At 41.6% G+C, this 144,179-nt stretch overlaps 3 protein-coding genes across 4 annotated transcripts; 1 reads left to right on the top strand and 2 right to left on the bottom strand.

Moving 5' to 3' along the window:
• Nucleotides 1-51,472: 51,472 nt before the first annotated feature.
• On the top strand, nt 51,473-64,400 carry MEAK7 (MTOR associated protein, eak-7 homolog). Of its 2 annotated transcripts, none has more exons than XM_005152142.3 (8): nt 51,473-51,573; nt 53,105-53,281; nt 55,886-56,116; nt 56,867-57,011; nt 59,587-60,027; nt 61,304-61,422; nt 61,517-61,696; nt 62,749-64,400. In XM_005152142.3, exons 2-8 carry the CDS (start codon nt 53,114-53,116, stop codon nt 62,875-62,877), a joined length of 1,413 nt encoding a protein of 470 aa, XP_005152199.2. In that variant the 5' UTR covers nt 51,473-51,573; nt 53,105-53,113; the 3' UTR covers nt 62,878-64,400. The 2 variants fall into 2 exon arrangements, with proteins under 2 accessions (XP_005152199.2, XP_033928505.1); XM_034072614.1 differs by lacking the exon at nt 51,473-51,573 and adding an exon at nt 51,680-52,026.
• A 1,643-nt stretch (nt 64,401-66,043) lies between these two features.
• ATP2C2 (ATPase secretory pathway Ca2+ transporting 2) lies at nt 66,044-92,956 on the bottom strand. Its single transcript, XM_031051724.2, has 27 exons — nt 92,581-92,956; nt 86,122-86,232; nt 85,063-85,179; nt 83,060-83,149; nt 82,943-82,978; nt 82,797-82,858; nt 81,752-81,860; nt 81,526-81,675; nt 81,362-81,430; nt 80,650-80,725; nt 80,342-80,408; nt 79,045-79,169; nt 77,058-77,155; nt 76,207-76,308; nt 75,307-75,396; nt 73,820-73,921; nt 73,086-73,242; nt 71,514-71,684; nt 70,793-70,890; nt 70,663-70,713; nt 70,084-70,250; nt 69,363-69,431; nt 69,164-69,280; nt 68,380-68,527; nt 67,697-67,792; nt 67,254-67,395; nt 66,044-66,569 (listed from the first exon to the last, which is right to left on the bottom strand). The coding sequence occupies exons 1-27, from the start codon at nt 92,683-92,685 to the stop codon at nt 66,457-66,459; spliced, it is 2,838 nt and encodes a 945-aa protein (XP_030907584.2). The 5' UTR covers nt 92,686-92,956; the 3' UTR covers nt 66,044-66,456.
• Nucleotides 92,957-98,863: 5,907 nt separating this feature from the next.
• Nucleotides 98,864-112,600, bottom strand: WFDC1 (WAP four-disulfide core domain 1). The gene is made up of 7 exons (XM_005152144.3): nt 112,079-112,600; nt 105,818-106,013; nt 105,166-105,249; nt 102,861-103,001; nt 102,047-102,088; nt 101,153-101,227; nt 98,864-100,254 (listed from the first exon to the last, which is right to left on the bottom strand). The coding sequence occupies exons 1-6, from the start codon at nt 112,562-112,564 to the stop codon at nt 101,169-101,171; spliced, it is 1,008 nt and encodes a 335-aa protein (XP_005152201.2). The 5' UTR covers nt 112,565-112,600; the 3' UTR covers nt 98,864-100,254; nt 101,153-101,168.
• Between the last annotated feature and the right edge of the window lie 31,579 nt (nt 112,601-144,179).

The raw sequence follows: 144,179 nt of genomic DNA, 5'->3' as shown, positions 1-144,179 counted from the left end.
CTGGTTTTAAGCAGCACAATCTCATGATCAGTTTATCTGAGGATTATTACACGAGTGCACGGAGGAGTCAGTCATAAATTGAACACATTTTTTGCCCTGGGTGATTTAACTGCAGTGAATGGGATGGCATAGTACGAGAATTACTGACCTGGGACACAGAGGAGATTGAACAATTGCATCCAATTAACAAAACCTACTGTGATGTGGCATCAACCTATAGAAATGTGAACCATGCTGCCTTGGGCTGTGGGTGAAGAGAGAGGATGATGTTTTGCTGGGGGCTGACCTGGTATCTTGTAGCTGAGCACAGCATGGCAGGACAAGAATCAGTGGCTGAAGGCTGAAGACAAATTGAAACAGCAAACTAGACACACATTTTTATAAGGGAAGGTGTTTAACCTCTGGAAGAAACAGTCAAGGCAATTGACTCACCATTTCTTCTGCTACACAAAGCAGGAATGCTCTCTTTCTGGAATGGCTGCTTGAATAAAACACCACTGGGCTCAACAAAGAGGGGAAATACAATTGCCTGCTGTGCACCGAGGGTTAGACTTGATCTCATGTCTCTTCTGAACTTCAAGCATCTTCGCTGTCTCAGGAACTATATAATACAAAGTGCGTCTTCACTAACTCAGATGCATTTGCAGTCACAAGGCATACATAAGCCAGTTGTACTCTAGGCTGAGCAGACAGGGCAAAGAGCTGAAGTAGTAATGTCTTAACGTGTTACAGCTGGATCCAAAGATAAAACTTGTCTCTTATAGCCATAAGGTTCTCAGCCTTAGATAAGGATACACAAGCCTTTGTTTCCAATAGTGCTTCTTTTTCCTTTCAGCACTATTTTGACTAGATTAAGTTGTCTGAAATAGGGCTTATGATAGTAGCCAAATGCTACTTTCAGCACAGCCAGAAAACCTGAAGCCTTCCAGTGGGAAAAGAGTTTATGAATTGAAGTGGAATTAAACTAAAGCAGCGCAAGCTCATCCTCTTAAATGTAAACCAGGCAAGAAACCAAGACAGTTTGGTGTTAGTGTATGCTGGATAAAAATCATGTGCTGGGAAACAGCTCGGATGGAAATGTAAGGGCACATTAAAAGAAGGTATGGAACTGGTCACTGGCCCCCAGCTGCCTGATCTGCCCTCCTGGTAAATGCTGCCACCCCATTCAACTGCCTCTGAACCTGCTTGCAGATCACTGAGTTTTCCTCTCAGTAGATTAATAGAAACTGGAAATCTCTGACAGGATAAACAGCAAGAATACATAAAGCTTTCACTTAACCCAGAGGCACAAAACAGAGCAGCAACCTCAAATAGCGCCTGTGGAGCTGGGTAGAGAGATTCTGGTTCTACTGTTGTTATGAACACCATAAAGTAGTACCTTTCACTCAAAGCAGGAGGGCACAATGCTCGAAAATTGAACTAAGAGCAAGGAAATGTATGCTCAAGTTTCTGTTTTTAACATTCAAGCATTTAAACTGCTCCCAGCAAGTCAATCTCACTGTCTGCAGAAAGAATGCATGTTATTTACCAATCCTTTATGCAGCATAAGAGGAAAGGGGAGGAGGTTGCTTTGCATTGTGAATACTTTGCAAAGCAATGATTGAATCTGGAACTAAGGTCAGAGAGGCCTGTTAGGGCACCTGCTAATTAATTATTGCCTTATTAATGTAGTTATCCCTAATATTAATTCACAGCATACAGCTTTTCATTCTGCAAGGATATTTTTGGGGTGAATTTTAGAACCTGGTTAATGGAGAAATCCATGTTCTGTATTCACCAGCTTGCAAACACCCCTCACAGGCCAAAATTCTCCTGGGGTTTAGCTTTATTGGAAATGTAAATCATAACAGCAAAACAGCTTTCACTGTAAACTTCTTTTCCAAGCTTAACTGTCCCTAAGGCTGCTCCCTGGTGACATTTCACTGCCAGTCTGCAATTTCTCATTCTTATTTGGTTTCAGCTTGTAAAACCAATCCGCAAGTGTGATCCAGCAATAATTACTGCCTTCCTTTATGCAGTGTGTAGTATTTGTATTGAGCACAGCTCTGCATTTACAAGCAGGTTGTCAGACTTACTACCCAGTAACAAGTTATCTTCCCAAATACACATAAATAATTCTGGATTTACATTTTACTACATTATTTATACCAACAGATGTCAAGGCAAGCACACACTTGAGGCCTTCCTGAAAACTGGTACTAATTTCAGTTTGGAAATACATTTTCCTAATGAAAAACACATCAGAGGCAAGGGTGTTTTCAAAGCAACTGGTTCTGGCATTACACTTTGAAGCTAAAGATATGCTTTTTTTTCTAAAGGGATTCCATAAGATTCACACATACTTGGGAAAACAAAAGGTCTTTCTGTCTGTGTATGAAAATTGACCCATTGCTGGACCAAGAAATCCCAGCTAACAAACAAATCTGCAATGGTGGTAGATCATTTGGGGACTTCTTTACAATGTAGGTTCTTGGACCACTCATAGCAGTGATTTTTGAAATTCTTTGCTTTTGAAAGGTTCTTTGTGAAGGAAATGTGGTTTAGATTGAATCAGGGATATGGGAGCTGGAATAGAAACAGAGTCCACTTTCTCGTTAAACAGAGTACTTTTCATGTTACAAGCACGACAGACCAATATAAATCACAGATAGGCCTGAAGTTCTCCATCTGAATCTGCAGCTAGATTTGACCTTCCACTATATTTCAAGAGAACAGAAAAGACACATCTACAGTTTGCATTCAAATCCAGTTCATAAATCAGTGCAAACAGTAAGAAGGGACCAGAGAGCTTCTCCTTTGGCAGCCTGGCGTACAAGATCAATTGGTGCATGAGATGGATTCAGGATAAACCTCTATGGAGCCCTGAAAATACCTGCGAATTCCCAGAGTTTGCCAAGGACCTCCAGTATTTTCCAGGATGAAACCTGTGAACTCTTACTGGTCTTTTTACACACTTACAGGTTCTTGTGGCTGGACACCCTGTAGGTTGCTGCAGCAATTGACTATTTCCACAATTCCTTTGTGCAAATTAAGTTACAGTGATGTCTCCTACCGTTATGTTGTCTGATACAAGCTCTATTTGTTACCGCATTACCCTCATTACCCTCTTCTACAGAACAACCTTTCACTTTACCAGGCTTTTGGATCCACATCACATTTCAACAGTTACAAACTTGGTGTGGTGAAAGCACCACCAAAGAAAACGCTCTACAAACAGTAATAAGGTCCCATGTTGCCCTCTCAGTCTTTCAAAGAGAAAAATGATCATTTCAGCAATGAAGTACAAAAGGAATGAGACAGACCTGTTGTTGCAGGTCATCTGATTCTTCTCTCTGTTATTGTTGGTTAAATTGAAAGGAAAAAAACTCAGAACTCTGATTTATTTATTTTTTTTAAATCATGTATTCATATTTTGATATTGAACTACATGAATTATTGCTGAGCTACATCTGTTAAAGAACACAGTCCAGATACAATCAGCATCTACTGGCTCCTGCTCATCTGAAATCAATCTTTATAGGACCGGATACAGAGATGTTGCTGTGATATGTAAGGGTAAAAAATGTGTACAAGCAGACAGAGTCAAAGTGTCTGTAAACTGAAGCCAAAGCTTTCCAGCCTCCGGCAAGGTTGTGTTCTTAAATAAGTGCACAAAAGAAGGATAATTGGATTCATAAGTAACATTATCTTTCCTTTACCTCCTCTCACGCCAGGTTTCACCATAATAAATCAATTGCACAGAGCATTAAGCATACATCTGTGATGCTGCAGATCTTCCACACTATGCTGGTTAGACAAGATCAGATGAATTTAGAGCACAAGGAAAGATGTCCTGGACTAGTTTTCAAGCAGTGAATACTACAGAAAAGATGTCTGGAGAGTGGGCACCATGCTGGGTATCTAATAAATTTAAATGGTGTTTTTCAGCACGATCACAGGGCCAAGATGTTCTACTTGATGAGCTCAGGAAGAAATGATCACTGAAAGGGATGTATTATAGTGCTCTGACTTTGACAGCTTCATCACTGCAGCGTGGTTGCATTTTTATGCCTTCCTTTTAGCTTGACAGCTTCACATTGACCGAAGGAGAAGCTTAACATTGACAATGGGTCATCCCCACTGCTGTGATTCCTCTTGTAGCTGTAATCTCCTTTTTGATGTAGTTCTTTGAAAAGTATCCTACATGATGAAGAGTTTTTCAGGATAACTTAAAAATGTAAAATTGATAAGATGCTTTTTATTTCTTCAGTCATTGATCTTTGCAAGGCCTATGCGAAAGGCTTTAATGGAGAGCAGTATTTTCTATATCTGCTTGCTACCCAGTGATGCAGAGTTCCTATGCTTCCATCCCAACAGGTCATCAAAGTGCATCAGATGGCAAATGGCAGCAGACTGGATCACATTCCTTTCTAGTTTTTATTTCCTTTAGCTCACCCGTGGATCAGCAGAGAGGTGGCTGAATTCAGAAGACACCATCAGAGCCTCTAAATTAGCATTTAACTTTTCTTTAAGTTCAGTGCTTGGGATAATCTATTTGGACATCAATATGGTTAGGGATCAGTTAATTTCCCCAAGCTGTCAAGCATTCCCTTCAGGAACAATAAGCAATCCACAATTTTATCAGAGGCTTAAATTATCTCCTGTGTCAAGCCCCACATTAATTTTGAGCAATTAGCAGGGATGTCTCCTTTGGGGCCATTTACTCAATTGTTCTGTTCTTCATAACACACAACCAGTGGGAAAACGATACAGACAAGTGAAGGCAGTATCATCTGTACATCCACAGATCATAAAAGCAAACCAAACTCATAAAACACACCTAATTCAACATCACCCCAGACAAGTGTTGTCCTGGTATGTACAGACACTTCTACCAGCTCATCTTGGATATCTTCTAAGTACCAAGGCAAGAAGTCAACCATTAGCATGACACAGACCTACAGCAGCTTGGATTTAAAAGGCAAAACTTCCACACTGCACTGAAGGAAGACTGTGGCTACATAATCAGAAATTCATCTCTAAGTGTTTCTATCTGACATCTTATATTGCAATTAGATTGTTAGGATGAGGGTGGTCTAGGGCTTGTCTGCTGATTGAGGGTTGAATTACAAATTCCTTGGTGGAGGGACTGCTTTTCTATGTCTGTACAATGCTTTAAACCAGATTGTCCTCGTTCATAAGCAGACTTCAAGGTGCTTTCATAACGGATGCATGTTTTCAATGATCACATGCAACCCAGCCTGACAAAAGGAAGAGATGTGTCCAGAAAAAATAACTGACCCCAGCAGCATCATCAAAGATGATGAAGCAGGAGATGAAAGGAAGATTTCAAAGAGACTTTTGGAAACACAGATGAGTAGAAGAGACTATTGGAGTTGACTGGAATATTTTTTAGTAAAAAAAAATATAACTCAATAGTCACCATTCTCTGTGTGTCCAACACTCTAGGAAATGTCACATTAACATTTAGGAATAGGCGTGCATTTTCTCCTGCATTGAAGCATTTTCCATCTTCTATTTTCAGAGCACTCTGGAGTGCTCAGATAACCCAACTCTGTAAATGAATCCCAGCAGGAGACTATTTAATAAAGAATCTTTTTTAAGACAAATCTTTCCTACAAAGATGGAAATAATGCAATACCCTATAGTCCTTTTCAAAAGAAACAGCATCAGAGAAGTTAGATGTGGGAAAATCCTTTTTGATCATCCTAGTCCCTTTCTCAATACAATAGGATACAGGATTCCAGCCCAAAACGCGAGTGACAGAGGTGCAGCTGTGCTATGTGATATATGGTTATGGCAATCACTGAGACTCATCTGGAGATGCCTGAACTTCATTACTCTGTTCCACATCATTGCCACTGACCCTGCAATGTCCTTGCACTTACTCAGATCTGTCCCAGGGTGGTTTCTACTTATTTAGGTTGCTAAAGAGCCACAACAAGAACTGGGGCCTGTGCTATAGCTATTATCCTTGCATTGCTGCACCTCTTGATAGTAACAGCAAGGGCAGCTAACCCAGGAACCTGCTTCATCTGCTCCAGATTAATGGAAAATTCTCTCTGCTGGTGTTTCCTCACATGTCCAAATATACTTACCTCTTAAGTGGACCTGGCTGTAATATAATTGGCCAGTCTGAGAAAAGAGTTCAGTTTACTGCTGGTTCCTAAAGCTCCCCAGGTTAAGAGCTGTGGTTTGCTCTGGCAGAATCAGATGGCTTAATTTTGCTTAGTCACAGATAACGGTAATTGTGTGTGACTTCACCGACTGACCAGGTTAGCATTTTCTGGCTCCCTATCTTGCTTTGAATTGAACCAGTTGAAGCAATGGAACTGTGCATGCGTCAGACAGCTTGCAGTGTCTTGTCCTGGTACAGGTTCGCATTTTACTCTGTACTATGAAGAATTGTCCTTGTTCATGTCAAGCACTTTGGTAATTGAGCTCTTTTATTTATTTGCTATCTTTGTCTTATGATTGCTGAGCACATTCTTTGCAGCCTTCAGAATTTCTCTTCTTTAAAGTCAAGGAGAAACATTTGAGCTCCTTCCTTCAGCAGGTGTTTCTGGCCAGATATTTCTGATACACAGGTATTAGCATCCCACCTGTGTTCCTGATGTGTCTGTGGGAAGTATGCTGGCTCTCCTGGGACTTGGTTCTGCTGTGACTTACGACTAGGAGAAACATCACCCCCGTCAGATGAGCAATCTGGGCCTCAGGGAGGAAATCTTCCGGCTTTGCATTTCACTTAACAAGCAGGAAAATCAACAAAGTGAGAAATGTGCAAGGTCTCATGCACTGTCTGACAGCCTAAATGGTCAGAAGACTGAACTGAAAGTCTTCTCGGTTTATTCATCAATCCCCCTCTTTTTTCTTGCATACATCCACAAGGTAAGGGACACCTGTTCGATTTCATTTTGACTGTATTTCAAATAATGGACATTTTAAAACACAGCCATGGCTTTAGAAAACACTCATTGTTTAATGAAATTATCACTATTGTTTCAAAGAGTACAGCAAGGTGAAAGCTCTGATTAGTGAGGGTGCTTGGTGTAAACACACCAGTGTTTACAAAATACTTCTTCAGAGGCCTGCTTTGTGTTTGCAGTGTAAAGCAAGCCACTTCGGACTTGTATTTCCTAGCCCTGCAGCTGATACATTTACTGAGTTCAATGAAAGCTACCTTATGTCCAGGATGTGCCAAACAACCTATTTTGGGTTTTTATACTGCTTGCAAGTGCAATTGCAGCAACTGCACTTTGCATTAACCCCACAGTGAGTCCTGCAAGCTGCTGTTTGCCTTTTGTGATATGCTCTGGTCCTCCATTTCAACCCAGTTGAAAAATAATCTGAGAGCTTGCTCCTTCCCCAGCTCTTTCTTCTGTTAAGCAGTCACCTTTCCTCATGTACTCAGGAAACCATCTTAGTTATGTCTTTATCTTCAGACCCTAGGCACTTCCCTGGCTGTTAAGTTTTCCAATTCCACCCAGTGCTAAAACATCAGGGATAAGAATTCCACAGGTCTACAGGAAATAAAAACCCTAACATTTTCCATCATCAACTTAAAAATTATTCAGATCATTGGCAGAAGGGCAAGAAAGCTGCTTTGGCTTACAGTTTTCTTCACGTTACCAATCAGCCCAAGGACATTTTCTGCATCTCTGATGTGAGCTCCACTGATGAACTGTTGCTGAGATAAAGATTGACTTCCTGATAGATGTTGATGATGATGCAGGGTAGAGATGGCAAAGGAGCCGTGGGCAGGCAGAATATGAAAGAGCAACAAAAAACATGGATTTGGCAAGTGAGACAGTGGTATTGGGCTGTCTGTCACTCTGCCTTTTCGGTGTGATAAATATTAGTTTCTTTTTCAGATGATGCTTCACAGAAACAGTCAAAAAGCAAATCAACACAACCGGCTTCCTCATCACCACAACATCCTGCATTCCCCCGTCCTGCTGCTGGCATAAACATGAATTTGAATTCCAGGATGCCTGGACAGGAGAATCCTCTGTGTGTATCCTTTTCCAACTCAGCTTCCTGGCATGATGCTATGCTGTGGTTGGAGAGAAGACAGTCACAAGTTACAAAGAAGGAAATTCTGATCACGCCTAATGCTCACAAAGAGAGTGGTGAAGCACTGGAACAGGGATCCAGAAGCTGGGGAATCTCAGTTCTTGTGGATTTTCAAACTCTATGAGGACAAGGTCCTTGCACCCTGATCTAAGTCAGAAATCAGCTCTGTTCTGAGACCAAGCTTGGACTCTGTGGCCTCCAGAGGTCCTTTCCCACCTCAGTTTGTCTATAAGGCTGTAATTCCAAATTTGCTTTGTGCAAGCTGAAAAAAAAAACCAAACCCACACAAAATGTTGTGATGCTTCTAGCAAAACAAAGCCTTTTTTGACACAACCAAACCACTTTGTGTTGATTTCAAGACACCATTTGCATATATATAAAGAACTGTAGGAATAGTATCTGAACAATGACATTTATTATTTCTTCAAAAGTAATAAATAACAAATGAAAAGAATTTAAGCAATTAAACTTATTTTTCCCCTTCAATGCTAAACTGAATTTATATATTCCAGGGGAAGCTTTTAGCTTGTTCTAAAGAATGTTCAAAAAAACCCCAACCCAGCATGTTCCAACAAATTTTTGTCCCATAGGGTAATTTTTATCCACTTGCATCCGGTAATTGTTCTGTTTTTTCTTTGAAAAGACCTCAGTTTGATCAGTTCAGCTTTCCTATACTGGTTTACATTTATTTCCAACAGGAAGACGTATCTTAACTGAATTAACTGAGTATTCTGCTAGTAACTGGAAATCTAATGCAACAGGCAATATCTTTTTCTAGCTATAGCAAGAACCGTAAAAGGGCATTTTGGACAAATTAGAGGTATTAATATAAATGTGTTTTGTATACCGGGTATTGTTGAACTGCCATGCAATTATCTCCACGGAGATTTCTAAAATATCAATAGTTTACAAAGGTAAAAGTTTACCTATTGATCAAACTCCTTTGGAGGCCCCCCAAGTTATTGATAATATGTGTATCTTCAAGGCCCTGTGTTTCAAAGAAAGTAGAATTAGCTTGGATGCAATTTTAATTCTACATTCCTGAGTTGTTGTAGGAACAGTTCAAAATTCACCTTTCTTTCATTTTTAGTTTTCATTCAGCATGAAAATGTCAATTATGTGATTTACTTTAGTCAAAAGAAAATTACAAGAAATGGGGTAGTTCAGAATTACTGCAGCTGTTATTATTTAGTGTAAATATAAACAAAAAAATACTCAGGACCAAGAATGTATAAAGAGTCTTATAAAAAACACAGGCTTTTAGATTGTGATTTGCAAACACTTGGGATTCCAAGAAGTACTTCTAAGGGATCCATAATACACTACCAGGAATAGAAATCTTACTGTGAGTAGGCTTAAATTTACTATTCAGTGACCACACATCTAATAGAGAACCTAAAGTTTAACAAATAGCTGAAAACCTCTTCATGGAATAGAGTTGCAGCCAAGTATTTGAGTAGTATGTGTCTTATTTCTGCAAACAATGATTTATTTCACAACAGACAGTCAAGGAAGGAGTGAGTTCCCATCATACCAGATGGGAAGAAGCTGGCTCTGATTCTATTTTTGCTGCTGCTACTAAGCTATTGTCTGACTTGGGGCATGTTGCTTCCCTTCTCTGTGCCTCCATCCCTCCCCAGCCTCTCTGAATCTTGACTTTCAGAATATAATTTCTCCAGGCATGGGCTGCATTTTATGATGCTTTTATATAAGACTGAATACAGCAGAGACTTACTCCCTAACTAGGATTTTAATGACCCAAATGTTTCTGTAATCTTTCCTATCATAATAATCCCATCCAGTTTTCTTGCTTAAAAAAGAATCAAGTCTTGATTGAGGTTATTTTACATGCTCAGGTATCATTCTTTTTTTTCTTGCCTCTGATTTTTGGTTTAGTGCCAGGAATCCATCCATTCCAGGAGTTCTGTGCTTTTCATGGACTCAAATTGAAGTAACATCTTTCCCTACACACTTTGATTATTTTTGGTTTTGGAGATACTTTTTTATTATTAAAAAAAGAGTCAGCAATAATAACTATCTGACTGGAGACTTTGCCTCCTAGCAGAACAAAATACCCTGCATGGTTCAGAGCATCAGTGTTATGACATGGGAAAGTTCCATCTCTGGAGCTCTCCTCCGTGGGTAAGGCCTTGGGGCTGCACGATGTGCTCTGTACACAGACTGTGCAAGAAAACAATGAGCATTATCAGGAATTAATTAATTACCATTTTTCCCTTTCAGCACATATTATATTCAACAAAACAGTTGTACTGAAGGACGAACAACAACATAGCTCAGAAGAGACTCTGTCTCTAAATACATCAATCAAAGCCTTCAGATTTGTAAACATCCATGCTCCACTCTCCATCGGGGCTGACCTGCAGGAGTACTACAGTAAACTGCTTCAAGTCTCTGTGGCTCACGATGGACTGAGCTCACTGTGAAATTACTTTTTCTGGGAAGCCTCTCCCTTGTTTACTGCAATTCCTTGTTTTCTGGAAGGGACTACAAGATTGTTCTGGCTATTGTGGATGTGACCTCAGATGTCTTAATTATTATGTCTGTCACCAGGAGGGTTTAGCAGCATGGTCAAGGGACCACAAATAAATGCCCCAGTTAGTCTGAAATGTTCACCTGGCACCTGAGCCACACAAGGAAGTTAACCCTTGAGAATCAAAGTGCCCAAATTGGAAATAGGTAATAAAATGTTGTCACACAATAGCACATCTCACAAGGAAAAGGTGTCCTGTTGAAATACTGAAAGCAATGAATGCTTCAGGCCACAAAAAAAAATACCCAAAAATGCTCAAGCAAATTTGCAGCTGGGGATCAATTCCTTGTCTCAGTAAGAAAACTGTTACTAGAAGGTACAAGAATTCCTTTTCTCAGTTTGTAACTGCTACTTGCTTCACATGAAATTATAATTTATTTACTTAAAATCAGACGCTCTTAACCAAAAACATTTATTAAAAGAATCACCTTGATTTGCTAAGCTTTTCCTCAGTTTTACAAAGTGTTTAAGCTATTTGAGGCCTGACTGCTTCAGTCCTTTATACCAATGGATGTCTGGCAGTGGACAATAGGGTTCCATTCTAGCCACAGCTGGAATGTTTCACAGCTGCTTTCTCATTTGGTGACATCTCATTGGACTCTTAAGTTTTCCCAGTACTTAAAGAAGAGCTCTCTTCAGTGGTTTGCCTGTGCAGTTCTGCTCACTTCCCTGGTGACAGGACCAGGAGAAATGGTTACCCTGATCCTCCTTGAGTCCTCTGAAAAAGCACTGCTGCTTTCTTCAAGCATCTTCCCACACTTCTGGATTGAGGCCTGGTTCTGTGATCATTAATACCAGACCTCTGCACTGCTGGTCTGCCAGAAATACACATTTTGGTGTGGATCAGGCATCAGCACATGTTTGCATTTCTGATGTAGTTGGAGTGCAGGACACAGTGTTTATACTTATGGTCCCCCGCCTAGAAGAGGACAGACAATTTATGATACAGTAAAAACGCTGGAGCAGTAGCTGCAGAAGATGCCTCATCTGGGAGTAAGACTTCTGATCCAACATAAACTTGTCATTGTTTTGTAATACATTTGAATAGGTGAATTTGCTTACTCTAGATCAGTGCTCTGTGTGATGTGATTCTGTGTCATGACTTTTCTGATCCGACACAAGGAGCTCTTAAGCTGGATTTATTGTATTATTGAATCATGACCTCAGGGATTTGTAAGAGAAATCAGCTGCAGCCAAATGCCAAAGATTTTAAGGCAATTTACAAGTGGAATCCTGGTCATACTGAAGTCAACAGCAGAAAATCTGTAATCTTTTGGGGACAAAACAATTTTATTGCTGAAACAGGAACTTTCTATAGGAACATATGAACCACTTTCAAGGTGACTTGAATTTCTGGTCTGAATCTCCAAGGAGGGGAATATCCATTCTCTAGGAATTATGGAGTGTCCATCCCATCCTCTATCTGGAAAGGGGCTGGAACAGACTCTCACCAGGATCCTTAGCATCCTAACACTTCACTACCCACCCTCTTCACTGATAAAGCCACTGCAGCATTTCTGCCCCACTACTGCAGTTTAGGTCTCCCATGTTCAAGCATTAGCTAGGAAACATTAAAATGATCCTTGTTTTGGAGAAGGTGTTTAAGCCTCCTGTATCTCTCATAAGTGTCCTTCTAGCCAGTGACTAAGTAATCTGAGCTAACGTCTCTCTAAACATCTAACCAAAACATTGGTGTGTTATCAGCACTGTTCTCAGACTAAAGTGGAAAACACAGCACTGCACCAGCTACTAAGAAGGAGAAAAACAAGCTGAACCCAGGACACACATATAACTGCAGGATGAGGAAAGTACCCCCATCCAATAAAAACTCATAAGTATTGACACCTTGATCAAATTCTCCATTGCCAAATTTTCAGGAGCACTAAACCAGCTGAGTTATGGTTTAATGTTTCTTTGGTTAAAACATGCATTTTCTTTCAACTGATAAATGACTTTAGCTAGAAAATTATTTGCATTAGTAGAGTGTACTGGTTAACTCAGGCAAGTTGATCACAGAATACAGCATGGAGAACCTTTGCCTACTTGAATAAGATTGCTATAAAAAGAAAAGAAGGAATATGAGCTATCTCTTTTTGAATTAAATTGCCTGTTGCAGGAAATGGCAGTTTATTCAGCATGAACAGAGGTTAGATGAAATGAGAAAGGAGAAGAGAAAACAAGACTGAGAAGACACTGGGAGAGAAAAAAAAAAGGGAAAACATACAAAACAAAATTAAAAGGCTAAAGGAGGGAATGAATATTTTTTGCTGCATTCTTCAAAAGGATCAAGGGAGAAATATGGTGACATTGAGACATGCAAGAAAGAAGAGGACAGAACTGAGCTGTATCCTGTGCTCTGCTGGTTTAAGGGAATTTATGCTGTACTTGCAGCAATTCAGTCAGAGTTGGGCTCTGATTTATACCAGGAAAAGAAAGCTCTTAACCAAAACAATTTCTATGCAGCTACCACAGACTCCCTTGTAATTGTGCTTGGGAGCAAGGCAAAGCCAAGGCCACAGCCAGAACAGACTAGGCTGAGCCTTGCTTTCAACTCAGAAAATCTTCAGGCAGACCATGTAATTTCAGAAACTAGCTTTAAACACTAGGCTGATATAATTCTGCTGTGTTGAATCCTTTCAAATTATATATGTGGATATTAATTATGTAAATAAATTTATCATGGATGCAATAAATTACACATGAACATGAATATAAAGAGGTGTGTCATGCCAAAGGCTAGGGAGAGGCCCCTCCAAAATTCAGAACAAGACCATCTGGTCTCATTTCAGTATGACAACAGCCTCTTTGATAAGATCTCTGGGGAAGTCTTTCTGCAGATTACAGCTACTTGTGCCACTATGGGACCATTCAGAACTGGAAGGTATTATTGCCAGGCTGTACCTCTCAGGTCTGAAAACTTGGTATCACTGAAAGGATTCACCCAGAGAAGAAAAGATAAAAGTTGGAAGATAATTTTTGCATAGCCATGTCTGCATGGAAAGAGTCCAATCATTTCCAGGGTCATTCTCTTTAATTTCACTGTACAATCCATTTCAAAAAGGCTATGAGATCTGAAAATAATCATGCACAAATTCAGATCAATCTAATGAATACCAGGTTGTTATCTATGCTTCTTGGCATTGCTCATACACTTTAGAAAATTAGAACATTACAGCTATAATTATGTTATCAGAAGCACTGGCTGTAGTGAGTTAGTTGGATGCCTGCACTTTGCTCCCTTTTTGCTCTTTTCTCATTCAACCTTTCAGTTATCCAAATGAATAGCACATGAACCAAACACCACTTCACATTTGATATTCTCCAAAGCTCAGTTTAGTTTGATTAATTTCTGAGAATACCTTCAGCTCTAGATCAGACAACCTCTCATAATGACAGCTTTTTAGAGTAACTTCAGCATCTCACATAAAATGGAATTTAAATCCTGCTTCTCACCATATATCACCTTTATTGTCTGTATGGCAGGTCTGGACATACCTCAATTCTCTGCCTATCAACTAACCTTGCTTTAAACCACTATTTGATCAAGTGGAAAAGGAAAGCATTTTTGTAAATATCTGGAGATTTATGGAGGTCTAGGAGTGCAGTGGGCCCATTATTTTTTTTTACAGTGAATCAGGACATGGTTTATGGTCTAATCACCACACAGACACACACTTATAAAGCTTTTCCTAGGTGCTTGTATTTTACACATTTGGACTGTCTTGTGTTTTCTAATGATGAGCTCTAAGAGAACCATTGAGCACTAATTTCCACATGTTTTCATGGCTGTGAAAGATTACTATATAATCCTATAATTCCAGTGATGGACAAAATCTTCAGATGCATTTGCCCATTTTAGCTTCACAAGTCAGGAATGTCTTCATAATTAATTCTCTGAAAACATAAAATGATTCAAAGGTGTCATTAAATACATAATTTAGTCTAATGAACCATCATTACAAGATAAAACCTAGCTTGGCTCAGAAATTATTACCAAGGCACCTGAGTCTAGACTTCCCTTGTGTCTCTATTGGCAAGGTGGTATGTGGGTACAGGCTTGAGGCAATTTGAAAAGCTTTCTCTGGTGGAGATTGCAGGCCTATGCTATGCACTAATGCATGTCTAAGGGAGCTTTTATTTGCCTGGGTTGCAATGCCACTGACGAGCATCGCTTTTCTTCTGAAAAGACCCTGACATTCCCACAAGGATAGAAGGAGCCTTTAGATGCATAAAACTTCATGAGCTGTGGGGGAATTTTCCTCTCCTCCCTAAAGATCCAGCTTACTTTAAAAGGAAATTTGAACAGTAGCAAAATGCCTAGCATGTATGGACTCTAACCCAAAGCAGTGATGTTCCTCACCCAAACAGTGCTCAGATGTTCATACCAAAAATCTATCTGAGAGCTGGCAACAGGACAGGTCTTTCAAAGCCAATCTGGTCTCTAGCTGGGATGTACTGGGCCACCAGACATAAAACAGCTGTGCCTTAACTGGTGCCACTGTTCACATCAGTATGTAGGATACTGGGGTGTATATAATGCCTGCCATGTTTACATACTTGCTCCTCTTGTCACTGCTTAACGTTGCCTATTTAGCAGCTTTACAGAATGCCTTTGGTCATTCTTATGTCTGAGCAGTGCCATGGAAAACCAGTGTTGGGTAGGCCTCATGCAGCATCAGAGCAGAGCTGAGAAAACAGAACACTTTAACCCTAATTTGTCATAGTATTAAATTCAAAAAAGATAGGGAAAAAGCTTCCTTATGAAAGGGGACCATGATGAGTCTTCTGTTTCCACAGTGTGCTAACAGTAAATTAGTATTCAGTGCTCTCTGAAGGAGGAATGTTTTTCTTGTGCTGTACCATTTCAAAAATGGTTCTTCAAAAAGTGTTCCTAAGCATGCAGAGAATAGCTGAAGATTTTGAAAGAAAGGAGCACTTTCAAACCAGAACTTGGCTCTTGCAAAGATTTTAGTTTTCTGTGACCCCGATCCTCCCATTCTATGATTAGCATCTAAGAAGAAATATCTTCATCCACCTAGCCTTCCCTGTAACAAAATAAGCCAGGATCTTTGTGAGAAGCACTGCGTTAATTTATAAACTGGGCACTTCTCTGGGATTTGGACACTTGAGCTCTAATTTATTCCTTCTTGTGGCATTTATTCCCACCACAGTGATGTTGGCAGGTCACAGAAGGGCTGCAACAGGCCTGGCTCTGTCCAGGGCAAGGTAGGCAGACAACAAGCAGAGCCATGAGCTCACTGCCCTGGCAGAAGGAATCAAACAGCCACTGCAGTGGGCTGGAGGGAGAGCACGTTTCTTCACATCAGCTATTGCCAGTCCCAACACCCTGCTGGCAGTGAAACCATGAGCCCTTTCCTCAGGGATCTCAGCTCTGCTCTTTGCATACTTCTGTCCTTTCCCTCTTCCTCCCTTTCACTGAACAAGGGCCTCCATACCTAGACCATATTTGAAGAGTGGTGAAGTTCACTTTTGCCTGCTAGAAAGCTTGGATAGATCCAAGTTCCAGCTCATTTCCATTGCTTTGATTTAGCTTGACATCAGGCCTTTAATTCCCCATAAGCTTTGAATTCTTTGACAAAATTAAATCATTAACTTATCTGCTACTGATCATTTTCTTATTTTCCTTTCCTAGGAGATTAAGTGAGATACTATCTGTAAGCACTTTGAAGATATAAAAGCACTTTTTACTGTAGTTGGAATGTCAACAGAATCATAAAGTTACAGTGTACAAATAGTCAAAGAAAATAAAACCCAGAATCCACATCCTGCCTCACCAGCGCTTCTGGATGCTGTGTCCTTCTCCCTCTGAATTCTGTGCTGCTGTTCATCACACCACACAAATAGCGCTAATTGTTCGGATGACGACAAAAAGAGGCAACATCTAATTTGCAATCTCAGTTCATTCCTAAAGACATCCTCTGACATCCAAAGCTTTCTTTTTCCTGAAAGAGAAAGGGAATTTTACATCACCAGTTTCTGGCTTTGCGTATGCAAGTAAACAGCTCTGGTTTCATAACTTGAATACATAGGCTTGCAAATTGCAGCATGATTCAGGATGCTGCTTCATATGCAGTTAATCTGTCCCTTCTGTGAGACTATTAATTGCTGGGAGCTAGACAGGACAGACTGCTGGCATTTGGTACTTCAGTTTAATCTGTTGGTGCCTGGGAGTCAGCACCCTTAGGGAATGGAAAGGAGGTACAAGGTGGAGCCTTTCCAAATTTAGGTCAGGAAGAGTCATAAGGATGCAGAGCATCCAACAGATGGCTCTACAGTAATTGAAGAATTATTGTGCAATTAGTGACAAAATAATATAGAGCAGAAAATAGATTCAGGGTAGATGTTAAAATTGGGGAAGGGGATATTGAAGGTGGTGAAAAGGTGTACCACGATGGCACTTGGTTTATGTCCTTTTATTTCCTGGACATAATCAATCTTGGGAGAAGGAACATACTCTGGAAAGGGGATCTTGCCTTCACTCAGCAGTGTTCACAGCCAGGTCTTTGAGGGCTACTGTATATGAAACCTCAGAGCTCTGAATGGTATTGATCTTCCTGTACATTTAAAAACTTGTTTTCTTCTGTAAGGTTTCTCTCTTGGCTTTTCCAGAGCTTGTATTCAGACTTGTCACCTTGCAAAGATTTCAGTTAAACCAACCAGAAAAAGAAAGAAGCCTCAACTGGAATTGTTTTTCATTGCTTATAGGACATGTGTCTTGCTGGCCTTTCAGTGAATCCATTAACCTTGGTCAGTGTGACATTTTAATCTCCTGAAATCACAAGAAGAAATTAACAACCAAAGGGCCTCAGCAGCAAAGCTTTTCAGCACTGTACAACGAGGTTGCAGCCATATTGTGTATCTCTGAGCTACTGAGTGAAAGATTCATCCCCAATGCACATTGCAACAGCATCCAGAATGCATCACTTCACTTCCAAGCTCAGTAAAATAACATAGGTTGAAGTCGTAGGAACTAACAAGGATCAAGATCCTTTTCTAAACCTTAGAGGAGTATAGATAATATAGCAAAGGAACAGCAGTGTCTGCAGAACTGTAATTCAGGTATTTTGTACCTTCTTCGCAAAATTTACAGAGCTCTCCTAAGGTATTAACTGTCTCCAGAGTGCTTTGTACTTCTCTGACATGAACCCATGCTTAGCTAATGTTTTTACAGTCCGAAGAACCTGTTTCATCTGATTATTTTTTGGCCATTTGAAATTAGGTTTTGAAACTCATTTACAAATGAGCCATCTGAACTGATAAGAATGAGAAAAATTAATTCAAGTGCCTTTCAAAGAAATACCCTGACATTTGCAGCTGCTGCTGTGGAAGAAATTACTGTACTGAGCTTAGAACAGGAAGCACCAAGATCTCTTTAGCTCCTTTTTTTGCATCTAAACAGGAAACTGTGTGAGCACAGTTTAGGGAACAAAGTGAAGAGCTCTGAGATATGAACTCTGCTCAACCCCAGGGACGGGGGGGGGACTGAGTCTGCATTCTTGTTTTTCAGCAGCTCAGAGGAGTATGCATGAAACAGGTTCTTCATTCGTCTTAAACACAAGAATATGACCACCAATTCAGCACCTTGTCTATGTGCCACAGAAGCAAAAAGAATTCAATAAGAATAGATAAGGTGTTGATTGTAATTGTAGATCAGTGATAAGGTATAAGGAAAACAGTTCTTTTAACATGCTGTCTCTATGGCAACTATGTAGCAGAGCGCTCATTACATATATTTGCTTACTGCTTTTTTCTATTGCACAGGAAACAAACATATATCTTCTGTATGAGCTCCAGCATATGTTGATTTTATTGACTAATCACACAAAAAAAACAGAAAATGTGCAAACAATGGAATTAAATTACCTAATTTCAGGTGTGGTTTTGAGCTAGATAGCCCAAACCTCCCTCATTTCAACTAACTAGTTTTTTATCAGTGGGAAAGCAAGGAGTGGCAAATGTTTCTTTCCAGTGAAGAAGTCTTGACCTTTGTGGGCAGGAAAAGAAACCTTTTTTGTCTCCCAGAGCTGTGTCCACTTCCTCTTTCCTATGCCCACTGTGTCTCAAGTGTGGATGCAAGAAGGAGGTGTAGATTTTGCTTCCTTGAACAATTATTTCTTCCTGGTGATATACAAAGGTAGAGCCTCTTTTGCTAGAATGATCTGAAGCTTATCGGTAGGGTTGAGTGCATGGATAGGACCGTGCTTTGAAGGAGTGGATGGGACAGCCTTCTTTTAAAGCCATCTCTTTCTCTGGAGACATACAACATGAAGCAGGCATTCACATTTGAGTTTTCACAGGATCTTTTTGAAATCCAAGGGACTCATCTGGACCTCCACAGCCTCTAGATCTGGCCCAAAGGGAGAATTTTTAATCTGCAGATGTATCAGCTTCTCAGCACATCAGTTCTTTTCCCCAACCTGACTGTGGTATTTCTCATCATTTCAGAGTGACAGAGATGGAATGACAGGGTGAGAATGAAATGAGAGATAGAAGCAGTGATACAGATAGACACATCTGTAAGGATGAAAGGATTATGAGAACCTTTTTGGTTGTGTCTAACTTCTGGTGACAAAGATAGACCTGGGATATCTCCAGAATGACCAGGAAGAACTCTTCAGTATAAAATCTTGCCATTTTCTTGTTCTGTAAAGGCCAGAAATTGCTGTGCCTAGAACACATTTAATCATAAACAAAGCCTCATCATATAAAAATTGTATTGTTACTGTGAAGTAAATCAAGGTAAGCACTGAGGGACTCCAGCTCCATTAACTACTCTCTCTACACTGTTATCTACTCTGGGGTATTGCCATGAAGTTTAATAGTGACCATGTGTGTGATGTGGTCTCAGCTCAAAGACAAAAAGCTGTAGACAGACAATATCATTGCAGTAATGGTTGTTATCATTAATGATGATGTAATTCTGAAAATGGTATTATGAAAGTTTTGCTCTACACTACACTCAGCAGTGGCACACTTCCCATTAAAGAGTCCCTCTTTCTCAATTCCTCCCAGAAACTGTTGCCTGTCTCAGGCTACTTGTATAAATTGTATAAACTCAGACCTGTGCTTACACTGAGAAAGGTACTTCACACATCGTATATTCTGGGAGACCAAAGGTCTTCTATCTGTAAAGCTTCTCAGGACTGAAGCACAGATGTAGCCCAAAAACAAAAGTGGAAAGGAACAAAAGCAAATAATCCTAAGAAGCAGAGAGAGTTTAAGGCAGATTAATTTGCAAGGGGGTTTCCTACTTTTCTTTCCATTGGAGTACAAGGAAATAAAAAAACCAAACAAATCCCAATTAACAACACCCAATTAACTTAGCTTAATTTGCTCACATTCTGAAACAAGTAACAAAACCATTTTGGAAATCAGTTGAAAGCCAGTGTACAATCTATTCTTAATTCTTGTAACATCTGTGGAAAACATCACAGTGGGCTCAGACTCTCACAGGCTGGCTGCAGCAACACAGCACAGTAACTAGAATCATAGAATCATAGAATAGTTAGGGTTGGAAAGGACCTTAAAGATCATCCAGTTCCAAACCCCCTGTCACGGGCAAGGACACCTGACATTAAACCATGTCATCCAAGGCTTCATCCAACCTGGCCTTGAACACTGCCAGGGATGGAGCATTCACAGCTTCCCTGGGCAACCCATTCGAGTACCTCACCACCCTCACAGTAAAGAATTTCTTCCTTATATCCAATCTAAACCTCTGCTGTTTAAGTTTCAACCTGTTACCCCTTGTCCTATCACTACAGTCCCTAATGAATAGTCCCTCCCCAGCATCCCTGTAGGCCCCTTTCAGATACTGGAAGCTGCTAAGAGGTCTCCACGCAGCCTTCTCTTCTCCAGGCTGAACAGCCCCAACTTTCTCAGCCTGTCTTCATACGGGAGGTGCTCCAGTCCCCTGATCATCCTCGTGGCCCTCCTCTGGACTTGTTCCAACAGTTCCATGTCCTTTTTATGTTGAGGACACCAGAACTGCACACAATGCTCCAAGTGAGGTCCCACTAGAGCAGAGTAGAGGGGTAGGATCACCTCCTTTGACCTGCTGGTCACACTCCTCTGGATGCAGCCCAGAATACGATTGCTTTCTGGGCTGTGAGCGCACACTGAAGCCAGCTCATGCTCATTTTCTCATCGACCAACACCCCCAAGTCCTTCTGTGCAGGGCTACCCAAGTCCTCTCCAGAATCCCAGAAGTGCTTTACTCAAGATACTGAGCTACAGATCGCAATAATTCTTGTGCTTATTACAAGTGGTTTTAAGTATATAATGTCCTTAATTCAAGGAATCAGTGGCCTCAGCTGGTTCCAACATTCTTAACTTACACTTTTGCTAGTGACAGAGAGAAGTAAATGTGATTTTAAAGGATTTTGGGCAAGGTTCATCCATGTTCAATGCATCAGGGAATGATCTGGCCCATTTTGTGCATCTCAATTTATTTGACTGTTTAAAGCAGCAACTGTGCCTGTATCTTAGCAAAACACAATATAACATGTATAAAACACATATAGTCAAACTAAAATAATTAGTGGAATCTACTACTCTAGTGAAAATGCAATGGTTTCATGGCTGTGATCTCACATAAAACAATGAGTTTGTAGCATGAATGGCTACAGCTCAGTTTAGGTGTTACACTGAGAGGAGTGAGAGTGAGAACGTCAGCATAGTTGAGGCACTGATGAGACCAGATTTTTGCTGGCTTCCTCTTGGCAGTGGCTTTGTACTATTTCCTGTTTCTAGTTGCAGGCTTTGTCCTTTCTGCTCATGGCTCCATCGTCTACTCTCTTGTTTTAGCCCTTGACAGTCTATCTTTCTACTTTCTGCCACAGAACTTTTTCATGCTCTACTGCTACATCCTTTAGCAGCAGCAGCAGGTTTTCTCTTTCTGTCTAGCCACTCTCCTACTTTGTGTCCCATCCTTCTTCAAATCTGGGGTTTTGACACCAATTTCCACTCTGATCCCCTCCTACACATATTTCTTTGTTTCCTGCACTTATCCCTGAAATGTTGGTCCTATCTTACTGTTTTCCTGTGCTTTCCTGACTGGTGAAGACAGCCTGACTCATGCTCACAGCTCAGACAGACTGACCTGCTTGATTTGAATCTGTCACAAGACAATACTTTTCTTTCCCATCTGTGCACCTACCTTTCAAAGAAATCAGAAAATAGCAAACCTGTCCTCCCCAGAACAATGATTATTGATAAAGGAAAGAGAGGCAGACTTTGGCATGTTCAAGGCTGACCAATTTGTGACAATTTTCCTTTTTTGTGCTGGCCTGCCCCTTGCAGACCTGTTTGCTGACTCACAAATCCTTCCATGTGGCAGACTTAAAAGACTCTATTATAAATACACTTATAATCTGAGCTGTCGCTACTGCTAGCTGCTAAGCTCCTGCTTGGGGCACTGGCAATAATGAGTTCTTCTATTCCTTTATTTTACACAAGGGACAGCTAAACTGAATGGATTTGTTATCAGACATCTGCCCTGCAGGATTCCGTAGCTACTTATTCTTACTTCCACTTTCTGGAGAAGGGATATGTTTCCTTGGTTATTTTGTCTGGGACAGGAAAAAAGTGGCTAATGCTCCCTCCTTTGTGTGAATTGTGTTTTCGGTAAGAACTGTTGGAGCTATTTATTCTGAAGGACGGTTGTACTTAACACAAGGCCTAGAAACACCTATGTGTGACTCTGTGGTCATTTCTCCATGCCTTTTAACAGGAGCAATAAGAACTGGACTGCACAAGATGCCTTATGTCCTGTGGAAAGACGGTATCTTCACTTCAGGAAGGAGGCTGTAACTGGAGCTTTGCCATAAACAGGGAAAAAGGAAGTCATGCTAAGCCTCTAGCTAACAGAAGTTCATTACCAACTGTTACATCCTCGAGGCTTTGCTGCCCACCCCTCTGTCTCTCTCTGCTCCTTCCAGCATCTCAGCCTAGAGACTGGCAGAGTAGAATAACTCCCCCATTCATATTTTTATTCTGTGATGCTAATCAAGTAGGTTAATTATACATATGCCAGGGTTGACATTGGCAGAAACCATGAAATTAGACCCACCTCCCACCCCCTCACACTTCTCTTCTGTTCAGACCTGGAGTGTTATTAATCCCCTAACACCAGTTTAACTCTGTTCCTATAGTCATGGCTAAGAGTCTAATTTGCACATGCATCAGAGTTTTGAACATTACTCCTCTAGAAATCCCCTTGGGAAAATGGGTCAAAATTCAGTGACAAAATATTCTGCCACTACAAAGGACTGTTTCTACAAAAACTCTGTTTTCTTTGAGAACATGGTGATTTTCATGTGTTACCATGTAAAAAAGTCCTCAAAACATGAACTACTTCAATGTGGTTAAATTATTCTGCTTTGGCTTTATGCCCAGGAAGTATTTTGGGGTTGTCTTGTGCATTTTCACTCAGAAGTAATAAGATTGATACTAAAATTACTGCTAGATTGCTATGCCCTGTAAACATCTACTGTTGTAGGCTTGAGATAGAGACAGGGTAATCACTTGTGAACTATTTCTGTGGGAGTCTTCATGCTGCACCAGCCATTTCATATGCAGTGCAATTTATTCATTGTCAGAAATAGCTCTGAGAGACTACAGCTGCCCACACCTGGTATCAAAACAAGGAGGAGGAGATCTTCCCTCAGTAGGTACCAAGGACACAACCAACCTCACTATTTAACAAATATATTCATAGAGCACAGTCATGTAAGACTGTATGATTAAATACTATATGTTCTGGTTTTTAAAGCTCAATTAGTCAATAACAGCATAACCCCTCACTTCACCTTTACTTTCTTTTAGTATTTAGCAATTTTTCAGACTGTTCCTATTCACTTTTGGCTATACTGATCTGCCACTTTAAGACTAAAATTAAAAAACGAGATCCCTCTTTCCATTATATGAAATAAGAGACAGTCAAAGCCAGATTTGTCTGTAATCTTACTGAGGCAAGGTCCTTAGAGAACTGAGATAGTCCTTTTGGCTGCATTTTTCCCATTTCCTGCTTCCGCTGCTATGATCAAGGAAATCCCCGCACCCATAAAACTGTTTCCCTTTTCAGCCAAAGGGTGAAAGCACAAAAGAGTTGTTCTGTAAGTTGTGAACACCACTTCCAGTTGTGTAAAATCTTGGATGAACTTGGAGTTGTTTCAGCAAATGGTCAGAATCAGACAGATGAGGGGAATTCACGTTCATACCTACAAATGTCCTCCAGTTTTTGTCAGTTGATAAATTTGGGGTAAATTCTAGGCAGGTAGCAGAAGGCTGAATTGGGTAACCGTGGAGCCCTGATAACATCCAGTGTGATTCAGAGAAAATAAAGGAGGTTGTTTTCTCAGAAGTGGAGAGCAATTCAGCTATGTAGGAATTCTTCTGTCCACCAGCATCAAGGACATGAAGGTTAGTGAGTTGAACAGAATTGCTTTTCACATTCAGTTTGGGAGAGGATGGTGGTTCTGAAATGCATCAGCATAGAGAGAATAAAACATGATAAGAGATCTCCCTGATGTATTCTCCTACATTGTGGGCAAGCAAAGGAATTCTCCAGATCTCCTGTTCATCATAAAGCTCATCTGATGAACAGAGTTTAGTATAAACATGTCATCTGCATAACCATGGTAAGGAGAGAGAAAATAAGGTGTGATTATGCCACTGTAAACAGATACCCAAAACAGGACCAAGCAAGAAGCTAGAGAGACAGAACCATCACACTCCAAGAAGTAGCCAAATAAATTCTCATCTGTGGGAGCTCATGGTTCTAAACTGAGTCTAGAGGTGTACATGTTAAGTAATGAGTTGTTGCTTCTGCAATCAATTTAATAACCTTTTGGAGTAGGGTGTAAGGAATAGATGAGGCAATAATCTCTTACACCACTCCTACAAGATTTAACAGATCTCATCTCCCAAGGCCCTAAAGTTCTGGCACCCAGAAAACACACCAAAGTTTTCTGGCTGTAATAAGGGTAAGTCTTCCCAAACAGAGCAATGCAAGACCAGGAGTTACAGATGTCACCCCACCAAGATATTCTGGAACTGAAAAGAGGCACTGGACTGGGTGATTTCATTGCAAAGACCCTGCTGATCTGAGTAACTGGAAAACAAACACCTGATATTCCCACTGACTCCAAGGGCAGCTGCATTTGCTCAGCCTTGTGAAGCAGGCAAACAAAGGGCTCCCAGGACATAAAGGGTCCATGGTAAAGCTGCTATAGGCCCATCTGCTCAGAAGGGATTTCTGCAATGGAGAAAATAAGAGGAAGAGAGAAAAGCTCTGGAAGGGTGAGCCATTCCGAGTTTTAGCATGAATCCTTGACAGCTTCTGATTGGGGTTGCCATAGCAATCCTGAGCCTTTCTGAATAAAGGTAGCTATGAAGCAACATACAAATGGGTAGTGGTTTTGCCCTCTTTGGTGCGTGCAAGCACTCGGAGCAGCCCTTCTGGGCACCTGCAATTGCCTGCAATATCACTAAACAGATTCCAGCAACACAAACTTTGGGTAAGGAATAGTACAATTAATTAGAACAAGCAAAAAGTGCCTTTTCAACACAAATTCTTATGTCAAAACTAAAGTGTGCTAAGCCACCTTTTTACTTTGGAGAGGGACAGGGGATAGAGGTTGCTGGGCACAAGCAGTCAGCAAAGCTGAGCCTTTAGAGCAGGTTTTCAGGGCCTCAGAGAATGGTCTGGTTTGCTTTCAGGGTACAGCAAACCTGGTATCTAGACCCTCACACAGTGAAATCAATAAAAGTTTGAAGTTACCTTCAGACAGCAGAGCTCAATCTTGAATGGGGGGGGGATAAAATAATAAATAAAAACAAATAAAATAAAATAAAATAAACTGCCCCCACAATACACCAATGCCATTTCTGCAAGGTGCTGAGAACAACCCATACACATTTGCTTACTAGAAGACACTTAGAATCCCAAAGAGGACCTTTAACTCACAGGATATATGGAGGGTGAGCACTCATCTTGCAGTCAGTTTTTCTGAGGTCATATATGAAAGAAAGCCTGTAGCTCTGCACTGTTATAAATAAGAAACATAACAACTTTTATTCTGCAACTTTCAAACTAACTTCTAGAGCAAGGAAAAGGAGGGCAAAGGAGGATGGTGTAAAACCACAACCATGACACATCTCTCTCCAGGGTATTTGTGTTTTGCTCATATTTCTTGGCTTCTGATTTCATTGTTATTCATATGAGAGCTGAAGCCAACACTTCTACCAGACTTTCTGATCACTAGAGAAAGCATTACCATCTACAGTTCCCAGCTGAGCACCAAAGAGAAGCAGTGTATTAAACCAAAGGTAGAAAAAGGTCAAAGCAGCCAGCTTCACAGAGCTGCAAGGGCCACTGGGGATTAAGAGGAAAGGTTTTTAAGGGGGTGGTATAGACCCATTCTTCTCTGGCAGCTTCTCTCCTAGTCTGAGACCTGGCCTTTGTTAACCCAGCCTTGTTATGTTCCAGGGTTACCCACTCTCTAAAAAATGCTGAGATGGGGATGCAGGAAGTAGCCATGTTATCCTAGTGCCTTTGAAGAACATTACAATGTAGCTGGTTTTGGCACAGAATTTACTTCGTGTTAATATTTTAGAGTGGCAGATATATTAAGATGTTTCTTCTCAAATAGAGTTTTTGCAACGGATTTTGACACATGTTTTAAGTGGGGTTCTCAACCCAGTGTTATTTGGAGACGTTTTCCAGAGAACACATTTCTGAAGACAATCTGAGGAACTCCTGGAAGCTTAGAGCTCTGCAGTTATAGTAAAATATTGGGTAACACAGCTGCAAGAACCAATTAAATATGATATAGAGCCATCTCTTTCATTGTGCCAGAAGTATCTGACTGACTTTTTGGCTATGCAAAGTGAAGAAAAAGAGCAGACTATATTGGAAATTGGAAAAAAAAAACCAAACAAAACAAACCACACAACTCCCTCACAACAGAAAACCACCTCAAGACCCATAACTGTAAATTTCCAGCCTAATCAGTTTCACAGCTCAGGACACTGTCTGGTCGACCACAGTTGCATAAGTTGGCATTACCACTACGACAAAAACACATACCAAACTTCCTCTCTGGCCTTTGGCTAGTTACTAAATCTTTGACCCATCACAAGTCATGACAGGCGTTTGTGGAAGGTGAAATCCTTTTTCAGGCTTTGCTATTCATTTTGTATGAGAGCAACAGGATCTATTTCTGGAATGTAGAAAATTGTGACTGCTGTGAAAACTCTGGGTGCAGCTGGGACTAGATTTTGTCTCTGTTCATCAAGTACTTGGGGAGTAACATTGTCTGTGAAAATACCAGAACTTTTCATGATGTTAGGAAGGGAAAAGAGTTCACCTCCATTAGCCAAAATCTCTGCAGTAAGCTTGCTTGTAAGTCAGCAGTGTGGTCATTCAGGTGAAGCTGCAAGAGAGTGAGTCTGAGTGCTAGAGCTTCTCCTTACACTTGAGATGATGTGAGTCTTTTATGTGGATTGCAGAATATGTTTTCCTTTGTCACTTTGCATGCATTTTTATTCTGTTATTATAGAGTTTACCTACTTTTGATACCAAAGCCAAATAGCTTGTGTTGCTAAACCTCCAGTTACAAGCAGCACAACTTTTTAACTGTGCTCTTGTTTAATGTTAACTCCAGTATAGTGGCTTTTTAATAACCCCCTGCATTCAGTAAGCTTTGTGTTGCTGCATGCTCTGGAAGTGCAGTTATTGTGCACATTATAGTGAGTAGTGCATTAAACATCTGCTGTATGAAATCAACACACTCTCCAGCTGAGTAAATTGCTGGGTGTTGTTGGGACTGTGCTTGATGCTGTGGTCATTTACTTGACTAAAACAAAAATATCCACCTCTCCGGCAAGCCTTAACAAGGGACTACTGTCTGTGCCAGCTGCCAGGATGGGAAAAGCACTGTAATTGGAGTGATTAAAAGCTCACAATGGCAACAAGACATGCTTCTCCATTTAAGGTGGAGTGAAATCATCTTGTACTAGTGACATAGCTGCTTTTGTAAAGCCTGAAAGAGTGTTTCAGTCATCTTTGCCCCTGTGTTTCTAATTCTGCAAAGCTCACTCCCATCCACAAGTTGGCACCTACATAAACATTTCCAGTAAGTACTGGGGAGCTGAAGCATAAAGGGGTTTGCTAACCTCCATGGATTATGGATCTGTGCTTTAAGAAGATATTGCACTTTGACATATTATTACAGTAATGGCAATTTTGGTACTTAATAGGTGAGATGAACACAGAAGGGGTTCTATTTATTATTACAAGTAGTGCAGGAGCAAGAAATTTTCATATGTATTTGCTAGGACTCAGAGATAAGGATTTGGAATCTCAGTAGAAGTTAGTGCCAACCAAAGCAATAGAATTACAGTTGGTTTGAACTGACCATATCAGTGGGCTTTTGAAGATGAATCTGCCCCCATGTCCTTCAGAGTTAACACAAACAATGTGGGTGTGCAGAATACCTAAATATTTTCCAGGCTTTTCAGAAAACAGTTTTCAGACAACCAAACAGTGCTATCGTCTATCTCTGAATACCTTCTCTCCCTGCCTGCACATTTTGTACTAGATAAAAATAGCTCTAAACCCTGGGATAAGTAAGCTTCTTACATTAAAAAAACCTGTTTCAAGTGGACAAAGGAGGCACAACTGAGGCACAACTGAGACATCATAGGAAGGCCTTTGGTTTCAGTGTCTGCAACTTGAAATGCCATGCTGGTATCACTTTGCACATCCAAGAGGGAACTAACTAGCAGAGACACTGACGGAAAGAGCAGACTAAGCACAAACAGAGAGATGTGTGGAAATTGGGTGTGGTTGCCTAGTTCTCTTTTCTACATCTCTCTCTCTCTCAAGATCAGACTAAGTTCCTTTTCAAGATTAACTGGAAGCCATGTGAAAAATCATTCACAGCGAAAAGACAAAAATATATTCTGTGTATCTCATCAATACACCAGGAAAAGATAGAAAACTTACAAGTCAGTCAAGATCTCTGCTGCAGAAGAATCGTCTGCAATCAGGCCATTTCCGTAGCTTATGATTTTGAAACTCTCACAAATACTCAAAAATTTCTAGACCCACGTTTGGTTATTTCTTTTGCAGTTATTTCTGAGTTCAAAGGAAAGACAGAGAACAGGATATGAGATTGCTTGGTACATCTTGAAACTGTAGTACATGAAGCACTGGCTATGTATATTACTCCAAAGGGACTGAGAAGGGAACTAAGAAAAGAAACCCCATTGTCTAGCTAAATTTAAACAAAAAAAAAACCCAAACAAACAAAAAAGACACCCCAAAAAAACAACAAAAAAAGAGCTAAGCAAGGTATTCAGAGACCTGATTCTATTGCTCAGTTCTACCAGTCTGCTCCTAGCTGGCTCCACCATTACAAGGAAGCTTGCTTGCTTCAGTTTCCCTCAAGAACCCCCCTCCAGTGACCCCCCAAAAGAGAAAGTCAGAAGGTTAATAACCTCTTGCAGTTATTCACACTAAAATCACTTTGGAGGATTATGACCAGAGTCCTGAAAACTGATCATTGCAGGATTAGAAACGAAAACATTTTTCTTCTTATTAATTATTACTATTCCCCTAAGAATCCCTTTGACCAAAAGCAGAGTTTTTGTGGAAATTTCCAAGATAGAAGCAGGACAGGTAGCTAGCTGATGGAAGGTACTCACAGCCATGCTACAACAAGCCACTACCACATCTGAATGAGTGTCTTTTGTGATGGGGTTGAGTTTAAAGTAGAGAAGACTGTTGGATCCCTCACTACATCTGCCCAGTTCTAGGGACTACAGCTGGTGTAGGCCATGCTCCACCACTGGCCAGGAGCAGATCAAAATCTAGAAAAGAGAAAAGTTGGATGTAGTAGACAGAATTACATCTACATTTCTCCAGTTTCTAATGTGTGGAACAAGTATTTTGCATTAGCAGATAAGATCTTAAAAATACAGATGTGCAGGAAACAAAAAACATATATAGAGACATGAAAATTCTCGCTGGTCAAAGAACATAGTGCAGAAACAACTCAATAACTGCAGGAAGGAATCACTGCCCATGAGACAGGGTTTTAGGAGACAGAGGTTTATGACCTTTCAAGATACTGCTTCCCTTGATGGAGCAAGTCTGTGTTTGCAGTATCAAAGAAATCCCAAATTGGATGCATAACCTAATGAGTCCAGGACTCAAGGAGTATTCCAGTGCAACAGCCAAAACTGAAAGCCTTAAACTTAAAGCAAAAGTCAATCCACAATAAATTCACACAATCTATTTCTAAGAAGAGATGCTCGCAGACCCCACTCCCAGCATCATGTGCACTTGGCATTGTTACAAATAAGGTCACAGCCCCAGAGAGCAGGAAGCTAGATGAAAATAAGGTGGGTGGACAGTTTACTTGTACTCTCTACACAAACCAGAAATTGCTTTTCCAGATAGAGCTGCACCTTCCTACAACCCTTCTTACATTGATCTCAAGGTTGTGCTTCCTTTTTGTGAGTGACAGGCTTCTTGGTCAGATATTAACACAGCTTTCAGAAGAACTGCAGTATATTCTTTCCTTGATCATTACAGAGAGCCCAGCCAACCTCATGAACATGTCCCTCAGACTGGATTTATGTGGCTAAAGACATCACGTCATATCACCAGCTCATGGTAATACCACCTTTTTCTTCCTCATAGCTGCCCAAGAGGCCATAGTGTGAACCTGTCAGGAGACTGAGCTGGCTTTAAAAATCAGGTGATTTTTAAGCTGGATCAATTCACTGATCCACTTTGCTGTGTAACAAATTCCTCTGACAGAAACTGAGGGCAAGGCAAAAGCAGGAACAAGTGAAAAATGGAAGAAGAAACCAGAAGGGCAAGAATACAGTGATCTAGCATTACCACTGAATAAAGCCATTCAAGTAATAAAATTACTAGAGAAACCATAGTACTGTGCCTCTAGCAGAATTAGATATTCAGAATGATGACAGGTAGTTGTGGAAAGCTGCTTGTGCCCTCAGAAGGTTGCAACTTATAAACCCCCCACTTGAGATAGCTACTGAATGCCTTGGACCAGAACAAGCATATGCAGTCATTTTTTCTCAACATGATAAGGTTTAGAACATCCTAACATAAATGCATAAAGTCCATTAACTAAGATTTTTACATCCCAGCCTGAAGTACAAAATGTGTGCTAGCTCTGAATAATCTCACATAGGGATTTAAGAGTTCTTTTTTAATTAATTAATTCATTTATTTTTTTAATTCCTCCTAAAGAGTTTAGTGAGGAAATATCTTGGAAATCTTGGAGAAGGACAAGCTTCCTGTGACTATTCAGTAATGAGCTACAGACAAGTCTGCTAGTTTCTTAGTACACAGAGAAGGATTTCTGCTTCTGTTATGCAATCTGAGAGTAGATAATAAGGAGTTATAGCTAATTGAACAACATACCTGAATAAGCAAAATTGGAGGAGTAAGGAATGCAAACCTGTATATCTTCCTTGAATTTTCTCTAGAACACTCTATGGGAGATTGTGCCAGCATGGAAGAATGCTTTGAAGAAAAGAAACAAATGTGTTAGTCACTTAAAAATCGCTCCCTTTAAATAAAGAATAGCATTACTCACCTACTCTAGTGGGGACAGGCACTAGGCTGAAAACCATAACTAATGCCTCAGAATGTTAATGTCTTGTAACGTACTTTATTCCTACTGTTCAGGCAGCCTGGAAATTGCTAGAGAAGAGGGAAATTGCCCATGCAGTGCTTTACAGGACCTAATTTTGAAAGGTTAGGTGGTCCTGTTGTGCTCTGCTGCAAGTAAGAGAAGCACAACATTGCTAAAAAGGGAGAACTGAAGGGGGGAGAGGAAACAAGCAAAAAACCAAAACCATTTCCAGCCTTAATTTACTTAAAAAATGAGCATTTTTTCAGCAGTATTATACCCTAGGATTACCTCAGCTTCATAAAATAGATGGGATATGCCTCTTCCCTACAATAATCAGCAATGATAATCAGCAAATCTTTATTTGAAGATTATTAAAGTATTCAGCACATCACCACATAGCCAGTGACAAGCTAAGATAGCAGCTTCTCAGGGTACTGCATGTTGCTTTAGGAATGTCAGCCTATCTAGAACTGAATGAGTAGTTGCGCAGAGCTAGTATGGACAGATGTGTCTACAGTTCCTAAAAATACATTATCCAAGTGGGAAAACCAAGGAGTTTAAGGACACCTGTGTTAAAGGGAAAAAGAGGGAATTTACAAGCAGGGTATGAATGAAAAGACAAAAAAAAAAAGCACTAAACAGATTGAACCATTTCATCCAAGGTAAGGGAAACAGATGATGCAGGCTGTGTTTCCACACACTACACTGATGCTTTCCTAAAAACAGAACTGCAAGTTCTATCCCGCAGACTAAACAGCATGCAAGAACTGGTTTGAACTTAAGCTGTACATCAAGCACAGTAGAAAGTTTATACTGGTGAATGCTTTTTGTACCAATCTCAAAACCCCAGTATGATACAGAAGTTGCTCATCTAATTTCTTTGGCAGTTTTGTTCCTTATATATTAGTATGTCTTTCATATAAGCCTTTAAACATTGCTTTCAGTGGGAATTTCACCTTCAAAAGCACATGGCACTGAGTCTTTAAGAATTAACAAGACGGTGTGTAGGCTACAGCGATGAAAAGGCAGCCAAACAAAATGATAAGAAGCAGAAAATTTAGCACAGGAAAATGTAGACTGAACAAGAAGTTCTTGAAAAAAGTATTTGACACACCATTGTTTCACACTTGAATCTGCAGCCTTTCTATTTATCATGGGTATCATGATGAGGAAAACATTTTGACGTTTCCTTCCCACTCACAACTTCAGGCGGTAGTTCTCAGGTTGGAAAGTTTTATCCCAAAAGTTGTCACATACCTGCTCTCATTTTAAACAAGTGTTTCATTACAGATAATCAGAGACAGCTACTTCCCATCCCTGATTTTCACCTTTTGTATTTAAAGGCATAATTAAGAACACGTCGTGTATTAGATAGTTCCAGAAGATATCCAATCAAGAAATTGAAATACCATGGTATTTGAGGAACTGCTACACTATCAGTTTATATATCCATTACTCCCAATGAGTGCAGCCTACCAGCAATCTGGGACTCATTTGTTCTAGAAGTTTACGAGTAATTTCTAATTAAAAAAATCCATCTGAGAATTTTGCAATTTGTCAGCAAAGAAGGAAAGTGGCAGAACTTCTCATATAAATTAGTTTTAATGAATTATTCACCAAAGCTTCCTGTATAATGAAGTAGAGAACAATTCTACACTGACAGACAGAAGCAGGATAACAATCCAACAGATATTTTTCATCTGTTGTTTCTGCAAAATGACAAAGACTAGAAACATTCATATTTGTATTCTTCATTATTGCTTTTAGGATCACTATGACTCAAAGCAGATTAAACATACAGCATATGATGAAATATTTACTGACATGGCATTGCATCACAGATTTTTACTTATCTCTAATAAAGCAAAAACCAGATTCTTATAAATTTAAAGACAAATTACTACAAAATAGCTCTAAAATCTTTAAAAGACTCTGTCACAGACTAGCTTGCTGACAGGGCAGTCCTTGTAGCAGTCTAACCCAAGGGCCCATCCAAAGCCAATCAATCACTCTCTACCCTCATCCTCATAATTCCCTTTTGAGCAATAGATGGAAATAGCCCCATCTGCTTTAAAAATCAAAGAGCAGCAGCTGGTGATCAGTTCTCTTTATGGAAGTCTGTGAGACTTAAGTATATTGTCCTGAGCAACTCAGTCAAAATTAGTTATAGCCTAGATGGAATTAATTAGAGGCTATCTTTATTTCATCTCCATTGTTGTGCAGACAATTGTTTAGCTACTCCTCACATGACTTGGTAATTACAGTAAGATGAAACCACTTACAATCAAATGTCCTGATGGAGTTTAATTTAGATTTACAAGAGTGTGTTTGTGGAGGTGGGGGAGAAAGAATGTTGTTTGTTAAATATATAGCAGATCTAAACACACACACACAAACAAAACCAAAAGTTCTCATTATCAATCAGTTTTGGCATCAAAACAGAGAATTCACTTCAGAGCAACACCTTTCAACAAATGTACATGAGAAACAAAAACCAGCTGGTTATATAGTTGGGAGAACACATGCTCTTATCTATATGGGTGGTACAAATGGCCAAGATTTGAATACAAGTCAAACCATTTGTATGGCTGAGGATTTGGTTCTGAAATGAATCCATTGACAAAGGAAAAAACAGCCCCATAATGATATCTATCCAATGTATAAATGTAGCCAGCTATCATGTCATACACACATGTGTAGATGTTTGCTTATAACATGTATATTTATCTTACGGATACATGCACATACATATGCCTAACTGTATGGCATGCTTTTTTCTTTTTTTTTTCTTTTCTGCCAGTAAGGATTGTTATTTATCAGGTGTTCTTATAACATGATAATCAGATGTTAAAACACTTTGAAGCGGGATGTAAGAAAGGTGCTGGTAATATGCCACCTACTTAGTGAAAAGATATCTTAAAGTTAGAGGGAAAACCAGCCTTGTATTCAGAAGTGGTGGTTTTTGTTAATTAAAAAGAAAAAAAAAGACTAGATAGGAGCAAGTTATCTCTATAAAAGAGAAACTTTGATGGAATTCTGTTGTAAGATTCAGAAGGTTTTAGATTTAGGTTTAGAAGACTTCCCCTCGTATTTGAAGGTGTAAGAAACCTCCTGAAATCTGCCACATGTGAGAAACCAGTGGTTATCTTGCCCTTTGCGAGTGAGTTTCTCTAGGCACTTTAATACCAGTTCAGATCAAATGGCCCTAACTGGCATTTTCACAGCCTACTATCAAGGCAGACATGTGCCTAAGGATGATGCAGATGCTTCCCAGACTGGCAGATTTCAGAGACACCTGAAAAGTAAAGAATCTCATCAGGATTGAAGAGACAGTGCCAGTTTGTTGTTTGGTTAGTAACCACTGTTCTTGCTACCGACATCTTTGATTGGATTACAAGAATCAGATTCTCTAGTTTGATGATATAACAAAAATTTGAGAACAGCAACTCCCTTGCATCTAAGAGAGAGGAAACCCCACTGATCTAATTGTAATCTATATAAACATAGAAAAGCTAAATTTTTCTAAAACAATAATGTCTTTTGCACACAGGCTTGTGGGAGGCTAAATGCAAGATGAGTCTCCCAATGGATACAAGTACTTCATGCTTCCAGGGGTAATAAATAAAGTATCCGTTGCTGTAACTGGTGCTTAACCCTCCTGGGAATTAAACTAAGCTAAGTCTGTAGCACAAAAGTGAAGGTGGAGCTGAATGCTTTATTCATGTGATGCCTGCTATAAGGAAGACCCAGAGGCTCTAGGTCATGAAAGCTCTATTCTTAGAGGGTGAAATCCTATGAAATTATCATGAGTTTCAGATGTATAATACATGAGGAGGTGGGGAGGTCCAGGCTCAGTCTGGCTTTTCTTACACATAGCCACTCATGATAGAATTTTTGCCTCATCAGTCATGTGGCAACCTCAGGAGAAGGAAGGTAACAGCAAAGAAAATCGGTTCTTCTTGATAGCAGCAAACTGTTCTAAGCAGTCAGCTTTCCTTCTTCTGTAAAGACCACCCACAGAAGCAACATGTTCAGAAAGTAAAGAATCAGCTGGTTTTTGGGACACCTTATGATTACAGGTGGAGGCATTTCAGTGGAAGCTCTCCAAGGCATTCTGTATCAATCCAAAACTCTTCTGAGAGCAGTTCAAGTTTAAATGACTTCTCTGTAGCAGGGCAGCCATCTCAGGTACTACACTGCTGATTTTTACATACATCCGCAGAGATAGACCTATCAGTATGACTTTGTGTATGGAAATGCTGCCAGTTATATGACAAACACAAAATGTTGAGAAAAATTTTAAACTGAAAAAAATGACACAACCTGTCACAGGTATGCAGGAACTAACAACTCACTGCAGAGTAAATGAAATAAAATGTGAAGATGCATAATTTCCTTAGACTCTAGCAATCCTGTGACAATCTGACTTGATTTCCCTTTTTTAACCTCTGGACAGCAGTTACTCTTTACTGAGCTACTTCTCAGAAACAGTGCAGAAAAATACTAAAATTAATGTAAGCAGGAATAGGTCATCAGTTACATTATGCTCAATAGAGCATGGAAAATCTTGATTTATACAAATAAAATTAACTAGATGTGTGTTTAAAAACTGCATCTTCCCATTATTTAATGAATAGGAATTGTAGTCTAAATACAAACAAGCCTCAATAGGTTCTCCATAAATTAGCAAAAAAATCTGTGATTCATTTATATGTGCAAAATCCTAAATATTTCACACACCATTGCTCAAAGGTATCTTTCTGTGATACAAGATTCACTTTAATCTGAACAACTAAGACAGACTATTTACAGTTCCTCCTGCTCTAGAAGAGGATTTAAAAACCTTGTCTTCCAACCAGGCACATTGTAATTTCCCACATTTAATTAGAAAATATCAGTTTATTTAAACTGGTACTTGAAGTAAGCAATTAAGTGCTTCACTTAATAGGACTATGTGCTGTAAATCAGGCCTTTCATTCCTAGCACAATAGGTTTCTAGTACCAGACAGAATCTTGCAGGCATTGCTTTAATAAAAATATGCTATTTAGGATTATTGTGATGTACTTCCACTGCCTCTGGGGGACTTACACTAATACGGCCTATTATCTGTCCTTATTACGTAGAACTAAGTATGCAGTTAACTGGCAATCTGTAGTGGATTATGAAACATTCCAGATGGATAGGGGTTTATCACAGTATTTTTCAACAGCAGCTACTTTAATTTCCTAAGTTTGGGGCACTGAATTTGCAGGAATTTATTTCTTTGTTGAGTAGGTCTGAGCAAGAATTTCCATTTCCTTTTACATTGGAGGCAACAGCTGAAGATATAGCACAAAGCATCTCTGAGATAACACAATATTGCTACAGCAGACATGTCGCTGTGATCAGACACACAATAGGGTGCGTGGGCTGAGCACTCCCTCAAGAAATGAAAATGCAGTCAATTGACTTGGTTAATGTTTTGCTCTGTGGGAAAAACTCCATCAGACAGTCTGGAGTTTGATTAATCCATGGCACTGCATGAGCTGCAGCAACCTAAGCAGAAGAAAGCTGCTCCATATTTTATTCTCCCATGTACCAACCCTTGTTAGCAATCTGGGGGCAGGGGGAGTTGTTAACCTTTCTAATCTTCCTTTCCAATGCTGCTGTGGTTAGGAAGCACAGAATAAAACTGGGCTGACATATCTGTCACAGATGGCTCTGCTGTCAGTGGGGCCTGTGGCACTGGGAGGGAAAGCTTTCCTGGAAATTGAGTGCAAACAACATCTAGAGGCCATACATCACATACTAGGGTAGGGGGTTTGAACACACCACTGACTTAGGAACTGTTCTAGATATTCAAATAAGATGTTATTGTTGTGCACAAGCTTGTTGATGCAGTCTTTTTCTTTAGGGAAATAGAAGAAAACATATGGAAAAATCATAGAATAGTTAGGGTTGGAAAGGACTTTAAGATCATCTAGTTCCAACCCCCCTGCCATGGGCAGGGACACCTCACACTAAACCATGGCACCCAAGGCTTTGCCCAACCTGGCCTTGAACACCTCCAGGGATGGAGCATTCACAACCTCCCTGGGCAACCCATTCCAATGCCTCCTTCTGTTCCTTTTTCAGCATTTTGAAACTACCAGAACATGAGCTCCTGTTACAGAGCAGTGACTGCAGCAAGCAGAGGGAGATGATAGGAGCAACTCATTCCATTGTATCACCCTTTGGGGTGAATTCATACTGTTAATTTCTACAATGGCAGTATTATTGTTCATTAGACTATGTAGGCTGGTGTATACCTTCAAATAGCACTCATATTATTTAGCAGCTCTTATTTCATGGTCTCAAGACTTCTGCTTCCCCCACCCCCCCCGGCATAAATACACAAAAAAACTACTAAAATGCATGGATAAGAGTTATATTTTTGTTACTCTAGGTATACAGTTCCTTAATAGTGAATTGTTTACTACTTTTTCTATGCATTCAGCAAGTATCAAAATTCTTGTAAAGATTTATAAATGTGTATTTGCACAGACCACAGTTCAGCCAAGTAACCTAATACTCATGTGAACCACATGCCCTGCTTTAGGAATTTTCACTTTATTGTAACTTAAGATATGCATCTGAATGTAAAATAAAAGATCTTTTTATTCTTCCAGTTCTACCTAAGATTTCTGCTGATTCCCCCTTCTCTTTGGCATTTATTTTCAGACTGATAATTGCCCCCTTTACATTTCCATCAGCAGACCCACACACATCTTGTGAATCTCCAAATTGCTTTTGCCATGTGTTAGCATTAATAATTAATGAAACCAGCTGATTGTTCCATTATCAGAGCAGAGTTGAACCAGAATGAAGATAGGATTCATTTCTGAACATCCAATTTCAGTATCAAAGTTCAAAATCAAAACACCATCAGCAACCTAAATCTATTTCTCTCAAGAGATCTATTTTTTCTGAGTGGTGGTGGGAACAGCCCCGCAGCATGAAAGCAGATATTACCATGCTCAGGGCTTCTAAAACATAAACTATAGTGTTTTCCCCCAGTATGTGACATTTCTTGGGGCTTTTCTGACATTTAAGTATCATCCAGGCATTTAATAACAATCAAGAAGGGAAAAAGAATGGGAAAGGGAAACATAAATTAGCATGAAAGATTAAGGGAAATGAATATGTATAGGACACAAAGAAGAATAATATGCTGGTATACAATGGGATGCCACAGAGCAGAGTGGGAGGACTTCGGTTCCTTAAGTGTTGATGCAAGGGATTTAAATAAAATTGAATAAAATCCTATTTAAATGCTAGAATAAAAAGAAGTGAACAACTGGCTAGGGAACAGAATGGGTTTCTACCTCTCAGAGGTCAGACAAATGACCGACTGACAACAGCCACAGATGGTCTGACAGCAAAAGCCTGCAAAAATAAAAAATTACAGGGTTAGATCAAGTCTGAGGGTTCTTTTTAACCTCATTCTTTGCTATTCTTCTAACATAAAAGCTATCCTCTAGCACAAAAAAAGTATCTATCACAGATGTAATAACAGGGTTGGTAGCAGGTCCTGAAGGAGCTGGTCAATGAAGTTGCTAAGCCACTGTCCATCATATTTGAAAAATCATGGCAGTCAGGTGAAGTTCCTGATGACTGTAAAAAGGGAAATATAACCCCCATTTTCAAGAAAGGGAAAATGGATGATCCAGGGAATTACAGACCAGTAAGTCTCACCTCTGTGCCTGGCAAAATCTGGGAGCAGATTCTCCTGGAAGGCATGATAGGGCACATGAAAAACAAGATGCTTTGTGACAGCCAGCATGGCTTCACTAAGGGGAAATCCTGTCTGACCTATTTGGTGGCCTTCTATGATGGGGCTATGGAACTGATGGACAGGGGTGGAGCAGTTGACATCATCTATCTGGACTTGTGCAAAGCATTCGACACTGTCCCACACAACATCCTTGTCTCTAAATTGGAGAAATATCAATTTGATAGGTGGAGCACTCGGTGGATAAAGAACTGGCTGGATGGGCGCACACAATGACTGGATGGGCGCACGCACTGGCTCAATGTCCAGCTGGAGAGCAGTAATGAGTGGTGTCCCTCAGGGATCACAGTTGGGACTGCTCTTCTTCAACATCTTTGTCGCTGACATGGACAGTGGGATTGAGCACATCCACAGCAAGTTTGCCGATGACACCAAGCTGTATGGTTCGGTTGATACACTGGAGGGAAGGAAGGCCATCCAGAGGGACCTGGACACGCTTGTGAGGTGGGCTGATGCCAACCTCATGAAGTTGAACCATGCCAATTGCAAGGTCCTACACCTGGGTCAGAGCAATCCCAGGCACAGCTACAGGTTGGGCAGAGAAGAGATTCAGAGCAGCGGTGCGGAGAAGGACTTGGGGATGTTGGTCAATGAGAAAATGAACATGAGCCGGCTTCAGTGTGTGCTCACAGCCCAGAAAGCAACTGTATCCTGGGCTGCATCAAAAGGAGCGTGATCCTACCCCTCTACTCTGCTCTTGTGAGACCTCAATTGGAGCATTGTGTGCAGTTCTGGTGTCCTCAACATAAAAAGGACATGGAACTGTTGGAACAAGTCCAGAGGAGGCCATGAGGATGATCAGGGGAGTGGAGCACCTCTTGTATGAAGACAGGCTGAGAAAGTTGAGGTTGTTCAGCCTGGAGAAGAGAAGGCTGCGTTGAGACCTCGTAACAGCCTTCCAGTATCTGAAGGGGGCCTACAGGGATGCTGGTGACAGACTATTCATCAAGGACTGTAGTGACAGGGCAAGGGGGAATGTGTGTTCAAACTGAAACAGGGGAAGTTCAGGTGAGATATAAGGAAGAAGTTATTTACTGTGAGGGTAGTAAGGTGCTGGCAGACGTTGCCCAAAGGAGTGGTAAATGCTCCATCCCTGACAGTGTTCAAGAACAGGTTGTATAGAGCCTTGGGGGACATGGTCTAGGGTGAGGTGTCCCTGCCCATGGCAGTGGGTTGGAACCAGATGATCTTAAGGTCCCTTTCCAACGGAAAACATTCTATGATTCAATGATTCTGTGTCTCAAAACAGTTTCTATGTGCATGATCCTAAGATAGTACTATTCAATTTTACAAGAATAATGATGCTTCAGCAACCAGATAGTAAACTCTCCTGCTGAGAAAAAGCAAACAAACAAATAAATGACAGCTCATAAATTTATTCAAAATAATGGAAATAACATTACTGAAGATAGCACTGCAGAGCTTATTGTCACTCTGCTGTTAATGTTAAGATTGTTTAAGGATGCCTAAGTCATGTTACATTTATTTCTTCTAAACTTGCCCTGAGCTACATGAAAAGCAGGAGTCAGTTGATTATTTGGAGAAACTTTCAGACACTGCCACAAACAAAACTTAGAAATTCAACACAATACTTCTGTGGGGTGCAATATAGCATGAGGTTGTACCACAAGATATGAAGACAATCCCAAACATAGAAAAACCATGTCTTTTCCATTGCCCTGGGTTACAAAACCACGAAAGTGTTCTAAGTCTGATAGCAATTTAGAGAAGGAAAAGTTATCTGAAGGCTAAAACTGCAATATGCTATTGCGTAGGTTTCTCTGTTTTCAACTGGGACTACTTGCCATGTCCTTGCTTTAGTTTTGCCTTGAATAAAGCAAAACCACTCACCACTATTATAATTAGCCTTTACAGAATGCAAGAGCTTTCTCAACAGTCATCCTCCTGCCACAGGATCAGTACTTTTTCCAGCAAATGACTCACTTTTTTAATTCCCTACATGTAACAGTAGGGCACAGAAAATAAGTGCATTTATATTGTCTCTAGTTGGCTATGCGGCTAGAAATTGTACTGCTATGACTTCATTCTCACCAAGGGACTTGCTGTTTCGGCAGGCTGATCATCATGGTTCAGTCATGACAAAAGGAAAAGGCAAACACTAAATCACTTTTGTGCTGTGTCTGATACTGATTCTTTCATAATGATGCTTGCTTTTCAGTGATAAAGGGTCAGCAATTTCATCTTTCCATGAGATGCATTAGGTATTGCATAGTCGGGGACTGCTTGTTCTTTGTTTAGGTTTCAGAGATTAGCTGCTAATGTAAATTACAGATATGATCTCTCTTTGCACAGACTAAAGCAGAATGGATAAAACATGCCAAATGAGATATTCCTGCATTCTGTCTTTATGGAGAATATCTAACGTACACTTGGATCTTTTGCTGCAAAAGGTGAGCTGGAAATTCCAGCATTCAGATCAAACACTGGGAACAATCCTGTACTAGTTTCAAGAACAGCTAGATGATTTATCATGCTGCTTACAGCTCAAATGAAAATGAGATAAAAATGCCTTAATAAAATGGCACCTTAAACATTATGGTTCAATAATGTCTTTTACTCACATAGATTATCCCTCTATGGTAAGCAAAAGACAAACATTTCATCTGCAGCCTTAATGTACTGCACATTTGAAGGTTGTTATTACCCACAAAAATGTAGGTACATTGTGATCCTCCTCTGCAGGAAAAGGGAAACAAGATACTTTCCAAGGATTTTCAGGAGTTTACAAAACCTCTTTATCATTTTAGAACAGCAGTTACTAAAGTACTTTGATCAAGGAGTACCAGTAACTGTCTATCTTAATTTTTCCTAGAAACTTTTAAAGTGCAAAAAACCACACAAAAAACCTAGAAAGGTCTTTGCAAAGCAGCTTACAATCTCAAATGCCCTATTTCACATTGAAGGGATATGTTTGATCTGTGAATGATCTGTGAAGGAGACAGTCCAAACAGTCCATTCCTGAAAATTGGAACTATTGAGGCAAAAAGTAGTGAGAGTTTGTTTTAAACAGTAAAATGCTCTCAGTACTAATCCATCTATAAAGTTATAGTATGAGCAGACTGGCTTGATCCTCTTTGGTTATTGTTGTACATGCTAACATAGTGTTATTCAGGGCTATGGGATCAGTTTGCTAGGTACATAACAGTGTAGTATATGACTGAATTTTCCTGGGATACATATGCACTTGAATTTCTGTGTACAAAAAACCTGACTCAAGCCCATTCCAGATTTGTGGTGCCATTCTTCTCATGCATTTCTCACTTGTGTTTCAGAAAACTGTCTGAAGTTTCTGGTTTTCCTTCAAGACAATCATTTTACTTGCCCATCACACTTTTTTGGAAGGGGACAGCAACTCTTTCCCACCCAAGATGAAGTAAGAAAAGAAATAGTCTCAAAAATCAGGCCTGTTGTCATGGAAACCAGAACAAGGACTTTCAAGGCCATACTTGATGCATTTGTAAATCAGAGATGAGGAAAATCCTACCCATTTATAAGAATATATTGGGTGGTAAATATCTCTATTACAGGAATTCAGATATTTACTAGCTCAACAAATGCTGCAGTATAATGCAGTAAGTAAGTAATTATTTTCTATAATAGAATACGATCTCACTGGAACCAATAAGTACATGTGTTTGAGAGAAAGGCAGTAGTAGCCATAGAAACAGCCTGATCTTCCTGAGCAGCATAAGGTATCATGTAAGACAGTTTTGGTGGTGGCCTTGCATTCTTGCCAGCTGTGTGACTGCTTCTGAGTGCAAGAGGCATTTTGGTGCTTCTCAAGCCACTGGAAACAGCACAACTCCACTGCTTTAGACAGGTGTGCTGGCTCTGACAGGAGGTGCCTTAGGGCAAGGGGTTCCTTTTGTTGGATGAGAATAAAGGATGATTACAGGGCTACTTGTGCCAAAAATACTGTTTTATCTATGTTGTTAGGAAGTGTATTGCAACAGCATTTGAGTAAAATCAGGGTCATTGTGCCCTGTACTCTTTCAGTACTTGTATGGACAATCTGCAACAGCATGCTTGCAGCAGACTCCAGCTAGCTAGAGGAGAGGTACAAGAGAACTATACTTCCTGAGGCCATTTAGCAAGAGCAAAACATTTGGAAAAAAAGTTTTTTTTTTTAAATTTTTCACTCAGATTTTTTCCCACCTCTTAGTTCAGGGTTTATTTTTCTTTCCCAGTGTTTCACAGCTTTGCTTTCTTCCCCCACCCCCTTTTGAGCCTCATCAACAGCTGCCAGCAGAGAGCCCAACGTAAAGGCCTGGCAGAGCTTGTTGTTTCGGACTCTGATCTATGACATACCTCCTGTTTAACAGTGGAAATCACAGCTTAAAACAGCAACTTCAGTCCTGTCTGGGGACACACACACTCTGAGTCACCTCTAGCAGCAGATGGCTTACACTTAGCCTTTCAAAGCTATCACAGCTCTTTGTTATGATCTTGATCTCACTGGTACCTTACTCAGTATAAATGCACATTATCCTCTTGCTTGTGTAACATGTAATAGGGTCCAAGCTGTAAAACACCAGTCTCACCTTCATGACAGCTTACTATACTGTGGAGAATAGCTGGATTTACAGTTTAAGGCCATTTGTTGCTAATGATGGTTTCACTGTAATGTAATAAAGTACAATTGGAAAACAGAAAATCAAGGGAAAGCTGTTATGTTCTGCTCTGGACAGCATCTGTGAGATCTGCCACACAGATTGCTTTGTAAAGGTGCTGGACTGCCCACACAAACACAGATAAACACAGTGGGATAAACACAGAAATAGCAAAAACTAACTGCCCTACCTTCCTCCCAGAGCTTATGGCTCCAGTAGGCAGGCTAGCTGGACCATGCAGGAAGCTGCTCCAGAACCAGGTATTTTAGCCGCAGGTTTTGGTTGTAACTCATTGGAGCAATCTGTCCATGCTGAAATGTACAGGGATGTGGCTCCATACTTGTGCTGCAGCCATAAAGGAAGCAACTTGTGGGAAAGGCATGAGGCAGGAACACTTTCATCTTTTGCACTTTAATCTGCTGTCTCACCTTTTACCAGATACTCTTGGAGTAGAGATACCAACACTGAGCAATCAGCAACGGTGTGCTACCATAATCTGCACTGGTTTGGCAAGTGTTGCTTTGGCCAATAACCATACCATCATGGGCACTTATTTACTCAGGGAAAGGTAGACCAAGGACTTTGGACTCTGATAGATGCACTCCATTTAACCCGTACAAAAATACAAAGCAGACAAAAGATGAGCTAGAGTGGAAAATAAACTACACTGCACAAAAAGGAATTTAATAAATAAAATCCAGCCCAGGTGGTAGGGAAGAAGCTGCAAGTAACAATGAAAGCAGTGCAATGTTAGCAGCACAAACACTTAAATTTGCAAGAAATTTGCTAGTGTACTTAATGGCTCTGAAAATCACACAAGTCCTGATCACATTTCCATCTCTTCTTTTCAAAACCTGAGTTCTTCATACAACAGAAAACAAACGCTGGTTTCTCTTTACATGGTGGGTGTAAATACTGTACACTGCCAAGAAACACAGCTGTCCTGCTGAAAAAGACTTCCTTCACTAGTAACTACAAATGTAAGATGTTTGTAAGGGGTTTTCTCCTACTGCTTGGCAAAAGAGAGCGAGTCCATATGCATTAAAGAGGTGAAAGAGGGTGAAAATGAGTTCAGGAACCTTACTGAGATTTTCCTATCTCCTACTTAAGATACAATTCTCTAAAATTCTTTGATTTTTTTTTTTTTTATCACTGCATTTCCACGTATTGTCTTTGCTGATGTTAACACTTCTAGAGGTTTGGATCAGCAGACCAAAGAGTCTGACCACAAGAACACAATTGTGATGGTAGCATGCTGTGGGTCTATCTATGTTCATACCCAGTTTAAAAAATCTGTGCCACAGCACTGTTACTGTGTAGTGTTGCCCATGTTACAACTGAAATAGATTAAATGCAGGCTGTGCTCTGAGGAAATGGAGACCTTCTTCTTCCATCTGGAGTAAAAAGATCCTCTACTTTTCATCCTGAAGTACTATATATGGAAACAGCTAAAGTTACGAATCACCAGACCCTCTGTAAAACTTCCTTATTAGAAAAAAATCTAAAACTCCTTCATGGAAAGCAGTGTTTTAAAAAACAAAATGAAACAAAAAACAACAAAAAAGAAACAAAAACAATGACTGTTGCTATTCAGTGAGAGAAAGAATTCTCCCCTTTCACTCCTTTATTCAGTTATAGACTTGATCTCCTCCTCTACAGTTTTTACTAAATAGAGATGACAAACAGTATAAAAGAGGTTATGCAGTAATTATTTAATTGTATCTAGGCCTGGCCTAACCAGAAAATAAACAGAAGTGGTTGTGTACAGTTTCTAAGCATCACAGGTTCCATATTTAATGAAGCATCCCTTGTTAAGTATTATTTCATATAATTATATTCTCTCACCTTTCAGCTGCCCTGCATTTCATATATTCAATAAACTGAAAGCAAATTGCCTTGTGAAAGACACCGGAATAAGCTGGGTTTTTTTTTTTGTTTGTTTGGTTGGTTTTTTTTAGGGCAATTCCTAGTTAACATTTTTGATTATTAAACTACTTTTGTATTTAGGCTCATTGACAGTTTGAAGTGTTTTTCATAAAGAAAATCTGGATAACAAGAGTAATGTCTTCCTTCACATTCTCCCAAAATGGAGTACAAAAGTATCTTTTCTCCTCATTTCAGAGAGCTTGTATTTTGTTTTTTGCTCAGTTCTGTAGAGTCCAGAAGACAGCATGGTCAACATCTCACACATTCATTACTGCTCCAATAAGCCCTACAACATTTTCATACGTTAATTATCCCACCTTTCAACTATTTAGTCCAGCCACGTAATAATTTCACCTTGCTCTTCCCATGAAACAGTTCTGAATCATATGTAATGAAAAGGATCTATCCAACCCCCCTCAAAACATGGGTGGCAGTATTCTGAGGAAGATAAGCCTAGGGCAGCCTAAGAGAGCATCATATCCATATTGTCCCCTTACAATGGGTCATGTATTTCTTCCAGTCACCAGGATCTAGTCCACAGCTCAGGGCAATCATTACGATCTACATACATGCAAGACACACTACAATTTCACAGAATCAGAGAATCATTACACTTGGAAGGAACCTCTGGAGATCATCTAGCCTAACCCCCTACAATTTAATTTAATAAAGTTAGGCATTGCAGTTTTGCTGCAAATATAGAGGCTGCCTCTTGGCAACAACATGCTTCCTCTCAGTTAACAGGCTATGACAGGAGGCTTTTATCCCACTGGAAGTACATTTTCAAAGATACTGCATATTATTATCTTTACCCATAATCAGATTCACCTCTTCACTGCACCCTTTTTTTCTCCTTTTATAGAAGGGAGTTGGCTACTAGCAGGCAGAGGTTTTTGTAGAGGAAAGTGCAAAAACTTGCAAAACCCAGAATTTCCTTTCTGACTACCTCTGGTTACAGGCAGACTCTTTCTTTTAGCCATATATGGCAAACCCATAAAAACCGGAAAACAAATCAGGTAAGTATCTGATGCAACCATGCAAGGTCATGGCTGCCATAGCAGCCAAGCAAATGCAGGGCTGAGTAATACATATAGAAAAGGGCATTGGTGTGTAGGTTTGGACTATACCTTTTAAAGTCAAAGGAATTTTGAGCTGAGGTCACACTACAGGACAATCAGTGGGCTGAGCTGACAACTGTTTTTACCAATTATAACATTTTTGTATGATTTGACTTATTGTGACTGTAGGTGGCTTGTAGTCTACATGAAAACAGGAAACAGAGCCTAATGGAATTAAAAAGAGGTACAATGACTTTTGTGTTCATTGGACCGTAAAACATGAACAAGGGTCTTTTATAATTTAAATCAACTGTTTTCAAGAGGTCAAGGCTGACCTCTTTTGCACAGAACAGTTCTGCAGTATAATGTAATTAAAATGCTGAGTAATAACTGGGAAGTTAAAAGTATGAAATGTGTTTCCTCCATGTGACTTAAAATGCTGCTTATTTGGACTACAGGGTGGAAGAGAGTTTGAAAGCCCTATGGCTTGTTTGGGAGTGTATTCCCAATCTCTCCTTCCTGAAAGGGTAATATATCCCAAAAGGGGAAAATATCCTGTCCTGGGTTCATTTATAACAGTCAGTTTTCTCCTTCTTAGTAGCTGATATAGTGCTGTGTTTCAACTTTAGCCTGAGAACAACACTGATAACACACCAATAATTTAGTTGTTGCTAACTAATGCTTACCCTGATTAAGGACTTCTCAGTCTCTCATGCTCTGCCAGTGAGGAGGAGCACAAGAAGCTGGAGGAAGAAGAGACAGGACACCTGACTCAGACTAGCCAAAGGTGTATTTGAAACAGAGCTCCTCTGTATCTCTCTCTGCATAGTCTGGCACAGTGGGGTCCTATTTTCAGATGGCCTTTAATAAGAACACAGTGAAAGTATGTTTCTTGTCAAAGGTGAATTGAATGGATCCTCTGCATCACTACCACCAGAGAGGGTAACAACCTTAGCATATGTACACAAGACCAATGAGCAGCAAAATTTCCCTCTGTTCTATCACAACGTTAAAAAATAAAGAAACTAAAAGATAATCTAAGTAAAATAGTCATGCTTGATATAAAAACACAACTGCTCAACTAAAAATTTGCACTCTAGGTTGTTACCTCATAATAATTTCCTTTAACTGAAAGGAAGTGTTATTAGAATTACCTGGAACTAAAGCCATTTAGATTTTCTATAGTCTTGGCAAACTGATGAAATCAAACCTACTCCATTTTATGCAAGTCAAAACCATACAGTATTTTAAGTAAAACAGTTCGTGTGTTTGTGGGTTTGTCTTTTACTCTGCAAACAAATAAACTTCTATCACTAGTTCACAAAATTAACCACAATTGTTTCCCAGAACCCTCTCGTGTCTTCTTCCTCTTTTTTATATACCAGTATATTCTCAAATGTCCTTAAAAGGCTTCATAGTGTATTCTCCTTTTCTTACTGGCAGAAACAAAGTGGCTTGAGACACCTAACTAGCTCACTGAAAGCATCTGAAAATACATGTGAAAAAGTGATTAGTAATTTAAAGAGAGTTATTATTACTCTCTTTAAATTATTACCCTAATGCTATTACAGCAAATTATTACTGTTATGGACCAGGTTGCTAGTTTGACTTTATACACTTTTAGTGCAAAAAGGCTATGAAAGGGTGCTAGCCTGTGACCTGGAAATTCCCCTTAGTAGGAGCATAATCGATGCGATTTAGTGTCTTGTGGCTTTAAGAGTACGTCTACCCTGCAGATTACAGCCTAGTGTCACAGGCAAGTGACAAAATGCCATGCGGTAGCAGCAGGAAGCTCCGTTTAGATTGACAGGCAGGGCAAATAAACCCACAGTTCCTAGAGTCACCTCTCTTACAAACGGGCAAGACTTGAACAGAAGAGGGCAAAGCAGCACACATCTTTGCAAAAGCATCTGCTTGGAGTTAAGGAAGGCCAGGTATCATTTGACTGGTTCTGAGCTCAATAGTGAGAAAAGAGAGGTCATGAAGTCAACATATGTTTGTGAAAATAACACTGGTCAGTGCTTCTGTCAGTCAGTCTTACTTGGCTGGCTGGCCACTGGTTGTCTTAGTGCAAGGTCAGTTACACTAGAATCTTTGGTCCTGTATTTTCAGGCTGAAAAGATGTCAGACAGAACTACAGTATGAAACACAACTCTTAAAATAAAATCATCCAATTGATCCAATTGCATGAGAAATGCATCCACAGAAACAATAGCCTTTAAAAATAAATTAAAGAAGAAAAAGTTAACTCGAATTCAAAAGCTTTGTTATTCTTATGCTGTATGTTTCATTTTTTCTCCTTAGGCATCAACTGGAAATTCTCTGTTGACAGAAACCAAACCATCAGAGCAGACTTTTTCCAGGACCTATGTGGCCCAGGGAGGGAGCTTCACCAGGAATGGATTTTTGTCCTCCTGGCCCATATTATGTTTGCAGAATTAATGGGAAAGGGATGAAACTCATTTCTTATATGGGCTTTTACTTCTACACACAGGCAATCTGAAAATGTGTCCATCTAGACGCTTTGAACTGTGTTGAAGACATCAATGCAGGCTACCCATCTAACATTCTAAACATGCAATGCCACCTTGTGGACAAATAAGTCTCAAGCATGCATGAGCTTTGCTGAATTCGTGCGCACATTACATGAACATCTCATTATGTTCCTCAGGTTTGACTAGTTATATCCCGATTCTACTGACTCAAGTTGGTTAACTTCCATGACTATAGTGATGAACATTATGAACCTGAATCGGCATCCATTTATCCAAATGTGACCATCTTGAAATTGTGGTTGATGTGTTCCTAAGTCAGAGCTGGCATCAAGGATATTCTACAGGGGTTTATGAAGTTTTGCGTACGATGAAGATAAAAAATCCACAAAACCCCCGAACTGATATTTTTGGAACTTAACTTTATCAATTTTTACTTGGTACAAAAGAACAAATAAAAGGGAGCCCTGCCATGGCTAGTACACATAATTTTCTTTCTGTATAAAGGAACATTGATGCTTTCTGTTGAAAACACACTGATCAGACTATAATTGAAAGTTAAATGCCAAGGCTGCTAACCTGTTCCATGGTTTCTGGTTGCACGAATGCAAAAACTGGCTTTGTAGAAATCTGCAGACAGCTTTCCACTGTTTGGAATGAGGCTTCACATTGAGCTCTGGCTGCAGGCAAACCAATCAGAGTCAGATGAACCAAGGCCAAACGAAGCATCACAGCTATGAAGGCAAAGGCCTTGATATATTACAAACCCTGTGGCTGAAAGTACAAGGGCACAGCTGCTGAAGTAATGTAACTGAGATGGAAGTTCATTGATCTGAAAACAGGTGAGTTCTGGGACCAGTTTTGCAACCATTGAGGCTATAATTTTTCTCCTAAGTGTTCAGTCTAAGCCAGTCCCTAAGCATTGTCCTCATAGCATTGCATTTTCCCCTTAGCCCTTGCAGTCTTTCCATGTCCAGCCTGCAGACTGGGGTGATTTTGCTAGCCACAAGGTAGAAGTTTAAACTATTTGTTGAGAAAGTTTTGTGTTTTATCTCCACTCTCTATTGCCACAGAAATTCACCAGAGCCTGACTGTACACCTTGAGACATGCGTGTGTATATTACACACAGGCACACAGGCTTATTTCCTTCCCAAAAGCTACGAGCTGTTTGCACACAAATCAGTGCTGACAATGCCTTCTGCCACAGACCCTTGTGGCCCTTTTCAAAGCCGCTTCAATAGCAGGCATCAGGGCACTTTACCTCTCTGACAAGGGCCACTGGGGGTGGTCATAGGATTATAGAACAGTTTGGGTAGGAAGGGACCTTCAAAGCTCACCTACTCCTACCCCGTGCAATGAGCAGGGACATTTTCAACTGTATCAGATTGCTCAGAACCACGTCCAGCCTGGCCTTGAATGTCTCCAGGGATGGGGCATCCACCTCCTCTCTGGGCAAACCTGGGCCAGTGTTTTACCACCCTCAGTGTAAAGATTTTTTCCTCACACCCAGCCTGAATTTTCCTCTTTTAGTTTAAAACCATTACCTTTCATCCTGTCACAACAGGCCGTGCTGAATACTCTCTCCCATCCTTCTCATGGGCCCTTTTAAAAACTTGAAGGGTTCAATAAGGTCTCCCCAGAGCCTTCTTTTCTCCAGGCTGAACAACCCCAACTCTCTCAGCCTTTCCTCTAGAAGCCAGTTGGCTTGCCACCCTTATAACACTGAATTTTCACCCTCTTTTTGGTGAAAAAACCCCATGGTTTAGGACTCTTCTTCAGGTAGAAGAGTTCATCAGGTAGAAGAGCCGCCTCAGGGATAAGAGCCCGCTCAGGGAGAAGAGTCCCCTCAGGGAGGTGACCTTTGAAGGTCCCTTCCAACCCAAACTATTTTGTGGTTCTATAACCATCCCTGTGGGTATAATGCCCTAGTAGGGGGTAAATAGGGGTAATAGGGGTAAAATGCCCTAGTGAAGTACTGTGGTACTTTTGACAAGGGCCGAGGCAGAAGGGGTGTGTGGGAGAAGGCACCAACAACCCTTTATGTTCCTGTTACTTCCTCACAGCTTTCCACACCGGGCTCCGGCACCGCTGCCTCTCCACCGGTCCCGATCCCAGCATCGGTCTCGGTCCCTCCCTTCCACCGCCTCCTGAGGAGCGGCACCGCACGGCACCACCCCCTGAAGCGGCCCAGTGCCCGCCCCACCGCGCTCCGCCCCCGCCGTCCGGCCTGCAGGCGCCGGCCGGCCCGGCCCGGCCTGTCCCCGGCTGCCGGGGCGTGTTAAAGGGTACAGACCCAGGCCCGGGGGTAGAGAGCGGTGGGCAGTACTGTCGGTAAGCAAAGAGGAGGTCCTGCCTTCTATCTCACCCCGTACCGGAGCGGGTGTCGTTCGCCTCCCCGCTCTGCGTTGTCGCTTGGGAGAGGGAGCCCGCCGGGCCTGGTGCCAGCCGTGTGGGAGGGATGAGCTGAGCGTACCGGGAAATAAACCAGCAGAAGGGCGAACCGAGCAGCCTTTTGCCCGGCCTTGTACCGGTTCCGGTGTGGGGAGCTCCGTGTGTGAGCACCGGGCCTCGGCCCCGCTGCGGGGACAGCGGAGGAGCTTCCCCACTTGTGCAACCTCGGGCTGGGGGAGAGGGGTCCGGGATCCCTTTTCTGCTGCTTGAGTTAAGGGCTGCACGGTTCGTCTTCCAGGTTACAGGCGTCTGTGTTGGCTCAGTTGTGTACCCCACGATCCGTGCCTTCCTCGCAGGCAAACAAGGGTTTTGCGCCTGTGCTGTCCAGCGAAGGTAAAGGGCCCCTGCCCAGCCTCCTCCATGCAGTGGTTTATCAAAGCATCAGTTAAGGACGGAAGGACTGGGTTAGGCTGGGCAGAGTGCTTCTGAGGCTGCTGTGTGATGGGCTTGTCTGCAGAAACAGGTGTCTGTGGAGCTGGGAATCCTGAACCAAACTGAGGTGCCAGAAAGGACATGGACTATATGGAAAGGAAACCATTAAAGGGTGTTTTATTCCGTTTCCCATCTTTTTTATTTTGCCACCCGAAGAGCGTGTCTATGCTAGATAGATGGGAAGGCCATTTACAGTGATGGTGGAATTTGGGATTTCAGGCCCTACTAATTTTCAGGCCTAAAAAAATTAGTCTCCATAATGCAAGTGAATCCTGGAACATTGAGGGAAATCACAGTTGTACCATTAAATGTCTAAAAGCTAACAAACCCCCCCAGATCAACACCTCAGCCAATCTTAATTCTGTAGATATAAGCTCTCAACAACTGACTGCTTATGAAGCTATTTTTCATGGGTTGTGATCCTAAATATTTGCATTATTGTGTTTCTTGGCAGCTTTTTCAATTAGTTCTGTGTGGCATACTTAGAAAAAACATTCCAATCTCATCTTTAGAGGCTTTACAGCTGATGGTGTTCTAGTGCCACATCTTATTAGCTTCAGTCTATTAATGCATCAGAAAGATGTAGCGTAACCTGTCATAAATAATCCATAATCAGGCTATTCCCTTCACATTACTGATGTATTCCAGTTGACAGACTCGTGGTCACTTTCTGCAAGCTAATTTAATCATTAGATTGTATTGTTTTTTCCATTTGATAAGACCTGAATAAGGTTTGAATTGGTAAACAGGGTGGGTTTAGCGAAGAGCTGGCAGATTGCAAATGTTTAAAGTACAGTTGCTGGTGTTCCTCAAGTTCATTAAGTCTCGGTGGATGCAGAGCATAAACAGTAGTTTATAGTTTTCTAGAAGGCTGCTAATTTCCTCTTGTAAAACTTGCACTGGTATGTTAGTCTGTTCGATAAGGCCATTGTGATCCCTTTCTGTTTACTGCTTTTTTATTCCTTTTCCTTTGCTACAGGTTGAAAAGATGGGAAATACAGAAAGCAACGTGTATCAGAATTATGTTTCCAGATTTCTTCCTGAGGAGCAGTCTGACATTGATGGAGTATTTGACACCATATCAGGATCGAGTGGTTCAGCTGAAGCAAAAAATAGCAAAGCTACAAAGAAAACTGTGACTCTGGCAGCACTACAGGCAAGACAATATTATTCCTGGTATATCTGCATTGAACATAATTCCAGAAAGAGCTAAAGACATGGCAATAGTTACTTTTTAAGGATTGCTTTTTCAATTTAATACTATGCTTTGAGGCAGGATGAATATTAAAATTTTTCTTACAGTTTAACATGAGTAGTGACTTTCAGGTTTGTATTGATTGTTTTAAATTGCACTGTTGGGCCAATTTGCAGCTTTCCTGATTCTGAAGTAAGTTAGGATGTATGAAAATTAATATTCTTCCCCCTGGAGTCTTCTTGAGAAGCTGTCACATAGTTGGTTTGTATTTGGTCATGTTTTCCTCAGTTGCATCACTGTCTCTAATCTTTTAACTTGCATTAAAAAGAGGATTCAGTTTTGCTTGATTAAGCTGTGCCTCTCTGGTTTAGGTGATTAACATACATTATACTTTCTGATTAACTTTGCATTCATTTTCTAATCAAGAAGGAAGAGGAAAATGGTTTGTTGCAATACTTGGTAACTTCAGTTAGGCAGAAATCAAGTGGCCAAATGAATGTAATAGTGTATGTGCGTTTTCATATATGTTACACAATTAATGGAATCAAATTAAAACTTGGTGAAAGAAGCAGGTTATTTTAAGATATTTAGCAGTATGTCTGCATGCAGCCCAGTTTTAGCCTTCTTCCAGCCTGGCTGTTTATGGACCACCACCAGTTTGGAAGTAGTGTTGTTGCTGCTGCACAGCTTTTCAGCCCGAGTACATCTAACAGTCTGGTTCTTGGTGTCTGTTACTTGGGACCTGGAACAAGTTCCTTTTCTAGTTTTGCCCCTAGATCAGTGTGATGTTCAGTGAACGTTTTTCTTTTCCTGCTTTTCTGTTTGCCAACTTAATATCTTTTGAAAGACTGTAGATACCTAATTCCTCAGTGCAAGCCTATTGCAGTGGAATGCCTTCCTCAAAGGGCTCATGCCTCAGCTAGGTTGACTGTGGCAGTTTGAGGTGTTTGTGCTCATGCCTCAGCTAGGTTGATCTAGCAATAGTCTGGTCATATTGACAAGGCCCCAAGCATTACCTTATGTAGGTATCACTGCTTAGGCTCAGTGCTTTACTAGAAGGAAACTCATGGATTCTGGACTGGAGCCAGCTGCCCTGCAGAGCTTGGAAAGCAGGTAGAGCAGGTATCTCCAGATACTTTCTTTAAGCCATTTCAGACAAAGATTCTAAACTGCCAGAGGTGTTTTTTAGATGCTTACTGAAGATTAACTTTTTACAGGCCTTTTTTGCACCCCTGGTCTACTCATTGGAATAGTGTAAGCATAACAAAACAATGCAACAAAGTGGTGGGTAGGAAAGGGTAGGGAGTAGGTGGGTACTATTCCAGTTGAAGTAAAAAGCTCTTCAGTATAGGGTTTTTATGTTCCCTGCTGCTTGTCCCACTTCAGGCTCATATAGCACTTTCAGAAAGCCTCTTAAAGACAGCTGTACCCGTTGTGACTGTCTTTCCCTCAATATGAAGCACTCTAATGTGCAAGATTGTGGCTGCTAATTCTGCCTTTGCTTAAATCAATGGGAGTTTTACCACTGACGTCAAGAAAAGCAGGGTAGAGGTTGACATATTGAATATTGTCCTGTATGCACATTACCAGTCATTAACAGCCCCAGTGGCTTCAATAGGAGTGGTTTTGAGTCAGCAATAGATTGGTGATAGCAGCTGGAGTGCTTTTATGCAGCTGGAGTTCCATTGATTTCAGCATAGTCCCCACTGGGCTTCGCCCGGTACATAAGACTCAAGTCAGGTTGGTATGTTATGCACAGCACTTCGTGCAGTGAAGACACTGTGCAATCATGTCCTAGTGTATGGATGTATTTTAAATGATTTATTTTTAAACCATATAATTATCCTTAGCACTGTGAAAGTTTCTTGAATCCAGTCAGATCTTTCCCACAGTGTTGTGATTCATGATGAAGTATACCAGCTAGATTCAATTCAAAGCACCAGTTGTGCAGTTTAGATGAATAAATTTTGATTTCGACTGTCTTAACATTAGGGATGCCTTATAATAATCAGGCAATCTCAGTTTTTTTCCATGCTTGAATTAGATGTTGCTATGCGGATGGAAACGTCTCAGAATTGTTTCTATGTGTGCCTGATGGCCAAACGCATTGCCTGCATTATCTTAAGGCCAAAACTGAGATATGGAAAAAACTTTACTTTCTCTCTTTTTTTTTTTTTAAGTGTTCTTGAGCTCCACTATGAAAAGTTTAAATTTTAGATGTTGAGCTGCAGAGTTGTAAGCCTTTAAAACATAGTTATCACATAGAAACCCTGTTAACACTTTACAGGGTTGGGGTTTTCTTGAAGTCCATGGCCTTTGTAGAAAACCACTGTCAACTTAAATCACTAAATAGTATTGAAAAGGAGATACTATGTAAAAATAGAGTTTTGGTGTTTTGTTTTTCTTCTTGGAAAACCAGTCCTTTGACAAAAGTTTGCTGCTGGTAGTAGGTACTTGGTATTGAAATCCTTCATGCACAGTGGTACATGTCAGCACAGATTAGCTGGAAAATATGAGCTATTTTGTATTTGTGAAATATGTTCTTTGCTGTTTTTATTATTGTAGGCATATACACGGGAGCCATTACCAGAGCAAATGACTGTTCGGTTATACAATGGAATGAAAAGTATTGACCTGACTGGGAAATCATCTAGGCTGAATGAACAGATTGCTAAGGAGCAGTTTGTAATTTTTATGTCAAACCTCTTAAAAGGGAATGCAGATGAGAAGATTGCCATAATAATGAAAATGATCTCCAATACAGAAGGGCCTGTGAAAGGCAAACAAATTCAAGAGGTAAACAGGCATTTTAAGTGTTGTGGGGGGATATTAGGAGGGCAGGAATGGGTAGGTAATTTGACAATAAAATTCAAAGCACAAGATTCAAAACAACTGTTCCTGACTTTTGTATTTTTTATTTTTTTTAGTCTCTGTATACTACTAACTTGCCGATCTGTGACAAACAGTGTAGGCAAACCATGTTATATGGGGTGACTGTTTCAGCTGTGGGCTTTCCTATGCTGAATTGTCTACTTTGAGAAACAGGATCTGGATTCTGTGGCATACACTGACTGTTTTGTGTGATATTTCACAAACCCTCTTTGAAGAGTGCTGAGACCAGCTATATTGAAGAGCCAGCAAAGGTTATGGTGTGGCTGGTGCTTCTGGAAACGGAGAATGTGTTTTCTAAAGCTTTAGTTGCAGGATAGATGTGTGAATCAAATACGTAGCATGCAAGGTGAAACGGTGGCATCTCGTAAAACTAACTCCTACCACAGCAAAAATTGGACTTTCACTCCCATTTTCATGCCATATTTTATGGAGATGATTTGTGAAATAGCATTTACAGAATGTCTTGAAAAAGGATACTTTCCAAGACTTCTGATACCGCAATAGCATTTCTGTAATTTTTGATTTACTATGAGATATTTTTGCCATTGGGGTTACAGCATCAATACTACATGACTTTACTTTTAGAAAGTCCTTTCAATCTCTTCGTGATTTTATTTAAGAAATGCCAAAATGGTGATGTTTTAACTTTTTAAGTTCACAGAGGATCTGATCATGTCTGTAGTCCGTGTACTGAGTTACAGGAAGGAGCTGAAAGGTTGGAATTTGGAGAATACTAGGGATTATGCAAGCGGAGTAAAGGTTCTGGCTTCGCAGCTGCTATCAGAATTGAAGCTTGCAGGTAAGTGACACTGAAGCAGTATATCCTAGAATGGCACAGAGCTCAGCTACTCATTGATCTTACGAGAGATTTTCTCTTCAGGTTACATCCTTGAATTGAAATGGTGAGACCAGTGTTTCAAACCTAGTGCTTTGTGAATGACTTGGGAATTATATTTCTTTTACCTTACCATCTTTCTCCCCTGAATTCATAGAATCATAGAACAATTAGGGTTGGAAAGGACCTTAAGGTCATCCAGTTCCAGCCCGCCTGCCATGGACAAGGACACCTTCACACTACACTGTGTCACCCAAGGCTCTGTCCAACCTGGCCTTGAAAACCGCTAGGGAAGCAGCATTCATGACTTCCTTGGGCAACACCTTCCAGTGCCTCACCATCTTCACAGTAAAAAAATTCCTCCTTATATCCAATTTAAACTTCCCCAGTTTAAGTTTTAACCCGTTACCCCTTGTCCTGTCACTACAGTCCCTAATGAATTGAACAAGCACCACTCAACTCTTAGAAGGCAGATGCAGGGACTGTGAGAATGAAGACCTTAGGACCACTGTAAAAGAGGATCTGGTTGGAGACCATCTTATGAACCTGAATATGAACAAGTCCATGGGACCTGATGAAATCCATTTGTGGGTCCTGAAGGAGCTGGTGAATGAAGTTGCTAAGCCACTGTCCATCATATTTGAAAAATCATGGCAGTCAGGTGAAGTTCCTGATGACTGGAAAAAGGGAAATATAACCCCCATTTTCAAGAAAGGGAAAATGGATGATCCAGGGAATTACAGACCAGTCAGTCTCACCTCTGTGCCTGGCAAAATCTGGGAGCAGATTCTCCTGGAAGGCATGATAGGGCACATGAAAAACAGCAGGGTGCTTGGTGACAGCCAGCATGGCTTCACTAAGGGGAAATCCTGCCTGACCAATTTGGTGGCCTTCTATGATGGGGCTATGGAACTGATGGACAGGGGTGGAGCAGTTGACGTCTTCTACCTGGACTTCTGCAAAGCATTCGAAAGTGTCCCACACAACATCCTTGTCTCTAAATTAGAGAGACATCAATTTGATAGGTGGAACACTCGGTGGATAAAGAACTGGCTGAATGGGCGCACACAATGACTGGATGGGCGCACGCAATGGCTCAATGCCTAGCTGGAGACCAGTAACGAGTGATGTCCCTCAGGGATCGGTGTTGGGACTGCTCTTGTTCAACATCTTTGTTGCTGACATGGACAGTGGGATTGAGTGCACCCTCAGCAAGTTTGCCGATGACACCAAGCTCTGTGGTTCGGTTGATATGCTGGAGGGAAGGAATGCCATCCAGAGGGACCTGGACACACTTGTGAGGTGGGCTGATGCCAACCTCATGAAGTTGAACCATGCCAATTGCAAGGTCCTACACCTGGGTCGGAGCAATCCCAGGCACAGCTACAGGTTGGGCAGAGAAGAGATTCAGAGCAGCCGTGCGGAGAAGGACTTGGCGGGTGTTGGTCGATGAGAAAATGAACATGAGCCGGCTTCAGTGTGCGCTCACAGCCAAGAAAGCAACCGTATCCTGGGCTGCATCAAAAGGAGCATGACCAGCAGGTCAAAGGTGGTGATCCTGCCCCTCTACTTTGCTCTTGTGAGACCTCAATTGGAGCATTGTGTGCAGTTCTGGTGTCCTCAACATAAAAAGGACATGGAACTGTTGGCAGAAGTCCAGAGGAGGCCACGAGGATGATCAGGGGAGTGGAGCACCTCTTGTATGAAGACAGGCTGGAGAAGAGAAGGCTGCGTGGAGACCTCATAGCATCCTTCCAATATCTGAAGGGGGCCTACAGGGATGCTGGTGAGTGACTATTCATTAGCGACTGTAATGATAGGACAAGGGGTAATGGGTTCAAACTTCATCAGAGAAGTCTAGATTGGGTATAAGGAGGAAGTTCTTTAATGTGAGGGTGTTGAGGCACTGGAATGGATTTCCCAAGGAAGTTGTGAATGGTCCATCCCTGCCGACGTTCAAGGCCAGGCTGGAGAAAGCCTTGGGTGATATGGTTTAGTGTGAGGTGTCCCTGCCCATGGCAGGGGGGTTGGAACTGGATGATCTTTAAGGTCCTTTCCAACCCTAACTATTCTGTGATTCTGTGAAATTCAGGAGACCTTTGGTTTGAAGTCCCAGTTTAAGTGGATATACAAAACTATTTGTCATGGAACACACCTTTTTTGCAAATATATTGCAGGTGGCAGGCATTTATATGGATGTGCATGTATTTATGACTCTGTCCTTTTACAAAGTATAGCTTTATCTTTGCACTGTTGTAATAACTGATTTTGCTCTTTTGCAAAGAACATCTCAAAAGTTGTAACTAGGATCCATGTTTCTTAGTCATGGCAGCCCAAACAGTGGATGTCACGGGCAACTTTTTCTCAGCTCTGTGGATGCATCTGCTTAACATAGGTGACACTTTACTGTCAGTGACTCCTTTCACATGTGGTTTCATGTCCTTTAAAATAATGCAATATTGTGTTTACACTTGAAAATCAACACATTATTTTCCAGACTGAGAGACTTACTATTGTTCCTGTGTGTCTTATTGTTTAGATGGGACAAAACCTGTGGGTCCTCAGCTGATGGAGACAAATTTTGATCAAAGTGTCATTGAGGATTGGGTGTACCGAGTTCCCCAGATCTCAGTTTTCCTCAGTGTTATTACCAGGCATGGCCTCCATGTTCTGCATTCTCTCACAGACCAAACCAAAGACATACTCAACCTGGTTCCAAGCTGCAAAGGCATCAAGGGAAGAGGACTTGTCAGTCTCTTCGACATCCCATCCATCATATACATCAACTCTCACTTGCCTGCAGAGCTACAGCACAAGTGGCAGCTTTTATTTTCTTCTAGGCTTCATGGGGAAAGCTTTTCACAGTTATGTGCACATATAGTGAATAAGGGTCCTTGCATAATGATCTTAAAGGACTCAGATGGTTATATCTTTGGTGGTTTTGCATCTCACTCCTGGGAGGTGAAGCCACAGTTTCAAGGTAAAACTCACTGTTCTTTTTCTGTTATCTCATGGCTCTGTTAAAGGTTGTCTAATCTGTACAGGTGCAGGAATACTGTCCACTTATTGGATACTATCATTTTACTTTTATGACATGAAGTGTTTCTTGCACTTCCAAGTGTATTTTCCTTTGTCAAAAATAACACTATTTTTTGAACAACATAAAATACATGTTAAAGTTATTCTTGCTCTGTACCCAGTCAGGCATATTATTGATTAATATTTGTTTATTATTTGATATTTATCATAAACCAAGTTTTCTTTTAAGTAAAATCTTATCAAGGTTGGAAATGGAAATGAGGGAAACACAGCATAGACAATGAGTTAGAGTTATATAAGATGCCCAGCAGATGGCAATCTTCCATCTCAGAAGAGCTGAGCCAGGGTAAGCCTCCTGTTTGCCATTTGTGCGCTTGTCTTTGTTCTCCCAGCAGCGAAAGGATCCTTTGGACAAGCTAAAGTTCTTTTCCTTTGAAACCTCTGGGGAGAAGAGAGGGGTTTTTTTTGTAACTCTTTGGAAAGACCTTTCGTGATGGCTTTCCAAAAAAAAAAATAAAGTTATGGACTCTAGGTAATTGTCCTGTTGGGAATCCTTGCTTTTTCTACATTAAAAACTAAATTCCTGTATTTAATTAGCATTTGATAACTGCTACATTAAAAACTAAATTCCTGTGCTTAATTAGTATTTGATAACTGCCACTTTAGTCAGTTAATACAATGTTATGTTATGTTGATTACATGTTTGCTTTGTGTCTTTTCCTGATAGACTAACATGTGTAGTGTACTAGACAATCATACCATGGGTCCCTCTGAATGTCAAACTGGGCATAATGAAAATTGTACTCTAAGTCATTGACCCTAAACTGATCTATATATTGGTATAGTCACAACTAAGGGAGTCTGCACTCATACCAGTTTATTCAGGTCTAGCAGCTGGCCAGTTTTAGATGAAACAGTGGAGGCCTGTGATGTGTGTACCCTTGCCCAGTAATGTAACATACTAGTCATGCATCTGACTCTGCCCTTGTTCACAGCCATATAATCACATTGATTTCTGTGACCCTGCACAGAGTTAACTGAAAATAAACAATAGGTTTAGAGCTTGATGGGAGATTGGTATTGGCTTTCTGAAATTGCAGCTGCTGTCTTTGATTTATTCAGCTGTACTTCTTCAATATTTTTTTCCTACCTACGCTATTGGTAGGCACATTATTGCTTGGCCAGTTGTTTGACTACAGATGCTTTTCTGTTTACAGGTGACAACAGGTGCTTTCTGTTCTCTGTTTTCCCCTCTCTTGCTGTTTACACATACACAACCTATAATGACCACTACATGTATTTGAACCATGGCCAACAAACAATGCCAAATGGACTTGTAAGTATTAAGCAATTTATACTGCAGGTTTCATAACTTGCCAAGTTTGGTTTACTTGTGTACCAAGTGCTTAGTATGCTGCTCTGGTTCACAGGGTATGGGTGGACAACACGGGTACTTTGGACTCTGGATAGACAGTGACTATGGGAAGGGACACAGTAAAGCAAAGCCTCGATGTACCACCTACAACAGTCCCCAGCTGTCAGCAAAAGAGGATTTTACACTGGATGCCTTGGAAGTTTGGGCAGTGGGAGACCTCCCTGAAAGTGCAGGGGTAGGTGAACCTGTGAAGTTGTGTCCTGATTGGAATGGAAGATATGAGTGCAAAACTTACTGCTGCAGTTTTCTGATTAACCACTCTCTCTCTGTTGTAATGAATAATGTTTTCTTTAACTGGCCCTTATGGTACCATATATTTTGTAGCAAGCAAATGGCAGAACACTGATGGAATTACTGAGGGTGCCATCAAGAAAGAACATCAGGAGCCATGAGGTGATAGAGTCAGCAGAGCAGTATTTCATTCTGAATTTCAGAAGACCTTTCTGGTACTGAGGAATGGTGTCCCATATGAACCTCCTTGGAGGGGTTCAGTAAACCCCACTGTTTGTAAACCAGAAAGCAAGCACTGGAAGCCCACAATTAGTAAAACCTAATCTGTAGTTCAGGAAGAGAGCCCAAAAGATTTATTTATCATTAACTTTGAATTTACTATCGGTTTACAGAAAATTCATGTGAATAGATTTTTGCTAGTCTTTCTGCACTTGGATTATTTCTAGGAATGAGTAGGCAACCACTTTCCAGTCTCTGCTGTCTGTGTGATTTATTCTGTTATTGAACTGTCTAGTCTGCGCAGTTTGGTGTTGCTTTTGGTTGTTGTCTTATTTTTATTTCATTTCAAACTAGATTAATGTGCCCTGCCTGTTTGGTGGACACTTAGCTCTAAGTAGAAACAGAACAAATTCCTTACAAAAAAAATGTTGAACTGTAGTTCAATCTCTTCTTAAAAAAAGTTAACATCCTCACTTTAAACTGAAGTCAGGTTAATCAGGATGTTCTGGCTGGCATCTAACCTGAATAACCTTGAAATAGTTCACTCTCATCTTAAGAAAAGTTTATGGCTGTTTTATATAACTGCAGCAATAAAAATTACGTGATGTAATACAGTGAATCTTAAGTACCTTACTTATGTAGTATCCATGCTTCATAGTGACAAGTTAGCAAACCAGATTACTTGCAGACTTTTGAACATGTTTGTTTCTTGTAGCCTGATATTGATTCGTTCATAATGACATTTTAAACTGACTTTATGTTTGTTTTGTTTTGAAGAATAAGGGTAAGAAGAGTATCCTGGATGTAGATCCTGAGACTCAGGCCTTATTAGAAATGACTGGGAAAAGTCGTTTCAGTGAAGGTCTACGAGAAACCGTTGAAGAGGATGATGAGGATGATAACTGAAAGAATCACAGTGACATGAAAATCCTTTATTTTCCTCCTGACTGTTAATGTTCCTTGGACAGGATATTTTTTTCCTCTTTTTTTTTTTTTTTTTTACCTTACATTTACGTAATTATCTGGAACAAAGCTTAAGTCTCATACAATATTTAGGTCCCATACAGTATCCAATACAATTACTAACTTCAAGATTTATGTGTATATATATGTATTTATAAAGACTGTTTGAGACACTGATTAGGTCTCTTATACCTCAGCTGCACTTATTTATTTGCATGCAAACTATAATGGTGTCTTACTTTGGTAGACACAGGTTAGGCCACATGTTTCCATATGAAGGATGCTATTAATCCACATTGCTTCAGTTAAAGCATTAAATTCCTGTTTTCCAAGTCGGATTTTCAACAGTGGGCTGCAAGATGTCTAAAATTGTATGTATACAGTATTTAGTTTTGTAATACTACACTACACAGTAGTGCAGTTAATAAATTTTGCTACTGCTTTTTAAACTTAATAGAACAGAACCATGGAAGTAATTCAGCCATATTCATCCTAGGAATGGGCCACACCTCCAGCAGAAATTGTGTAGAGAAGATACATTCTTTAGTAGCCTCACTTGGGACTGGAGTAAAAGATCAGGCTGTAAAAAGGATTAATTGAGAAGCATCCATAGGTAGTTGGGAAGAGTAGCTGCAGATACCTTATAAGAACTTTTTCTAAAATCACCATTATGTTTGTAATATGTTTAAAGAAAACTTTATTTCCACATAATTAATCATTACTTCATTATGGAAATAATTGCACATAATATAAAATGTACTTGATTGGGGTTTTTGCTGTTTTGTTGACTATTCACCAGTCAGCAACCAGTGTTGTCGTGTCTCTTGTACGCAGAGCTTTTTCTGCTTGAATCTGTTCACGTCTACCAGTAATTATTAGTTTGACCTTGCTAATTCTATGTGTAATTAAGTTGTGAAAATTAGGCTTAATTTCTACCAGGGACTGTCAGTTCTAGCCCAGCAGATTGTGTTTGGTTGTTAGTTTGTATGTCTGTCAGTCTTTCTCCTCCTAAGGACCTTACAAAATCTCATTTGTCCTAGGATAAGTTTTCAGTGCAGCTTAGAGGAAAAAAAATGTGTTTTAACTGTCTATAAAATACTGCAATTCCTTTTTTTCCACCTGATATTTTTCATGGGGAGCCAAACTGTAACGTTCTGAATAATCTGCAGTTGTGCCTTAATGTAGATCCTATTTTTAAAACTTCTACTAAACAGTATGAATTTAACCTTGAAAGGAGAGCATGAAGAAATCAATCCAGCCAGACATCCTAGAACTCAACTGTGCATTTTGTGTGCTACCTGAACTAATGACTGGGGCATATGTGCTGTTTGTCCTAGTACAGAGTATGCTGTGAAAGGCCTGAGTTAATGTTCTTTAATCTTGTATTTGCTTAAACCAGATGGTCTCCCAAGCTTGTAACACATAGAAAAAATGTAAGTATTAAAATAATTACAGATACTTCTGCATTTTTTTCTTGTCTGTATATTTTAATTAGAATTTCAAATGGTACAAAGTAGGGAGTGCTATGTAGACAGCAAGTAAGTACACAATGATCTCTGTAAGGGTGATGATGCTGACTTTGTTCTAACATTTTCAAACTCTCACCATAAGTCTCAGAGGTATTCTTCACTCAAGCACTGCCTAAACATGCTGAATACTTGAGGTGATGGCATACAGGAATGAGGTGTAATTGAATTTGTGTGGTAACACAGGAAATACAAACAACTGGACTTTCTTTTCCTTCCATTGCAAGGCAGAGACTGAAACCATTTGCAAGGATTTAAAAGGAATTGGTGAGCAGGCACCTTTGGAGACTGTATCTGAGGAGTCTGAATGCACAAAGCTCCTCTTCACCTGTACATTTTAGTGACCAGATTTTCTTGCATTTAAAGTGAGTATTAATGTAGTTAGTTCTTTCTAGGCAGTGAACCAAAATCCTCCTGTTTAAACATTTTGTGATGATCAGTCTAGCATTTTGACCTCTGAAACTGTGCTTTTTAGACAAGTTTGTATCTAAGTCTCTTCAACTTTGAAGTGAAGTTGTTAACATGGGGCAAGAAGAAAACTGCCACTAATGGCACTTTTAGCAAATATATCTGTGAAGCATTATTTACTAGGATGCTACTGATTGAACTAGCAGATGGGATTATTCAAAATTGTTCTTTAAAAATAAAAGTGGCTCAGATGAAACCAAATATTTTTTTTCTTCCTCCTCTCCATCCTGAATGTTTAATCATTACAATGTGTTTCATGTTCATGCATCTAAAACCACCCAAAAAGCATTGGCCAGCAGTAGGCTTAGCTATGATCTTAAACATCTCTCAATCACTTTTACACAGCTGCTGATCCAGCTGCAAAGAGTAACATCCCTGTTACGTACATGAGTCATCTTTATTCCAATGTGCTTCTGAAGTGAGTCCCTTCCCCATTAAATCCATCCACTGCTGTGCATCAGATCAGCCTTCCACTCTCCTCCTATTAGTCATATCACTGCAGTGCATGGCAAGAGCTGTCAGCCTAGGCTTGGCACTGTAGCTATCTACTTCTCTCTACTGTCTCTCTCTACTCTTTCTTTGACATCTCCCCACAGTTTCCATGAGAATCTTTCTCAATCAAGGCCAGGCATCTGGGAATCTGGAAACATCGGCTAGAGGAAAGGAAATGCTAGTGAGAGCAGGACTTTTCCATTCTTCTAGTATATAAAAGAATGGATCTAAATCAAGAGTCTCAGATACTTGTCAGGAACATTTTAAAATGTAGATTTTATTAATAAAAATCATTTTGATTTAAATAAATAAAATTGCAGTTTATGCACAATGGATTTTTCTGTACAGGTGTGAATCAGAATCATAGGGTTTGGGTTGGAAGGGGCCTTCAAAGTTCAGCTAGTCCAACCACCCCTGCAATGAGTAGGCACATCTTCAACTCGATCAGATTGCTCAGAACCACCTCCAGCCTGGCCTTGAATGTCTCCAGGGATGGTGCATCCACCACCTCTCTGGGAAAACCTGGGCCAGTGTTTTACCACCCTCATTGTAAAGAATTTTTTCCTCACATCCATCCTGAGTCTCCCCTCTTTTAGTTTAAAACTATTGCCCTTCATCCTATTGCAACAGGCCCTGCTAAAAAATCTATCCCCATCTTTCTTAAAGGCCCCTTTTAAGGACTGAAAGGCTGCAATAAGATATCCCCAGAGTCTTCTCCAGGTTGAACAACCCTGACTCTCTCAGCTTTTTCTCATAGGATAGGTGCTATTCTGTTATTTTGTGTAGGACTGTCAGCATTCTTGAGGCACAGATCAGTATTATAAAAGTATATCTGATCTTGGTTTAAAAGGTGAGCTGCTCTGGAGGTTCTGTAGACAGCTCAAACAGCTTAGGTAAAGCATTAGAAGGAACAGACTGTGGTGTACAGATTTGCTTGGAGTATCTTCAGAAAGGATGTGTGGTGTCAGAAAGCATTGCATTTCAAATATCCAGCATCACAGCTTGGTCCCAAGTGTATCTTTAGAGGAAGTTTGCATCAGTTATGACATCCTTTTGTGTGCTTTGGTTGGCAGCAGTGTTTCTCACAGAGTTTGACGAACTCGGACACGATGAAAACGGAGGAAGCCAGTACAGTGAGAAACAGCAGGTCTGCCGAGAGGGAACAGAGCAGAGATGAACACAGATGGATTTAGTGCTGGGGAGAGATCCCCAGGTAAGAGCTTTTCTGCAGCAGATATTTGTGCTGGTGTAACTCCATAGATGGATACCCTGCCTATGCTTTTGCTAGGTTTAGAATTATATGACAGTGGTAGACAAATACCCGTGGTTTGTGTAGTCCACTTGGTGGGTGAAGCCGCTGCATTAATCATTTGGGATCATTGAACCCTGCTTCTAACTACATACCTAAAGCAGATGGAATACAGTGTGTGTAAAGTTTGCTTAGACTGGTTCAAATGGTAAAACACATGTTGCTTTTCAGCTAGAAAACATTCCCACTGCTTTTTCAAAGTGGAGTGGCTGCATCATGATCCTAGATAGAATTATCTAGGGAAATAGCATCATAAAGAGCTCATGAAAAATCTTCACAGGCCTCTATTTACATGCATTTATGTGCAGTAAATCAAAATTCAAAACCTGGGCAGGGATAATATCACTAAATACTACTGCTATTTGTGTTTAACTATGTGCATGTATATAGGCATAGGAGCTGTTGATTGGGTTCCCCTAGCAGCAGTCTTTTGGGAGCTGTCATGTAACAGTTTGGCAATCAATCACATCTGCTTTTAAAAATACCTTTAATGGGTAAAATACATTACTTATTTTGCAACTTACCTAGCACTCCTAAATTCTCTGTCTGGAAGATCTTTTGTAGTGGAGGGATGTATATAACAGCCAGCTGTCCCAAAAATGATCCCAGCACAGAATACAAGAACATGCGGTTTCGAAAAAAGCCTATTTCAAATATCAACTTTGTCTAGAGAAGGGGGGAAAAAAAATGAGGAATGTAACGTTTCCCAACCTCCTGTTGGTAATTGAATGTCACCCTGTTTCTATGCATGTAAACTCCATTACCTTCTGAAGTTATATGCTTAGTGCTACATAGTTGAAAGTGTAGTTGCAGTTGAACTATAATCGGTACCTTTATTTATAGAGATGATAAAAATCATGCTGCTTCAAATGACATTAAAAACCCCCTTCCTATGCAAAATACTAGTGCTCTAATGTTTATCTTAGTGTTTTGAAACAAGGAATTATTGCTGACAGAGCAATCTTACCTGGGAGCGGCATGTCAGGGCATTGAAGAGGTCAAAAAATACAAAACAGGTAAAAGTCATTGTTGTGGTTCGAGGATTTATGCCACCTTTTGGATTCTGAAAGAACATGTATAAATTCAGGGGTTAGTTAAGCCCTATAAAAATACGCCAATTCAATAGATGAATTAAATATTTCCTTTAACAATCCCAGTCAAATAAAAGGGTAGTAAAAAAAAGAATTAATATATTTCTATCTATTATAGGTAGCACTAATTTCTGTCTGCTAATTGTTGAGGTTATGATCTTATCATCCGTGTTTTAAATTCTTAAACTGATGTGGTATTTCTGTAAAGAACATTCTAAATTGTATTATTTGAACTGCTATAGTGATAGCCAGTAATTACCAACAGCAATCCATAGTAATCATGTATTTGGCATTTTCTACTTACAGGGGAAGCTAGACGTGAAAAGTACCTTAAAGTACTGATATTGTATCAATAGTTTTCCCATTCTAGATAGGAACCTCCAAATTAGAGGTGATGAAGGAAGGCAGAAGCAGAGCCAGGAGCTTGCCCTGGGTTCTTAACCCTCTGCCCATTTTGATCCTTCCCCACTGGAAAGTCCTTCACATGTATTTCAGAAATTGCCCTTCGTTTTGTCCTCCACCCTGATGAAAACAAGATCCTTTTGCAGATTTTGCTCACCTCCTTCCAGAAGACAAAGAGGGTTCCACTGATGATAATTACAGCTGACATGAAGATTTTCAGGATCAGTGATTTGCTGAGTATAGTATCTGTGATACGTCGGGGTGGCTGTTTGATAGTATCCCTGTCAACTGGTTCCACTCCCAGGCTGCAACAAAGAGAAGCAGAGGTGTGTATTAAGGGAGATCATCCCAAAATAGTCCTGCTGATAAAACAAGATGGATCTGGAGGATGTGATACTTTGGAGCACAGCAGGAGTATTCTGGGAAGGTTAGATAATGTCCCAGATTTGTCTGCAACACCTGTGCAAAAAGTCTTTATATTAGACCAAGGTAGTGCATCACATCAGTATCCCATTCCAGAGGGACAACTAGCTGTGAGATTGAGGCTAAAAGTCTCTTCCATGTTGTGGAAGTAGTAATTGTAATTAACAGTTGGATGAGGTTCCCATGTCTTGTGATTTTGGGGCATATACCCCAGCATGTAGCCAGTATTCCCTTGCCAGTCAGACCTGCAGGACTGCTAAGCAGGTGATGTGCACTTGGGATAACGGACCATTCCTAGTCAAAAAGTGGAATAATTGATTCCACCACTGAACATATACAGGTAAAACCTCAAGTAAATGTGATGTAAATGCTTTTGGAGAGACCAGGAGGGAGCAAAAGTACTTGTCTTACCTAACTACTGAAAGGTTGGCACATTGATAAGAACTCAGTTTGTGTTTCTAAGCCAAATTCAGGTGTATTAAAACCAAGAACATTTTGCTTGTTTCACTCTTCCATACCTCTGGGCTGGTGGCCCATCCATGATGATGTTGATCCATAAGATCTGCATAGCATTGAGTGGATTTGGTAGGTTGAGCACAGTTGACAGAGTAATAAGGCTCAAAGCTGAAATACTCCTGCAAAACACAGGAGAACATTATTCTGCACGGTGTCACCAAGAAGGTGCTTTCACTGGAACTGAAGCAAACAGGAACTTACGTGCTCAGCTGGAACCGGACAAAATTCTTTATGTTGTAAAATATTCCCTTTCCCTCTTCTATTGCATTCCTGGAAGGGAGAGAAGACTTTACTAAATTATCAGTACTCATGTTATTTTACACTGAGCTTCCTGTGACACTCAAAATGCAAGTTGCCTTCCACAGCACTAATTTCAGTTGAAATTCAGACCTTGGCTCAGAAGGAGGGTATCAGTGCAGGTTCTTGCTTAAAATTAATTTGTTAGAACGAGTGGATCTGAAAACCTGGTTCATATGGCCTGGTCTTGGATCATTAAGCAGGCCTGTGACTTATTTACAGCCTCACTCTACCCTGTTTACTCTCTCTGTTATTGTGAACCAGCAGAGCATTGCAAATTGTGTCTTTACTCTGAATTTCCTGGACGAGGTAGAGAGCACAAGTCATGATCTCTCCAGACTTCCAGGCGCTTTCAAATCCCCAGTTAGTTACAGCAATGAGAAACCAGGGATTTCAGATGAAAGGTAGCTTTGTCACCACCGCTTGAAACAGAAGTCGTTGCATGTATGTGACTGAAAATGAGCCAGACACACACTAGGTGTCTCCACTTACTGCCTGCTGACTTGCATGTCCTGTGTCTCATGTTATTTCCAGGGCTAGTCACACAGCAGACTTGTTGCAATGGATAACCAGAAAGTATCTGAAGTAATAAAGTGTCTGACAATAAGAAAGTCACTGAACCTACATTACTGTTGAGAAGTCATCGTCCACAAGGATCATGTTGGCAGCCTCTTTGCTGACATCTGTACCAGCTTGTCCCATTGCAATCCCGATATCAGCAGATTTAAGGGCCACAGCATCATTAACACCATCTCCTGTCATTGACACAATAGCACCAGCCCTCTGCAAAGCCTATGAGAGTGGAGAGATGAGAGGCTCTGAAGACAGGAGGAGATAAGTCCTGTTAGCAAGCTTTGAATGTAATATTGAAATAGTAGAAGTGTTATGTGACTTTGAGGGTAAAGCAGACTCAGCAGCCTACTGAGGATGGAACTCGGACCACATATTAAGAGACTGGATTTTCAGGAGTATAAAGCTCCAGCAGGAGTTAGAAGAGGGGAATAAAGTCCTCAAAAATAATTTTCCTGATATTATGCTTGCTAAAATCTCACTCGTGTCTTTCAAATAACTCAGGCCAGATATGCAAGAAAAATGTTGATGCGTTCAGTGACAATTGATGCCAGAACTGAGCTGCCCTCCTCCCTCCCTCCCCTTACATCTTGTTTTAGTGAGACGTACAATGGATTTAAGAGGCTCTCAGTACCTTTATTATTTTCAGCTTGTGCTTTGGACTTGTTCTGAAGAAAATGGAAACCTGAAAAACAAAAAATACGATCTTGTGTTAAGCAGTTGCTGTTGGAAATAGGCCTGGTTTTTGTAATCAAAACCATTACATTTTTGACAGTGGATGATAACTCTGCCTCTGCCAGTTGGTCCAGCTCTTCCCCAGACATGGCTTTCAGCTTTCCGTTGCAGAGACCAATATTCTGCCCTGGAAAGAAAAGACCAAAATGAGATCTGCCCATCAGCTCTGGGAAAAGCCAGCTATTTTCAGACTCAACTAAGAATTTACTGGGAAAGTTATCTGATCCTAGAGCATCTGATAGGGCACATAGTTCTCTGGGCTCTGTCTGAGTCAGTCACCCTGTCCTTGTTCAGGAAGCAGCCAAATACCCACATCTAAAGCTGATACTTAATCAGTCAGTCTCTTCTCTGCTACTTGCTCTGTGTACTTCTAATGGCAAAAAACAAAAATGGGAAACACAGAGATACTCATGCTCCTAATATTACACAGAGATACTTGTGCTCCTAATATTAGTGGGGTGTAAAATCCCAGCAATGCCATCTGTCTCATTTAAGGGTCTTACACTGAGATTTCTCAATTTCTGGTGCTGAAATAGTGGAATTAAGTTACTGCAATTTGTCCTGTAGTTCATAGCTGCTCTACTACTGCATTTCATATGATTTGTTTCAATGGCAATGCAAGAACTTAGTGGCACTTAAAACTTCAGTTGTACACACAAAGAAGGAACCAGTTCATTATTTAGGAACATAACATTTGACTGATCTAACGGACATACTGTAGACCCACAGGAAAGAAGCTGAGTTTGCTACCTATAGCCACAGCAGTTTCCAGGGCATCTCCAGTTATCATCTTTACTGATACACCAGAATCCAGAAGGACTTGAACAGCTTCTCTCACTCCAGCCCTTGGGGGATCAATTATTCCAACCAGACCTAAAAATGTTAGTTTGCCAAGTTCTGGACCTGAAGCCAAAGCAAGTACTAGAAATAGAGGGGAAAAAAAAAAGAAGACAAGACTAAATTACTAGTAATAAATTTCCATATATTAAAATGAACATTTAGATGAGATATTAAATTGACAGGTTTCCAGCAGAGGAAGTAATTAAAACCAGGTCTCTAATCATTATATTCAGATCTTGCACAGACACACAGATTTGGTCCACTCAATTAGTGGAGTTCTTCTGAATTGGAGCATTTCTGTTCCATGTTTGTCTTAGGATTTATTTCTTTCTAATTTAAAGCTGTCCATCAAGTCTTCTTTAAATGCAGATGGATTAAATTGGGGCAGTGCAATTTAGACTAGACACTATTAAATTGCTATGTTAAACAATTGCATTCCTGTGAAAACTTAGACTTTTTGTTTTGTTTTAATTGAAAAATACAAAATGTAAATTCAGTTAAACCAGTGAAACTTCCATCGTGCAAACATCAAGGCTCTGAACACTTCATTTCTGTTCTTGGTGCCTAACCGTATCATTCAATCATTCTTAAATCACTCAAGGATGTTGTGCCAGGGGTTCATGTCAGTGTTGCTTTGATGATTGAATCATCAGCTCACAGCAGCTGCCTGAGCTAATCACTTTTCTTCAGAGTGGTAATTTGCCATTCACAGTGGTAGATGATTCAGATATTGCAAAGCAAGCTCTGTACATGATTTACTAACCACAAGACACAAGGCTAGAGAATATGTACATTAACTATACCATCTTCCAGACTGTCTGCCAAGACTTGTTCTCATCTATTACACACTGGGAATGTTCACAGGAGACGTTGTCTTTGTAACTGTGTAAAAGACTAAGACATTTCTGAAAGGATGTTTCTAGCCATGAAGGGAAGGAAACGACACACATATAAAAACTTCTGTGGGCTGCAATGACATGTAGTCAAGATCAAAAGGAGATCGTTAGATTTTGTCCTAATAGAGAATTGAACCAAACTTCAAATAAAACTCTCTGTGCCCAAATCCATGTTTTGAATCCTTTTCAAAGTTGCCTTTTTATTGCTTTTGAAACAGCTTCTCCAAAGCAAAACTTGGCAGAACAGTGCTTAGATCGGGTTCAGCACATAGATATTCAATGCACCATTCAGACCGTATCCCAGGCAATCACAGAGCTCTATGGAAGAAAAGCGTTCACCATTTCCAGTGCCTATTTTCAGCTCCTTTCAATCTCATTAATTTAAACTCAGAAAACAAAAAGATCAGTGGAAAGCAAGCAGCCAGCAGACTTAAGACATGGCCCCTGGGAAACTGATGAGCATGATGAAGAGATCATGCAGTTGATGCTAAGGACTGAGCCTCTGTCCATATTGACCAAAACAGAGCAGGAAAGCATAAGGGCAGATAGCCTATAAATGTAAGGGACATAGACAGTAATGACTGACCCCTTAGACCTGAAGAGCCCATTCGTTTTTCTTCCTGCTGGTAGAAGGCTTTCTGCTGGGGTGTAAGTGATAACGAGATGCCACCGCTGTTATATAGAGAGCAGTAGTGAATCACTTCTTCAAATGCTCCTTTCATAAAGTAAATATCATCCTGATCCTTTAAAGTAAGGAGATAATATACTTTATTGAAAAAAAGAAAGAAAAGAGCACACTTTAAAAATACTGATAATGTATAAGGCTTTACATCCTCAGTAAAAAAGGTCTTTGTTGCTCTTTTACCTGTTTGCAAAATGCACAGGTGCAGGTAATATCTATAGGATATGATATTTTTGCTCTAGCCATTTTTCATGTTCAGCTATCATACACAGAATGGTAATAAAAAGGTTAGTGAGTTTTTAAACCTGAATATTGTATCAGTCAAAATAAACTCCTTCACCCCATAAAGGAAAAACAACCAACATTTTCCTCCAAACATCATATCTTTCTTCCCCTGTCTGAAAAGCTTTTGTTTTCCTGCTCAAACCATTATATGAAAAGTATTATCTTCTACCCTTCAGACACAGCTTTTACAAGCTAAAATTACACCCAAGTTGGGAATTTTGAGGTTTGTTCAGTTTTCTCTTGACACAGTGTTAAGTTCTGAAAACGCTATTTGCTAAAGAGATACCATTTCATGCCCATTATACAGGCACAATTAGAAACATGAAACTAACCAACACCACTGTTTGCTTTACCTGATTTTTCAGTGTGCATTTCACAGCCATCCACTTCTGTTCAGAGCTAAACGGAATTTCCTTATTTCTTACATAAATATCTTTTATGTCAGCTAATTCCATCTAAAGTAAGGTAAAACAAAAAGAGCACTGTAATGCTGAACAATGCCAAAGTTTATATACATTTTCCATATTACAAGCATAACTATTGACCATGTGCTTCCAGCGGTCATACACCACAGAGCTCAAGAGGAAGTGTGGGAAGAGTAAAACTCATATTTTAAGTCCATCTTTTCCTTTTGATGGTGGGGTACATTAAACTGGAGTTTGAAGCTCAATCCCTGTTGACTTTTGCAAGTACTGGGGAGCTGCACTGCTGTCTTGGTGGGACTTTGGGTCAAAGGAGGCTCAAGTCCTTTCCCTAAACCAAAGGCAAAGCAAAGGGCAGAGCAGATTTCTTCCAGCCCAAGTTCATGCTCCCCCATCTCAGTTATTTCCAAGCCACCTAACTTGAAAGAAAAAAGGAAATGTGCAAATAACTGAATGGTCAATGATGAATGTAGTCTCAAATTATTTCCTGATGGATTAAACTCAAAAAGCAATTCACTACGAGAAGACCCTTCAGCTCTAAAGTACAACAGTTCAAATCAATACACGCCTGCTTTAGCAGCATGCATGGGTGCTCTAGGTGAAGAGGCAGAGATCAGAAACAGCTTTTCTCTCTCCCAGCTCCCACCAAACTAAAGAAAGATTAAAGAAGAAAAAGAGACAACATCCCTTGTATTCTGCTATTGCTTTGCTACTGAATGGTGGTGCAAAAGGAAGATTTTAATTTAGCATATAAAATAATAATGAAATAAAATTTTGTGGTTAAAAGAAAAATAATCATGGCTTCATTGTTTGTTCCAAGCCTTAAAAACAGGAGGTGAGAGCAGATGTTTGCAGGCGCATCATTTCATCAGGGACCTTCTGTGTTTTACAGCCCACCTGAGGTCTATGGATCACAGGCTGTGAAACATTGATTAGATGATACTTTGAGGCATTTTACAACCCTCTGCCTATAAGCATGAATGTAATATTCATAAATCCCCTTGTTTTACATAATCACAACTGCAAAAAAGTAAAAGCTAGCAGATGACCCAAATCGAGGATGACCCTCTGCCATTATTTCTAGTACAGACAGCTCTTAGTCATTTTTCACTCTCTTGTCTTCCTCCTGAGCTCTTAATTGCAGGTGAAGAAAATATAGAAAATACAGTCCAGTCTGAGTCCAGAAGAAATCCATCATGCAGCTTAATTGCAAAGATTGACAAAGCAAAACAATTATTGCTGTTAGCACAGAAGGCCAGGGAAGGTGTTTGTCTGTGACAAGAGGTTTACACAGGAGAGGTGTAAGTCCATGACCGTAGGGAGAGGAAACAAGGAAAGACTAAAACCAGTCTGGGAACTTTAAAGAAGTGTGATCCCTGCTGTCAGAAATTAACTATTCCAGCTCCTTTCAACCTTACCTTCATTGCAAGGGCAATGAGAGCTCCTTCTGTGGGCTGTCCCATCACGCTGTTTTTCCTGATAATGGCGTTGTTGACTACACAGCCAGCCTGGAGAAAGGGGCAGATTTACATGTTTTTTTTTTTTTCATAACCAATTTCATAGCTTTTTCATCTCTTTAAATGAAATAATGAAAGATTGGAGAATGAAAGGAGCCACATCCCAAAAGATACGATATTCCTCACGGCAGCATCTCTTGATTCTTGTGCTTTCTAAACACACTTAATCCATAGGATGCACCAATATTTGGTAAAATGTTATGTTTTGGATAGAATAATAGCAATCAAAACATGATGTATGTCCAATGAGCTCAGTAAGTCATGAAAATAAAAACTTAGTCTTTCCCACTATTGCTTTTGATGTGCAGAATGGATAATATAAACCTGATCTCCATTTAAGATTCCAGCTCAGATCATTTCACTACCCAAACATTTCACTTTAGCCTACCATTGAATGTTCAAGATTTTACTTAATGGTAACACAAAACCCAGAGACCACCACAGTGCATTTATAAATTGACTATGTAGCTAGCTAAAGTCTAAAATATGCCCACATAAAAAAACTGAACGTGGTAAAATGAATTTTTGTCTCCTATGCCAGAATTGTCTTTTTATCAAAAATATCATTGACATTTTAAGCCAATGGCTCCAGTTTCCCCCTACATGTGTTACGATTGCTGCTATTCATCCATAAGCTTCATATACCATAATTACTCAGAGCCTTTCCAAATGCATGCTCCAGCAACACCATCTTTCAGTTACAAATGTGGATTTTTTCCCTCTCACTCATTAACCAAAGTGATCTATTGCAAATGAAAGTTGAATGTAAATAGGGCAAAGTGTTTTATAGTTTATACTTACCTCCACTAGTTTCCCAACTGAGACATTGGAAAATTCTTTAAGAATCTCTTTTGATGGCAGAAGATAAACATTTCCTTCTCCATTGTAGCCCACGCCACTGACCTGAGGAAGGGAGAGACAGAATGAGCAGATTTCCCAGTGCCAGGCAGGACTATACTATATCTGTATACAATAATCTGTGTACAGATTGTATACAAAACGTGTGTGCAAAAAATATACTTGAGCAGATTTATGATTTTGAAGGATTCTTTCTGGGATTCTTCTTTCTAGCTCAAAGTAGTGCTTAGAGGAAAGGCTGCAGACAGTGAAAGCATAATATTGCAATAGTTGTATGAAAACAGAAAAAAATCAGTTTGTCTTATACAGAACTTGTTTGCTGTGATTTCAGAATTCTCTTGCAGCTCAGTTGAAAGATCCAGCTCTTTGGTAGCAGTGGGTTCGCCAGTTTTGTTCAAGCCCAACCCTGCTGATGACTTCTCTGTCTCCATGTTCTGTATGTCTGAATTTTCACCCACTTTGCATGCAGGTAAATGAAGCAAGCAGAAGTATCAAGCTGCTTGTATAATAAATATTCCTATAGAAGATGGACCTGCAAAGGTCAGTGGCAGGTTTCGATATTTACAATAACTGCAGAGAGCTGCAGATTATGCCAATGAACATGTTTGTTTATGGTATCTGAGCAGCTTTTGTACACTCAGCCCCACCTCTGCCTGTCTCCAGTACTGCAAAATGAGAATGGAACTGGTGACGTGTAAGAAACTGCTTGTTTTGGGGCTGATTAGCATCCCTCATTTGGGCCTAGTTGAACTGAAAACAAACAAGGAAAGTCTATATCACCATATCATCCATACCTCTGCCTGGAACCCATCCGAAGTCACAAGCCGAGTCACTGTCATCTCATTGGCAGTCAGAGTGCCTGTCTTATCTGAGCAGATGACATTGCAGCAACCTGATGCAGGAAAGTGTTTAATCAGAACTAATAAATAATGCAACTGAACAATGAGATTCAGCAGAGGGAGAACCTGTTTCCCTAAAGGTCCTTAAACTGCACCAGTGGGAAAAGGGAGAAAATACCAAGAAATGGATGTTTCTCAATAGGTGTTTTAAGGAAAGGATCTGAGTGCATGTCATATTGTGCATATAGCTGGGATGTGAGGTGTCATAGGAGACACGTGAAGAGGGGCACATTGTCTCGGGCATCGTATGGTGGGCAATCAGAGAAGGCACTCATCAAGGCACTCATCTCCAGAAAGTTATCAATGTTTTCAAGCTTCAGTATCAGCTACTTGCCTCCTCAGGTGGGCCATTTAACCCTTGCTTCCCTAAATCAGGAATAACACCCCTTCCCTGTCTCATCAAGGGATTGTGAGGGTAGATGTGTTAAATACTGTCTTAAAAATACAGTCCACAGCTAAGAGCAGGAGCTGCCCCACTTGTGCTCTGCTTTGTGACAATCCTGCTTCAGTAAAGCACATTTCTTCCAGGACCCATTTACACCACAATACAACAGTCACCACATTAAGGCTCTTTTCCACTCACAAAAAGTCAAAAAAATTACTTTAATTCAAAAAAAGAAGAATCAGATTCCAGTTCCCTTCTAAGCCTGAACACCTCTCCTGGCTCTGGAGATGACCCTGTGCGTGATGGCCACCAGCTAAAAACCAGGATGGGATAAAGCAGATTGGGATGCAATTAAACTAATTGCGGTTTCAAGGATTATCTCAGAGCAGAGCTGCCACCTCCAGTATTTCATTTTCAGTTATTGACAACAAAAGAGTCAGATCAAGAAGATTATTTTTCTCCTTTTCAGAGGTTTAACAGGGAGAGTGCAGTTTTTGCTGTGCTCAGCCTGTCCTGCAGAACACTGGGCATCTGGCAGTTACACCTACTTGGGCACAGCCCTACCAGAACGAAATTCTTCATGAGATAAGAAGCCGTTTCAGATGTCCTGGGTGAAGGCAGATACAATAAAGCAAGGGTGATAAGATTCCTTAACCGCAGAACAAACAAGGGCAGTTCAAACAATAGCACCATTTCCAAGGAGGACAGGTTTCAGCTGAAGGATCCGGCTGTGCAGCATGTATTTGCGACTGCATGGGACAGGCTTGGCACTTAGTGTACTTTTTAATGGGTGGTACTAAATACACAGTGTGTCTTCTCCTTCATATAACTGCCATACTGACCAAGGTCAGAGCATCAAAGCCTGGAAAACAGGGGCCTGTGAATAAGGGCCAATTTGAAGATAAAAGGCAGTTAGAAGGATAATTTCATTATAGTTCATTCTGCTCTATAACTGTGAAGATGGGTTGAACGTCTGCTCAAGGTTCTCTCTTTTCTGTGTGCTCAAGGTGCCTGTTTTCTGTGACTGGAGATCAGGGAGATAGCTACACAAGCTATCACATCCACATGGGCTGAAGGATAAATGGTTCTATTTATGCCACCAGGCTTGACTTGAGGGTCTGCAAGGTTTTTCATCCAGACAGGATGGATCTGCAGAATCATACCACAGAGTAGGAAGGAAGGAGAAACAAAGCCTTTCAATCCAAGCAGGGCTTGCATACCCACAGAGGGGCTCTGCTCCCCACAGGCTAATTAGTTAGGGTGCACCATTCCTAGCTCCTGTCTGTATTAATATCACTGAAATAAAGGTAAAGAGTGTGAAACAGAGAGCATAAAGTGTACTTAAGTCTGAGTGGGTTGCTCTGGACCAGTAAGCAGCACTCCATATTTATATTCTTATGATGAGACCAAACCACACTTGGCCATCCCATTGCTATCCAGCTCAGATTTTGAAGGCTGGCAGAAGACCAAGCTGAATGCCCCATCTTACAGCCTTACCTAAGGTTTCTACTATGGGCAGCTTCTTCACAATCACCCTTTTCTTGGCCATCCGGAGAACGCCGAGCACCAGTGTGACGGTGACCACGATAGGGAGGCCCTCTGGGATGGCAGCCACTGCCAGGCTGGAGATGGCAGAGACAACAGCTTCAACACAGGGGTCACACCAAGTACCAACCAAAATGTGCCTAAGAGACATTCCACGGGGTGAGTTCTGCTTGTATTTGTGTATCTGAATGGGAGCATGCAGTGCCAACAACTGGGACCCCCCCATGCTATGACATTTATAACCCTTTGACATTTTCTCAGATATTTTTGACAAAACAATAGCTTTTCTTCTTCACATTGCCATAGAGCTTTAATTTCTGTCTAATTAGGGATTTATGGGTTGGATTTAATTTAATTTATTTAACTTTTTTAGGATGGAAGTTGAATGTTCTTTGGCATCACAGCTCATACATTATCTATTGGCTCCTGGCCACATACAGTCACTCATCTTCTCTCTTACATGTGGATACAGCTAAGGCAGGACAGAATCACACTGCGTACACTCAATCAAAGCAACATCAAAACCTGCAACACCTGACATGCTAAAAGAATCCACATTATCTGTATCTGTCCCTTAGTTATCTCTTGGGTAACTCTCAACACTTCTATGTATGTGCAGAAAGTGATCGAGGAATGCTTTCAAAACCACAGGCTGCTCTCCAAAACTCAGGCGTAACCACTTTGCCACCACATCCCACAAGGATATGGGAAGGAGAGCACTAGAGCTAGTTTGGCTTCTCTGTTGTCTCCTCATCTGTGGTTTTGGTTTTATGTCCACAGAATACTTTAAAGGAATGGTTTTAGAGCCATGACAACACCAAACAACAGGTTTTATGAGTACTACTAAAATGACATGATTTATTATGTTTGATTAAGAGGTTGTGCTTTCTGTGCTGCATTAAAATGTTCATTCCTGTCTTGAGACGTAAATCCAGAAAGAAGAGCAATATTTGCTGTTGCTACACTCCCACTAAATTCTCAGCACAGATAGGAAAGAACATTCACAGCAGGATGAGGTAGAAATGCCAGTGAAGATTTTAAAAATTAAATAAACCTTAAACTTGTTCTTTTTTTTTCTCCCAAACTCTGTTGTAAAACTAACATTAATTTCACCAGTGAAAGACCAATATATATTTACGAAGGGTCTTTCTCAAGTTCTTTTTTGTGAAATGACTGTTGTTTTGAACAGGGAACTCCCTGAGACACGTTTCATTAGAAATCAAAGGGAAAGGTGCTCTGCAGTCCTCACCTAACTCCAATTGTGAACATGCCAAGGAGATGCTTCCCTTGTAACCAGCCAATGAGCATTATTAAACCTGATGGGGAAAAAACAGATGATTAAATACTTCAAGAAATTAATAAATGTCTAACCTGCTTCAGCTGTTGTTGGAGAACTGAGCATGCAATGAGTTCCCCAAATCTCTCCTGCAGGGGTGCCTCTGCTTCACCCCCAAAAGTCCAAGTAAACCACTTCAAGAGGTACTTTTGGAGGAATGGCTGGAGCAGAGAGATCCTTTACAGCTGACCATGCAAGTGTGAGCGCTGTGCCCAACTCACCGATTATGCCAAAGGAGAAGAGAGTGAGTTGCTTCCCCAGTCTGTCCATGCTCTTCTGGAGAGGCGTTTTGGGAGTCTGGAAACATTAGAGACTAGCTGCTTTTCTTTGCTTGTTATATGAGATGAGATGATGGTCAGCTTGGAACAACTGACCCACACAGTGGGTTCCTAAAGCTGCCTGATATACCCCTGGTGCTTACCCACCCCAAACCCTCGACAAAGTCTGAAGGGCATTGTCCCTAGCACAGGGAGAGGGTCTCTGCCTTAATACACTCAAGATGGGCAAAAAAGTGGGAGAAGAGACAAGTTATATGTTTACAGCTGGGGACCGAAGGAAGAGGCAAACCAAAGGCTAAATCTGGAAAAGACCTTAGTGATCGAGTCCAGAACTGGGTGATGCATGTTTGACATCTGTAAAAGTGAAAAAAATATGTACTTTGTGGAAAGTATGTGTCTGTGAAATAAAGAAGAAGATACCATGAGGTTTAGGTGACTACAAGGTTAGATCCCAGCTAAATATCACATGTCTGGATTTAGTAGCCTAAATCCTGCTTATGACTGTTTCTGGACACAGCACTTTGGTTTCCCTCAGTGACACAGGCATTTTGCAGCAGAAACAGAAGTTAAGAGAGTGAGTTAATTCTTGGGACCGCTCCTGCTCACATATCCTTCATTCAGGATGCCCACCCTTTCCACACACACACTCCTTTACCTCTTCAGCTTGCATCATTTTGAACACCTCTCCAAACTGTGAATTTTCACCAGTCCCAATAACTACACCCTAAAAAAGGAAAAAAAAAAAAGAGAGATGGAGATGAAAAATCTAGAGATTCTGTAATGAACATTGAGGAAAAGATCAGAGGTGACAGGACTCACTTTTCCCTTCCCATATCGCACCAGTGTCCCCATGAAAACAACATTGCTCAGCGTGGTTATGTCTCCAGCTTCCATTAATACACTGTCAGTCTTGTTACAAGGCTCAGCTTCTCCAGTAAAACTGGATTCATCCACCAGCAGATCTGTAACCTAAAAAGACACGTTTCTGGCACTGTTAAGACAAGAAATTGCCAAAGCAGGCTCTTGTAAGCATAGCTGTATTTACCTCTATCAGCCTGAGGTCTGCAGGAACCCTGTCACCAACAGACAGATAAATGATGTCTCCAGGCACAAGCTCTCGTGCTAGAAGGTGCTGCAGTTTCCCTTCCCTTAAGCTACATGAAACAAATGGAAAAAGAAGAATGGAAACCAGGCTGTGAGGTTTTTACTCCTTCTCAGGCTTGGGAATGCAATTGGCAAGAAAGCAAGAACCCTGCCCCAAAGAGCTTCCAATGTAAAAAGAACATAAAACCTTCATAAAGATGAGAGCTGATTATGTTCAGTTTGGGCTCATAAATAGCAGATGGGCAGGTTATGGAAGACTTGTATTTCAGCAGTAAGTGACTTCAACAGGTCTTATACCATAGGAATGACGTGGCTCATGTTGTAAATAATGAAATACAGATTCTTTAACCTATAAAGAAGCTCTTTAAAGCTAGAGCTACCTCTGACATTTCACTATTGTATTAAAAGTATAGACTTTCAAGTGGTTAGATTCTTATGGTGTCATATCACAAAGAAAGAAGGAACATACAATGGTGTTTATAAAATCCAAACCTGGGTGAACTCTGGATCAGAAGAGAACCCCATTGCTCTTTCGCAATGCAAAGTTTCTCTGAGCCTTACAGCTTATTTATGTTGTCCATGACATGTCTTATGCCAAGACATAAACAGGGAAAGTGCTTCCTGTAACCTACAGCACTGATACCAAACACCAAAGCAGCCTGGAAAGTGGTGTCTAATAGACCCTACAGCTGCTCCCTAGGCTGTGGGAGGCACACAGGAGGTTGCAGTGACCCTTGTGAGGGACATTGCTGGGACTCCCCTGTCTCCCAGCATTTATTCATCTCCTCTGGGTGCCTACTTTAACAACCAGAGTTTACATCCACTTCTGCTGTGACTCAGAGCTGCACCCGCACATGGTGCCACCACCAGAGAACAGGTTCTCCCTGTGTGAATGACAACCTGGAGTAGATTTGTTCTCCGGTCGGTTCTGTCCTCGTAACCTAAACCCTGTTACCCCCACTGAAGCAGGGGTTACCCCTACTCACCAGTTGCACTCAGGGGGCACCAGCTTGTTAAGTTCTTCCAGAGATTTTTCCGAGCGATATTCCTTTTATATAAGAAAGGAGAAAGCCAAGTTACACAAAAGAACTCACTCATGACAGCACTGGCCATGAAGAAGAAGCTAACGTACCTGGATGAAGGCCACGGTGACCACAATGAGCACTGCCTGTGAACAAAGAGGCATTACAGGATGGGCACAACAGCTCCGAAGAGCCAAGGGTTGGGGTGCAGGAGAGGTACCACGTACCATGGTGATGCTCGCAGCATCCTCGTATTCTTTCGTGATGACACTTACTAAAGCAGAAGCCAGCAACAAGAGAATGAGGGGATTTTTAAACTGAAAAAGAGAAAAAAATGCAATATATAAAATTAAATATGGAGCTGTTGAAGCTGAGCTGGCCTCAGATCTCACTGGAAAGTATTAAAGTGGTTTGGTTGCATGGATCCTCCTTGCTTCTGACAGCAGCCATTGCCTGGACAGAGAGGGTGCAGCACCTGTACTCAGGCTGATGATGCTTGATCATGCCCCTGTACAGATGGATGGTATTAGAGACCAGCAGGTCAAGGCTCACATCAGAAGACACAAGTTTTCTCTCTTTTCCTCTGCTTGCACAGGCAAGCCTAACCTCTGCAGCCATACAGTACAGGACTGACTCTAAGAGCTGCTTGGAGGCATGATAGGGACAAACAAAATCTTTATTGTCTTCTTAGAATTTGAAACCAGAAATCCTTTCTTTTATTTCTCTCCTTACCCTTCCTCGGATTAATCCTCTAAACTCCATGCTGGTCCCAGGGCTGTGGGAGTCAGATCCTCACTGTTTTCACTTTGAAACACAGATATTAAGGATCTTTCTCATACCTGCTCCTTAGCTTCATTTATCTAACGTGGGAATTGGCATAAGGGAATTAAGTCAGGCAAAACCAAGACTATCTGTTTTGGCTAACAGATGTGTGGTGATGCATGGTAGGAAAGCCAAGGTTTAAGCTTATTCTATGATGAAGACAAAGGTGAAAGTCCCTTAACCCTTAATTTTTTTTGGAAACACTGCACAAAAGGGGATGTTTTACAGAAATAGCAGCCGAAAGAAGCCCTGTCAAGTGTCTGCTGAGGAATGATGCTCAAAGGCAGAAGTGTGAATGGTGTGGGACTGCAAACAGCTCTTCCAGAGAGACCAACAGGCTGTGAAAGGATTAGAGATGCAGTAGAGAGTTTATGTTGTTTCCCCGTAGGAGAAACAGCTTGTTAAGGATGAGCAGATAAAAACCCACCATCTCACTTCTTATGCTCGAAGAGATTTAGTGATGATTGCAAAGTGCTTAAAGAATATTGATCACACAGAAAAGAAAGGGATATCCCATGAAATAAGAATGAAATCTTTCAAAGCAACCAAAATCTTCACGATCCAGCTAAGCAAGAAGAAAATCAGTCAAATTGATGGTTGAAAATAAGCAAACAAAATAAAAGACCTTTCTGTTTTGGTAAAAGTTCAAAAAGAGAAATAAAAGATACTTTAAATACTGGTAAGGAGCAGTTAACAAAAGCAAAACCCAGGGATAACTCAGCTGTGGAAAAACAAGACAGCAAATACCACCTTGTGCTTGGCCTTTTGGAGCAGCTGCTTTGAAACTGTGGTTCTCCACTGTGCATGGCACTGTGTGTGCATGTATCTGTTACTGATGCATTGCTCCTAGAGATGCTAACACCCACCTGAGATCTCTACTTGTCCCTATTTTTGCTGGGAGTTTTGGGCTTTCCTTCACTGGGGTAACAGAAATCAGAGCAGCTTTCAGCTACTACTGATTTTCTCAAGCCTTTCATAGACTCATAGAATGGTTTGGGTTGGAAAGGACCTTAAGATCACCCAGTTCCAACCCCATTGCCATGGTTAGGGACACCTCACACTAAGCCATGTTGCCCAAGCCTTCATGATTTTATCATGTACCTTAAAGGGAATAAGAACACTCCAGAAATCGGGTCATTGCTTTACAGCTTTTGATCTGTGGGCTGTGTGAAGATAAAAAGTTTCTTCTTATTTTAAGATGTTATCTTTGCATTAAATGGCCCTGCATCTGAGTCTCACAATGGCTTTCCCTGGGGGAATATACAGCTTCTGTACCATGGGCACAGCCTGTTCCAAGGCTAAATCTGTGGAAGCAGAAACCCTGAATACTTCAATGCAGAGACGCGCTCAGGCTAATCCAGACAGGGGTCTTTGCCAGGAAATGAGGATCTGTGCAGAAAATCCTTACCTGATCCAAATACTTCTTCCATATTGGCTCTGTATTCTCTACTGAAAACTCATTCCAGCCATGCTTTAACCTGCGCTGCAGCACAGAACACTCAGATAGTCCAGTTTGCAAATCAACCTGGAGGGAAAATAAAACAAAACAACCAAACATTGTGTATTATAGAATAGACATAGGAAGCTTCTTAAGGCAAAGTTATGTTTAGAAGCTGTAAGTAAGGTAGGTAAGGTGCTCATGGCTCAGTCACCCCCCCAAAAATGAACCTATCCGCTGCTTTTCAGTTCAGGTGTTTACTTTTGTTAAACTGTAAATCTTTACTATCAGCCACCATAAAAAAATAACATAAAGTAAACACAAGTTAATAATTCAAGAAAAAAAAATATTTCCATAAGTGAGAATCCATATAATAGACAAGAAAAACCTAAAATAGTAAAGAATTGATTTCTGGTTTCATTGTACATTTAAAGCAAAAATAACAATAAAAATACCCTGACAAAATTCAAAGGGTAACAAATGGAGAAAGAATAAAGTCTATTTTGCCTGGATTATAAAAAAATAGCAAGGTCAGGCACCAAAATATCACTAATCATTATAGCTTTCCCTCATAATTCAAACTGTTAAAGGCCTTTCAATGAAAAGCCTTTGAGAAGTCATCTAGGACAATAAATATGATGAGTTTTGCCTCTGAAATAAAACCTGCTATGAAATAAAGGGGAAAAGGGCTGCATTTGCACAACACTTTTGGAACCTGTTGGTAACTGGAGTGTCTGAGCTCTACAGCCTGTGCCCAGGGATCTTCTAGCTGGGCTTTGTTTTCCACGCGGAACAATTGAACTCTTTTCCCTTCAGCTCACAGAGCTATTCACTGCAATGAAATCCTTCCCTGGGACAAAGCACTGTACCCACAGCTGAGCTCCAAACACAGCCAATGTGAGGATTCATCCCAGGTAAAGGCAGAGGAACTGGGCACTCCAGCAGTGAAACCAAAGACCAATCCTGCTGCTCAGTCAGATGACACAGACTGAGCTGCTATGTTCACAAAGAGCCAATAACCCCCCTTACATTTAAAGCTTTAGCCAAGTCTTCTTTATGGCACTTGCATGCGTCTTTTGGGGGCAGAACTGCCACCTCCTTCTCCTGCTCAATTATTTTCAGCTCACACTCCTCATGGGTCTGAATAAACGAGATAAAGCAATCGTTAGGTGAGAGCACAGTCAATGAAAACGTTTTAGCATCTCTTTGCTTCTTCCCTTAATCCCATTCCCTTCCCTCACCTTGCCAGCTGTGTGATTTCACAGTTAGCAAGTTTTACACTTTTTTACACTTCCTAAACCGCAGCACTTTAAACCATTCACTAATTAATCCTTATTACAGCCTCAAAGCCAGGTGCACAATCATGTAGTGGAAGAAAGACTGTAAGGAGCTGATTACCAAAATGAAAAGCACACACAACTGCCATGGTCACAAAAGCATGCTGAGTTCTGCTGGCATCTGCTTAAAATGAGCCTTTTTCCACACCAGTGTCTCACAGCCCCATTCTCAGAGCAGGAAAAATCCCTTTTCACCTGCTGAAGACATGATAAATGAACAGAAAAAGTGAGCAGAAAGATCTCTCAGACAGAAAAAACAAGTCTCCTCTCCCATCTCCATCACTGTTTTCCTCTGCTGCAAACACCTGTGAACAAACAAACCCTTCCTGCCTCATCCTGTGCCTTGCTCCCCATATCCTGTCATAGAATCATAGAATGGTTAAGGTTGGAAAGGACCTTGAGATCATCTAGTTCCAACCCCCCTGCCATGGGCAGGGACACTTCACACTAAACCATGTCATCCAACGCTTCATCCAACCTGGCCTTGAACACTGCCAGGGATGGAGCATTCACAAATTCCCTGGGCAACCCATTCCAGTGCCTCATCACCCACACTGTCCTCTCTTAGCTTCTGAGATCCCTCATCTCCTTTTCCAAACTGCTCTTCCCAGACCAGCAGCATCCCCTGAAATCTCAGCCAGGCACTTGAATGGAGACGGGGTGACCACTATGGCGGAGTAAGAAGGAGAAATCTCACCCTTCCCAAGGGACGGGGAAATCTATTCCCATTCACCTTCATTCATAAAACACAGGACAGTGTGTTCATTAAGAAAAGGATCCCAAGAGCATTTAGTTCTCAGCCCCCAGCAGAGCTCAGCTCTGCTGCATGGGAGGAATTTGGCACCAGCTACCAGCACCCTGGGGAGTGTGCTGAGGAAAGCATTCAGATATGGCTCACCAGCACCTGAGCAAGGGTTTGGAGGACTTGCCTGAAGTGCTATTTGGAAAATCAGCCTGTATCTGAATATTCAGGAAGTTTCTAGAAGCATCCAGTGTTTTCCAATCTAAAACCAGGGATAAATGAAGAAAACCTCTTTGGCTGTTTGCTTATGCTGGTACCTGGAATTGGTTTTTGTTTGGTGCCTTCTGGAGAGCTTGTAGTATATGAGATATGAGTATCTCTAAGCCCTCCTTCTTAAATGGGCTTTTGCCACTTCCATATGTTGCAGCCCTCTTTTCATTGCTGTTTGCTAGTCCACAGCATAGCTGCTAAATGCTGCTAACATATGGGATACCAGCACCAGTCCACTCCCAGCAGAAAGACAGAAGAGTTTGCTGTGCTCCCTTGGTCTCATTGAGGAGCCATTTTGCCCCAAGAATAAGCTGCCCTTCCAAAATCCCAGCCCAATTTCCAACATTTCCAAGGATTTTCCTCCTTCTCTCACACTGGTGATCACATTTTGACCACAGAATATGCAGTATTTCTCTGCTGTTTTGAACCAGACATCCAGACATCACCCTTATTTCAATGTCTCCTTAACAGACATCCTTAAAAGGGACAAAAAAAAGCCCCTCCATGTTTAAAACTGATGTTTTACTCCTACTTTTAAGTTCTACTTGTGCAAATTCATTAGTTCCCCATAACTTTGTTGACACCCAGATGCTGCAGGAATGAGAGCCAATCATGATACCTAAGGAGATGGAAGGACTTACTGGGAAGGAAAACATATGGCGGTCACATACAGATACACACCTTGCACTCATTACTGTGTTGATTTGATTAGTATGGCTTTCACAAGGTCCTCTGTGCTGCTGGTGACACATGCAGGTGTCAAGGTTCAGCCTTGCTTAAAGGAATTTAAATGGTGATTAAAGGAGCTGGAGGATAGCAAGAGACCCAAGCATAACAGCAGCACACCTGCAGTGACCTGGAGCCAGTGGGGAAAGACAGTGCCCAGCTCTAGCACTGATATTTACCTTCCCAAAGGCGTGGAGGAAATGAATGACAAAGGCTTATGGATGTACTGTGCCATAAGCAGCAAGTGCTGGCTGTGGATTGAGAGGAATGCTGACAGCTCTGTGCTCCTTACAGCCAGGGGCTGCCGTGAAATGAACAGCTTTATTGGGACTCATTAATTTGCATTGATTAGCTTACGCCTGTGATTTCCCCCTGAGGAATGTGTTCAGATGAACAACTTTAGTGATGCACAAGCTGGAAATGCATCAGGGGACATCATCTCCCTCCTGCTCTAGAAAGTGCTGCTGGTGCAGACCCCCTTTGCCCCTAAATGCATCCCATCCCATGTCTGTTAGGCACCAGGCAGTGCCCTGAGCAGACCTTTTCTTAACCTAACCTCTCCTTAACGTAACCTTTCCTTGTTGTCGCTTTCTATTTACACTATAAAACAGATGTGGGCTGTCAACATTCTCAATTTACATTTTTAACCTTCATCCATTGGGCATAGCTCAAGCACAAGAGCTCACAACTCCATGCAGCAGGGCAGGAAGAAGTAAAATAAACTGAATTATTAATTTACCTATTGCTCTTCAAGAGCAGGTGATATTGGAGGATGTAGAGACCAGCTTCTTGTGGCTGGGAGCAGGCTCAGTGCTGTCAATACCTGCACTGCTGCCTTTGCATCCCTCATCCCGAAACAATCCATCAATTGTCCCACCAAGCAGCCCATGTGCGAAGGAAGAATGCATGGGGCTTTCTGCAGAACACATAGCCCTTTTTGTATACCCTGGCAAGCAGCCCAACACATCAGTGCTTGGGATTTCTCCCCACCTTTGACTTTACTGAGGTCTTGCAGATTCTTTCCCCCCTGTCTTAGATTACTTTGGAGCAGCTGATGTATTGTAATCTGGTATTAAGTGGGCTGGGTTATTCAGCCTGACAAGAAGCCTTTAAAAACATTAAATAGAATCAATTTTCCTGTATGTTCCTCATCCTTGCTAAAAACCCCTTAAATATAATAAATCAAATAATTCCCTCAGAAGCCTTTCTCCTTGCTCTACTTGGTGCTCAGGGCAGGCAACTGACTGTTTCCTACCCACGACCATGGTTTCAGCTCCTCTCATACAGTTTCCTCATCCCCATCACACGTCTATTGCAGCACTGAAGCTTTTTTACTTGAAATGCAGTCTCTGGTCCCCTGTTTGTAGATAAAAGTCTCAAAACAGACTTCTTAATTGTTAAGAAAAATAAGGGTTTTCTGGAAAAGCTCCTTGTGTTTTAAGTCACACCACGGGTACTGGAGTGGTGGGCAGTGCACAGACCTTGGGAGCAAGGCCCCAGGTACAAATCCCACTCCCTTCGCCACTTCTGCTTTATTCCTCTGGCTCAAACATGACCTTTTCCTTCCCCCTCTTAATTAAAGGAAAAATAACCTTCAAGCTCCCTTTAACCTTAAAGCAAAACCCCCTGAGCTGAATGATGGCATTGACATTGCTGCTGGAAAGCCCATAGCCAACAGCGATTCCAGCTGAGGAACCTCCTCACCCACCCAAACAAGTTCCACCCAGGCCAAAACCAAGCCCCAGTTTAAATCAACTTCATACATGGGTTCTCTTGGGAAGAGGGTGCTGCAGCCCTCAGCCCAAAAACTTGTGGAAGATGGAGGAAAGTGAAAGGGATAAGGGATAAAGGATAGGGATAAGGGAAAGTAGAAGGAAAGGGAAGGGAAAGGGAAAGGAAAGGGAAAGGAAAAAGGAAAGGAAAGGGAAAGGGAAAGGGAAAAGGAAAAAGGAAAAAGGAAAGCGAAAGGGCAAAGGAACGGAAAGGAAAAAGTCTGCACAGAGGCAATCAAGTGACCTTCCTTTTTTCACCTGAAAGGCAAGTTGCACTGTTTAGTCTAAGGATGTATTAAAATAATAGGTACCTGCAGGATAACAAAACTATTCTGATAAGGGTGGTCCACATATTCAGGAGGATATGGAGCTTATGAAAGTCTCCAGGAGATAAATGATCATTGGTATGAAACCTGAAATGGAAAAAAGCCTCAACCTAAACTGGAATAGTAATTTTTTAGGACGGAGCAGGGAAATACCCAAACTCCAACCTGTGGCTGCCGAATCCTGAATGTGTTGTGGAGGAAAGGATCCAAAAGCGTTTTGGTGAGGAGAAATGGAACAATTACAAAAGAAAAGTCCTGTCAGCTCTGAAGAAACTCTGAGTAAAACTGTAATGCACTAAAATCTACTACCCAGATGTGCCTGGGGTAGGTGCCAGGTCTTTCTAAAGTTAACAACAGAAAAAGCCCTTAAATCACAGCAGGTCTCTTCTGGGTTGGCAGAAGATCTCCATGATGAATTCTTCACATAGTGGCACCATGTGAGGAAACGGAGACCACCCCACAGTATGAAAATGGATGAACTGCCCTGGATGGTGTGAGAAAACCCAACCAGCTCATCAGGTTAAAAGCTATTGGGAGAGGAGGGTTGCAATCCTCAGGAAATCTGCCTTTGATGGTACCCACTGGGTCCACTGAATCCTCAGGAGTGACTTTGGTACATGGTTAAAGGGAAGAGGCGATGTGATCTCTGTGATGCATAGATTTCTCCCTCTTTCAGACACATGCACACAAATGTATGTGTGCACACATATGTGAACACACACACGCATTCTTGGTTACACAGAAGGAAAATCTTTGGCTGTTCTTCAGATTTCTGCAGGAAACACACGATTCTCACAAACTGTGAATTGGCACCACAGAACTTCCCTGTTATTTGGATGGGCCGCTGTGGAAAAGGAGTTGAAATTGAATACAGCAGAGTCTAGACACAAGCTGTTCTTCATTGTGAAAGTTAACTGCTCTGCCACCTCCAGATAACACCAGAACCTTGCAGCTATCAGCACTGGGGCTTTTCCTTCACAACCCACAATTGGTGTCCTTTTCCTGGCTTCAGTCCAATTAGATGACCTGGACTCACATCTTTAACACCAAAACATCCCACACTCAGCATGGAGGAGACAACAATTCAAGAAGGGTTTATATTTGGAATTAAAAATGTATCATTATTTATAGTGCTTCAACAGAAGCGGTATTGACAAAGAACAAGGCAGACTAATTGCTGCTGGCCTCCTGCCTGTCACAAATCTCAGCTCCCATCAAAACGAGATTACAGATACCTTCTGCAACCTCATCAAGGTCTTCCCTTCCTGCTATTCTGAGCTAGGTTTGACTAGCTCAGAGCAGCATTGCACAATGTGCTGTGTGGTGCACAAGGTAAGACTTCAATGTCTTATTTTCTTCTCGCTGTCGCACTGTCCAATCCCCATACTGGAAAGAAGAGACTCAGAAGAGAGCAGAGGATTAGCTGAAATGCCACCTGAGGAAAAACCTCAGTCTGACAGTCATGGAAAAGAGCATAAACATCTGGAAGAGTGTGGATGGTGCTTGTTGGGATGGGACTAAGAGCTAACCCCACATGCTGAAGGAATTGTGTTTACACAGGAGGGTGCTCAACCAATCTCTCATTAAGAGAAAACCCAGGATTTAAACAATGGAAGTCCATCTGCTGACTAAAAATCCCATAGCTGAAGTTTTTGGGGTGAAAAAGCAAAGAGAACAGCAACTGTGCCACCTAAAAACCACTGTCCACCCCTTGGTCCATCTGCACCAAGGAGAGGTAGTGAAAGCAGAGAGAGGGAAGTGAGCATTCACACACCAGCACTTCTCAAGGGAAGAAGGTGTTATTTTGAGGTGGGCTCTGCAGGGCTTCCCAGCCATTCACTACGGTAATGACTGCACAGACCACACAGAAGACACCCCAAGGGGTCAAATCCCCTGCGATACCCCTGGAGATGGGATCAGCCTTGCTCTCCATCTACCCTTCTGCTGAGACAACATTTGTGCTTTGTGCCAGCACTCCCAAAACCCTCCCACAGCTCCCACGAGCCGCACGGCAGTCGCTCTCCTACGTGTTCTGTTCATTTTGAAACTCCTCAGTGCACAGAACAACATTCCTGAACAACCCTGGCCTGAGCTGTCTGTCCTGGGAGTATCCCTTAGGAATGACAATGCCCATCTCACCCCATTGCCTGATAAACATCATCAATCACATCCCTCATCGTACAGGGGACGGTGCAGAGCACAGCAGCAGCACGCTCAAGTTACCGATGGGACAAAGCAGACTAAGTAGACAGAATTAACCCCAATCACACAAAGCTATTCAGCAGGTCCAGGCAAGAGGCACAGCACATCCTCACCTCCTCCTCCTCCTCCGGCTCGCCGCTTCCAAGGGGCTGGTATTTCTGTGCAAGGTGGAAAAACAGCTTCTTCTGGAGGAGTTTGGTGAAACCTCCTTCCACCATCTTCACAGCGCTGCCGGCAGCACTGGCTCTGGTTCCCCTGCGAGCACAGGGCTCTGGTCACAGGCAGGGAGAGGAGGCAGGTTTACCTGCTGCCAAGTCACGCCTTCGGCCGCAGGTGCCGGTGGGAGGCTGCGCACCCTTTGGGGCAGTGATGCAGGGTGCTTCTCCCATCCAACCCTGCCAGGAGCTGTGTTTGACACCGTGGCTGGTACAGGACTGAGATGTCTCTATGTGGCACCCGGATTAAGGGCTTGCAGCTCTGTGTCTTCCTCCTCACCCTCTGAAGAAGAGGTGCGGGAGGTGCCCCAGCACAGCAGACAGATAGGGAGGGTGTTTTGCCAAGCCCACTGCGTGCAGAGGCAGGACAGGTTGCACACACTGCAGAGCCTGTTTGTAAACTTCCAGGTTGGGCAAATCCTCCTTGAGAAATGCTCCAGTCAGCACAACACTGGTATTTAGAAGTGTTTACATCAGGGAGAGGATATAATGTGTGAATTGGTGATGATCCTTTATAAACCCCACTGTTCACTCACCAGGGGGGAGCTCTTCCATGGTGAATCTCAGTATGCAACTGAAGTTTGCAGTGACATCCTTTCTGAAGATGTATAGCTGCCTCTTCAGGAGCACTGTGCTCCTTTTGCACCGGGACACCTACATCCTCCTGCAGGCATCATGACTACCGGATTCACTGAAGCTTAAATTGTCTCTAAGGTGTGAATTATGAGATTAAGGTCCTCCTTTGACTGTAAAAACTGCATCAAGGGAATTAAATGTAATTCCCACTCAGAAAACAACAATTTTCTGCGGTGGAACAATTTTCTCATAGGACACCCAGGTACCAGCTTCACACCTCTGGAGATGTGGGGGTGACATCTGGACCACGATGGGACCACTCACCTATGGGACAGCCCATGGTACCCAGAACCTGGCCAGCTTCCATCAAACGTGGAGCATTTCACTGTTCCCTATTTGCATCTCCCAGGTCCCATTGGCTCTAGGAAAAGCTGAAGAGCCCCGTGGGATACCCACCATCACAATGGATCTTGCAGCTGCAGGTAACACACTGGAACAGCTTCTTTCCACACTGGGGAGAAAATGAAGCAATAGGGAAACACCCTGCAAATATCCGGGCTCTCATAAAGCACAGCTGGTGCCTCCTAACTCCCTCGGCTCCTGGTTGAGAAATGCTTTCCTAATGACCCCAGCTGGATGCGTCAGGCAGATGAGGGAAGTTCCTGCGTTGCTGCAACACCCCTCCTTCCCATGGGAAAATACCCAGGGATAATGCTGGGTACTGATTTTCAAGCATCTCCAGGCCCTGCTCAGGGAAGGTGGTCAAAGGCTGCCCAGGCTCCAGGGGTATGGAGAGATTTAGACCTTATTTAAATGTGTGGGAATTCAATGGTAACACATCTCTGAACTCACAAATGCTTCCCAGCTGGTCCCCTCCTTCTGTAACTATTGCAAGGATCTGGAGCACAGCCAGCTGGCTCTGCCCTGGTCCTGATAAGGCAAAGCAGGCACTGCCTGGCAAGGAAATACATTCTTCTGCTCCTCTGAGTGTGCTGGCAGTAGTGATAGCCTTGGGATCCCACTGAATTATAGTTCCCTGTGTTTCCAATAGAAAAGTGGTAAAAAAAATCATATTCACCCTCTCTAGGGAGGTAGGAAAAAGAATTCCCTTGTTCTTGTTGTTGCTTTTCTCATCCCCAAAACCATACCCATCAATCCAGGAAATTTCCTTGGGTTTATTCCTGTTTTTCGCATCCCAAACCCTCTCCCATCATCCTGCAAACAGCAAAGGTGAGTCCTCCTGGGTCTCTGTGCTGTGTGAGATGGTGCAGCCTCTCTCACATGGGACTGCATGGCTCTCCCATACAGTTGATTGAGCAACGGGCTCTTGCTGACTCTTTCCTTGTTTAACTTTCTCCTCTTGGCCAAAAGCTGCTGCTTGTGGAAACACGTGTATCTCAGTGTGTGTACACAACCAGGGAACAAGATCCATAATGTCTGCAGTGTGGGCTCATCCACATCCAGCTCCCACCTGGCTTCACAAAGCGATGAGGACTGGTGAAGTGATGGGTTCAGCAAAAATGCTGAGACAAACAGGACCTACATAGGAGAAATACCCATTGAGGAGCATATAACACACCATAAGAGTCAATGCATTGTTGTTTATTACCCAGCAGCTCCAGAGAAACCATAGTTTGGGCTCAGGACCTGTCATCTTTCTGTCCATTCAGTTCTATAACATGAAATTACATTTTAGCACCAGTGAAACTGAATAAAGGCAGAAAGGAAATGTAGTTGTTGTGACTATTTGCCATGCATTCTGAAGAACTGCTGAACAGACTGAAGTTTAATTTCCTTGGTGCTTTGGGGAAAAGCCCGTTAGCAATCCAATGTAAAATTAATGTATTTTGCTGTCTTGGGGCTCAAAAATGATGGGAATACTAGATGATCTTAAAGTCCTTTCCAACCCTAACTGTTCTATGATTCTATGATTATAAAGAAAATAACACTAATGCATGTTTTACTTCCTCATTCCGGTGTAAGACACAATTTTCACACTGTAAAAACATAGCACACAGCCCAATTACTGCATTTTCATAGCATTTCCTATTTAATTGGATAAAGATGTCACAACATCAGACTCTAGTTCTAAATAGGTTATTTGGGAAACCTTTTGTTTTTCTTTTAAATAGCAAATATCTATTATGAAGACACATACAGTAAAGCAGCTGTAATCTGAGACTATGTGAGCCCAAAAGAGCTGCTTTCAGTTCAAAACTCACAGCTCCTTTACCTGCTTCCCTCACCATAACCAGAGCTGGCCACACTTTCTTTCCTCTTGTGCCACCTTGAGGGAAAAATCCTCTGGTGCATGGGTAGAATTTAATGTTTTTGCTGCTACCCCAAAATCCCAATATTTTGCATTCAGGTGGGCTTTTTTTCCCAGGCCTCTGGGCAGAACATCCACTGCCCTGGTTATAAAAACAAAGAGCAAAGATCTGGGCCTTGGTTCCTTTCTATCTTGTCAATGCTACTGACACAGGGTCAATAAGAGCCTTAGGTTTGTCCCTCAATGTGTCACCAGGAAGAAAGGGGAGATTTAGCTCAATCTCTTGGTTTCTGGCTTTCTGAGAGACTCACCTGGTGGTGCAGCTCAGGCTGGGTGAAATGAGCCCCAGCATCCACATCTCTGCCTTGGAAACTGACCTTATGGAACCTTGGAAAAGGTCTTTTTTGCTTTGCACAGCTTCTGCCTTGGTTCTTGCTACTGTGTCCACATAGAAAAGTAACCAGAAAGTAAGGGGAAGAAATAGGATTTACCTTTGTAGACTCACCAGCAAAAGTGTCTTTTTTATTTATGTTTAAAGGATGACAAATGATGCTGTAAATCCTTTTGCCATAGGCAGACAATCATTGCTCACCTCACACCACCTCCAGAGAAAGATACAGCCTGTGTAGACAAAGTAAGGTGGGCCACAACCCCTGTATGAACAAATCTCTGTCATGCAATGGACAAAGAGAAACTGTCAGTCTCCAAAGGCTCTCCTGTGGATTGTCTCAACCTCATAGGTTTCTTCTGTGCTTACAAAACAATGGAAGATCTTCCTGAAGACAATCAAAATGCTTCTGGACCATAAAACCCAAGTGAGCTCTGAACTAAACAGGTCAAAATTAGAGTAATTTATTATTATTATTCTCATATTTACAACGTGGGCAAATTGCTGACCTGCCTTGGAGATCTCTTATGATGTTTGTCCTCCTGTTGATTCCAGCTGTTGGTTTTGGGGATGCATCAATGGCACTTCAGTGCCATCTGCAGATGATGCCTTAGGTTACACAGTGTTCTTTCCATGGAGACCATAAGCCAATTAAATCAACAGCAGTTATACTTGCATATATTAACATGGAAACAAGTTGAGATCCAAGCATAATTTTGTGTTCATCAAATAGATTCTTCTCTTGCAAGCCAAGGCACCTAATCTTACTTATTCTCACTTTACAGCACAAGGTATGAGTTATGTACACACATCCTTGATCTCCCCATCCAAACAGTCCATATGACTATTGCCATGAGAAGTTCAGGTGATTCCAAGGCTAACTTCACTGACAGACTGAGGAGCTGCTTTGACACATAGTGCTAGCCAGTTTCTTCTCACAACCCATAGAAAACCTTTCCTGATCCATGAGACCCACTGCTGTTCCCTCCTTGGTCCATCACAGGCAGTTTCACTCTCTGTTGTTAGTGCAGGGCAAAAGAGAAGCAATGCAGAAGGACTTGTGTCCACTCCTGAGGAGCAGATAGAGCAAGACCAGTGTGGGTGGAGCTGGCGGAATGATGAAATCTTGCTTGATCCTGGTAAAACAGTGTTCAGCAGCCCAGCCACTCAGTACCAGGCTCCTCTTTCAGCTCTGGTTTCCTGCAGTGGGCAGCTTGATGACTTCTACTTGCTTTACCTACCCATCCTTGGAGCAGGCCTTGGCCTCCCATAAAACTGCCTGAGATGGCTGCTGAAAGCCACCCAGCAGTGAAGAACAGCTCTGAATCAACAAGGAAAATGCCTGGTCAAATAAAACAGTCACCATCTGCTTAGGTCACCATCACTATCCTCTTTACACTGCTGCCCATCAACTTCAGCTTGGGCAGTAGAAATGAAGGCACCAAGAACTGAGTGTCTGACCCACAAAGGTGGCCTCTCTGGAAGGGGACACTGGTGGTAGATGTGTTTTGAGGGTCTGTTGCCTCCCTTCCAACTGACAAAGTGACTTTTTTCTCCCTGTGCCTATTCTTCCTGAGCCATCCCAACAACTAACATTTGAAAGATTTGTCCTTTTTTCCCCTAGTTCAAAGCCATGTCAAGAACAGACAAAAGAAACAAGGCAGAGTTCAAAAATATACTGGTCACTTTTTATTGAGCACCAAAGTGGCAGAACCTGCACATGTGTAAGCACCAGGACACAAACCAGGACGGGTCTGCTGCAAGGCAGAGCAGCTCCCCTGGTAGTGGTCAAGGATCCGGAAGGCCATGAGCGTTGCTAGCACACAGTGATACACATAAAGTTTATTATAGCACCTAACATGACTTAAAATGTACATGGAAACATTAAGAACAACCTATACCAGTGATTTCCTACTGTGCTCTGCAAGACTATTGTTAAGCCATTTGTCTTTGGAGAGAAAACAAGCTGAGGACAACTCATTTCAGCATCTCCAATGGATGCCAGTGTTGAAAAACACAGAACTTGGGCAAGTCTTTTCTGTGACTCTTGTTTCTGAGTCTGACGATTAAGAACTTTAAAAGAATTAACTTGAAACAAACCCCAACCGTTCTAGCACCATGAGGAAGGGTGATGTCTCTGATAACACCCAGTAAACTGAAATTAAACAACAAAGTATTAATTTGTCAATTTTAATTTTTAAAACTTCCTTTTGTAAGTAGGTAATACCCTTATGTCCTCACCATCCCATCCAGTGAGGTGGTCAGGTATGTGCTCTTGTAGCTACAACAAAGCAGCAACTGAAGTGAGTGTGTACATTCAAATAAAGCATATTTTTGGATGCTTTGCAAGATTAGGTTGAGATCTTGATCTTGCAAATACTTTAATGCTTAGACTAACTAATGCTGTAGTTTTTCACCTAATTCCTCATAGCTTTTTTAGACACTGAATTCTTAATTTTAAAGTAGAACTATTTGGTATTTGCTCTTTGGGTCTCAGCAGTAACCTCCGAAGGGCTTTTCCCATTTAATCATTTGATTTCTCTGCAAACAGTAATGCTGAAAAAACTCAACCTGTTTCACTGGGCAGCACGTACAAGTGAGGCTGCATTAGGAATTTTGTTATGAGCTGTGTTGCTTTAACTTGTCAAGTAATGTCAGTGGCAAAGCGGCAAGTTTTTTGGCCCAAACTGAGACTGGAACTATTAGATATGGATGGACTCCTGCGTCTCAACAGGAGATATCATTGTATGAAGCTGCATATGATAAAATCATAGAAATACATCTTTCTGCAAACACTATGTTGCATTTAATACCTAGAACTTGGAGCAAAAGCTCAAAGAAGTGAATGGAGCTCAGCAAACCAAAGTATTTAGGAAAATCTGGAGCCCTTCATCTGTTCCTTTGCTCTATAAAGCATCAGGGAGTGTTCGTGTATATGACTGATAGAAGAGCAGTTTGGCATCTTTCTCCAGCTGCAAATGTCATACAAGAAGCATCAAGTGTTTTATAGGTGGTTTAGCTTTGGCTTAAACCATTTGGTGAGTGTTCAGAAAATAATCCCCTAGTTTGTGGGTGGCAGCAGGCACTTGTATTTGTGAACTGGGTATTTATATCTACCACTACTATTCCTCATATTAAAATGCTAATTTTATGAATGCAGACAGGGACATACACTAAACAAGGGAGCAAATACGGCTTCTTTTGCCTAGCAATTCTGACAGATTTGTTGAAACTAAATGCAAGTGTCCCTTTGGGACTGCCATTGGAAAGGAAAACATCCATAGAAGATGCGTTTTCCACTTTATAATACTAAAAGAAGTTGTGAGGCCCAATAGAAATAACTTGACCTTAAGGATTTGTGGAAGTCAACATAAAGGTACAGGACTTCTAAAGAGCAGCTGCCCATCTGCCAGACAATCCTTTTAATTACACAAACTTATCCTCAATTTGCCTTTTTAATATATGCATCAAATAATCCAGACTTCTGCCTTTTTTGCTGAGGTTATGTGGGTACAAAAGAGCAGATGTGCACTTTGTGAGTATTAACTGTGCTGGCTGAAAACTTAAAAAGACTGGCACATATGTGTGTCTGCTTAGACATTGTAGAGAGAAATCTATTCCATCATTAGTTCTTGATCTGCAGCTCACCAGACTGAGAAGCTAAAGGAAAGTAACTAAATAAACATTTATAAAACCGGTTTTGCTCCTAACCCAGAGTTCCTCAAATTCTTAAGGCTTCAGGTTTAGGCTTGTGGATTGGGTGTCAAACATGATGAACCCTGGATGGAAAAGAAGAAACCTGCAGGTTTCTTCAGACTTTAAGCTTACGAAAAGGCTGTTTCTCAAGATAAGCAGGCACTGGATTGGATCCAGAGATCCCCTTTAGTGTTACAGTCTTGCCTATTATAATGCAACTGAGATATGATATTTAGGTACAATTCTGACGTCACTTCGTTTTATAATCCTGAGTTATGTCTGTGGTTGTGAAATCTGAATCGGTCACATAACACGGACATAAAGGGTGGGCTCTGTTCCAGCAGCCTGACAGTGGCACTGTGGTTTATAGGGATCCACTTGGAGGTATTTGCATTTCATTAGTAGAAGGGCAGCTCATAAACAGTGTGGTTTCTTTCAGAGGATCGCATATCCCCCCCTTCTGGTAGGTTTAAAATCTAGATTCATTGTGCTGCTTCAAGAGTGAAGCCTTTTATCATGGATGAGCAGTGATCAGGGTAATGCTGGAGAAATGGTCGTGGAGATTTGGGACCAGAGTTCTTCCAAAACCTAGAAAACTGTTGGGTAAAGCATTCCATGACGGCTGCTTAACAGAGCGGTCCAGCTGGATAAAAATCAAACAAAACAAAAAGAGGAATTAAAATATTTATCCTTCCTGAGATGTTTGCACAGAACTTGTCCTTATGTAGCTGTGCAATCCTAACAGTCAGCCTGACGTAGGCACGTACACTGAGCTGCTTTGTTTCCATAGCTGTCAGTTAAGCTTAAGTTAGTTTTAAAGTGTTGAGAAAACTACCGTGGGACAGAACCTTTTGTATGTTAAACATTTTCATTCTTGCCTAATTCAAAGCCTGATAAAATGGCTGGAGCTCTTTCAGTTGGCTTTGCTCTGGGCAGACACATGTACACTTATTCACATGAGTGGGTCACACTGCAACTGTTCACACACATAAAGTCATCCCACAAAATCACCCATCTGCCTAAGCATTTTAAGACTGACCCTTATTGCAACAAGTCCAAAATTAAGAGCTTTTAAATTTGTCTTTCAGGAGCAGTTAGACCTACATTATAAGAAGCTCCCTAAACAGAAAGGTTAAAATCCTAAGGTAGACAAAGTTTTGCAGCATCCTGAAAATCACTTCATCCTCTAAACACCCTCAAGATTCTTCAAGGGAATCAGGTGCATCTTGTGAAGTTAGAACAAAAAGCAGGAGGGAAAGCAGGATTTGGGAAAGACATTAGCTTCTCCATGGAATGTTTTGGAGAGCTCAGTCTCCAATGTTATAGGTTCTCAAGATACTCCTACAGCAAGGTCTGTTTGTTCAGCATAGGTATTTAATGGAGCTCAGTGCATGCATCTGTATGTAGTTTTAAGGTGCTGTCCTTATACTGGCATTTTGAAGAGGTGTAATTTCACCCTCAAACAACCCCTTCTTTAAATAATTGTATGCTAACTAGCGACTGTTTTCACCCAGCTTTCCCTTTATTCACAGGACACTTACCCTGGCACAGCTTTGATTAGCCTAAATGCTTCTGCTGGTTTTTCACATAGCTGACCACGTTGTTGGAACTGCTCCCTGTAAACCAAACATCAGCAAAGTTAGATTTCATGCTGTTCTGTGGCAAAGGTTTTCTCAAGATTACCTAAGCAGTACAGTTTTACTGGTCTCATCACTCAGCAGTTCTCTAGGAGAACAGTGATAGCCCACTGGACAGAGGAAAGGAAATCCTGTCATAGCCTATGAGCTAAGCTGGACAAATTTGGCTGTTTGTAAATCTTATCATATCAAAGATGTTGTCCAGTTGTATTCGAGTAGTACTTCCAATCTGGACTTTCTCCCTCTATATCCAAGAGTTAGCAGAAACCAGGAGCTTTGAAGCAATGAGGAAAGAGATATTCTGGAAGGTTCTCCTGCTTTATTTGAGTCACATACTGATCAATTTGTGCAAGAGCATAAATACCACTGTGGTTATAGGTAACGAGAAGGGGCTGATTCACTGGGCTCTGGTCATCTCTTATCACATACCACAGTATAAGCTCTTGGCAAAAGACCCTGCTTTGACAGAGTTCTCAGTTCACCTACAAGGGCTCCTGGGCCAGTCTATGCTTAAAAATAACAAAGGGGTATTGGGTTGGGTGTTTTTCACCCCTTAGGCAGGAACCCCTGGCAAAACCCTGCACCATTCAACACATGGAGATATTGATTACCAAGAGCAGACAGGCAAGGCACTGCGGATCTTAAAATGAGATCTTTTGACCAAGGTGTAGAGATTTCACGCTACAAAATCTCTTTGTCCTATGTACAAACCTTCATTTCATAAGCAGCAAATTACTTGTAAGCAATACAATAACTATAAAGCTTTATAACAGCAAGCACTTCATGCCAGCAGCTTACCAAAGTATTCTTTGTAATACTTATGCCTCAGGTTGCGTCCATCTGAAAAAGAAGGTATGTAATGAGAACATATACAGTGAGCCTTCATTCTTTGTGTTAAACTCCAGCTTTCTGTGTACAGCACAGAGAAATTATAGATATAGAAATAGCAACCTCACAAACAGGAAAAGAAAAAATCTTCATAGCTGAAGTGGTGTAAGCTGCTATAAGCCTCTTATAAAACAGGTTATTGAACTATGTGGATGCAATTCACTTTCCTTGAGAGTGGTTAACTGCTGGCCATGAGCATGTTATGCTCTTTTCAGTAGCTATGAATCAAGGAATCACAGATTTTCTGAAATGAAAGCAACTTTGGGTAAAATGTCAGACCATCTATTAGTGATTTACATAATTCAAGACCCAGCTAAGTTTGTCTGTTTACCATTTAAACAATCGTTTAAGCTCTTAGAAACACCTCATGTCTAAGAGCCACATAGTTATGCATTAGATTAATATATGGATGCTATTAAAAGTAAGTTATAAAAGAATAACATAGATGATCAAAAAGCCCTGCAAAAAATCTTAATCTTTGATGGATTCAGTTCAGACATCTGTTCTGATGTTTCAGTGACTGATGTCTCTACACCAAGATCATTTGTAGACCAGCACAGACATACATATCTTACTATTCAATGCACTTGCTGGCTCTGGAGGAGATCTGGTGGTACATCTGGTCCCATGAGCTTCCTTGGCTTTCTCGGCAGTGAGAGCCCATTGTCCCTTACTGGTGTTTGCATAACAGAAACAGAAAGGAAGGGACATTTCTAGAACTGACCTGGGTTTCCTCGGAGCTTGATGCACTGGCCCCTATTAGGGATTCCTTCAGCCACGTTACCAGGGTTGATGATATGGCATTCATAGCCAGTGGGGCAATGCAGAGGCTCATCTCCATCCTCAGTGGTACTGCAGGCCTCAGCTGTAAAAGAAGCCTGCAGGTCCTAAATCATGTCTTTAACACACACAGGTAAGCCAAAATCTAACAGCATAGCCACCTTCATCTGTATCTCCTCCCAGACAGGATCTCTGAGTATTTCCCATGCAAGACTACCAAGGAGATAACACCTCCAAAGAAGCCTGCCATGGCCTTACACCTTACATAAAACCTGAGGTGATATGGGGAGTGCAGGTCAATCTGAATACATACAAGGACACCCTCCCCATAGCCTGTTGTGCATGGTGTGTGCAAGTGCTGGGGAGTGATGAAGATGCTTCACGCCCACCATGTTCGCACTGATGGTCCCTCCATGCTGCTATTCCTTTCAATAGCTATAAGTCTGTTCCTCCAGTATTTCAGGCTGGGTGAGAAACATGACCAGGAAGCTGATGGTTTGCTGCTTTGTTCTTCACTCCACACCCATTAACTTGTTGATGAATTTGAACCTCAGGTGTGACTCACTATGGAGTAAGGCAGTGCCACCCTGTGCTGATTTTGGCTGCTATGGTATTAATTTCCTTCCTAGTAGCTGGCATGGGGCTGTGCTTTGGGTTTGTGCTGGAAACAGCGCTGATAACGCAGGGATGTTTTAGTTACTGCTGAGCAGTGCTTACACAGAGTCTTTTCTACTCCTCACACCACCAGCAGGCAGGCTGTAGGTGTTGGAGGAGACGCAGCTGGGATAGCTGACCCCAGCTGATGCAGGGCATATCCCATGCCCTATGGCATCATGCTTAGCATAGAAAGCTGGGGGATAAAGAAGGAAGGGGGGAACTTTCAGAGTGATGGTGTTTGTCTTCCCAAGTCACCATGAGGTATGATGGAGCCCTGCTCTCCTGGGAATTGCTGAACATCAGCCTGATGATTGGAAGAGGTGAATTAATTCCTTGCCTTGCTTTGCCTGTGTGTGCATCTCTTGCTTTACCCATTAAACTGCCTTTGTCTCAGCCCAGCCAACATCATCTCACTCTTACAATTCTCTCCCCTATCCCACTGTGGGGAATGAGTGCTCAGCTCTATGGGGCTGAGTTGTGGCTGGGATTAAACCAAGACACCCTTCCTGTTACATAGGATTTAACAGCCTTGACCCTGGATATCCAGCAAGTGCAGAGCAGAATAAGAAAACAAAGCAAGACTCACAGGCAGTGCTTGTGTCCATTAAATATACAGACTATGCAGGGACACTACACCCTTTCATTTGCCAGGATTTTAATTCCAAGGATTTCTGCTGTAATTCTCATGCCATGACTGATGGTTCTTATTGCAATAATTACTCCCCCAGGCTGAGATGAAGGTGTTCAAGATAAGAACAAATAATATAAGCATGACAAGATGGATGAGGAGGAACCTATTTGATCTTATTTCTAGCAGTGCAATTCCAGTAAGCTGGAGGCAGAATTTTGTCTTGAAGAACTAGGAGTTTCCATAACAGATGAGAGTCAAGGTTCAGCAAGTCTGATACCATCTGTATAAGACCAAAGAGGGTAATTTATTGGCACTACTTGTGTCTGACTAAAGCTGATCAAAAGCTGGGACAGCCTTTCCATGAAGAAATTAAAATCCTTAGGAATGCACACATGCATCTGGCAATGTCTTGTAGAAGAAAACCTCTTCCCACCTCCCTATTCCCTCTTTGTTTCAATTTGAGGTATGGAAAAAAAGAATTAAAAAGCCTTCCCCTATGGAAGTATCCCTATCTCATCATCAGTCCTCAAGCTTAGATGCTCCCAGCAACATGGCAGCTTGACACTACTCAGTTTGCCAGGGCTCTTGTTCAAAGCAGCCTTCAAACCCGAGAGCCCTAAGCCCCAGCCCAGGGCATCTGTGTGAGGCACTACTCTGGATTAAATGATATCCCAATCCAAGTCCACATGCATCCTATCAGGGGGCAGGCAGAAAATATGTGTACACCAACAAAGCCTTTTTCATAGAAAAAGATGTATTTCCACTTATTTCAAGAATGGATACAACTGATTTATTCTACCAGAAACCAACCCCCAGCACCACACAATGTTATTCCTATGGAAATTCCAAACAAATGCCAGCAGCCCAACATCCCTGCAAATCCTGTGTATAATGAATACATTATTTAGTGACTTTGTATAAATGCCAATATTTGAGAGAATGACAGTGGAACATACTGTACCTTGTAAGACTTCTTCTGGGCCATCCAAAAGCCACCCATTTCCACCCAGCCAGCGAGGTTTGGGCTGAACCAACCAGTCTAAAACTGTAAAAGGCAGAAACAAGAAACCACAGAGTTGAGGTGGAGTAGCCACAGACCACACAGCAATGGAGAAGTCACAGATTTCCTCTAACAGTCAATGACGATGTTGACAGCCTCCTGAAAGATGGATTTGAGTTTTCAGCAAGATACTTATATTTATATTTATTCTCTTGTTGTTCCAATGGCAGCAGAACCATTGAAGAGGAGAAGCATTCAGGGCCACAGGAACCTGGTATCATAAAGGCCACAGCAGCTATTGTTTCCCGTCCTCCATTCCTATGGCACAGACCAGATGAGATGGCTGCTTTGCTTCTAATTCAGACTGGGATTCCTTCTCTTCCTGAACATATAATCCCAGGAAAAGAACTGTCATCTGCAATTTGCACTGGTGGAAATTTTTGCATAATTGCTTTGATTGAGCAATCATCCCAGAAAAGAGAAGTGTGGAACTGAAGATTTATCCTCAACTCATACTCAAACTACGCCTCCCACCCAAGACCCAATGCACATGGTGACGACTGCCCCTATTCCGCATGCTTCTCTCTGTCTCTGATCACTGGGGCCACCCTACCTGGTGGTGGCTGTACAGACTCCAGGCAGGCGTAGATGCACCCGTTGTAGCAGCAGCGCTTGTGTCTCTCACACTCAGAGTCCGAGCGGCAGCTTGGCACCTCGCAGGCTCGCTCGGGCAAGGTCTGGGGTGGAGGGGGGCACCGGTCGTTCTTCTGGTAGTGGGAACTGTGAGAATGAAGAGGGTACTCATAATCCTTGCAAAGAGAAGAAAAGGAAACAAAGGTTTGGCATGAGGTGAGTACCAAATATCCCATCAGCTGAAACACAGAAAGGATTTTCAGAGTGGTTTTTGAGTATTCATGAGGAAGAATGAACTGTTCAGCTCCCTGAATACTGCACACTGGAGAGCTGTATGTTCAACTTAGCAGTCCGTTTTGGACACCCAAACACCAAATTAATGTGGGGAACTCATTTGATAATTAAGGTTATTTGTAATGGCAATAAGGAGGTAAAAAACGTTCCTTTAAAGTCTTTTATGTTTGCTTGGGAAACAGAGGGAAATATTCCCTGCATCCTCATGATGAACATGCCATAATACTTATATAGTAACACAGTGGAAGTGTTGACACTGTATTGGTTTGATATTACATCCTCAAATGGGATATAGAACTAACGTCCCAAGTAGCACCTGTCTCCTCAATAGGCTCCTTCTGCCTTCATCACCTTCTTCTGGACCAGAATTTATAGGGGAGTCATTCAAGCTTGCCCAGTGCAGGGTCCTGGGTTGTTAAAACAGACACCATTGTTGAAGCATGCGATGATCTGGGTGAAATATATGTGGGTGATGCCAGTTTAATCCCCAAGAAAATGAGGCTGTGTTTGACTACAGCAGAAAGGAGACCAGCTGCTCATTGCACACCAAAAGGACAAGGGAGATTTAAAGTGGATTAACAGGCAGAGGATTTTACCAGAAATGTTTATAAGAGGCAGCATTCAGATATTATTCACACATTTAGCAAGAAGCCAACACCCTCCAACAGAGAGGTTAATCACCCAAGCCCACTCCTTTCTCACCTATGGCTAACTACTCATCTATGGCCTTGGGCTCAGCTCCCCAGAACAGCATAAAGTACTCAGGGCAATCAGTTTGCAGGTTTATTACCAAACATTAATAAGCTCTAATCAAATAAAATCACAGATTCTGGATTTACACTTTTAACACAGTGTCTAGCCAAAGGCATGAGGTGAGTGGTGCCATGCGTTTGCTAGCAGGCTGTTGAGTTTTACAGTCCTATATATACTTGACTCCATCACTGTTGTGTTGAGAAATCAGTGACAAACAACTGCGGTTGTTATTCCAAGAAACTGCATGGTGCAACTGTCCCTGAGGGGGTCTCTATGAAATTTCACCATCAGACTATGGAGACATTTGAGGTGCTACTAATGCCCCTCTTTATTTACATGCTGCTACATCCTTGGTGTTGAAACTTCCCATCGGCTTCTATGTGCAACATGTGTGCCTTTGCAAAACAGTGTGTCCACACATGAACAGCCCTAAAAGTCCCCAAGAAGTCTTTTGCCCTGGATACTTACTGCTGGCCTCTGTTGCTACACATGACCAAGCAGCAATCAATCATCCTTTAATGGAGAAAACAGCATCATCTTCACTCCCTTGGGGTAATTTGTAATGTAGAGAATGAAGACAATCCCAAGGGACACCAAAAGAAGTAGCGGTGCTCATTGGTTGTGGTACTGATGTGAGACGTTTTACTTCCATATTGTACATAGCATAGAATTGTATTGATAAGGCGGTGGGTTTTAACAGAAAGTTGACCTCTGTTCTTTAAGCCATAGTGAGGGGGAAATGGAAAGCAGAAAGTTTGTCCACTGCCTCTCTCCATAGTGCTTGTCAGCCAGTGGAGAAGTATAGATAAAGTCAGGATGATTAGAAGTTTTAACTTCTGTTGCAAGGTGTATGTTAAAGAAAATACATACTCTGATTATAGCTCTAAATGGTTAAAGAATGTGTGCGTGTGTGTATCTGTGACAGAGAATTCCTAATATTTCTACAAATGACAGCTGTCTACCCTGTTCCCAGTATCAATAAACAATTTTATTCACTTTTTCCTCAGTTATTTCCATTAATCAAACAAAAAACTGCTCAAAAACCTTTCTGTGAGGTTATTTTTCCATGAATTGATAGGCTTTCTGAACCACAAAATAGGTTTGAAAGGAAACAATTTCCTAATTATGACAATATTTTCAATGCTGAAGTGTAAAACAAGGTGTAAGCAATCATATTATTCCATTCCTTAAAAGCTAACAACACTCCAGCTTTGAAATAACATGCTTTTGAATTGAAGGTGTTGCAAGTTCAACTTCTTCTTTGCTGTTGGATTTTAAATAAAGGAAATGCTTGGACCATGTATAATTTGGGGATATAACACAGTATTTAAGAGTAAATCTAAGCAGTTTCAAACATTTAACAGGTCTCGTTGCTGGAGGAAGTGTTCATCCTGGAAGGTCACAGTTTATTTTCTGTTATGTGAAATGTCAGCTGCAGGCTGAAATATGACCAAAATAATACTGGCAAATAGTGGATACACGGAAAAAAAAAACCCAAACCCCAAACAATTACTGCAGTTGCTTCACAGATGATTCAGAAGCCAAGAAGCCAAAACTGTAATGAACAGTTGGCTCAGTAATGAGATTTCCGTTGGGAACAATCTAACATTTTTAGCCAAATAACTTTGTACCTCATGACTTCCCTGCCTATTTTCTCTGTTCACCTTTCGCTCTGAACCTACTTCTTTCAAAAGCTCACTGTCAAAAAACCCATGATCATGCACATTTGATCTAATAAAATCATTGCCACTGGTTTGTCGATGCATAAACCATCCCAGTGGGAAACAGAATTCCTTCATTCCTGAAATAACCTGGGTATGGATGTCTCCAGGTATGAGTTACAAGGTCTTTTTAAAAGCTCCCCCAGGATTTATAGTTTGGTTCTGAGCATAGCTCAGCATTATTATCTTAATAGGTTGTGACTGTGTCCAGATTTCTTCCTTTAAGAATATGGTTCAATGCAGGAGGCAAATTAGTGTTTCCCAATGAGACCTATTAAATAATTCTAATGACTATATCTATCTCAGAGAAACCCAGAATCAAAGTAAGGCAGAAAGTTAAGAGTTCAGCTCTGAACCCTGGAAGTCGGGAAAGAATACAAGGAAAAACCTGAGTGCAATCATTCACTCTCAGCCTGTGTTTTCTATAGTAACCGTGGGCTGCAGTCTGCCTCAAAAAAAACACACAGTCAGGAGTAATATAGAGCCCTCCAATATTTCTGTTAAAGACCTGGAAAATCACAGATCATCAGTGATCAAAGTTGCAAATATCAGACTGAAGGAGGGTTAAATAGGACAAGGCCAAAGCAATAGAGATAGTATTCTGCTATTGACTCTGGATTAGTAGTTCTGGTTCTCATGTAGGCAGTACTGGAAGATAGTCCCAGAATTAGGGTGCACTCAAAGAAGATGCATAATGGCAATTAAAAGGCTGGAATGAAGGGAATGCAGGGCAAGAACTTTATGCAGGTTTCAAAGGGGAGGCTGGGGGCTGCTCTGCTCATATGTTACTCTGAGGCATAAGCAGGACAGAAATCTCATGGGAAGTGTGAAAATCTGGTGGCTGAAGAGGATATCTCAGTGTTGGTTAATGACAGCTAGCTGGAGGGTAAATAAATTGCTGGAAGAACATTACAGCAGCTGTGAGGATTTCTTCATTTCTGGAAATCTTTAAAAGAAGGCTGTTTTTTTTTTTTCTCAAGGGCTTGATGCAGTGACACTGAATTAGAATCAAGACTGCCCCAGGTTTTTCCAACAGATCTTAGGTGTCTTGATAATGAATTGAAGCCCTTGCTCAAGTAATTCCTTCCTTCTGCCTTTTGGGAACCATCTATAGGCTATGCAGTGGCTGCAGAACACCAGCTCCAAATCACTGCTCTAGACAAGTGTCCCTGTGGCTGTAGAATACATGGATTTGCTAATAGCTGGAAGCTCAGCTCATCCATCCCATTGTGACTGCCAGATTTTCCTTCTCACTGCATTCCCTCTCCTCTTTCTCCCTTCAGTGTTCCCACTTGACCCTTCCTTGCCAACCAGCACCCTTTCACAGACACCTGAATGAACAGCTCCTGGCCAGACCTCAAGCCAGCTCCTCATGAACACTTTCTCATCATTCTGTGTCCAGCAGTTTGGTGGATGCATTGCTCCTGATGCAGACTCAGATGTTTTGGACTCATACAACATAAGTCTCAATCAGCTCCTTACCCATCACCACCTGCTCTCTCTATGGACCTTACCCATGTCCTTCTGGGGATCCCATAGCGATATCTATGGCCTATCATCTGTATGGCTGCATATAGCCATAAGCACCTCCATCTGTTATCCCTCTATCCAAATGACTCACAAATCAGCTGTTCCACCCACAGCCTCTGATTTTCAAACTGGAGGGATCATACAGCATTTGGTAGAAACAAAAGCATCTTTCTGAGAAATAGGAGGGGCTGCTAGAGCAGATTTTGGCAGATAAAAGGATGGAGTACAGACGTCTTCCTCCTTGCAAGGCTTTGAGAAGAAGGAATAAGCAAAGCATGTTCTATTTTCCCAAGATAAGACATTTCTACAATATGAGCAATTCTAGCTGAGCTTGCCATATCAGTAGCACCTGGATTTATGGCTGCCAGAAAAAACAGGCCTTTGAAGAACTGCAGATTGAAAGAGGAGAATATATCCTCAGGGGAGCAGGCTCTGTGCAGAGGACGTTATCTGAAGATCAACATGTAAATTCCTGTTCTGCCCCTGTCCTATCTCTCTGGGTCATTTACTTCATACCTACTATTGAATCTGAGCTTCGCACTGAAGTGTGACAGAACAACATAGTAATAAATACACTTTCCAGTGAGTGATTTTGCAGGAAACACAGCTTTTCATGTCACCATTTTCCAGCTAAAATGCAAAACAGAGAATACTTTGTCCCAGGGGGAGATACAATGAAGAAAACGTCAAATATTGGGGTGCCTCCAATGTCAGCATAATGTCTTCTGCAAAATTTCAAGGGGATGAGCAGAGCAGTTCATTCAGCACAGGCAAAAGGCCTGTGTCACACTTCTGAGTCAGCAACCACCCCAACCCGATGTAGCTGTCCCCAAACATCACTCTACATGGCATGGGCAAAAAAAGCATCCTTTTTAGATTAAAGCTTTTCTAAGTGGCTGCAGAAAGCAGGTGGTAGAATTCCATGTGCTACCAAGGACTTCCAGCACATGCAATGGATGGAAGATGATACCAGACCTGAGCATGAGAAGACAGACTGGCTGGGGTTTCCACCTAGGTGACTCCAGGGGCAGAAGCTGGCTTCTAAAGGGACTTTAATGATGTAACTAAAAGTTTTGAATTAACATTTTTCTTTCTAAACAGCAGATGTGAAAGTCAAGTTACCAAATTAGTTTCCTTTTTTGTTGTTTTCCAGTTCTCTCCATGTCCATTTCTAAGTCTTTTGACTCAAACACACCAGAACGAGACACAGCACCATCATTTTCTCTGCTCACAGTAGCTCATTCCTGTTCTAAGAACCAATGCAGGTTTGGAAGCGGTGGCTGTGCTCAGCACCACCAGTCTGTCAAAACCAGGAAGGGATGCGGGGTGCAGAGGGGAGCTGTGCTCCCAGAGAACACTCCAGGTGACTGGACTGCTCTGATCAAATCCTTTCACCCATTGAGGTGACCAGAATGTTACTCTGACACTGTGCATCTGGAGGTCACTCTGCTGCAGTGATTTACAGAACCCTAGGCAGTGCCACCATCCCTTTAGGACCCACTAACAATAGAAGTTGGTGACATTTACCCCAAATTACCCCAGAAGGCAGAGGAGGGATGGGGCAGGGAGCCCTCTTCCCTGCTCTAAGCAATAAATCACAGTATCTTCTATCATTAAATCTATCCCCAGCCATGCAGGTTTTCCATTTCCCTTCTCCCCATTCACTCTTCCCTTGCTGTCCTATGATGTCCATAGGAACAGCAGTGACGGCTGCCGTACCAACGTCCTCTCGCTGTTCCAAGCATGCTTTACACATTTCCCACTGCAGCAGCTAGGTGGCAAAAGTTTAGCAGAGCCTGGGAAACTTATTGTAATCCTTTTATAAAGACACAGCCCGCAGATCCAAATACTTCTTATTCTAAAATAAAACATGGAAAGAAAACTCCCTTTTCCAGGTGAGCACACCCAACTCCCCCAAAATCATCCCACCACAGTGTACTCACATCGTATTTCTCTGTCATTTTCAGATGTAGAGCACGCTTCCAGAGATTCCTTGCACAGCCCGAGTCTGGCAGCAAAACTAAGACACATAAGGCTGCCGTGAGGATCTTTTTACAGAAACGCATCTCTGACAGCAGCCTGGAATCCATCTTCCAAAGGAGAGATAAAGTAAGCAGCCTGGCTTTTGGGATCCAGGCGATCAGAGCCTTCGTGAGGATAGCGAGGGATACAGGGAGGGAGGCAGAGTGAGGGCTGACCGCTGCTGAGAGCCGCTTTTCCCTGCGCAGCTTCTGGGAAGGGAAAGGGGAAGGGAAAACAAACCACCACCCGAGCCCACAAGCCAGGAGCTGCTGTTGAACTTCTTTAGTCCAAGTTAGCTCAGGTTCTCGGCTCTCCTGTTCGCACAAAGCACGCGCTCTCCTACAGTGATAGATGGGAAGATTATTTGTGAAGATTATTTTTAGACCTTTGTTCCCAACATCTGGCATCCTCAGAGAGCCCCATTCAGAGCCAGGGCGTGGGATCAGATGACAGCTGCCGTAGGGGGAAATAAAGGTCTTGGAGGGGTGGGTTCGGCAGCTTTGAGCAAACAGCTCACCCAAACTTACCGAGCCTCCCTTTGTGTGCTTCCCACTGTGCCCCGAGCTGTGCTTTGGGATCGTGCTTTGACAAAGTGATGATTTCATATAAAGATTGCTTGAAGGAAGTGATTTAAAGACAGGATAAAAGTGCAGGGGCTTTAATTAAACCAAATTGACATTAGCTTTCTGCAAATGATTTTGAAGAAGGGGAAGACGTGGCCACTGGGGAAAAGAAATCCATACGCATGGGTGGGGAATAGGGAAGGAAGGTGATTTAGAAATGACATGACCAAATGGAAGGAAGGGGACATGAGTCAGGCTGCTCCTGACAATGGGAGAGACGGAGAGACTGGATATGAGGTATTAGACACCTGCATGGACATTCAGGCCCCCAAGTGGCTGAAGGACAAGAACTGACTTATGAAATCAGGCTGAAAGCATCCCAGCATCCTGCCTAGGACAGAGGCAGAGGCAGGGGACAACGTATGAGGATAAGGCAACTGTTGCATACACATGAGTACAGAACATATATCTGTATATATATGTGCATATATGTATATATATGTACATATACATGTGTATATATGCATAATATATATATACATGTATGCATACACTTTCACAGCCTTCAGCAATGTTCAGGGCTTGGTGAACCAAATGTGGGAGTCACTTATTTTATAATCCTCCATGAAATTCTCTCTTCCAGCAGCTCCAGCCTCCACTTGGAATGAGGAAAGTAATGGAACCACAAAGTCAGCTGAGCTAAGAACACTAAGTCCTACTTGCTTTTGGTTTACCCTGACCTCAGCCCCACTCCATAGCCTGGGCAGAGCAGAGAGAAGGTTGGATGCACTGAATTTCTATTATATCTGCTATAAAATGAGTCTGCACAGAAGTGACAAACCCTATGAGCAAATGCAAAAAAAGTTCAAATTCTTCCTTATACCTGAAAGCCGTGGCACTTGGACCCACATCTAAGTATCAATAGCTGCATGTAGGTGGTAGCCGAAGGATTCCATCTCCATACTTGCCAGAATACAGTGGTGGGAATACAAAGAAAAGTGAGGTATGGGTTATAAAAGCTCTGTATTTAATGGATTATATTTTATTGTTTTTAGACAGAAAGTAGTTACAGTGGTTTTAGCAGTAACTGCTTTGGGACAGTTTTGTCCATATCTTTACTGCTATAGAAAGCTTCCTAGCAACAAAACCTGCTCAGCTCATGCCAGGGAATTTAGTTGGTAAGAAAAGCCAAATCAGGGATTACTGTTATGAGAGGAAAACAGAGAAAGAAGGATGGGGAAAGAGAATGAAGAGTTAAACTGGGGAAGGTCACCTCCCTCACAGCTGCAGAAATAGGAGGTCCTCCTGGGACCAGCAGAGCGAGCTGCCTTGCTTGCCTGGAGTTCATGATCTCCCAAAGGAGCTAAGAGGGCAAGTGTTGTAGAGGGGATCTCTGTGGAGATGCAATGACTGTATGTTGCTTTGAGTTTGTATAAACTTCATCACTGCTTGGGCCATAGGTTGCTCCTGCAATAGCATGACAGGCATGAGCAGCGTTTTGGGGGCTGACAGGATTTGGGGGTGCCCCATGGCACAGTCGTTTCAGGCATGGATGAGGCTGGAGAACCTTTCACAGTACAAAGGCTTCAACACCCTCCACCAGCCTTCTGAGAAGGCCCTCTCATCAGAAAGCATGCCTCTAGGTCCCTATCACTTGCATTGCACCATCCTGCTGGTTCTCCTCTGTCCCAGAGCTGTAGTCACCCATTTAAAACAGTATTTATCCCAGTTTTCCTTTAAACAGGTCATTTCCCTCTGTCTGTCTTCTCTTCTGCATTCAATAAGGACAACGGTGAACAGCTCCTGTTCTCAGGTTTTTGCTACACAAAGTGACTCCCTAATGACTCAAGTGTTACCTTGACATGAAGACAGTACCTACAGGTCACCATCATCCCCACCAAATGCCATCTGAAATCAGCAGTTGTCTAGTCTGAGAGACTTTAGTTCACTCAGCTACAAGAGGCTCCTTGCTCGGGCCACAGAGCAGTTCCTGTCTTACCAAGTTCGCTTCTGAATGGCCCATTCAGAAAACAAAGGGGAGAATAAAAGAGAAGCAGCTTTGACTTTCTGAGGAATTCCATGTTTAACAAAGCATTTCTCAGCAGGTTAATGGCTGCAACTATTAGTGTAAAGCATTCTTAGCAGCTTGTGAAGTAATTATAGGAATCAGGCACTAATCCTTAGGAAACAATAATGACAAATGTAATAATTAGGCAATAATTAGAAATTTAACGTTTACTGCTAAACAGGTTTCTGAGTTGTGTTACTCTAAGTGCTAGTGTTTGATAATGTATGATGTTTTAAAACTATTACTACAAAAAGGAAAAGGGAAACTAAGCTGTCCTATTCTTTTTAACTCCATCTTATCTACACACAAGAGTTGGGCCGCAGTTATTTACCCTTGGTGGAGTAACTCCCTCTGGTGATGGTTGCATCCATATAAAGTTGCTGTACGGCTGTGCTAAGCAAAGTGGAGTAAATAATGCTGGCATAAGACATCCTTGTATTATTAAAATACCTTGGCTGGATTTGGCCCCTGCCTGTCTGAAATCTTGGCCATTCAGCAGGCAGGCAGTTAGACTGACAGCTAGAGAAAAGAGATAAGATTAGTAATGTATATAACTATATCCACGTGAGCAATGAGCTCAGGGAAAGCATTAAGGTGAAAAGAGCACATCTGGCCACATGTAAATGTGTGTGAACCAGTGGGCAAATTTTCTACTACTGAAAGTTTACAAGTGGTCTTGGTGTGTCATTCATAATAAATTGGTTTCTTTTCTATATGCTTGTCCAGGGAATAGAAGAACATCACCAAGTCAAGATTTCTCTGCTTCAAGATTTGTGGTGAGGCTCCTTGCAACAAATTCCCACTGCCTTCAAGGATGTTAAATGAGATCGTTCATACATCATCACTAAACAAAGAGTCATCTCCTGTGCACGAATCTGCATGAACTCCCATTCCACAAATGGTTTCAATAAGGCAGATTCTGCAGTAGCATAAATTGCTGTCAGACAATGCTGGGAGGACGTGGCCAAGACTTGAGCATCTCCCCAGGACCTGTAAAACATTCAGCATCATTTGTTACAGCAAGGAAGATGTATCTGAATAAAACAACAGGCATTTTATCAGTCTGGGAGAATAAAATCACTCCAGGAACCAGGGTTTGTGCTGCCTGATTAGGATGAATTAAATAATGGTTTGTAAAAACGTTCTCAGGCAGGTTATGAGTGAAAGTCACAGGGTGTTTGTGCAGCCAAGGAAAAATGTCTTTCTCCAGCCAAGAAAACAAGTGAGGTAGGTCAGCCTAAGCCAAGACTTCCCTTTTCCCAGAGGAAAGATCTGACTTTTAAGGAAAGATTATGTCAAAGAGAAAGTTTCCTAAGAGCACAGAACTCCAGCAGCATGTGGTGACTCATTTTAGCTTGATATAATCACAGTACCTTCATGCCAGGGGTGGCTGCAATTCCTTATCCGTGGCACTTACAGGCTTGCTGTTTCCTCACCAGTTCTGGATAGCCTCTGTTGCCAAGAGCAAAGGGCACTGATTTTCAGGGAGTTAGGCAGGTTAGAGGTTGTTGTTATAACCTGATCTCATGGGGAGGTGAGGTTGCAGCTGCTCTGGCTCTCCCACTCCCTGCACAGCTGGGTGCTCATCCTAATGGATGTACCACTTGGAACAGGGTTTATGTGTCCTTGGAGAGACCTCCAGGTGTGTGCTGGTATCAGCAAAGGGTGATAGAGCCCTTTGTTGGGCTTCTTATGGGTCAGATATACCAGGAGAACAACTCCACTGATCACAAAGAAACAAGCTAATGTTCCTCCCTGCTACTTCGACTGCCTTGTGCTTGCGCTCATGGTTTACTAGTCAGACTTTCACTCAGTTTTAGGAAATCAGCAATACCACATAAATCCAGAGTTGTTTTATTGTGAATATAAGCACAGAAAAGCTGTAATCCTGATTCAGCTTCCCTGATTCAGCTAAACATGACATGTGAAATTCAAGGAAACCCATAGGAAGTGCTGGGCTCCCCAGCAGTGACAGATGGCATCACTTTCATCTGTGTGGTCACCCCTCCAACCTGTGCTTTCTGCAAGATATCCTAAAGCAGCAACATTAGCATTATTATGTTATTCTTCTTGCCTATGAGCCCAGCCAGTGACTGAGTTTGCTCACTGCATGGGATAGCAGGAAAAGGAGTCCCCTGCGCGTGCCCACCCAGGTGGGTGTATGTGATAATCCACAAATAGAAGAAACTGCAGCATCTCTTGAGGGGTGACACTGAATGCAGAAGACCCCCTTCCTCATGCAGAGGGTAATTTTATGGCCAGCTCTACAGGAAGACACCAAAACTGGGTTTTCAGTATGGATTCATTCCTTCTCTGGGCAGGAAAAGCTGGCTATTGTGTCTGTGCCAGATGTTTGCTACCAGTGAAGTCCACTGGGAATTTATGGGGTGAAATAAAAGATCAAAAGCCATTCAAAACACAGACAGGTGATTCTCTTTAAGCATCTGGCCTCAAGCCTTCACAAAGCCTAGCAGAGATCAATGTTAAGTGGCCCCTGACTGTTTGGAAAACCATATAAAGAAGAACATAAAGTGTCTTTACTTGCAACTAACTTCACTGCATATGAAATATAAATTAAGCAGATGAATGTTATTAGAGAAACACTCTCATGAGTGCTGTATCCCACTAACAAAATTAGCGGGAAGCCTTCAAATACATGATCAAAACATCATATTAATTATGGGGCAGAAAGGTAATTAGTCTGGAAGAGGCTCATGTCAGGGTGCAGCATGCAGCTGTGCCTCTGCTGTGATGCTGTGTGCCCCGGGGAGACCAAGCATTCCTCAGGGTGGGACCAGAGCTGTGGTTCTTGCCCACATACTCCCTGTGCCAGTTCTCACTGGGGCATTGTTGTCCCAGAGCCTTTTGTCTCCAAAAGATGCCTCTGTGAGTCCCCACAGCGAGGCAGAGGAGGAGGTCAGAGGGGCTGGGGGGGAAATAGGAACTCTTTCCCTCTAATGACAATGGGGATTGATGCATGTTCTGGATGGGAGGGACATACCATGAAGCTCTCACACTGCAAGTGCTGAGAGAAGCCAATTCATGGGCTGGAAACCTCCAAGGAATCTCCTGGAGAACAGATTTCACCCTAAAATGAAAGGCATGCGGTGTTAGTCTGTGGATTCACATGGGTTTTACAGCAAATCTGTAGCCTTTTGCCATGCTCTGCACAGCAGCCTGATTGAATTCTCTGAGGGAAGCAAGACTGCACCCAGGGACCCCCTTAAAAAAGCAGAGCTGTGCTCTGGGGGCTCTGAAGAAGCATGTGGCACATGGTATTTTGTTTGGACCAGGGTAAGGCACAAGTCAGAGCCAGGAACCATGCAGTCGTGCCAGCATAGGCACTAATAAAACCATCCAAAAGCCACATGCCACTAGCAAATCCAGGATTTCACATATGGCACTGACACAGAGGTTATTTGGTGGCTGATTCCCTGCACTGACCCTCAAAGACTTGGCCAGGGCCAAGCAGTTTGGTTTTGGGTCTGCGTTGATGTGAGTCTGAAATCTTCCTGCCCTGAGCAGAGATGGTTTCTTATAACAAAAGTGTCCTGTCTACATCCAGAAATAGCAGCTTAGAAGATAAAGTGCCTGTCAGTGGCACTGGCAAACACTGAACAAGGCAGATGAAGGGCCAGATCTATATCAGCATTGTGCTTGCCTATGATTTCCTTTAGGAAACCTTTAACCTCCACATCCCACGTACTATTAGAATTGAACACCCTCACTTTGCCATGGCTGCTCCGAGGCAGTGAGTACCCTGGCAAGGACACTAAGTGATTTCCCAGGTCCAACTACAAAGCAGATGTCTAAAGAGCTCTTAAAATCTAAGGCTCCTTACGTCAGCTCTGAGGATGTCCAGAATAGCTGGTGATGTGCACCTTCTACCACAGCACAGCCTCAGCACTCTGCACTGGGAGAGACCTGGCAGGGTGCTGGCAGGGCAGGGAGCATCACTGCAGCTCACCAGCCATACCAGAATATTGGGTCTTGGAGCCGGTAATGTTGCTTCAGAATTTCTTAGAAGAGATCCAAGGATTTTGGATCTTGAGGGTCACGCTTGCTATAGCATCCCATTGCTCTTAAGGCATTTGCTATGAGAAGGCAGATTGTTTTTCTTGTCTTTTCTTATCCAAGGAGAAAATCTCACTTGCCTTTGACCTCTTGATAAAGCCTTATCTAAAGCTGGCTCAAGATAACAGTATTTTGAGCTGTTGCAGACTGGGCTTATCTGGGAGTGTTCCCTTTTATGTTCTTCAGCAGAGTGTTTGGAAGCCGGCACATGTTTCCATCATCTACCTGGTCTGGAGGGAGCATGCAGGCTTTCTCTTATCCAACAGCTCTGCTAAGAGGGTTGGATCTCATTCATCACTGATTCCTGGTGCCCAGATGGAGCTGAGGCTCCAGCTTTCATCCTGTGTCTCTCCCTAGGCATTGTTTTGAATCCTCTCTTGGCTTGGGCATTAAATATAATTAGATGTAATTTCAAAATCAGGAATCAAGAGATGCAAAACTTGCATTGGAAAGCACAAACTTCCTGGAAGGAAGTTCTGAAAACTGCTTACTGACATCCACATGTGCCCTTGAAGAGCCAAGAATATGCCCTCTCCAAAAGGCCTTTGCGTGGGCAGGCAGCTTTGGCAAGCTTTGGTGTAGCAGGAAACAAAAGAGACCCCAGGTAGTGCCCTTTTTTGATGTATGTACCCCTAATTAAGGGAATGCTTCTTATACCTTATATCTTGGCCAATTTCATTCCTCAGCTCAGCAAGGAACTCCTTTTAGCAGTCAGACATAGGTTAATTTCATGAGGGTGCTGGAAGAAGTATAACAGAAGGGGTTTTTCCTCCCCTTGTGTCTCTGTGTGAGGTCCTGAACAGCAAGGTTTGGTATTCCAACTAAATTCCTTCTGAATCGTTCAGCAAGCTGGGAGAGACGCACAGAGAGTTTCCACCTTTTATCTCAGCACAAAACTTTCCAACTGAATAGAGTCTTTTTAATGGGAAAGTTATTGTCCTCCAGTGAGCCACTCATTTTTAGGATGACAGTAACTTGCATTTTGCCACAGATGTTGCTTATTACGATGTTTCCCATTCCTGACATAAAGGGGAAACACAAAGGTACTTGGGAATTGCTGTGCCTCAGCCGCAGTCAATTGATGCTTTGCATTCACTGCCACGTTCGGTTTGCCTCCACACTGCTCTTGTGCAGCTGCAGTAAACCCTTCGGGCAGAGAAAGCAAAGCAGAGAAGGATGTTTATATTCTGGGAGAAGAACAGCATGAGAAATGGTGACAGCTCTATTACAAAGTCAAGGTTTTGAATATTGCAGGGACACTTCAGCACAAGGCATCCCTACTTCTGCAGCAAAACAATCTGCACATTGTTAGCTAAGCACAGAGCTCTCTAAGCAGCCTATTAGCACCAGGCAGAGATTAAAAGCAGTGCTAAAGCCCAGACTGTATCACAGACCCGGTTTCTGTCATTACTTAGTGCTGAATGTGGCCACAAAAGATAGTCTCATCTCTAACTCTCATGAGAGCACACTCCCAGCTCTGCACGGCACAGCTTTTTGTCATTCACCCTGTGAATTTTATATGCTGCAAAATGTTTGTTTCATTTTTGGTTCAATGTTCTAGTTAAAGATCATATATTGTTTATACCTATTATATGAAGATAAATGATGGAGATTTCTATATAATTACATATATGTCTATATAACTATATGTTTACATATACATCAACTTTAATCTCCAGCTTCTTTCTTGTTTATTCATGCCCACTTAGCCTGCCCCTTCAGAAAGTAATGGGGCAACAACATAGAATCATAGAATAGTTTGGGTTGGAAAGGACCTTAAAATCATCCAGTACCAACCCGTCTGCCATGGGCATGGACACCTCACACTAAACCATATCACCCAAGGCTCTGTCCAGCTTGGCCCTGAACACTGCCAGGGATGGAGCATTCACAGCTTCCCTGGGCAACCCATTCATCAATTCTCTCTCCTTGGTACATTATAGCTCTTTCTAATATATGCTACTTAATACCTGCAGAGTGGGTACATTTTGCAATGTTCATATTTTTCAGTTTGATTTCACATTTACACCCATATTTTGTCCCACTTGGCAACTTTTTTACTTCGGGTTTCATTTATGTGACATTTCCAGTGCCCAGCAATTCTGGACATGCTCCAATGCAAATTGTTTCTACAGAGCAAGCAGTTGTGTATTTTGTCCAGCCTGCAACATGGCAACCTCAGTCCTCTGTGACTAGGTATCTCATTAGTAGGAGTGGGAGAACATTCTTAGAGTATGCTCAGATCTCTGAGCACACCAGTCCCATGGGACAATAAGGTTTTGATGGACTTTGTGCTGTTGTTGTCAGTGGAATCATAAATGTTTTGTCAGTCTACGCTGAACGGTCTTACACAGGCATACCAAGGCAAGGGACTTGCCCCTTGCATTAGGCTATGAGACATGTCTACACACAGAACGATATGACAAGTGATGCTCAAGCCCCACTGTCCATTCAGGTGTCAAAGAAGCCAAGGTCTCTGCTTCCTCTTTGTATGCTGAAGTCCCCAGTCTTTTGCCTCAAAATGGGGAGCAAGGGAAAATGCTGAATTGTAGACAAAAGAAAGTGAAAAACCAAACACCCTTCAAATTGTTATCACGTCACTCCAGGAGTGTACAGACTAGAACACATGGCTTGTTTGGACCATTCTTTTAGCATGTTCTCACACTATGGGATAAACATTTGCAGTTGACTTGGCAAGTTCCAAGTCAACCTGTCTTTCAAAGCCATTAACCTATTCTTGAGCTTAACCAGTCCTAGGGTTAGTCTTCCCAAAGTTCCCAAAAGCTGCTTTATTTCATCGTTCATGTTTTCTGCATTCTGAGGATGTTAAGGGAATTGGAGGAAGTGAATAGCTGAATGTTCAAATACATTTTCACAATATCTCTCCATCTTCTCTTTAACGTCTCGAGTTTGATGTTTTTTTCTTCCAACTTACAACCAGCAAGCTCTTTGGCAAGAAAAAGCTCAGATGAGGCTTGACTCCTTAATTACATTATTGGCAGACCGTGGCATTCCTTTGTTACTTTCTTGATCTAATTCTCCCAAAGAGCTGCAAAAAGGAGAATGGTGTATTAATTTAATCATAGCTTCTTGTGTGGTTAAATACCAAACCATTTATTGTTCAGATGCGTTTGGGTACTTTGAACTTCATCTCTTCCATCCAGAGTGAAGGCATCTTTCTCTGTACATTTTCTCCCTTCAGACTTTACACCAAAGGAGTGATGCAGGCACAAAGTCCATGTATTGGGAGTAAGTGGGGACTGTAACTGGGGTAGAGGATTCAAAGCACTTGTTATTTCATCAAGTCCTGCAGAGACAAAGCAAAAAGGCAAATTGAGCTGCTGGCTGCAGGACACCTCCCATGTCTCCCTGAAGCAGCTGTAGGCATGGGAAGGGTCCTTGTAAGGAGGATGCATAGCAGTGTCAAAAGTCAGTGTTGGAGCAATGAGTCTGCTTGAGGTTTTTTGGGCACTGAGGTTTGCAAGTCCTACATCTGTATTTTGCCAAAAAGTATGCATATGTACAGGAAAAATCCTTCTCATGACAAAGTAATGGGAATTCTGCTAATGCCGTGGAACCTCTTTCATCTGGAGCTTCATTTCAGCAGAACCCTGTTACTACAAGCTTTCTGTCTCAATTAACTCAACACTTTAACCAAAATAACCCAGGATATGATGTTTGCAGCAGGGCAGATTTACTTCTCTGGGCAGACTTGAACAGCTGTTTCAGACTGTAACTGAAAAGTTATGGCATTTACAGTTGAGCTTTTCCAGACTCCTAACTGCAATGCAATAGCCAAAGTGTTAGTTGTGCCTCTTCATGCATCTTCATGCGTCTTCTGGATGCATATCTTTCAGCTGTGAGCCCTCCTGTCTTTGTCTTAAACAGTGAAATCACACTTCTTCCAAATTGGTTTTGCAGAAAACCCATATAGCTGCATCTAGATTCCCATTCCAGGTCCTTCCTTTGGGAGTCTGTTGCTAGACATAAGTCTGAGGCAGCCTTTGCAAATCAAGTATCATCGAAGTTGAACGTAACGTTCTAAAGGTAACAATTTGCACCCTCTGCATAGCTATTTGTTGGATCACTGCATAGGCCTGCGTCTAGCAACTTCAAGGCAGCTCTCTAGCTTCTTCAAACATCCTCCAAGATGATGTCTGAGGGATGGATGTTTGAAGGCCCTTCATTCTTCATAGTCAACTCTGTGTCAACATTGACAAAGCAAGCTGCAAAGCTCTTCTCAACAAACAGCTTAGGATTTGCTGCTGAGCTGCCTCAAGGATAGGTCTTGTACGGAGCTGTGCTCCTGAATTTGCATACAGGCAGTTTTTCATGCTGCTGTCATTAACCTAAACTGCATATTTAAACATTTCAATAATCAGCTTATATACAATAGTTGTGAATTATTACAAAGCAACATCCCATTCTCTAAGAGCTATAGAGGAAAACAGATTTAAACATTGTTTGAATTAACAGAAGGAAATTATTCAGATTAAAGGAGAATGAAGACTAATGCTACAGGAAAGCACCATTATATCCACAAGAAAACACTGGAATTTAGGTCAGAAATTTCATAATGCACACACAGGTCACACATGACCTGGCACAGCAGCCAAGCTCCTATAGTCTTCCTCTCTCTGAGGAAGAAAACATGCTGCTTTCCCTTCTCCCATCAATGTAGATTTATAATTACACACAACATGGTATCATCCTGATTGCTTTGCAAGTAATTGTTTGCTAAGAAATTAGAACAGATAATAACTGAGAATATAAGCAATGTCCTTCAAGTGAATAATTGCAAGATCAGCCCATTCATGAAAGCCTCAGCCAGCAATTTCCAATTGGCTGCTGGGACAAATGTGAAGTCTCAGGAATGCATAAGCAAATGCATTAGACATAATACATCTACTGGAGCAGTGATTCGTTAAACAAAGCAGAGTCTGGAAATATGGAAGAAACATGCTCAGCCCAGGAATAACTAATGACTTTTCCCCCAAAATGGGGAGTAATTATTTTAAGTGGTCTCTACTTATAAAGTGACCACCTAACTATGCATACTTTTGGTAGTAATACTCACTCCAAATAAAAACCTTTTTGCCAGGTGTTTCACAAACCCAAATGTCAATAACTTTCATCATTTTTCAGATTTTAAGGAAAAAAGAACCAAAAATCCTATGGACTTCAACTCTACCTGGAATGGGAATTTCAAATGGAAAAGGCAAAGAGTGTACTGACCCGTTCATCTAGAGACATTTCAGCTTGTTCCACCTTCTCCTCCTTATATGTTACCCCAAAGAGGTTGACATTTACCAAGCAGAGAACAGATGTAGGGAATAATTTTTGGTTTCTCTGAAACATGAGCAGCATATTTTTGACTGAGGGCTTTGTAAACTAGTTCCTTCTGTATCAGAGGTTTGGGGCCACCATGAAAACAGGGGCTTGCTGATCAGAGATGAACAAGTGCCCTAATATTCTGCTCAGAAGACAAGGGGTTACTTGGAAAACCACTGAGACATGGAAAGGGCCCCAAGGAGCCCCACAGAGCCTGCAGATCCATAAGAAACCTTGGCTTTAGCCCTGCATATCTTGGGACATGAGTAACGTCTGCACTTCTGCTGCTCTGGTCTAACAAATGCCAGGCTAGATGGCTAGATCATTACCCTTCCCAATATGGGACCAATCCAGCTCCCACTGCAGCCAGCTGGAGCCTTTCCATCGAACAAATTGGGGTTGGATAAGTCCCATTGCTGCTGTTGTTTGTCCTTGTACGGTGCACACTGCTTCCATCCTGCAATGCCGGAAAGCAGAGGGAGCCCAAGGTCGGGAGATGAGGGCAAACCCTGGAATCTGAAACTATTCCTCTGTGGGGATGAAACTCCTATTTAAGGAAAGAAGGAAAACTGAGAGAGGGTTTTATGACTAGGCCTGGAATGAGGCAAGGGAAAACGTTAATGTGAACAAATAAAAGCAGATGGTTTTTATGTTTCAGTCAGCCTGAACCTTGTGAATTAAGCAATGGTGCTGCCACAGCACACCCCAAAATGTGTCCCTGTGAAAACGTTTTATGTGATGGCGTTGTAAACATGAGTGTACTGCTGGGGAGGTCTCACTGAAGAGCAAGACTTTCTCATTGCAGCTACTGTACATAATGAACACAGTGATGGTCCCCAACTCAAAGCGCAATTAATGCTTGGACGTGCAATTATCCTGTGTTCACCAGGCTGAAAGTTTTGACCCTTGGTGGGGTCATGGGCTGGTAGAAAGGGAACAGTGAAAGTCTACAAGGGCAGCGATGGTTGACAGCAGTGCAGTGTTGACAGCAGAGGAGTGTTTCCAAGAGGCAGGGAGGAGCAGGGCTTGTGTTCAGGGGCTCTGAAGGCTTCTCTGGGTGAGGGCATTCCGAAATGTAATACAATTCCAACCCATACCAGGATAGTGAGTAAGTGTTTACAGCCAAGGAGGAGTGACATTCAAGTTTATAGAAACTGAACTTCATCAGAGTGCTCTACATTCATCCATCTGTGCTTGGCCCCTTGTACATGGGGAACATTTTGGGGTTCATTCTCATTTATAACTGGTTGGCTCTGCTGCTTAAGTGTACGTAGCAGAAAATAGCAAATAAAACCCAGCCCTATAAAGCAGGAATGTGGGGAGTGTAAAGTTGGAAAACAAAACTATAGCGAAAGAACTTGAAACTATTTCTAATTCATTTTGTCAAGTGGCAAGGTTTCGGGTTATGTATGTTCCCCCTACTTTAAATTTCCCACTTAGCAGCAAATCCTCAGCTGGGGTAAACTGCTCTGGGATCACAGTATTTTAGGATGAAATCCTGCTCCTACTGCAACTGAAACTGCTATTGATTCTCATAGAACAGGGATTGCAGCATCTGTGCTGAAATCTGTGGGTTTCACACTCTGCAGGGGAGCAAATACTGGCTTCAGATGCAGTTTTCATTGAGGATTTTATGCAAGGGAAACATTCCAATTGTTCAAAGCTGCATTTAAAAAAACGTGCTGTTTCTGCAGCAATTTTTGCAACATTGGCTCTGCATCATAGCCAAATTTAAGCTGAGACCCTTTCCCCATGTCAGAATCAGCAATATGGAGAAAAATGACAATTTCTTATTAAAATCTGAGAATTGAGGTCACAGGGTCAAGAAGCTTTGGAAAGCAGAAATCCTTAAGATGCATGTCTGGTTAGTTTTGTCTGAATGGGAAAGTTGCTTTGTTTAAGCCTTGTGAGTGACAGGGTTTGCAGAATGGAAACAATGCCTGCTGATAGAGATGAAGAAAAGCCCCACATCCGAGAACAAAAATGGAACTGAAACTCCACCTCAGGGCGGTGGAGATATGAGTGCCTTTTGTTTTGGAGGCACCCAAACCCCCTAGGGCTTCAAAAGTCAAATGTTTGACCCCAATGAACAAACATAAATATGTTATGGGTTTGTTGCTTTTAATTGCTGCAAATACAAGGACCACACGTAAAGATGAAGATTCATGTGGCTTTCTTGATTAGGAAACACAGTTGTCTGCCGGCTGATGGGCTATTCATTGTCAGTGCCAACACATGGAGGGAACTACAGCCAAAAGAGTTTCAAAATATGGGAAAGTGAGAGAAAATACCTTGCCTGCCTCCAACAGGGTGATGTGATCAGCTCCAAGACTTTTCCCCCTGCATTCTGTCCTTTTCCTAACATTTTGCTTTTTCCTCATGCTTTTTTGCCACTCTTCCACCTCTCCCTTGAAATAAAATCAGCTTTCTTATTTCTGCTTTCACAGCCTTGGGCTGCTTGAACTGCTGGTGCATCAGGATGGACAAGGATATGTCAGTCATGAGAACTTCAAAGGCAGGAGCGCTTTGGGTGCTGATTCTGCAAAGACATTGCCACTTGCTTCATGGCAATGGTGTAGACCTGGCACATCAAACTCTCACCTACACAGGGGGCAAAATGTTGAGGGCTATTTCTGTTAAAGAATGATCCAATGTGCATTTCTCTTGACTGCAAGTTAAAATATCTTATGAGATCAAGAAACCCCACTAGTTGTTCTTATTTTCTCTAGGATATGTTGCATAGGAGTATAATTGCCTTAAATAAGACATGGAACATGAAGGAAACAGATGCTTATTTCTTTTAGAGATTAGACAACCTTGCAGACTGCCCAATAGGAAACAGAGTAGGAAACAGGCAATATATCTCATAAGTATCAAGCAAATTAGAACATTGCTCAGGAAATAAGTAGATTTTATGACTGATAGAAAAAAGCAAACCATTGTGTTTTTTCTTTAATGCAGGCTATAGCAAGATTTCATTTTCAAGTTGCCAGCCTCTTTAGCAATTGTATTTTGGCCAGCTACACCTTCTAGTTCTGGTTTGAAAGAGGGGAAAAAAGGTTTATATCGGAAACTAGAGGCAGTGCCTATAAAACAAGGAACAGCTGGCTTCTCTGAACTTGCTATTTGAGATCAGGATTGTTCAAGAGCTGCTGATCATCACTTGTATGGTCTTCAAAGTCTAAGGACCTGTGGTAGTTAGGTGGTAGGTACTTGGATTGTTCTCCAGACTGGATCAGTCCCAAAAGCAGCAATTCTGCTTTTAGAGTTACCGTTGTAAGAGCAGTTTATGAGAGGTGGGAACCTCAAAGCATCCTTCTGAGCTCTGCTTAGAGATTTTCTGGTTCATTAAAGCCTTGATGCATTAATGGCCTGTGCGTGATTTCAGAGCCTGGTGCGCCAAACTCCTGCAGCTCACGCCTGGAGCTTGTTAGTGTAATTTTCTAAAGATTAGCAGGCATTGATTCCACTGGGAAGCCTTTGGGAAATGCTGTTAATCTCTTCTGACTGCTGTGGCAGTGAGTGGCTATGGAGGGTGCTACCAGGGTTTTCACTGCTGCGGGCGAGGTGTGAACCTGAAGGAAAGTTTTCCTTTTGGAGTAACTGCATCGATTGCAATTGAGAACCATTAGCTAATGGTAGCTTCACTGAGTCAGACAGTTTACTTCTCCCAGGTTATCTGAGCCCTGGAGGCCTTCCACAGAAGATAGATACTGACTTAGTCCTGGGTTTAGTTTGCTCACATAACTCCTATTAACAACAAGCTCAGATAGGTATGGATTAGGTGGAATTTTACCTACTGGAAGGAGGTAAATTGTATATATTTTAACAGAGAAGAGTTGTGTATTATTACACAGTGAAAAAAAAAATAAAACCCACTGGGATAATTCAATTTCCTAACCAAAAAGTGGAAAGGAGTAAAATTAAACAGAGGAGGTAATTCAATATTCTGGTTACAAAACCAAACATTCTTGGTAGAATTAATGACTGAATGTTGAGTCCTGGCCCAGTGTTTACAAATCAGATCTCAAAGTACACAGGTGGGAAGGGACAATAAAAAGCTTAATTCTAAATTAGGGTCACCAAAGGGGGAGCTTGGAAGCTGGCTTATTTTTTAATAACTTTTTCCTACTCCTGTATAAGCTGTGGAGTTTAGGGATGTGAATATAGCCCTTCAATATCCTTTACATCAGCAACTGCCAGACCATGGAAACAGTGAAAACTAGAAAGAGAAAAGCAAAGTGCCTCAAGTAAGAGAAATTGTTTGGATAGTCCAGACATTGTTTTCTTATCTTGAGCTAAGCTGGGGAAGTAGATTTGTTGGTGTTGACAAAAAAACCTTTGTACATTGTAGGAGGAGGAGACCCTGGGGGATGGAGAACAATAGGCTTCCTTTGACACAGGGATTGATTACCTTCAGGAAGCGCATGCGGGTTGCTCAGAGTGATTGAATTCCAGTATTGCTCTTTCAGAATCATCTAATTATATTACAGGCTCTATCACGGCCCTTTAAATGGCCACAATCACTTTTGCCATCATAATGAAATAACCACTGCTTAAAATAATGTTGTTTTCCTTTCTTTAAACAGGCTTTGCACCCAGTGTTAGGGAACTTTTCCCTTTGATAATGAGGAGAGCTACAGGGATGTGTTGTAACATCCACATGGGCAGTGTGGAGGGGATCTGTCCCTGCAGTTCCCATGCTTTGGAGATGGCTAAAACATGCTTGCAGGAGTCTCAGGTTAGATATAAGGAAGAAGTTCTCTACTGTGAGGGAGGTGAGGTGCTCACACAGGGTGTCCAAAGAAGTGGCAAATGTTCCATCCCTGGCCAGGATGGACAGAGCCTTGGGTGACATGGTTTAGTGTAAGGTGTCCCTGCCCATGGCAGGGGAGTTGGAACTTGATGATCTTAAGATCCTTTCTAACCCAAACCATTCTATGATCCTATGAGCCTGTGGGAATAACTCCATGGTGCTCCTTGTCACTCACAACCAGCAATGAAACAGTTGCTGCCAGACACACAAGGAGGAAACAATGGGGTAGTGCTGGGTACCCCTTGCACCAGCAGTCGCATGGGCTTTGAGGACATTATGGCCAGATCTGGAGGAGACATAACCAGCATAAATCTTTTGGTAGCAATGCCACATGTACCAACACACCATTGGCATGCAGGGAGCCCTTCAGCTGGGCTCTGCTGCTTTGGAAACCAATGTAGACCTCTCTGAATTCACCAGCAAAACATCAGGCTCACTGCTCCTCCTCACAAAAAACCTTGCAAACTTCAGGCTTCTTTCTTCATCTTTTTTAAGAAAATTTTCCACTTTTTGCACCCACTGCTTATTTTTGGGGAGAAGCCCTTTTGCCCCATTGCTGAGGCACTCATGGAAGACCTTGAAGACCCTTCCCACACAGCAGCTATACAACACTCTGCTCAAACAGACCTTAGGAATAACAAAGGAGATTCATGGCTGTTTGCTTGCAAACTTTAAAAAACACAACTATAATTTATGGGAGATTTGCCTTTCCCATCATCAGAACCAGACCTGGAGGAAAGCTCTGGATTTCTTACTGGGGTTATTCGTGGTTTATCAGTATGCAGCCTTTCGATGCTGAGTTACCAAGGACATGTTTCCTGCACAGATGCTTGCATGAACCATTTGAATTCATCATCTGAAAGTGATGAATTCCAGAGATTGCACAAGCTAAAAAACTGTCAGCAAAGAGCCTGTGGCTTAGGGAAAGAAAAGGCAGCTGCTCAGAGCACCTTTCCCTGCAGGACCCCTGCCTTGACCTCCACCTCCGGCAAGGAATCATTGAGGAAGAACGGTATTCCAGGGCACAAGCTAGCTCCCACGTGGAGGTCACTGAGAGCAATGGCCTGAGGATAAGGAAGACTCCCAGAGTGTTAAAGGTTTGTAAATACAGACTGTGGGAGTGGTTTAAAAAAGACATTTCACTAAAACGAGAACTCTTATAGACAGGAATTCCTGCCCACCATTGCTTCCTTGACATCACAGCGACATGTCACAATCCAATTAAATTCCGTTTTCTCTTTTTTTGTGGAAAAAAATCAAGTTTGTGACTCTTACAGCCTGAGGGGCTGCCCAGTTGTGTGAGAATGGAGATGAGATCCATGTGCAAATCATTCCTCCTTTCAAACTGACCTTTTACTATGGTGGATTAAAATCTCCGCTTTATTTACAAACATCAGCTTACTGCATAAGCTACAGAAGGCTGTAACTGTTGATTGATGTTAAGATCATCTGAAACATCAAAGCAAAGGCTGTTTATGAGGAAGGACTGAAAAACCATGGCAACTTGCCTCTCTTCCTTTCTAGCTACGCGCAGCAGCCATGGATCAATCAGTTCAGCTTCTGTGAGTGTATTTCAGAAGTGCAGGCTGCAACTTTTATGGGCTGAATATTAAATACCAAATGTAGTCTCGATGGCAGCAAGCACAAATCTCCTGATTCCTCAGAGCCACAGTGCCATTTACTTCTGTGCAGTGAATAAATACAGCAGTGCATACATGGGAGATGACAAAGAGGTTAGACCTGGGGTTTGAAGCATCGGGGTTGAGGATGCTGTGTTAGCATAGCCCTTTGGGCTGCCTTATTGCAGCAATTAAAGTCACTGGCGCAAGAAGTCAAAATGGCTTCATCAGTGTCATCAAAATGATATAAAATCCCTGTTCTTTCCTAACTCTGTGTTAGGAAAAGATCCCTTTATCCCCTCAGCCTTAGGACCTAAATTAAAGATGTCCATTTGAGGTTATCTCCCTCAGTTTTCTCAGGTTGTAGATCCCACAAATACCAGTTAGTATTTTTTTTCCCCATCAGTTTAGATTTCCCTTAGTCCCATCTGAATCAAAAAGTGGTTTGTTGCTTTTCCCTTAATTTTACTTTTTCTCTTCTTTTATTTTTCTTGTCATGTTGAAAAGATTAAAAGGAATAAGTCATTTTTCAGATAAATTATTTCACTTGACCCTTTGTCAAGAACTGGGTTGCCTGTAATAGATTTCAGATTCACACAAGCAACTGCTCTTTATTTTTCCTGGGAAAAAAAAGGAATAAATATGCAAATCAAAGCTATCAGTGGCTTAGATTCTCATCAGTAACCATAAATAAACATGCAGTTTACTCAGAGGAAACACATTCTGGAAAAACTTTCAGATTACAAAAAGGCTACAAAACAGCCCAAAAGGAAACAAGGCACAGCTTCCTCTTGCTCCCTCTCCTTTCACAATATTTTACCTTGACATTTCCAGTTTACCAGATAAATGATTTGCACCAAAATTGAAATATTTCCATTGATGACAGAGATTGTGCACAGTCCAGAAGAATTATTTTAAGGGTGGCTCCTTTCTGTGTTTGGCTGCTGACCTCACAGAGCTATATTTCACTGCAAATGACACTCCAATATAGCTTGTAGGATATGCTTGATTAACTAAACATAGCAACCCAGAGCAAAAAAGACATGCACCAGGACACTAATTTCACCAGGCAGGACAGACTTTCAGCTTTGGTTTTCAATCAAGAAAACATTTGGACAAATTAGCTGACAAACACATTCTTATGTTGGCCACTGGATGGTAATGTTACATGGTCTCTGGTTCTTTTCTTTGTCATGTGGGCAAACAGCTCAGATCAGGAACAGGGCATTGCATTTCTGCTGCTAATTATGGGATGGAGCTGAGCCTGCTAGATAAAGAGTTGTCTCAGAGCCTTTACCTCTGTCAAAAGTTGTTTTTGTGGTACAGCGTCTTCCTGAAGCTCGAAAGGTAGATGTTAGATTGTCAAAATGGATCTTCCCCAATTACTGTTGGGAATTGCACTCTGCTTTAGTTGCAACCACAAGTCCCTCATCACTTCAACCTTTGCTATCATCCCACCTCAAGTCCTTGCGCTTTCCAGCACCTCACCTCCCTCTCTTGGCTACATATCTTCCCTTGAACTTGGGCTGACCCTAAGCAAAAATGAACCTGTAACCTCACAGCACCAGAGGAGATATTGTGCCACACACAGCTTCTTACAACTTTGTCAATAACTCTTAGCCGTGCCCTTGTCTTGCCTTTCGAACTAATGTCCTATGTCTCCATCACACACTCTGTCTCCATCACTCTGTCTCCACCACACACTAAACACCAAAGTTCACATGCAGACTGTAGGCTTTTTCACTTTTCTAAAGCAGTATCCTCCCTAAAAAAACCAAACAAAATATAAGCATTTCACTAATCTTTAGGTGAAGGTCACTCACAACTGTATGAAAGCATTTTGTTCACATAAGGCTGTGCAGATATGTTTAACCTTAAATGACTAAATCCCATTGAAGGGAGCCTCATATGCTTAAACTTTCAGATAGGATGTAGGGTTTTGTTGGTTTAGGATCTTGGGCCACAAAGCACATAAAAGAGATCTGCCAGGCTTCTGATGAACCACAAGGGCAAATTTAATCTCCTTAGAAATGTGCAGCTGACTTGCTGCAGATTTTCTGGTGCATAGATCAAAGCTAAAGCTGTATGCTGGGATAGCGTGTGTCTCCACATAGATGGGGAAAAATGGAACTAATATAAAAGAACAATGAATGGGGTTCCAATCTCTGGAAGATTCCCCACATATGGTAAAGATACTCTGCTTGTTGACTAGTAGCAAGGACTGGGGAATGTAGGAATTTTGCTGCTGTCTTGTGACTACTTCAGACAACCCCCCCTAAACTGCTACAACTGTTGGCCTGAGTAGGTTGCTTCCAATTTCTTCCAACCACTTGGAGAAAATGAGTTCTTTTAGCCTTCTGGGAGGAATGGTTAGGCAGAAGTGATTCCAGAGGGGAGAAGATGGGATGGCTTTTGTATTCACAATACCTGTGTGGCATAGGACAATCCAAAGGGCTTAGGGAATTAGGTGACAAGTTGAGTGGCTTTCTGAGGTTGCTGTTGAAATCAAAGAGTAAAGAAAAAGTCTGGCTCTGAGGCTTCTGATCTGTTTGAAGTGTCTCTGCTATAGGCATGTGACGTGCTGCATGGCTACTGGCATAAAGGAGCCACAGACACATGCTCTCAGTAGCGTAACTTCAGAGGACATGATCTGACCAGCAGGATGTTTCCTCTTCTCTCCCAGAGGAGATAGAATATAACTTCATACCACTTGATCTAGAGAATAAGGTTTCATTGCTTGTGGCAGAATTTAAGTGGCAAAATAGAAATGTGCTCCGAGCAAGAAAGTGAAGGTCTGATGTTTCTGTGAGCTGTCATAAACCAGGACCTTGTATCCTTCCCCAGACAGGACCTTGACAGCAATCAATAACTAGAAAAATGAAGCCAATTATTAGCAGCAGGACTTAATATCACTTCAGTATGGTACTTTGTTTTATTTCTCTGTCTGGCTGTCATCTGCTGGGACAAAATCTAGGAGAAGTAAAACAAAATCCAATTTTTGTTGCTCTTTCCACACTTGGAACAAGTATTTTTTCACACCATGGGATATGATTGAACACTCCACAAAACAACTGCTTTGTCCTCTCTTTGTCCCCCGTCACCAAATTCTTGAATTCCTCTAAAAGGTTAAATGCGTTTCTGCTTTGACCTGGAAAACAAGATATGCCTAATGGAGTTTTAAGGATTAACTTTTCCAAGGTGCATTATTTAACTCATTACTTCAGTGCTCAGCTGAACTGTCAGATTTGGTCTCTGTTGTGACACTTGGAATAATCTCCAATTAGACACAACAGATTCTGCTGGGAAACAAGACATAAATCAAGTAGTGCCAAGCATGGAAGCTAAATAGGCAGACTAAGCAAGACATATGCTCCCCTTCCACTCTGCATGACTAGACATGATGGGATTTGCTGGGAGGTATGTGATGTGGGCCACAGTGAAGTGTAGGTGTTGGGCTCTTGGTACACTTGCCTAGCAATGTGAGGAGACACCAAGCAAATTCCTTGGCCTTGTACAAAGGCAGGGACTGTCTCAAGGGCAGTGCCCAGCTTTCCGCTGGATCCCTGGAAAATGTCCACCTCTTTCCAAGTCACGATTTCCTTGCACTAGTGAGACACTGGCAATGTCAGTGCTAGACGGCAACAAGTGGCAGATAAGCCTCTGCTTGTTCAAAGCAAAACAAGGGCTGAGAGTCAACAGCTCCTCTGCACAGCAATCATATTGTGAGTTATTCCAGATGGAAAAGAGCTTCAGAGAAGAGCTCACAATGCAGAGGGAGGGATGGTGCATCCATAATTGAGTCTGGTTTACAGATGTGTGCAGGGCATTTTTGTTTTGAGTGTTTACGGGGACGATCCCCATTCAATCCCTGACTCTGCTGTAATTTTCAGATTACCAGTTGAGAATGTTTATTATGGGACTTCCAGGGCTTCGTACTAGAGGGTGGGATGTTTTTGCTGTACTTTTGTGTTCAGCCTTCATGTAAAATGTGACTGTAGGAACCAGTAACACTGCTTGCCTTACAATGCTAGGCAATCCCAGCTGTCTCCCCACCCAGTCCTGCAATACATTGAGGTCCCTCTTCATGGCACAAATGAGTAACAGAGCAAGTAAGCACAGACTTACCTTGAACATACAAGACTTATTCCTCTGACTATCTTCAAACATGAGTCCTTACCTTAAAATAAGTATTATTCCCAAGATTCAAGGAAGTCCTGCGACTGCAAATGCTAATACTAATCAATGCCACCAGCCCTAATTAGTGTCAACAAGGGCTTTATCTGGAATTAAGAAAAGTGATAAACATATTTCCATGTTTCATTTAAAAAGTCCCCCACGCCCCTGTCAGGAAAATGTATGTTCAGTAAATACCTCTGATGACATGAAGCACTTTTTATTCTTCAAGTTAAATTAGCGTCATGGGCTTAATTGGTTACACATTTCCCTGGCAGGAAATTGGAAGCCATTAAAACTGCTGCATTAAAATAACCCTCAATTACTGCTTCTTTGGAGATGATTACAATTTTGTTCATCTACCTTTTCTTATTGAGTAGTTTCAGCAGAGGTGCTTGAGGAGCAGCACAGGATGAACATCTGCATCAGAGAAATGCTATCTGCAGGTCCTGCTGTCCTGCCATGCGTGTCCACATACCCTGGGCCAACAGCCCTACACCCCATCCTGGCTGTCCCCACACCACCCCTTCCAACAGGGACTGTCCCTCCATGCTTCCTCCATCCTTTCTTGCCTACCAGCCTAACACCTCCAGTTAGTAGCTCATTGCCTCACTCCTACTGCTGTAGTTTAGACTTGGTTGGCAATTCATCCCCATGGAGCTGCACCACTCCCCCAGTGGGACAGGGGAGAGAATCAGAAGAGTAAAGATGAGATAAGATTGGGTGGGTTGAGACTAAGGCAGTTTAATAGGTACGGTAAAAGCTGCACAGGCAAACAAAGCAAACAAGGAATTCATTCATCACTTCCCATGGGCAGGCTGGTGTTCAGCCATCTCCAGGAGAGCAGGACTCAATCACACATCACAGTGACTTAGGAAGATCACTCTGAAAATCACCCCTTCCTTCTTCTTCCCCCAGCTTTCTATGCTGAGCACAATGCCACAGGGTTTGGGATATCCCTTAGGTCAGTTGGGGCCAGCTATCCCAGATGTACCCCCCAACCTGTTGTGCACCCCCAGCCTCCTTGCTGCTGGGGTGTGGAGTAGAAAAGACCTTGACTCTGTGTAAGCACTGCTCAGCAGTTAAACATCCCTGTGTTATCAGCACTGCTCCTGGCACAAACCCAAAACACAGCCCCATGCCAGCTACTATGAAGACGATTAACTTCATCCCAGCCAAAACCAGCACACTTACACCTCCTAATCAGCCTGATCTGTATCATTCCTCTGTCTCCAGAAGAACTACATCCATATCCAAATCCCCTGATCCTCTGGAAACATTGTGTGCTCACCCTCCTGTAGTTCTGGCCTTCTTGTGTACTAGTGCTTTCCTGTTACCTACAATGCAATAGGTAACATTCAGCCTTTTGACTTACAGTATTGTCTCCATTACAAGAATAAGCAAAGAAATAGAAAAGGCACCAAGAAGGAGGATGAGCAGACGGAAAGGCTTTTAATTTGTGTGAGCTCAAAGCAATATGCATGGAGGATAATGAGTATGATGTACTGCCCAGTTCAGGGCCATGTCGAAATAAGCTGAGCCATTTAGTTAATGAATATACTTAAAACAAGGAATAGAGGGATAAAAATCAGAGAGGTGCAATTATTTTAACAGATGCTACAAATAAGGTCCTGTAAATCCTCGTGGAAGGATTGTGCTGAGCTAATTGTAATGCAGTGACTCCACAAACAGGCTCTTTTGGGGGACTCCTTTGCCTTGATCATAAGAGCTGGAAATGGTCTTTCACTGGGACTTCATTCAGGGACTTTGGAGACCTTGCCAAAAGCTGGAAAGTGTTGCATCACACTATCGTATATAAAATGGGGCAAGAATGAGCTCTGCAGCTTGGATCAGTGAGCTGAGGCAGGATCCTAGCACCACAGTCTGCTCTAGCTCCTGATTGTGTGGTTGTTGAACGCATGAAAGGCACATCCAGACATACGCAGGTGTGACCAGAGCACCACAGAAATGATGATGGTTGCTGTAGCACCTCCATGGTGTCATATTGTGACAAATGAAGGCAAGGGCTCGTGTGTCCTCCTTGGTCAAATGTGATCACTGAAATTCTTTGATGCTCTGCCACGGCGGATTGAGAACAACACATCTGGAGAATCAAACTCTCCTCAAAACAATTACCCATGATTTGTGTAATCTCTATCTTCTAGTCCTTCCCAAAAGCCAAAACACATTTTTGTGTTTGTTTTTTTTTTTTTCAGAATACCAAATATTGCTGGACAAAGTGCAGAATAAATCCTTAAACTCCCTAAAATCCACCTGCTCTGAGGCTCCAGCTTTAAGCTCAAACCCGGATTGTTTTGTGCAACTATAAACCATAAACTGCTGCAGCAAAGGGCTCAAACTTTCTTGAGAAGTTTGCCATTTGAGGGCGAATATAGAGGGAAGTGTTCATTTTGAGTGAGGTCTGATTTCGTTTGGAAATCAAACCCATCTACAAAAGCTGTTTGCAGCTTCACAGTTGTGGTTAAGTCTGTTGTAACCCCACAGCATTATCACACCTGTTTGAGTAAGGTAATGGAAGGTGCAAACTCACATTTTTCAACTTCAGAAACTTGTTTTCTGTCTTATTCGATAGCATCTTTTCTGACAGTCATTTCTTCCATTTCCTGTTACAACTGACTCTATCATTTACTTCAGGATTGTCAAATATTGCAAAAGATGAGTTACATGAAAATAAATGTTGGGTACCTTTGTCAATACTGCTCAGCAGTAACAACCCTGAAAGCATTCTAAAAACTCTAAAAGACACTCAGGAAAAGAGAGAAAATTCATTTAATTTATTTCAGTGACGTTATTAGTGTCATACTCAAATGTCATAGCATTTTCTCTTCTTTTAAAGGCAACTGAGGATCCGACTGCAATTCTGTTAGCCACTTTGCTACAACTGTTGATTTAACTTGAAAGGAAAAGTGTTTTTATTGTGCAGAAAATGTAACAACAGAAACGGCCTTGCTCCAGAATATAAGGATACTCTGCCTTCTGAAAGCACGGCACAGCCCTGTAGACTGGAACTGGCTGGGGGTTCAGACCCACTTTAGAATTAGACTGGGAGATGTCTTCGCTGCAGCTCCTGTTTAGCTGCACTACTTGCTAGTGTAGATACTATGAGGAACTTAGGACACCATTGATTTTTCTGCCTTTTACAGCATCGATTAATGTCAGCTAAGAGCTTTGCACTGATTTTCACATTACATTGACAACCTTTGATTCAGATTTGTCTCCACAGACATAAACCGCACAACCTAAGGAAGAAAATGGGACAGATGAAAAGGCAATGGGATTTTTTTTTTTTTCCTTTATCACATACTGGTTTTTCTAAATGCTTAACCTGATATTGACGCACTGCAATTTTTACCACTGGATATACATCTGAGAACAGAGACACTGCACAGACATTAGGAGACCTCTTAACACCAGCTGGATATATGACCCGTTTCAGACAAAAGGCTTTCTCACAGAAACACGTATAGCCTCCCTAGCTATCCAAATAACAACCTGAAGGAGTACACCTATAACAGTTACAGCTCCTGAATTAACACAATATCATTAAAAACTACATAGGATAAATTTCTGCAGTAGCCATTACCCTTCCTCATGAAGCAGTCACACTACAGTTGAAATGAAAGGACTTTTCGGTTGATCAACAGTGCTGTTCCACAGTTGAGCCTTTCAACATCACCATGTTAAGCACTCTTTCCTCAGAGATATGACATCAGTACAAATGAAAGGAAATTACTGAACAGGTTTGTAATTAGTCAAACTAAGCACTGCAGGTTAAGGGCACACATACCCCTTCAACTAACGATGTAAACAAGCACACATTATATTTAAAGCATAATTGGAAACAAATCACAATCTGCACTAAATACATGAAGAACACTTCAGAAACAGCTCCTACAAGCTGAAATATTTACTAAGTCCCAGAGAAACCTGCTGGTGGGACATGTCTGACTTCAGCATCTCCAATGAATTACCCTCTTACAAGAGCTCTGGAGCTGATGGGGACTTTCCAAGAATATTCTTAAAGTTAGTTACCTATCCCAACACATCTGCTCTTCAAACTGATGCTCCTCAGTTTCTCCCAGGTTCCTTCATCACCCTACACAGCCAGCAAGGAGACTCAGCCCGAGACCTTCATCCCAAGAGTACAACATGGGACACATTGGAACCTGCATACAAAAATCCACCAAAGGCAGTAAATACACTGTGATGCCATGAAAGCTACTTAATCATATACTTTTCCATCCACAACTTACAGATGAAACAAGAAGGTATCTAGTCCAAAAGTTCTAATGAAACAGAAAGATAAAACACAGCTAGAAAATTCTCCATCATTGCAGTGCTACCGTTAGCAAAGTGGAAAACGAAGACAAAAATTTGTCACGCCTTGTATTTGTTGTATTAGCCTAACACATTATGTGAGTTGTCACTAATGGAGAATTCAGTTTATAACAACAAGCAGGATTTGGGCTCACATTTGTCAATCCACACTGTGGTTTTAAAGCAAAGTTTTAGCAGCTTAGGGGGAAGAGAAATAAAAAAAAAGTGGAAGCATTTAGAGAACTTCTATTCGCACAAAGTGCAGAAATAAACAACTTCTTGTAGATACTGCCCTCATGCTGCCTTTTAATTGAACTACATAGATCAAGGAGTGCCACGGGGAAGAGAAAAACAAACCAGTGAGGAATTTAAATGAGATTTAGGAAAGAATTAGGAAAGTTACAATCAAGCCAGGACACAGTTGTAAATAGCACTGATCTGAGTACAACAATATAACGGATTTGCACATATCCTGCTTGCAGCAGCTCTTCAGATACTCATTCAGATCATCCCTTCCACACCAGGCCCCATATGCTTTACTCCTTTCTCCTGTGTGCTATGGATGGTACTATGGATCACTTTTGCTTGAGCCCCTACTCCTGTCACAGCATCCAGATGTGTGGATAAGTCCTCCATGTGTAACTCCAGCCAGGATTCCCTGAGAAGCCCGGGTTTTGTATGAACCACTGAGACTTTCTCTTTTGGCACTGGTAATCTGTCTAGACCCAAACACAGGTTCTTAAAAGACTCTATCTCCAGAAAAGCTGTCTAACCCCTGGAATAGGCTATTTGGTTATAGGCAGGAATTTGTAAACATGTTACCCATGGTGAAATGAAAGCCAGTGTTGTGCTTTCCAACAGACTACTCACTGCTATGACAAACTCTATTAGTCTCAAAGCCAGCTCCCTCTCCCCACCTCTTTCCACCTTGCCTAGCTGTTTCATTCAATGGCTTCTTCTGCTTGTCACAGAGTGTAACACTCTAAACTCATATAGCCTCTTTACTTGCCCAGTGCCACAAGGCCAGAGCTTTAACTGAAGGTCCCAGGTGCTACCAGATTAATAAATGATTATCATCTTTGGATGAGTCCAAAACACAAAACTAAGTTCCACTGAAGTCAGTGGGAGCTTTGCCAGAAACTTAGTGTTGGCAGGATTTCATCCAGCACTCCTTTCATGTTAGATTTAATTAGTGCTGGGTAATGAGGCACTCTTAAAATTCTCCACATCTGGGGAAAGAAAAACATGATTAGAGTGTACAGTTATAATTCACAAATTGGATTGTTAGAACTAGTTTTACTCTGCTTTTCTCCCTCCTTTTCTTTGCCAGGAATAACACAATTAAACTCAGCGTTTCCACACATAATTTAGTCAGGAATGACTGAAGTAAGGTGGTGGAGAAGCCTGCTGCAGACCACTGAAATGAAGGCCCTGTTTCACAGCCAAGGAAACTTAGATTACTTCACATATGGTACTTTACAGAAGATTATAAATTAACCACAAGCCACCGAAGAACATGCCTTCCAAAGGAAAATAAATCAAGAGGAAATTAGTCAAAAAGTAAACACCTCACTTCTTCCATCAGGTTAATGAACACAGACCATTTTTCTTGCCAAGAGCATCCTTAGCTGAATCTAATGAGTTTGTGCTCCTGGGAAATGAGCACATCTCAGAAAATCTCAGCTGTGGGTACACTAGAAATGCATCTCTGGTCTTAAGACAGGACCCACAGAAGCCAAAGTGATGACACACACTCTAGAATGCCATACCACAGCACTGACTGCTCATCCAAGTCATGGACTGGCTTGGCCCTAACAGCGAGGTTAGTTGAGCCTTGATTAAGTGGTGTTAGATAGCCTCCACAGTGATAGAAGTTCTCACTGACAACATTGTGATAAACTTGCATTTATCACAACACTGAATTGCATTTGATTGATTTACTGAATCTGCTAGAGCTCTTAGCATTAGAAACTGAATAGAGGACAGCATCTCAGTCCGATTTGACAGTGATTTGAAATCTGACACTGATTTGCAATAACAGTGTATGAATGCACACCCAGAAGTAGATGTTGCAGGTCTATGCAGAGATGTCCATGCACTGAGGAAGACATAAGTAGCAGTAAAGTGGGGTGGCATGGCTGGTATGAAAGATACTTTATGCCATGAGCCCAAAAGAAGGTTGCACAAATTCAAAGCGAAGGGAAAATGGGTGAGAAACAGAAGAAATTCAGAAATCTGACACATGATTTTCATATTTCTTGGAAAGAAAAGATGAAAACATCAAGTTTATTTACATTTCAGGATTTCATAGGCAGCTTTTTCTTTGATTTTCTAAGCAAGAATTTTCTTGGTCATGTCAAACTCATATTCCAGGTCAGAAAAGAACAAAGACTGGAAGCTGAGCTGAACATAAACCCAAAGTCAGACACTAGCTGTAATAATGGCTGGAAATGTGGGGTTTATTTCCATTTCCATCCTAAGCACTCCCTGGCTTTCACTAACATTTGGAAGAATTCATGTGGATTCCAAACTGATTAGAAGGCGAAGCCAGTAAATGCACTGTGGATTATGGGATCATTGTCTGGATTAAGCTGACCAGAGAATGGCCATAACCTTCACTTTCACAGAACAATAGCTTCCATTTGTGAATGCAAATGAGTGAACAGCATAGTTATAGCTATATTATTTTATCCAGGACTATTTTTTTCTTTCACTTCCCACAAGATTACTGTTGTTGCTTAGAATAATATGCAATAAAAATGAGTAGGCTGTAAAACCAAGTGATGTGGATGGATTTCTCCCCCAGCCTGTTTCAAAACAGCTAATGTTAATGGTCCCTGGTAATGAATGGCAGTGATAACTGACCACAGCCAATCCCTGGACAAACAGGCACTCACAGCCTTCCACACTCACAGGATGAGGAAGGATGATGGTACAGACAGTCTTCCTCAGTGAAAATTCACATTTTAAGACTCCTGCCCTCAAAGCATCCTTTGTTGTAACTGTGGGGGTGTGGAAAGAAGGTATCAGTTTCATTATACAGCTTACAACAAGAAGTATTGAGTTTCTAACCTGCTTTTGCTCAGTTAAAACTAAAATGAGCAATGACATTCAGCATAAATGCAAGATCAGATGTCATAAATAACCTGGTGACTTAATTATGCCCTGAAGGCATCATACTTTGATTCACATCAAGGTATAATTGGGCATATCTACCAATGTCGCATCCATGGGGGAAAGAGTCAACTTGGCATTTTGCACACAATCTGAGATGTTGTCAATGATGTTAAAGAGAACTTCTATCACTGTGGAAGCTATTTAACACAGTTTGCATGAGTCAGTTACTGGCATCAGCTGAAATCTCAGTAATATCACAGTATAGTGGCTGATGTTGCATAAGACTTTTTCTGATTAGGAAGTACTTATTAAGAATAGGTTTGCAACCCAAAAATGCACCTCAGTTCTCCAAAATGCTTCTGGAAATATGTAACCTTCAGAAAATGAGGTGATTCATTATGCTTTGAGACTGATGAGCAGCTAAGCAAATGTTATTCTAGTATTTCATGTTGTTAACTAGGAAAAGGCACTCTGGTACACAGACCTCCTTCAATTCTTGACTCAATGGTATACTTGGGGACTTGATGCTTAGGCATACCACAAATCACATCAAACCTTAAGAACAGTCAGAAACATACCTCTGAGGAAGCTCCCCCAGATATATATAAGGTTCCTCCCTGTATAAAAAAGATACATATTCATAAACATTAATCCATTCACTCGGGACATGTTGAATATATAACTATATGTGTATAGTCTCTTTTCCAGAAGCTGAAGCATCCCAAGGAGCCACATATATAATTTTACTGGTTTGATCATATTATATGATAGAAAGGTACTCTGTCACTGTCTGGCCAGGCTGTACGATCCAGAGGGAATGAATCTCTGCAGAACATATTTCTGTTCCAAGCAGATGAACAGAGCTGTTAAAAATTAAGTGCTGTCGATGTACTAGCCTTTTCTCAGCATCCAGGTCTGAGAACAAAGATGTTTCCCTCCAGCAGCAGGGTAGGGAGTCTGAAACTTGAACAATTGCTTCTTTTTTTCTGCAGGACTTTTCCACTCGGAGTATGAGCATGCCTCTCTCCCATTCTTTTAACTCCTTGGAGAGCAATCACCTCTTCTAAAGGAAGTGATGCCAAAACTCCTGGGAGCACAAGCATGGCCCTAAAGAATATAAATCCTTCTCCCACTTTCTCTCTTAATCTCCACTAAATCCTCTTACATTATGCTGAATTAGATAACAGGGAGGGCATTAATATTTCTGCAGATAAGAAATAAGCTGCCCTCAGTTAAACAGCCCTTATTATTTATATCCATGTGAGCAACGATCATGATTTAGAAGATGCTGGCTTCCCTGTTTTTTTTTAATGTTTTCTATCCATTAGCATGTTTGAAATAAACTTGTGAAGGAGGAGCTACAAGTTATTAGAGTAATGGGAAAAGCCTGATGGAACAAAACCGATCCAACACATAGATTGAGGAAAATTATGTAACTGTAAAATGTTTCCCAAAAGCAAGTGAATAGTGCCCTGAATCTGTGGAGATGACATCACTGCCTCCTAAGAACTTAATTCCCACAGATCCATTGTATCTTATTATTATTTACAGGGAGAGCACTGAGTGAGATTGTCTCCAAATCACACACTGTGTTCAGCCATTAGAATCATAGAATCATAGAATAGTTAGGGTTGAAAAGGACCTTAAGATCATCTAGTTCCAACCCCCCTGCTGTGAGCAAGGACACCTCACACTAAACCATATCACCCAAGGCTTCATCCAAACTGGCCTTGAACACTGCCAGGGATGGAGCATTCACAACCTCCATGGGCAACCCATTCCAGTACCTCACCACCCTACAGTAAAGAATTTCTTCCTTATATCCAATCTAAACCTCTGCTGCTTAACCCATTACCCCTTGTCCTATCACTACAGGCCCTAATGAAGAGTCCATCCCCAGCGTCCTTTATAGGCCCCCTTCAG

The sequence above is a fragment of the Melopsittacus undulatus genome, chromosome Z, assembly GCF_012275295.1.
Source record: "Melopsittacus undulatus isolate bMelUnd1 chromosome Z, bMelUnd1.mat.Z, whole genome shotgun sequence".
NCBI lineage: Eukaryota > Metazoa > Chordata > Aves > Psittaciformes > Psittaculidae > Melopsittacus > Melopsittacus undulatus.
The sequence above is the reverse complement of the archived record's forward strand: the minus strand, read 5'-3'. Positions and strand labels throughout refer to the sequence as shown.

Excerpts from the sequence above, each read along its gene's own strand:
- WFDC1 (XM_005152144.3), bottom strand. The coding sequence starts at position 112,564 with ATGCCAGATGTTGGGAACAAAGGTCTAAAAATAATCTTCACAAATAAT. Across the intron at positions 103,002-105,165 it reads CCCAGAAGAAGTCTTACAAG|CTGAGGCCTGCAGTACCACT; the intron begins GTACAGTATGTT and ends CTTCTTTTACAG. Across the intron at positions 102,089-102,860 it reads CAAGCTCCGAGGAAACCCAG|ATGGACGCAACCTGAGGCAT; the intron begins GTCAGTTCTAGA and ends CTTCTTTTTCAG.
- ATP2C2 (XM_031051724.2), bottom strand. The coding sequence starts at position 92,685 with ATGGTGGAAGGAGGTTTCACCAAACTCCTCCAGAAGAAGCTGTTTTTC. Across the intron at positions 80,409-80,649 it reads CTTCTCCTTTGGCATAATCG|GTTTAATAATGCTCATTGGC; the intron begins GTGAGTTGGGCA and ends TTTCCCCATCAG. Across the intron at positions 71,685-73,085 it reads GGGCTCTTCAGGTCTAAGGG|TACTTGCTTTGGCTTCAGGT; the intron begins GTCAGTCATTAC and ends CTCTATTTCTAG.
- MEAK7 (XM_005152142.3), top strand. The coding sequence starts at position 53,114 with ATGGGAAATACAGAAAGCAACGTGTATCAGAATTATGTTTCCAGATTT. Across the intron at positions 57,012-59,586 it reads ATCAGAATTGAAGCTTGCAG|ATGGGACAAAACCTGTGGGT; the intron begins GTAAGTGACACT and ends CTTATTGTTTAG. Across the intron at positions 61,423-61,516 it reads AAACAATGCCAAATGGACTT|GGTATGGGTGGACAACACGG; the intron begins GTAAGTATTAAG and ends TCTGGTTCACAG.